This window comes from Ovis aries, chromosome 6 (genome assembly GCF_016772045.2).
Source record: "Ovis aries strain OAR_USU_Benz2616 breed Rambouillet chromosome 6, ARS-UI_Ramb_v3.0, whole genome shotgun sequence".
Lineage (NCBI taxonomy): Eukaryota > Metazoa > Chordata > Mammalia > Artiodactyla > Bovidae > Ovis > Ovis aries.
In genome coordinates, this window is record NC_056059.1 from 85,567,118 (window position 1) to 85,675,872 (window position 108,755).

At 38.6% G+C, this 108,755-nt stretch overlaps 1 protein-coding gene across 5 annotated transcripts; it reads right to left on the reverse strand.

Annotated features, from left to right (window-relative positions):
- Positions 1 to 2,476: 2,476 nt before the first annotated feature.
- Positions 2,477 to 91,575, reverse strand: LOC101122788 (UDP-glucuronosyltransferase 2C1-like). 5 transcript variants are annotated; one of them, XM_042251479.2, is made up of 11 exons: positions 90,804 to 91,575; positions 67,062 to 67,210; positions 65,096 to 65,227; positions 63,372 to 63,459; positions 61,287 to 61,506; positions 42,817 to 43,064; positions 25,078 to 25,226; positions 22,686 to 22,817; positions 20,720 to 20,807; positions 19,346 to 19,565; positions 2,477 to 5,213 (listed from the first exon to the last, which is right to left on the reverse strand). In XM_042251479.2, the coding sequence occupies exons 1-11, from the start codon at positions 90,958 to 90,960 to the stop codon at positions 4,934 to 4,936; spliced, it is 1,863 nt and encodes a 620-aa protein (XP_042107413.1). In that variant the 5' UTR covers positions 90,961 to 91,575; the 3' UTR covers positions 2,477 to 4,933. The 5 variants fall into 5 exon arrangements, with proteins under 5 accessions (XP_042107413.1, XP_042107412.1, XP_027826848.2 ...); XM_042251478.2 differs by lacking the exon at positions 90,804 to 91,575 and adding an exon at positions 84,890 to 85,739; XM_027971047.3 differs by lacking the exons at positions 22,686 to 22,817; positions 90,804 to 91,575 and adding an exon at positions 84,890 to 85,739.
- Positions 91,576 to 108,755: the final 17,180 nt, after the last annotated feature.

Below are 108,755 nucleotides of genomic sequence, written 5' to 3' on the forward strand. Positions count from 1 at the left end.
GTCCTTCCAATGAACACCCAGGACTGATCTTCTTTAGGATGGACTGGTTGGATCTCCTTGCAGGCCAAGGGACTCTCAAGAGTCTTCTTCAACACTACAGTTCAAAAGCATCAATTCTTTGGCACTCAGCTTTCTTCACAGCCCAACTCTCACATCCATAATGACCACTGGAAAAACCATAGCCTTAACTAGACGGATCTTTGTTGGCAAAGTAATGTCTCTGCTTTTGAATATGCTATTTAGATTGGTCATAACTCTTCTTCCAAGGAGTAAGTGTCTTTTAATTTAATGGTTGCAATTACCATCTGCAGTGATTTTGGAGCCCCCAAAAATGAAGTCTGACACTATTTCCATTGTTTCCCCATCTATTTCCCATGAAGTGATGAGACCAGATGCCATGATCTTCGTTTTCTAAGCCAACTTTTTCACTCTCCTCTTTAACTTTCAACAAGAAGCTTTTTAGTTCTTCCTCACTTTCTGCCATAAGGGTGGTGTCATCTGGATATCTGAGGTTATTGATATTTCTCCTGGCAATCTTGATTCCAACTTGTGCTTCTTCCAGCCCAGCGTTTCTCATGATGTACTCTGCATAGAAATTAAATAAGCAGGGGTACAATATACAGCCTTGACATATTCCTTTTCCTATTTGGAACCAGTCTGTTGTTCCATATCCAGTTCTAACTGTTGCCTCCTGACCTTCACACAAGGTTTCTCAGGAGGCAGACCAGGTAGTCCAGTATTCCCATCTCAATGGCCATCATCAAAAAGTGTACAAGCAATAAATCCTAGAGAGAGTATGGAGAAAAGGAATGCTTTTGCACTGTTGATGGGAATGTAAATTGAAGACGGTATGGAGATTCCTTTAAAAACTAGGAATAAAACCACCACATGATTTAGCAAATCCACTCTTAGGCCTATATCTTGAGAAAACCAAAATTGAAAAAGACACATGTATCCCATTGTTCATTGCAGCACTATTTACAATATCTAGAACATGAAACCAACCTAGATGTCCATCAACAGATAAGTTGATAAATAAACTGTGGTACATATACACAATGGAATATTACTCATCCATAAAAAGGATCACATTTGAGTCAGTTCTTATGAATGGATGAACCTAGAGCCTGTTCTTCAGAGTGAAGTAAGTCAGAAAGAGAAAGATAAATATCATATTCTAACACACATATATATATGTGGAATCTAGAAAAATAGTACTGAAGAATTTGTTTGCAGGGCAGCAATGGAGAAACAGACATAGAGAATAGACTTATGGACATGAGGAGAGAGAAGGAGAGGGTGAGATGTATGGAAAGAGTAACATGGAAACTTACATTACCATATGTAAAATAGGTAACCAGAGGGAATTCACAGTATGGCTCAGGAAATTCAAGCAGGGCCTCTGTATCAACTTAGTGGTGTGGAATGGGGAGGGAAATGGGAAAGAGTTTCAAAAGGGAGGGGATATATATATATACCTAAACCTGATTCATGTTGAGGTTTGACAGAAAACAACAAAATTCTGTAAAACAATTATCTTTTAATTAAAAAAATAGACTATTATAAGAAAGTTCATTATCATATTTCCTATGATAATTAGGATTATGGTGTATTATTGCTTTAATTGCATGCATAATATCTTTCAGCAAGTTCCATCTTTGCTTGCATTTTTAAGCTCTATTCCTTAAAGTAATGTAATTATTTAATTATTCAAAGCTTTATAAAATTGAGAAAACATATTTTTAGCTCTTATATTTCCTTACATTTAACTATTCAGCTAATAATAAATTATGATTGCTTTGTTCTAATACCTGTAAAAAGACAGATAATTGCCCAAATCATTTCTATTTATCCTGAGAGTTTTATATTTGCTCTGTTTTTATATTTGGTAAACATATTTGTTCTTAGTTATTTTAGGTTTATTTTACTTAAGTTATAGATGTCAAAGTCCATGGTAAACCATTACTGAACTTGGTCAGTACGTAACATCATCTGAGTTAGAATGAATATTTTTTTTCCTTGTTAATAAATTATTAGAAAGCATATTGAAGATAGGTTTTTATGCTTGGGGCTGGTGCACTGGGATAACCCAGAGGGATGGTATGGGGAGGGAGGAGGTAGGGGTGTTCAGGATGGGGTACATGTGTACACCTGTGGTGGATTCATATTGATGTGTGGCAAAACCAATACAATATTGTAAGGCAATTAGCCTCCAATTTGAATAGATAGGTTTGTGTTTAAAAAAATATATTTAAAAAAAGGAAAAAAATATGCGGAAAAATAACAGAAAATAGTATTGCTTTAGGGGTAGGGAAGATTGCAGTGGAAGATGGCAACATATTCTTTTAAATGGGGCAAAAAGCAGAACAAAGTTATTGATGATGATCAAAAGATAGTGTTTTGGGGTTTAGCAATTAGACTTGTAGATATGTTACTTTTCGAGGAATAAACTGGAAGAACTGTACTATCATAATAAAAAGTCACACTATTCTTTTTATTATTATATTGTAAAATGCATTATAAAATAAAAAAGAAACCAAAAACCAAAAAAAAAAACAAACAAACAAACAACAACAACAAATGAAGAGATACTTTTTAAATGGAGAATTTGGTGGAATTTCAAAACAAAGACATGACCAGAACACCCCATATTCACCTACAGGATTAGAGAAGGAAAGAAAGAGAATATTCTGTTTTTAGTGACAACTTTACTTTTTAAATTCAACTGTCTTCATATTTGCTGCAGGTTTCAGGCTGATGCTAGTTGATAAGAAGCCAGTACTTGTGCTTAGAATAGTGGTCATAGAACAGTTCATGAGAAGACCAGGAGAAATGCTGAGACCAAGGAAAAGAAAGAAATGGATGAGCTCTTGAGTTCCTGATGGAGAAATCATCTCCATAGAAAATAGCATTTATTAGAAGTGCATTTTCTGTTCAAAGTATCTGCAGTAGAAACTCTAAACAATTTGCTTCGTATTTGCCATATTTATATTGTAAGTAAAATTAAAGAAGGATTAAAATTAAATAATTTTGTGTGTGTGTGGTTGTTCATGTCCAACTCTTGTGACCATACGGACTGCAGCACGTCAATCTCTTCAGTCCTTCACTGTTTCCCAGTTGTTGTTGTTTAGTTGCTAAGTCATGTTTAACTCTGTGCAATCTCATGGACTGTAGCCTGCTAGGCTCCTCTGTCCATGGGATTTCCCAGGCAAGAATACTGGAGTGGGTTGCAATTTCTTCCTCTGGGGGATCTGCCTGGAGCAGGAATCAAACACAAGTCTTCTACATTGACAGGAAGATTCTTTACCACTAAGCCACCAGGGAAGCCCTCAAAATCTTACAGTGTTTTCTCAAATTTATGTCCATTGAGTCAGTGATGCTATTTAACCATCTCATCCCCTGCCACCCACTTCTCCTTTTTCCCTCCATCTTTCCCATAGTCAGGGTCTTTCCCAATGAATCAGCTCTTCTTACCAGGTGGCTAAAGTACTGGAGATTCAACTGCAGCATCAGTCCTTCCAGTCAATATTCAGGATTGATTTCCTTTAGGATTGACTGGTTTGATCTCCTTGCAGTTCAAGGGGCTCTCAAGAATCTTCTCCAGCACTATAATTCTAAAGCATCAATTCTTCACTGCTAGAACTTCTTTATGGTCCAACTCTCACATATATGCATGCCTATGTGGAAAACCTGACTACATAACTCTGACTACATAGACCCTTGTCACCAAAGTGATATCTCTGCTTTTTAATACACTGTCTAGGTTTGTCATAGCTTTTCTTCTGAAGAGCAAATGTCTTTTAATTTCATGGCTAGAGTCACCACCAGCAATGATTTTGGAGGACCAAAAAAAAAAAAAAAAAACCTACTGTTTCCACTTTTCCCCTTTCTATTTGTGTGAAGTGATGGACCAGATGCCATGATTTTCACCTTTTTTAAAGCTGAGTTTCATGTCAACATGTTCCTCTTTCACCTTCATTAAGAGAGGCTTTAGTTTCTTTTTACTTTCTGCCATTAGAGAGGTATCATCTGTGTATCTGAAGTTGATATTTCTGCACCAATCTTAATTCCAGCTTGTGATTCAATCAGGCCAACATTTCACATGATGCACTCTGCATATAAGTTAAATAAGCAGGATGATGGTATACAGCCTTATTGTAACTTTTAAAGTTAGTTTAAAAGTGTAGGTATTAAATTCAAGTCATTTACTTTGGCCCATCATCCCAATAGCCATGCCAACATGCAACAAACATCTAGTTCTCTGCAGCCAAGAAGCATTACAATACAAATGAAGTACTATCATTATTAATATCCAAAAGAAGGATAGTCTTCAAATGAAAGACAAAAAATAGTGTTTTGCATTCCAAGAAGGAGAAACTCTAATGTGTGATATGGAAGAAAATTGGTGGTGTAAAATGTGCTTTACAGTAGAGTAGAAATACTAACAGGCTTCTGATTTTCCTGACTGGCAAAGAAGCTCTGGCTAAAGTGTGTTCTACATTAGTTCTTGTATAGTTCTTCTAGAGAGTATGAAATAATTATTGCATATTGAACCCTAAATTATGTTAGATATTCAAGAAATATTCAACTTGATCAGTATGGAAATACAATTAATCATTATGTTCCTGAGGTCTCAAACAACATCTCAACTGGTTGAACTAAAAGCAATGAAGAAAGGAAAGCATTAAGTTTTTAATGGTAAAAATTTCCATATGTTTATTCACTTGTATCTTTTAAAGAATAGATTATTTTAAACCTTAATTCTGAATCACGTGGCAAATTTTTGTAGTATTTAATCTTTGATATGATAAGTTTAGGAATAGAAAAGAACCCAGAAGAACAGGGGAGAAATCTTTTCAAATCAGTGGCTGGATTATTCAGATGGACTCTTTCAAGGTTGCAAGCCCAACTGTTTTAAAAAAATAGCAGAAGACTACTCTCTCTTTTTCTTCTTTGCTGTCTTACCAAACTTCCAGTAACAAAACAGGCAACATTTAGTGACCAGGAATACAACAGTTGCCACACAGGCTAGCAGGAAGCCAATCACATCCAAAGAGTTTTGCTGGAACCAGGTGAGGTCATGGAAGGCTGGTCGAAGGTGTTTGGCTCCTTTGTGGCGCATGACAAACTCAACCCAGAAGACTGCTCGGTCCAGGGGTTTCACAGGCTGATCATGGTGAATTCTTGATAACTTCATAGCATTCTCTTTATAGCTAAAATTGAATATATAAATAGCAACTTGAAAAGTTTGTTAAGGACATGATACACCTAAAACGGCTATATATTATTAAAAATGTATTGCATAATTAATTATATGATAAGTTGTGTCATAAATGATATCATCAAGAATATGAAAAGCATATGAAAACTTGTTTCCTCTTGAGATATTTCTAGATGTGATAGTTCATCTGTTCAAAAGTGTTGGATGCTTTATAGTCTCAGTAATTATTGGAAGTGGGAGAGAACAGAATTGCCAATTGAAAATAGCATTCTGAAAGTACAGAAATAGTATGATTATTAGTATGTGTAGCTCAAGAATACAGAACTTTGATCTAACTTGCTGAGTGTGGTACGGGGAACATGATAGTGACAGGAAGCAGCATGGAGGGGAAGGTCTGAGAAGAAAGAACACTTTCCCCACTCCTTCACTCTTCCCCAGGTTTGGGTTGGAGTATCAGTGTTAACAAGACTTCAGAAGTAACAGGAAATGATTTCAGTCTGTGATCTTCATGGTCCTGACATTTCAGATGAAAGCAAAAGAGCTTCATTTGACCCTCTGGGCAAGAAGTAGCGCCTGAGACTGAATAGATAATGGCATTTTTCTTCAGGCTAAAGAAGGCTGTGTGTTGAAAAGCAGAAACATTACTCTGCCAACAAAGGTCTGGATAGTCAAGGCTATGGTCTTCCTAGTGGTTCCATACCATTGTGAGAGCTGGACCATAAAGAAGGTAAAATGCCAAATAACTGATGCCTTCAACTGTGGTGCTAGAGAAGATTCCTGAAAGTCCCTTGGATAGCAAGGAGATCAAACCAGTCAATCATAAGGGAGATCAACCCTAAATATTCACTGGAAGGACTGATGTTGACACTGAAGCTCCAGTATTTTGATCATCTGATGAGAACAGACAACTCATTGGAAAAGTCTATGATACTGGGAAAGATTGAGGGCAGAAGGAGAAGAGGGCATCAGAGGATGAGACAGTTGGATGGCAACACTTAAAATGAACATGAACTTGGGCAAACTCTGGGAGATGGTGAGGAACAGAGATCCCTGGCATGCTGCAGTTCATGGGGTTGCAAAGAGAAGACATGACTGGGCGACTGAACAACAACAATAACAGAGGGCTGCACCTGCAGTGGTGAGATGTAAGGATGGTGATACATAGAAAACTAACCCTTCTAACTTCTGTCAAGGAGCAGAAGACCCCACCAGGATTTGGGTTGTACTGGAGCTTCAGCTTCAACATCAGTCTTTCCAGTGAATATTCAGGGTTGATCTCCCTTATGATTGACTGGTTTGATCTCCTTGCTATCCTTTGAATGGCTGACTTAGAAGCAAGATTTCCTTGGGTTTGTGAAGGAGGCAAGTTATTCACCCACACCAAAGTGCAATCATCATTGATAGAGAATACAGAACATTATATTGCAGAAAGTCATGGGAAAGTATGTAAAAAGTTTTCAGGAAAAGAACTATACAACATAAAAAATAAACAAAGTCCTGCTGCCCTTTCATTTAAAAAACAGGCAGGCCTTTCCTAATACACAGGATTATAAGGAATAAGTACCTCTGAATATATCTCAGGAAAACAAATAATAGTGACAGAAGTTGTAAGACAGATACAGAAACAAAATCTTTATTAGATAAAAAGTCAATAAAATAAATAGATATACTCTATTAAAACATAAACTGCATCATTAGGTACATATAAATATGAAATTAATGTTAAATGATATTGGAAATTGTGGTCATGGACAAGATAAGTACATTGTAAGCTTTGATAACATTGCACTGATAATACAGCAAAAAAATAAGATGTGATGTTTAAGAGACATTGATGGAACCTGGTGCTTGTTTTAAAGAGTAAAGTAAGTCAGAAGGAGAAAAACAAACATCATATATTAATATTGTAACCTAGGAAGAAATAGTACTGATAACCCCATTTGTAGGGTAGGGATAGAAATACAGATGTAGAGAACAGATATGTGGACACAGCAGTTGGACGAATTGTATCAGTAGCGAGTAGCCCTAACATATATACACTATCATGTGTAAAGTAGACAGCCAGTTAGAAGTTGCTATATACCACAGCCAGCTCAGCCTGGTGCTCTGGGTCTTCCTAGGTGGCACAGTGGTAAAGAATCTCATGAGAAGCAGGAGACACACATTTGATCCCTGGGTCAGGGAGATCCCTCTGGAGGAAGAAATAGCAAACCACTCCAGTATTCTGCACTGGAAAATCCTACTAACAGAGGAGCCCAGCAGGCAACAGTTGATGGGGTCAAAAAGACTTGGACACCTTAGAGATTGCCACAAAACCACAGAGGGGTGGGATGGGATGGAAGTTGGAGACAGGCTCATGAGGGAGGTATTACAAATATATATGTACTTAGCATGATTCATGGTATACATAAGAAGGGAATGGCAAACCACTTCAGCATTCTGCCTTGAGAAACCAATAAATAGTACAAAAAGGCAAAATAATATAAAACCAAAAGATGATCCCCCACAGGTCAGTAGGTGTCCAATATGCTACTCGAGAAGACAAAGAAACAGCCCCAAAAGGAATGAAGAGGCTGACCCAAAGTGGAAATGACAGCTATTTGTGGATGTTTCTGGTGGTAAAAGGGAGAATGTCAAGGCTTATATTGTCACCCTGCTTATTTAACTTATATGCAGAGTACATCATGAAAAACGCTGGCCTGGAGGAAGCTCAAACTGGAATCAAGATTGCTGGGAGAAATGTCAATAACCTCAGATATGCAGATGACACCACCCTTATGGCAGAAAGTGAAGAAGAACTAAAGAACCTCTTCATGAAGTTAAAAGAGGAAAGTGAAAAAGGTGGCTTAAAGCTCAACATTCAGAAAACAAAGATCATGGCATCCAGTCCCATCACTTCATGACAACTAGATAGGGAAAAGGTGGAAACAGTGGCTCACTTTATTTTGGGGGCTCCAAAATCACTGCAGATGGTGATTGCAGCCATTAAATTAAAAGATGCTTACTCCCTAGAAGGAAAGCTATAACCAATCTAGAGAGTATATTAAAAAGCAGAGACATTGCTTTGTCAAAAAAAGGTCTGTCTAGTCAAGGCTATGGTTTTTCCAGTGGTCATGTGTGGATGTGAGAGTTGGACTGTGAAGAAAGCTGAGTGCTGAAGAATTGATGCTTCTGAAATGAGGTGCTGAAGACTCTTGAGAATCCCTTGGACTGCAAGGAGATCCAACCAGTCCACCCTAAAAGAGATCAGTCCAGGGTGTTTTTGGAAGGACTGATGTTGAAGCTGAAATTCCAATACTTTGGACCACCTGATGTGAAGAGCTGACTCATTAGAAAAGACCCTAATGCTGGGAAAGATTGAAGGCAGGAGGAGGAGGGGACAACAGAGGATGAGATGGTTGGATGGCCTCACCATCTCAATGGACATGGGTTTGAGAGGACTCGGAGTTGGTGATGGAAAAGGAGGCCTGGTGTGCTGCAGTTCATGGGGTTGCAAAAAATCGGACATGACTGAGCAACTGAACTGACCTGAACGGGTGGTGAAAGTAAAGTCCAATGCTGTAAAGAACAATATTGCATAGGAACCTGGAATGTTAAGCCTACGAATCAAGGCAAATTGGAAGAGATCGAATGGGAGATGACAAGCGTGAACACTGAAATTTTAGGAATCAGTTGACTAAAATGGACCACAACATGTGAATTTAATTTAGCCGACCATTACATCTACTACTGTGGGAAAGCAGCACTTAGTGAAATGCAATAGCCCTCATAGTGAACAAGAGTCCAAAATGCAAAATTTGGGTGTAATCTCAAAAATGACAGAAAGATCCTGTGGTTTCAAAGCCAAACCATTCAAAACCATAGTAATTCAAGTATATGCCCCAACCAGTAATAACAAGGAAGCTGAATTTGAAGACCTACAAGACCTCCTAGAAGTAACACCAAAAAAAATATGTCCTTTTCATCATAATGGACTGAAATCCAAAAATAAGAATGTAAGAGATACCTGGAGTAACAGGCAAGATTGTCCTTGGAGTACAAAACAAAGCAGGGCAAAGATTAACAGAGTTTTGCCAAGACATTGCACACTGGTCATAGCAAACACCCTCTTCCAACAACACGAGACACCTCTACACATGGACATCATCATATGGTCAATACTGAGATCAGATTGAGCTTCAGCATCAGTCCTTTCAATGAAACTTCAGGACAGATTTCCTTTAGGATTGACTGGTTGGATCTCTTTGCAGTCTAAGTGACTTTCACAGTCTTTTCCAACTCCACAGTTCAAAGCATCAACTCTGCAGTGTTCAGCTCTCTTTATGGTCCAACTCTTCCATCCATACTTGACTACTGGAAGAACCATAGCTTTCACTAGAAGGACCATGGCAAATAGATGGGGAAACAATGGAAACAGTGACAGACTTTATTTTGTGGGGCTCCAAAATCACTGTGGATATGACTGCAGCTATGAAATTAAAAGACAATTGCTCCTTGGAAGAAAATCTATGACAGATTTAGATAGCACATTAAAAATCAGAGACATCACTTCGCCGACAAAGGTCCATCTAGTCAAAGCTAACATTTTTCCAGTAATCATACAGATGTGAGAGGCGGACCATAAAGAAGGCTGAGTGCTGAAAAAATGATGTTTTTCATCTGTGATGTTGGAGAGAACTCTTGAGAGTTCCTTGAACTCCAAGGAAATCAAACCAGTCAATCCTAAAGAAATCAACCCAGAATATTCATTAGAAGTATTGATGTTGAAGCTGAAGCTCCAGAACTTTGGCCACTTGATGGAGGAGCGAAATCATCTGAAAAGACTCAGATTCTGAGAAAGATTGAATGCAGCAGAAGATGGCGACAGTGGATGAGATAGTTGAAGGGTGTCACTGATTCAATGAACATGAGACCAAAGGCCTGGAGATAGTTTAGGATGGGGAAGCCTAGCGTGCTGCAGCCCATGAGATCGCAAATAGTTGGACATGACTGAGCGACTTAACAACAACACATTGTTGCATGGTAGAAACCAATGCAACATTTTAAATTAGTTATATCCCAATTAAAAATAAGTTAAACAAACAAGAGAGACACTGATAAGTGACTTCATAGTGATTCATAGTCATTCTTCATATTCATGACTTCATAGTCATTCAATATTTTAAAAATTTAAAAATTTAAATATTAAATTTAAATTTAAAAATTTTAAAAATAATTTTAATCTTGAATGTTAATGCATGTTTATAGACTTACACAAAATTTCTAGTAAGAATTTATCTGATATATAGACACATTTACAACTCTGGCAAAGATTTTAATTTTAATATAGTTTTTTTTTCCAAAGAATATGTTTTATTTATATGAAATACAGTTACATAATAAATGTACTCTTTCATTATTGAGAATTTATTTGTCTGTCATCACAGCTAACTACCATGTTGTACAAAGTACCCCAGGATTTATTTATTTTATTACACAAAGTTTGTTCCCTATTACTCAAAGCTTGTCTTTCCATTCTTCCAACTCCTAGACCCTGGAAAACACCAGTCTACTCTCTAGTTCTCTGAATTTCAATTATTAGGCTGCATGTATCCGTTCAGTTCAGTTCAGTTACTCAGTCGTGTCCAACTCTTTGCAACCCCATGAATGACAGCACGCCAGGCCCCCCTTCCATCACCATCTCCCAGAGTTCACTCAGACTCACGTCCATTGAGTCAGTGATGCCATCCAGCCATCTCAACCTCCTTTGGCCCCTTCTCCTCTTGCCCCCAATCCCTCCCAGCATCAAAGTCTTTTCCAGTGAGTCAACTGTTCACATGAAGTGGCCAAAGTACTGGAGTTTCAGCTTCAGCATCATTCATTCCAAAGACATCCCAGGATGATCTTAAAAATGGACTGGTTGGATCACCTGGCAGTCCAAGGGACTCTCAAGAGTCTTCTCCAACACTACAGTTCAAAAGCGTCAATTCTTCTGTGCTCTGCCTTCTTCACAGTCCAAATCTCACATCCATACATGACCACTGGAAAAACCATAGCCTTGACTAGAAGGACCTTAGTCGGCAAAGTAATATTTCTGCTTTTGAATATACTGTCTAGGTTGGTCATAACTTTCCTTCCAAGGAGTAAGTGTCTTTTAATTTCATGGCTGCAATCACCATCTGCAGTAATTTTGGAGCCCCGAAAAATAAAATCTGACACTATTTTCACTGTTTCCCCATCTATTTCCCATGAAGTGATGAGACTGGATGCCATGATCTTCGTTTTCTGAATGTTGAGATTTAAACCAACTTTTTAGCTCTCCTCTTTTACTTTCATCAAGAGGCTTTTTAGTTCCTCTACACTTTCTGTCATAAGGGTGGTGTCATCTGTATATCTGAGGTTATTGATATTTCTCCCAGCAATCTTTATTTCAGCTTGTGCTTCCTGCAGCCCAGCATTTCTCATGATGTACTCTGCATATAAATTAAATAAGCAGGGTGACAATATACAGCCTTGACGTGCTCCTTTTCCTATTTGGAACCAGTCTGTTGTTCCATGTCCAGTTTTAACTGTTGCTTCCTAACCTGCATACAGATTTCTCAAGAGGCAGGTCAGGTGGTCTGATATTCCCATCTCTTTCAGAATTTTCCACAGTTTATTGTGATCCACACAGTACCTAGAGAGCATATTAAAAAGCATAGAAATTACTCTGCTTACAAAGGTCTATATAGTCAAACTATGGTTTTTCCAGCAGTCAGGTATGGATGTGAGAGTTGGACCATAATGTAAGCTGAGTGTCAGAAAATTGATGCTTTTGAAATGTTGTGTTGCATAAGGCTTTGGGGAATGCCTTGGACTGCAAGGTGATCAAACCAGTCTATCCTAAAAGAAATCAACCCTGAATATTCACTGGAAGGACTGTTGCTGAAGCTGAAGCGCCAATATTTTGGCCACCTGATGTGAAGTGCTGACTTATTAGAAAATACCCTGATTATGGGAAAGATTGCAGGCAAGAGGAGAAGGGGACAAAGAGGACTAGATGCTTTGACGGCATCACTGTCTTAATGGATGTTAATTTGAGTGAGCTTGGGAGATGGTGATGGGCAGGAAAGCCTGGCATGCTGCTGTCCCTGGGTTCGCAAAGAGTCAGACACAACTGAGTGACTGAACAATTCCAAGGGGTCTTCTCACTCAGGAATCAAACCTGCCTCTCCTGTAGCAACTGCATCAGCATGTGGTTTCTTTACCAGTGAACCACAAAGAAGGCTGAGCACCAAAGATTTGATGCTTTATGATTGTGGTGCTGGAGAAGACTCTTGAGAGTCCCTTGGAGAGCAAGAGATCAAATCAATCAATCCTGAAGGAAATCAACTCCGAATATTCATAAAAGGACTGATGCTGAAGCCGAAACTCCAATACTTTGGCCACCTCATGTGAAGAGCTGACTCACTGCAAAAAACCTGATGCTGGAGCAAATTGAAGGGAAAAGGAGAAGGGGGTGGCAGAGGATGAGATGGTTAGATAGCATTGCCATCTCAATGGGCATGTATTTGAGCAAACTCTAGGAGATAGTGGAGAATGGAGGAGCTTGTCATGCTGTAGTCAGTGGGGTCACAGTGTCAGACACAACTTAGTGACTGAACAATATCAACAATTCTAATAGGTGTGAGGTGGGATTTTGAGTTGCATTTCTTGATGCTTAGTAGTGTCAAGCCCCTTTTCAAGTACCTGTTGGCCATGTATATGTCTTCTTTGGGCAAATATGTATTCAGTAACTACATTCATTTAAAATATTTTTTGCTATTGAGTAATATGAGTTACTCATACCTTTTGTATATTAGTCTCTTATCAGATGTGTAATTTACAAAATATTCTCCAATTTTGTACATTGCCTTTCATTTTGTAAATCATTTATTTTGCTGTGTAGAAGATTTTGAGCTTGATATAGCCCCATCTTTCGGCTTGCATTGGTTCCTTGTATTGTTGGTGTCATATTCCAAAATTTGGTGCCAATATCCTTATCAAGAAACTTTCCTTCCTGTCTTATAATAGGAGTTTTATGGTTTCAGGTCTTCTTATGTTTAAGTTTTTAGTTAATACTAGTAAAATTGTGTAAGTAATGCAATGTGGTGGTTTAGTCACCAAGTTGTGTCTGTCTCTTGTGACACCATGGACTGCAACCAGCCAGGCTCCTCTGTCGATTGGATTTTCCAGGAAAGAATACTGGAGTGGGTTGCCATTTCCTTCTCCAGGGCCTCTTCCTGACCCCAGAATTGAACCTGGGCCTCTTGTATTGAAAACAGATCTAAAAAATAAATAAATAAATAAATAAATAAATAAATAAATAAATAAATAAAAAGAAAACAGATCTTTACTAACTGAACTCTGAGGGAAGCAGTGTAATATAAGGTGTCAACTTTTATTCTCCTGCATATAATTATCTAGTTTCCCAGTACTACTTATTGAAAAGATAACAGTTTTCCTATTGAGTATTCTTCACTAAAGAAAAGCGCAGGCGGCTGCGAGAGCCAGCGCACTAAGCGCAGGCGGCTGCGAGGAGCTACCCCTAGTCCGAGGTCAGGAGCAGCAGCCTAGAGTGCCAGGCTGCGACAGCACAGGAATGGCCGTGAGGAGCTACCCTGTGTCTGAGGTCAGGGGCAGCAGCCAAGAGGAGCTACCCCGCATCCAAGGTCAACGGCGGCCGGGAGGAGCTACCCTGTGTCCGAGGTCACTGGCGGCCGGGAGAAGCCACCTCGCCCCGAGGCCACGGGGGTGACCCTGAGGAGCCACCCTGAGCCCGAGGCCAGGGGCGGCAGCTGGGAAAAGCCACCAACGCCCGAGGCCAGGGCTGGTGGCAGAGAGGAGCATCCCGAGGAACGGTGGCTGCGCAGGTGCAGGAGGGCCTAGAGGAGCTATCCCACGTTGAAGGTCAGGAACGGCGGTGGGAAGGAGATACCCATCGTCCAAGGTAAGGAGCAGTGGCTCTGCTTTGCTGGAGCAGCCGTGAAGAGAAACCCCACGCCCAAGTTAAGAGAAACACAAGTAAGATGGTAGGTGTTGCAAGGGGGCATCAGAGGGCAGACACACTGAAACCATACTCACAGAAAACTAGTCAATCTAATCTCACCAGGACCACAGCCTTGTCTAACTCAATGAAACCAAGCCATACCTGCGGGGCAACGCAAGATGGGTGTGTCATGGTGGAGAGGTCTGACAGAGTCTGCTCCACTGAGGAATGGAATGGCAAGCCACTTCAGTATTCTTGCCTTGAGAACCCCATGAACAGTATGAAAAGGCAAAATGATAAGATACCGAAAGAGGAACTCCCCTGGTCATTAGGTGCCCAATATGCTACTGGAGATCAGTGGAGAAATAACTCCAGAAAGAAGGAAGGGATGGAGCCAAAGCAAAAACAATACCCAGCTGTGGATGTGACTGGTGATAGAAGCAAGGTCTGATGTTGTAAAGAGCAATATTGCATAGGAACCTGGAATGTCAGGTCCAAGAATCAAGGCAAATTGGAAATAGTCAAACAAGAGATGGCAAGGATGAACGTCGACATTCTAGGAATCAGCGAACTAAAATGGACTGGAATGGGTGAATTTACTCAGATGACCATTATATCTACTACTGCAGGCAGGAATCCCTCAGAAGAAAAGGAGTAGCCATCATGGTCATCAAAAGAGTCCGAATGCCGTACTTGGATGCAATCTCAAAAATGACAGAATGATCTTTGTTCATCTCCAAGGTAAACCATTCAATATCACAGTAATCCAAGTCTATGCCCCAACCAGTAACGCTAAAGAAGCTGAAGTTGAACAGTTTTATGAAGACCTACAAGACCTTTTAGAACTAACACCCAAAAAAAGATGTCCTTTTCATTATAGGTGACTGGATTGCAAAAGTAGGAAGTCTAGAAACACCTGGAGTAACAGGCAAATTTGGCCTTGGAATGTGGAATGAAGCAGGGCAAAGACTAATAGAGTTTTGCCAAGAAAATGCACTGGTCATAGCAAACACCCTCTTCCAACAACACAAGAGAAGACTCTACACATGGACATCACCAGATGGTCAACACTGAAATCAGATTGATTATATTCTATGCACCCAAAGATGGAGAAGCTCTATACAGTTAGCAAAAACAAGACCAGGAGCTGACTGTGGCTCAGATAATGAACTCCTTATTACCAAATTCAGACTCAAATTGAAGAAAATAGGGAAAACTGCTAGACCATTCAGGTATGACCTAAATCAAATCCCTTATGATTATACAGTGGAAGTGAGAAATAGATTTAAGGGACTAGATCTGATAGATAGAGTGCCTGATGAACTATGGAATGAGGTTCGTGACATTGTGCAGGAGACAGGGATCAAGACCATCCCCATGGAAAAAAAATGCAAAAAAGCAAAACGGCTGTCTGGGGAGGCCGTACAAATAGCTGTCAAGAAGAGAGGCAAAAAGCAAAGGAGAAAAGGAAAGATATAAGCATCTGAAGGCAGAGTTCCAAAGAATAGCAAGAAGAGATAAGAAAGCCTTCTTCAGCGATCAGTGCAAAGAAATAGAGGAAAAGAACAGAATGGGAAAGACTAGAGATCTATTTAAGAAAATGAGAGATACCAAGGGAACATTTCATGCAAAGATGGGCTCGATAAAGGACAGAAATGGTATGGACCTAACAAAAGCAGAAGATATTAAGAAGAGGTGACAAGAATACATGGTAGAACTGTACAAAAAAATATCTTCACGACCCAGATAATCATGATGATGTGATCACTAATCTAGAGCCAGACATCCTGGAATGTGAAATCAAGTTGGCCTTAGAAAGCATCTCTATGAACAAAGCTAGTGGAGGTGATGGAATTCCAGTTGAGCTGTTTCAAATCCTGAAAGATGATGCTGTGAAAGTGCTGCACTCAATATACCAACACATTTGGAAAACTCAGCAGTGGCCACAGGACTGGAAAAGGTCAGTTTTCATTCCAATCCTAAAGAAAGGCAATGCCAAAGAATGCTCAAACTACCGCACGATTGCACTCATCTCACACGCTAGTAAAGTAATGCTCAAAATTCTCCAAGCCAGGCTTCAGCAATCCGTGAACTGTGAACTTCCAGATGTTCAAGCTGGTTTTACAAAAGGCAGAGAAACCAGATATCAAATTGCCAACATCCACTGGATCATGGAAAAGCAAGAGAGTTCCAGAAAAACATCTATTTCTGCTTTATTGACTATGCCAAAGCCTTTGACCTTGTGAATCACAATAAACTGTAGAAAATTCTGAAAGAGATGGGAATACCAGACCACGTAACCTGCCTCTTGAGAAATCTGTATGCAGGTCAGAAAGCAACAGTTCGAACTGGACATGGAACAACAGACTGGTTCCAAATAGGAAAAGGAGTATGTCAAGGCTGTATATTGTCACCCTGCTTATTTAACTTATATGCAGAGTACATCATGAGAAACGCTGGGCTGTAAGAAGCACAAGCTGGAATCAGGATTGCCGGGAGAAAAATCAATAACCTCAGATATGCAGATGACACCACCCTTATGACAGAAAGTGAAGAGGAGCTAAAAAGCCTCTTGATGAAAGTGAAAGAGGAGAGTGAAAAAGTTGGCTTAAAGCTCAACATTCAGAAAACTAAGATCATGGCATCCGGTCCCTTCACTTCATGGGAAATAAATGGGGAAACAGTGGAAACAGTGTCAGACTTTATTTTTCTGGGCTCCAAAATCACTGCAGATGGTGACTGCAGCCATGAAATTAAAAGACACTTACTCCTTGGAAGGAAACTTATGACCAACCTAGATAGTATATTCAAAAGCAGAGACATTATTTTGCGACTAAGGTCCGTCTAGTCAAGGCTATGATTTTTCCTGTGGTCAAGAATGGATGTGAGAGTTGGACTGTGGAGAAGGCTGAGTGCCAAAGAACTGATGCTTTTGATCTGTGGTGTTGGAGAAGACTCTTGAGAGTCCCTTGGACTGCCAGGTGATCCAACCAGTCCATTCTGAAGGAGATCAACCCTGGGTGTTCTTTGGAAGGAATGATGCTAAAGCTGAAACTCCAATACTTTGGCCACCTCATGCGAAGAGTTAACTCATTGGAAAAGGCTCTGATGCTGGCAGGGATTGGGGGCAGGAGGAGAAGGAGATGACCAAGGATGAGATGGCTGGATGGCATCACGGACTCCATGGACACGAGTCTGTGAACTCCGGGAGTTGGTTATGCACAGGGAGGCCTGGTGTGTTGCGATTCATGGCATCGCAAAGAGTCGGATACGACTGAGCAACTGAATTGAACTGAACTGAACTGATTATTCACTTTTGCCAAATATTATTCAACTTTACATAGAAGGGCTGATATCAGGGCTCTCAATCCTATCCATTGGTCTGTATGTCTATTTTTATGACAATATCATCTTTTTAAAATTTCTATAAGTTTGTAGTACAGCTTTAAATAAGAATTGGGATGCCTCCATTGTCATTATTTCTTGGGACTGGTTTGGCTGTTTGAGATCACTGTGGCTTCACACAAGTTTAGAATTTGTTTTTCTATTTCTATACTTCATAAGGCCTTAAAAATTTGTCATTCAATTCATTCTTCTTTTTCTGCCAAGGAACTCTTTCTAGCTGAAAGTTCTCTCTTGGTGATGAGTAATGCTGGCTTGGGGATGACGCTTGTAAAATAAAACTGTCATCATTCTGTTCTTATGTGATTAATCTCAGATTTTTTGTTCTACTGTGTTGCTAAAATTTCTTACATGGACTTTAGAGTACTCCCAGAGTTGATTTTGCTCATTCATAGTGTCCCAACTGTTACTCTCTATCAGGGAAAGGGAGGCTGGGGCCTTCTTTCTATTTATAAATTAACACAATGAAAGACCAGAAGTAAGTTTCTAAACTGGTATTGGTTGTAACTACCCAGATGGTGACTTCAGCCATGAGATTAAAAGATGCTTGCTGCTTGGTAAAAAAAAAGCTATGACTACCTGCTGCTACTGCTGCTGCTGCTGGTGCTGCCGCTAAGTCGCTTCAGTCGTGTCCAACTCTGTGCGACCCCATAGACGGCAGCCCACCAGGCTCCCCCGTCCCTGGGATTCTCCAGGCAAGAACACTGGAGTGTGTTGCCATTTCCTTCAATGCATGAAAGTGAAAAGTGAAAGTGAAGTCACTCAGTCGTGTCTGACCCTCAGCGACCCCATGGACTGCAGCCTTCCAGGCTCCTCCATCCATGGGATTTTCCAGGCAAGATTACTGGAGTGGGGTGCCATTGCCTTCTCCGATGACTATCTAGACAACATATTAAAAAGCAGAGACATAACTTTACCAACAATGGTCTATCTAGTCAATGCTATGGTTTTTCCAGTAGTCATGTATGGATGTGAGAGTTGAATATAAAGAAAGGTGAGCATCAAAGAATTAATGCTATTGAACTGTGGTGTTAGAGAAGAGTCTTGAGAGTCAGTTGGACTGCAAGGAGATCCAACCAGTCCATCCTAAAGGAAATCAGTCCTGAATATTCATGGGAAGGACTGATGCTAAAACTGAAACTCCAATCCTTTGGTCACCTGATGCAAAGAACTGACTCATTTTAAAAGACTCTGATGGTGGGAAAAATTGAAGGCAGGAGGAAAAGGGGACAACAGAGGATGGCATCACAGATTCAATGGACATGAGTTTGAACAAACTCCGAGAGATGATGTTGGACAGGGAAGCCTGGCATGCTGCAGTCCATGGGTTGCAAAGAGTTGGACACGACTGAGCGACTGAACTGAACTGAACTGACATGAGGAAACCTGAGTGGTTTTTCATTTTTATTTTTATGATTTTGTTGTATTCCCTAAATTCTTCATCATGCTAATATCTGCAATTTTTAAGAAATAAAAATATTGTTGTTAATTTAAAAATTCATCTTTTAAACAATAGATTATTTTCTTTAAATAAATGTAGTATTTCTTTGGAGTTATAATCTATCATCCAGTAGTGGTAGGTGACAAAATACTTTCACAAAATTTAGGAAGTATAATCTTATTTGATATTAGGCACACTCTAAATTATGCAAAATTTGTTAATTTCAAATTATATAAAGCTGATTATTCTTTCAAAAACAAAATGCTTCTTAGTTAAGATTAAATTCTCTACTCACAAAGGGTTGTTAATAACTGCTTTCAAAGCATTAAGCAGATCTTCACTTGTCATTCTTCGCAAGTCTACTTCGACAGCTGCCCCTTTGGCTTTCATGCGAGCAACATTATCATGCTGGTCACCAAACAAAGGAATTCCAACCATAGGCACCCCGTGGTAAATAGCTTCATAGATCCCATTGGTTCCACAGTGAGTGATAAAAGCTCTGGTTTTGGGATGACCTAAAAATTGAAAGAAAAAAAAGTATTATTCTAAGTTGTAAGAGTCTCAGAAACAGAAAATCATGACACCTGCATAAACCAAATCCTATTAGGTAACATTTTCTATATAATTCTGTGTCATGAGAACACATACAAATTCTTATAGGCTCTGAAGAAAGCAGCAATTAATTACTCCAGTCTAAGTATAATTAGTGTTTAAAGCAATTAAGTCATTCTACAGACAACTAAGAATTTTCCTGCAAAATATATGGTGGAGAGTATTTGCCTGTTTGACAAGTTGTTGCAGGAAGAATACATCAATAAAAGAGAATGGAGGGACTGAAGAAACTAATCTTTTTGTAGGTGGGAAAGAGGAGGTGACATGTGCAGGGTTTCAATATGAAAATGTTGTCATAACAAGCTAGAAAGATAGGCTACATTAGTTCATGGTGTACTCTGTTTAAGAAAACTGGATTTGCATTTGACTATACACTAATATGCAGCCATTTATATTATATATGAAAATAGCTGAAAAGGTTTGCCAGATTTCCACCACCCCCCCCCCCCGCCCCCCTATGGAGAAGAGAGGTGTGAGAACATGGTGAAGAGAATCAGGAGTATGTTGCAATATTATATACAAAAGTTAATGAAAGCCTCATCCAAAGGTAATTTCTCTGACCTTGATCCTTAAGAGGGAGAGATTATGTCATAAATGGGAGAGTCACCAAGATCTAGTCAGGTTCCTCTGAACTCTTCTCAACTGCAATTTGATTTTGTGGCTCCACTATCTCTGCATTGCCCAATTTTAGCAAGCATTCTACTATGTCAGTTGAGCTCTGCACTTTTCCATCCAATGAACTTCCAGTATGTTCTTTTGTGATAAATTCCCCATTTTTCTTTCTTCATACAAATTGTTTCCAGTCTCTCTGTTTTATTGTAAAAGTCCATTGCACTAATAACTCTACTTATCATGATGGTCTTGAATAAAGTGTGCCTTACAGTCTTTAACAATTGTCATGAATAATCCTTTCTTTCAAAACTCCTGAAGCAATGTGAAGAACACATTAAAGTTTTTTTTCTTATTTTAAATACAAATTTGTTGATATCCGCTATTGAATAATCATTCAGATTATACCTCATTCAGCTCTGTTTATGTTTCTTCTCTTTGGTCTTACCAAGAAGATCATTCTGTGGAATCCATTCATATAGCCGGGTATTGGCTCCTAGTGTATCTGGTTTCTTTCCTGTGTATCTCCACAGAACCTATTAAGATAAATGTCTTTATTAGAAGATTTTAGAATCACATCCTATCAGAAGAAGTTAACCTACCGTGATGGTTCAGATGGTAAAGAATCTGCCCACAATACTGGAGACCGGGGTTTGACCCCTGGATCGGGAAGATCCCTTGGGGAAGGAAATGGCAACCCACTCCAGTATCCTTGCCTGGAATATCTCATGGATGGAGGAACCTGGCAGGCTATAGTCCATGGGATTGCGAAGAGTCAGACATGGCTAAGTGACTTAACTTCAATCAAAATTTTTGCCTCCAGGTAATGCACAAACAAACTGAGTCCATATGCGATTAGGTAATGAATGTTTTTAAACCATAAACACTACAGCCGTGTTTTCAAAAGCTTGCAATGATCCTAGTCAATGGCCTTTCGTCTTCGGGTTAATTCTGACTTAACCCAATGAAGACAAATGATGAAGATGTAGATGAAGAAAAATGACAATCTGTATCTGAAAGAACTATATATAGTGTTACTAAGCCACTCTGGTAAAGGGGATTTTTGAGACAAAGATTTCAGAGGCAAAGGGGAGGGATGTTATTTACCTCTTTTGAACTATTTTTTACATACTTACTAGTAATGTAGACTCATACAGTAAAATATTTATAATCATATTTATCATTTTAAAGTATTCTAAGTCTAGAGTTTGGTGGCATTAAAAACATCCACATTGTGTAACCATCATGGCATCCAGTCGCACAGTTGTGTCCGACTCTTTGCGACCCCATGGACTGCAGCCTGCCAGGCTCCTCTGTCCATGGGGATTCTCTAGGTAAGATTACTGGATTGGGTTACCATGCTGTCCTCGGGGGGATCTTCCTGACCCATTGGAGTTGGTGATGGACAGTGAGGCCTGGCATGCTGCAACTCATGGGGTCGTACAAAGCTGGACATGACTGAGCGACTGAACTGAACTGAGAAAAAATATGTCACTCAGTTAAAACCCAGAATCGTATCAATAAAAAATGATAGTTTGCTGGAACATTGTAAAGTCAAGTCAAGTCACTCAGTCGTGTCCAACTCTTTGTAACCCCGTGGACTGCAACCCACCAGGCTCCTCAGTCCATGGGATTCTCCAGGCAAGAATACTCGAGTGGGTTGTCATTTCCTTCTCCAGGGGATCTTCCCGACCCAGGGATCGAACCCAGGTCTCCCGCATTGGAGGCAGACGCTTTAACCTCTGAGCCACTAGGGAAGCTAGAACACTGTAAAGTATACTCCTAAATCTTTTACTGTATTGTTAAAATTTTAAATATTGAAGAAACACTATCTAGGATTTCATTTAGGATTATTTTTAGGATTCATTAATTAGCATTATTAGAAAAATCATTATTTAGGATTATTTTTAGAATCTAAGCTCTTATTTCCAGGTTCAACTATGACAATGCTCAAAATCAGTAATTACTAGAAAATATAGTCCCAAGACATTTTGAGAATCAAGCCTATTATTTTTGAATATCTTTTCCTTTATTCTCTGTCATGTTATTTGCAACTTGTTTATATGCTTCAGATTTAAAGACATATAAGAATAGCAAGAAGTGTTATGTTACATGGATGCCTTAAAACCTAATGCACAAAGCTGACTGATGATTTAACAGTAGCAAATGATTAATTTTCATTTATTATTTAAAGAAAATACTGCAATATAATTTCCTGTTAAAAATACCAGGTTTAAAGCAAGACAGCAATCAAATATCCCCTTTTATCATTTATACATTTTCTTTTGAGCTCACTTGAGACTGACAATATCAATACCCTTTCCGACATTGTACAAGTATACTTTTACTGTGAACTTCATGGATTTTAAAACAGCTGTCCCTGGGTGGGGGGGGGGGGCGGGGGGGGGAATGACCTTCTGTGGAATCTGGGCAAGGGCTGATGCAATCATATTAGACTTTTCTTCTGAGAGGTTTTTGATCATTGACCCCAGAGTAAATACCACGACTCCATCTTTTCCAGAGCTTTGAACAAACTCTTCGAACTCCTGTGAAAAAAACAGTCTTTGTAATATAAAAGCTTACAGTTATGGTAGATGCCATACTCTTTTCTCAATGTGTCTGAATTATTAGAGCAATTCTGTGCTTTCATATGTTAATGATATCAGTGTATAATAGATGACCTGAAATCCTTATTAGGTGAATTAAAAATTATTGTTACTAAAAGCTCATTTGGTAAAGCATATTGAGGTATGAGTGTGTCTTTGTGCATGTGTGTTTGTGTTTACAAGTTATTGACTGCCTGTTATCTTTTGCCATTTGCTGAACTCTTTGCATGTATCATTTAACTTAGATATATGGTGATTTTATGAGATATGTATACATTTACAGATGGGAGATCTATCTCTGTAAGGTTAAGCAATTTGTCCAAGTCTACATAGCAGTAGCTGGCAGAGAAAATTTCTACCTTTAAGTTAAATAATTCTGGTGCTGCAATTTTTATTTAGCCTTAGATGCTAATAAGGTTGTTTTCATTTTTTTTCTGCTGAATAATGGTCAGTACAATGACACAATTTTGGTATATTTACTTTTCTTTGTTTTCTAAACTTCTATTTTCTATTTTGATTAGATTTGTTTTTTTATGTAATCTTCCACATATACAATTATGAATGAAGTAGCCATGTAACTCCTGATCAGACAAGTAATGCAGAAATACCTATAAAGCATACTCTGAGGGTTATAAGAATATAGTAGAAATAAATAGCTTTGAATTAAAAATAAAGATGACATATTTAATTATACTGAAATAAATCTTTTCAACCTCTGTTTAAATACTAGCAAAACTAAGCCAATTAAGTAAGACCAAAATAAATGTGTTTTTCAGGCGTGAAACTGAAAAACAGGGAAGAAATTTATATTAAGGGATTTCTCACATAGTTATTGGAAAAGAAATGGCAACCAACTCCAGTATTCTTGCCTGGAGAATCCCATGAACAGAGAAGTCTGGCAGGTTGCAGTCTATGGGGTCTCAAAGAGTCAGACCAGACTGAAGCAACTTAGCACTCATGCCCATGGTTATGGAGGCTGTCAAGTTTAATCTGCAGAACAGTACATTAGGCTGGAGACTCAGAGAAGAGCCACTGCTGTAGTTCAAGTCTGAAAGCTGCCTACAGGCAGAATTCAGAATTTTGTTCTAGTCACATCTTCAACTAATTGAATGAGGCTTACCCACATAATGGAGAGTAATTTGTTTAATCAAGGTCCACATATTTCAAAGTTGATTTCATCTAAAAATAGCCTCTAAATAACTTCTAGAAAAATGTTTGTCTTGCTGAAAGAAACATTTCTTGAATGAGTAAGCAAATCCCAATTTATATAAGTGATGTATGTTTTTAAGATGTGCATTACAACTAAGTCTAGTGTCCTATACAACCATTCATTTGCTTTTAAACAATTTGGGTTGAGAAAGGATAGTATTTATTTTTGATCTTTTCTTAAAATTTTGAGGTCATCTGACTTTGTAAACCAAGGTTCTACGAAAGAAGTAAATTAATGCTATGTATTATTAAATGTTTAAAGAAAAAAATTACTGTAAGATTTACACTGAAAATGGAAAACTGGGGATGCACAGTGTACTCAGACTCTAATGTGATGCTAATAATTTATATTACTTGAAAATAAATATAGCTCATCTCAAAGTGAATTATTTGAGCAAAAGTAAAATCCTAAATCAGATGAAAAAAAAAAAATACCTGGGTACCCGGCTAGGCAAGTTGACACTTAAAATTAACCATTACACTATGTTTAGAGATGATTTGACTAAAGATATGATAGCTTTATGTTCAATTATAGCATAATATTTATGATACTAGGAAATAGTTTAAAATTTATATAAAACACATTTTCATGAATAGTTAATGGACTTTGAACAAGAAAATAAAACATTGAGGACTAATTCATTAGATAATAATACATAATCCAAAATAAAGGCTATTCACCTTCTTAATATAATGTATAGTCTAAGAAAATAATGACCATTAAATTCTATGTCTGTTTTCTCCATTTGGGGACCAAATATTGTTAACAATAAACAAGAAGTCATTTTGAGATAAATACTCATAGTTGTTTCAGGAAGATCCCTTGGAGAAGGGAATGGCAATTCCACTCCAGTATTCTTGCCTGGAAAATTCCATGGACAGAGGAGCCTGGCAGGCTGCAGTTCATGGGGTCGCAAAGAGTCAGATACAACTGAATGACTAACACCTCACACTTCATTCATGTAGGACAATAATAAGCACATTTAATTACCTTAGGTAGGGGCTTTGCAGGCTTGCAGTGCAGTCCTCCAACAAATTCAGTATTAGGTAAGTAAGGTTGAGGAAATTCAAAATCCCAGTAACTTCGAAACAACCACATGTCAGCTTTCCCCATAATCTCACATAGTGTGGTAGGTTTTCCTGAATAAAAGTGAAGGATAAGAGAGGGAAAGGAATCTGATATGTTAAATTGAAGATATATCTTCACCTAATTTTCTTAGTAAATTCTTAAAGACCAGTACGCAACCCAGGTTAAATTAATTGAATCAGTTAAATTAGCTGAAAAACTTTTACCTTGAAGAGTACACATAGTCAGATTATGAATAAGTAAACACAGATTTGGGCTTCTTTTGTGGCTCAGCTGAAAATGAACCCACCTGAAATGCCCGGAGACCTGGATTCAATCCCTGTGTTGCAAACATCGCCTTAAAAAGAGAAAGGCTACCGATACCAGTATTCTGGTCTGGAGAATTCCATGGACTGTATGGGGTATTCCAAGGGGTCGCAAAGAATCCAACAGGACTGAGCGACTTTCACTTTCACTTTCAAACACAGATTTAAGTATGGAGCAAAGCCAAGAGACTGTTGCTTTCTCTCTGTCAATGGAGTCTTTCATCTTGATCTAAGCCTGAGCCCACTCAGGTGCTCCTATAAGTACAAGAAACTTAGGTAGTGATTCTCAACCTTCTGTGGTAGAATCGCACCTTTTTTTCTGGAATTCCAATTTATCTCATCCTCATTGCTCCAAAAGACTCTGATTATGTTTTAAAACAACTTGCGTTTTATCCATCTTTTTTTCTATTATTTTCAAGTGTGTTGTCACAACTAATTACATCCTGAATACTTTTAGTACAATTCTTAAAATGATTGTCTCCTTTGCTATAGTAAATGAAATTTCCTATTTTACAAGATTTTGTCCTCTTTGGTGAAAATACTGCACTGCATAATAATCTGGTGGTGAAATAGTTTCTATTTTATAGCTAATCTTACCCAGAGTTTTGGTGTCCTTTAGAAATATGTGCTCCATGTCACTGATGGGAGGAAATCATAGCTATCTGGTTTCTCACTTCATGGCTTTGTGTATATTCTCCTTGATGTTCTAAGTGTGCTAAAGTTTTTATTAGAAAAATATAAGGGATTTTGCACTCCTAGGAAGATCTATCTGCAATAATAGATCAAGGCAAATCTCAGCAAATGAGGGCCTTGACTCTGGTGATTACAATATCCAGTTTCATACTCAGCATATATCTTTTGGAAAATGTGTGCAGGTTTTATGTTTGTTTGTTTGTTTTTTACTTTTCTCTAACTTTTGAGTTAAAATACATTGAAATTAATTGTTAACTGGTATATTTCTGTCTGGTAGAAATTATCATTTCCCAAATTATGATTTCATTGCCCTGTAGGATTTTTTTGGACCATTTTTGTGTCTAACCTAGTGCTCTTATCCTAAAATTCCTTTACCCCTCAAGAGGTTTATAAATAGTTTCTCAATTTTTTTAAATGAATATTTTCTTATTTATTTTCTCATCAATTATTTGAACATAACTATGACATGCTTTAATGAATAATTTTACAAATTATTTATTAATTTATAACTATATATAAATTTATATTTATTGCAGCCATGAAATTAAAAGACGCTTACTCCTTGGAAGAAAAGTTATGACCAACCTAGTTAGCATATTGAAAAGTAGAGACATTACTTTGCCAACAAAGGTCCGTCTAGTCAAGGCTATGGTTTTTCTGGTGGTCGTGTATGGATGTGAGAGTTGGACTGTGAAGAAAGCTGAGCACTGAAGAATTGATGCTTTTGAACTATGGTGTTGGGAGAAGACTCTTGAGAGTCCCTTGGACTGCAAGGAGATCAGACCAGTCCTTTCTAAAGGAGATCAGTCCTGGGTGTTATCTGGGAGGAATGATGATAAAGCTGAAACTCCAGTACTTTGGCCACCTCATGCGAAGAGTTGACTCATTGGAAAAGACTCTAATGCTGGGAGAGATTCGGGGCAGGAGGAGAAGGGGACGACAGAGGATGAGATGGCTGGATGGCATCACCGACTCGATGGGCGTGAGTTTGTGTGGACTCTGGAAGTTGGTGATGGACAGGGAGACCTGGCATGCTGCGATTCATGGGATCACAACAAGTCAGACACGACTGAGCGACTGAACTGAACTGAACTGATATTCATGCATATATTTATTATATGTTTATTTATATTTCCTTCTCCAGGGGATCTTCCCGACTCAGGAATTGAACCCGGGTCTCCCGCATTGTAGGCAGACACTTTACCGTCTGAGCCACCAAGGAGGCCCTAAAATATATACAGATATATATTAACATTATATATTTATAATTTATACATAAAACATTATAAATTATGCATTATATTTTTAAATTTTGAAAAAAGTACTTGTAATACATAATATAATGAAGATTTTAAATTCTGAACAGCCAAATTATATCTATAACATACATTTTAACAGTGATGAGAGTAAAAACAAATGGTTCTTCTATTTACCACATTTTTACTCTTCTTCTCAGGTTATTGATATATTCCACCAAAGAATATTCTAAATTGCTAAGAACTATGGAAGAATCAGGGACAGAGTAATACCCAGCACTGGAGAAGATGTTCCTAAACCGAGTGTCAGACTACTGGGATCAGAAGTAAACAAACAGCTTCAGTCCAGTTGTAGATCATTCAAGGCTTAATCCATGACTCCGAAAATGTCACTTTGATAAAGTTTTAAGTTATCTTTTCTCAGTGTTGTCTTTTGTAGGTTGAACTCTCAGCATGGATGTGTGAGTTTCTGCCCACTTTTCATAGGGTCATTTCTAGAGATATAAGCACCTGTTTCTGTCACAAGATGCCCAGAAGAAGTTTCAGTGCAACATGTAGACCTTGATTAAGTCATATGACTTTTTGAACATACTCCATATTGCAGGGCAGCAGAGTTCTTAGAAGCACTCATGTTGTTTGTGAGTTGTTGCATAATTTCTCAGAGGAAATATTGCATAGACATGTTGCCACTTCCTTTTTTCCACTGAAGTGAAAGTTGTTTAGTTGTGTGTGACTCTTTGTGAACCCATGGACTATACAGTCCATGAATTCTGCAGGCCAAAATACTGGAATGGGTTGCCTTTCCCTTCTCCAGGGTGATCTTCTCAACCCAGGGATCAAACCCAGGTCTCCCACATTACAGGCAGATTCCTTACCAGACAAGCCATAAAAGAAGCCCAAGAATACTGAAGTGGGTAGTTTATCCCTTCTCCAGCGAATATCCCCGACTCAGGAATTGAACTGTGATCTCCTACATTGTGGTGAATTCTATGCACTTCAATCAAAAAAAAGGAAAAAGGAAGTGGATATATAAAATAAGAGATCACAACTATATCTTTTTAATGTTTTTAGGAATAAACATAATTTTTAGTAATGATACAGTATTAGAGATACATCTGTTAAAATTAGTAACAAGGACAATAATAAAAAATTCATATGAATGAAAAAGTTCCAAATAGACAAATCAATCCTGAGAAAGAAAAACAAAACTGTAGGTAACACACACTCTGATTTTAAGAAATATTATAAAGCTATATTAATCAAAACAATACATGCAGGTTTAAAAACAGTCATATGGTCCATTATAACAGGAGCAAAAGCCCAAAGAAAAACTCATGCATATGTTGTCAACAAATATTTCTTAAGGAAGCCAAAAATACTCAATGAAAGAAGATAATCTTTTAAATAATTCTTACCAAAAAAAAAGAAAAGATACTCACACAGTAAAGAATAAAACTAGACTTGGATCTTACTCCACTACAGAATTATATTAAAATGGATAAGAGGCTTAAATATAAGACCTAAAACCATAAATTCCTCAAAAAAAAGGGAAATAATTCTTGACATTCATTATGGCAGCGAATTTAAATATGATATCTAAAATATAAGTGGATTTCCCTGGTGGCTCAGCTAGTAAAGAATTCACCTTCAGTGTGGGAGACCTGGGTTAAATCCCTGGGTTAGGAAGATCCTCTGAAGAAGGGAAAGACTACCCGCTCCAATATTCTGGCTTGGAGAATTCCATGGACTGTATCTTGATATTAAGACGGAGTAGTAGAAGAATACGTGCTCATCTTCTCCCGTGTGAACTCCAAAATTGCAACTAGCTGCTAAACAACCATCGACAGGAGAAGGTTGGATTCCTCCAAACAGAAGATACTCCAGGTCCAAGGGCAAAGGAGAAGCCCCAACAAGACAGTTGGAGGGGCAAAATTGCAGTTAGAATCAAACTCCATACTCATCAGAGATGCTTGGAGGGGTCAAACAAAATCTTGTGTGCACCAAGACACAGAGATGCCAAAGAAACTGAGCCAGGATGGCCTTTGATTGTTTGAGTTTCTCCTGCAGAGGTACAGGTCAGCAGTGGCCTGCCTCAATGACAGGGGCTATGACTGCAGCAGACCTGGGTCATGCACCATATGGTATAAGCCCTTGTGGAGGAGGTCGCCATTAGCCTCACCATAGAGCTGGTGAGCAGATGAGAACCGCCAGGGAATACGACTTTGGAGGCCAATGGGACATCATTATAGAACTTCCATAGGATGGGAGACACAGACACTTGGAAAGCACAAAAACAAAACAAACAAAAAACAAACAAACAGAAAAAAAAACCTTTGCACACACACCAGCAGCCGGGAGAAACGAGCAGTGTCCCCACAAGAGACTGAGTCAGACTTGCCTATGAGTTTTGCGGAGTCTCCAGTGGAGGCACAGGTTTAACGGCCAGTAAAACTGAAGAAACTGAAGTTGAACAGTTCTATGAAGACATACAGACCTTTTAGTACTAACATCCAAGAAAGATGTCCTTTTCGTTATAGGAAATTGGAATGCAAAAGTAGGAAGTCAAGAAACACCTGGAGTAACAGGCAAATTTGGATTTGGAATGTGGAATGAAACAGGGCAAAGGCTAATAGAGTTTTACTAAGAGAATGCACTGGTCATAGCAAACACCCTCTTCCAACAACACAAGAGAAGACTGTACACATGGACATCACCAGATGGTCAACACCGATATCAGATTGATTATATTCTTTGCAGCCAAAGATGGAGAAGCTCTATACAGTAAGCAAAAACAAGACCGGGAGCTGACTGTGGCTCAAATCATGACTTTCTTATTACCCAATTCAGACTTTAAGAAAGTAGGGGAAAACCATTAGACCATTCAGTTATTACCTAAATCAAATCCCATATGATGATACAGTGGAAATGACAAATAGATTCAAGAGATTAGATCTGATAGAGTGTATGAAGAACTATGGGCAGGGGTTCATGACATTGTACAGGAGGCAGAGATCAAGACCATCCCCCAAAAAATGAAATGCAAAAAGGCAAAATGGTTGTCTGAGGAAGTCTTACAAATAGCTGAGAAAAGAAGAGAAGCTCAAGGCAAAGGAGAAAATGAAAGATACATCCATCTGAATGCAGAGTTCCAAAGAATAGCAAGGAGAGATAAGAAAGCTTCTTAAGTGATCAATGCGAAGAAATAGAGGAAAACAATAGAAAGGGAAAGACTAGAGATCTCTTCAAGAAAATTAGATACCAAGGGAATATTTCATGCAAAGATAGGCAAAATAAAGGACTGGAAATGGTATAGATGTAACAGAAGCAATTAAGAAGAGGTGGCATGAATACATGGAAGAACTATACAAAAAAAAATTCTCATGACCCAGATAACCATGATGGTGTGATCACTCACATAGAGCCAGACATCCTGGAGTCCGAAGTTAAGTGAGCCTTAGGAAGCATCGTTATGAACAAAGCTAGTGGGGGTGATGGATTTCCGGTTGAGCTATTTGAAGTCTTAAAAGATGATGCTGTGAAAGTGCTGCACTCAATATGCCAGCAAATTTGGAAAACTCAGCAGTGGCAACAGAACTGCAAAAGGTCAGGTTTCATTCCAATCCCAAAGAAAAGCAATGTCAAAGAATGTTCAAACTACTGCAAATTTGCACCCATCTCACACACTAGCAAAGTAATGCTGAATATTCTCAAAGCCAGGCTGCAACACTGCATGAACTGAGAAATACCAGATGTTCAAGCTGGAATTAGAAAAGGCTGAGGAACCAGGGATCAAATTGCCATCATCTGTTGGATCATAGAAAAAGTAAGAGAGTTCCAGAAAAACATCTTCTGCTTTATTGACTGTGCCAAAGCCTTTGACTGTGTGGATTACAAAATAATGTAAAAATTCTTCAAGAGATGGGAATATGAGACCACCTTACCTGCCTCCTGAGAAATGTGTATGCTCGTCAAGAAAAGATAGTTAGAACAGGACATGGAACAACAGACTGGTTCCATATAGGGAACAGAGTACGTCAAGGCTGTATATTGTCATCCTGCTTATTTAACTTATATACAGAGTACATCATGCAAAATGTCAGGATGAATGAAGCACAAGCTGGAATCAAGATGGCCTGTATATATATCAATATCCTCAGATATGCAGATGACACCACAGTCCTGGCGGAAAGCCAAGAGTAACTGAGGAGCCTCTTGATGAAAGTGGATGAGAAGTGTGAAAAAGTTGTCTTAAAACTCAACATTCCAAAAACTTGGATCATAGCGTCTGGTCCCATTACTTAATGGCAAATTGATGGTGAAACAATGGAAACACTGAGAGACTTTATTTTCTCGCTCTCCAAAAGAGCTGCAGATGGTGACTGTGGCCATGAAATTAAAAGATGCTTGCTCCTTGAAAGAAAAGCTATTAGTAACCTGCTGCTGCTACTGCTGCTAAGTTGCTTCAGTCGAGTCTGACTCTGTGCGACCCCAGAGATGGCAGCCCACCAGGCTCCCCTGTCCTTGATATTCTCCACGTAAGAACACTGGAGTGGGTTGCCTTTTCCTTCTCCAATGCATGAAAGTGAAAAGTGAAAGTGAAGTCGCTCAGTCGTGTCCGACTCTTCACAACCCCATGGACTGCAGCCCATCAGGCTTCTCCATCCATGGGATTTTCCAGGCAAGAGTACTGGAGTGGCGTGCCATTGCCTTCTCCAATTAACAACCTAGACAGCATATTAAAATCCAGAGACATTACTTTTACAATAAAGGACCCTCTAATCAAAGCTATGGTTTTTCCAGTAGTCATGTGTGAATGTGAGATTTGGACCATAAAGAAAACTGAGCACTCAAGAATGGATGTTTTTGAACCGTGCTGTTGGAAAAAACTCTTCAGAGTACCTTGGATTGCAAGGAGATCATGCCTGTCACTCCTAAATGAAATCAGTCCAGAATATTCATTGGAAGGAGTGATGCTGAAGCTGAAGATGCAATACGTTGGCCACCTGATGTGAAGAACTGACTCACCGGAAATGAACCTGATTCTGGGCAAGACTGAAGGCAGGAGAAAAAGGGCATGACAGAGGATGAGATGTTTGGATGGTATCACCGACTCAATGGACATGAGTTTGAGAAGGCTAAGGGAGCAGGTGATATACAGGGAAGCCTGGCAAGCTGCTATCCATGGGGTTTCAAAGAATCGGACATGACTGAGCTACTGAACTAACCTGAAAGTATAAGGAACAAAATGAAAAATGAAATAGTTGAACTAATTCCAAGTACCAGCCACTGCACACTTCACAGTAAGAGAAATGATCAACAAAACAAGAAGGCAGCCTATGAAAACAGAAAAGGTCTTTGGAAACCATATGTCTGTGTAGGTGTGGTTATTGTTGCTGTTCAGTTGTTCGTTCATGTCCTACATTTTGCAGTGCCATGGACTGCAGCAATTCAGGCTTTCCTATCCTTCACCATTCTCCTGGAGCCTGCTCAAACTCATGTCCACTGAGACGGTACTTACATCTGTCATCCCCATTTCCTCCTGCCCAGCATCAGGATCTTTTCTAGTAAGATGGCTCTTCATGTCAACTGGCTAAAATTTTGGAGCTTCAGCATCAGCATCAATCCTTCCAATGAATACTCAGGATTGATTTCCTTTAGGATTGACTGGTTTGATCGCCTTGCAGTCTAAGGGACTCTCAAGAGGCTTCTCCAACACCACAGTTCAAAATCATCAATTCTTCAGTGTTTGGCCTTCTTTATGGTCCAACAGTTGCATCAGTAAAAAACTACTGGTTCGAACCATAGCTTTGACTATACGGACCTTTGTTGCCTAAGTAATGTCTCTGCTTTTTAATATGCTGTCTAGATTTTTCATAGCTTTTCTTCCAATGTGTAAGGGTCTTTTAATTTCATGGCTGCAGTCATCATTTGCAGTGATTTTGGAGTCCAAGAAAATAAAGTCACTGTTTCCATTGCTTCCCTATCTTTTTCTATGAAATGATTGGACTGGATGCCATGATATTCATTTTTTGAACATTGTGTTAAACCAATTTTTCACTCTCCTCTTTCACTTTCATCAAGCGTCTCTGTTGTTCCTCTTCACTTTCTGCCATAATGGTGGTGTCATCTGCAGATCTGAGCTTATTGGTATTTCTCTTAGCAATCTAGATTCCAGCTTATGCTTCATCCATCCTGGCATTTTGCATGATGTACTCTGCATATAAGTTAAATAAGCAGGGAGTGGTTATACTTGATATATGTCAGCTTTGATGTATATCTTTCCCAATTTGAAACCAGTCTGTTGTCCCATGTCTAGTTCTTACTGTTGCTTTTGACCTCCATACAAGCTTTGCAGGAGTCAGGTAAGGTGGTCTGGCATTCCCATCTCTTGGAATTTTTTCATTATTTTGTAATCCACACAGTCAAAGGCTTTGGCACAGTTAATAAAGCAGAAGTAGATGTTTTTCTGGAACTCTCTTGTTTTTTCTATGATCCAACAGATGATGGCAATTGATCTCTGGTTCCTCAGCCTTTTCTAAATCCACCTTGAACATCTGATATTTCTCAGTTCACGCAGTGCTGCAGCCTGGCTTTGAGAATATTCAGCATTACTTTGCTAGCGTGTGAGATGAGTGCAATTTTGCGGTAGTTTGAACATTCTTTGGCATTGCTTTTCTTTGAGATTGGAATGAAACTTGATCTTTTGCAGTCTTGTTGCCACTGCTGAGTTTTCCAAATTTGTTGTTTTATTGAGTGCAGCATTTCACAGCATCATCTTTTAGGACTTGAAATAGCTCAACCGGAAATCCATCACCCCCACTAGCTTTGTTCATAGCGATGCTTCCTAAGGCCCACTTAATTTCAGACCCCAGGATGTCTGGCTCAATGTGAATGATCACAACATCACGGTTATCTGTGTCATGAGGATCTTTTTTTGTATAGTTCTTCCATGTATTCTTGCCACCTCTTCTTAATTTCTTCTGTTATGTCCATACCGTTTCTGTTCTTTATTGTGCCCATTTTTGCGTGAAATGTTCCCTTGGCATCTCTAATTTTCTTGAAGAGATCTCTGGTCTTTTCCATTCTACTTTTTCCCTCTATTTCTTTGCATTTATCACTTAAGAAGGCTTTCTTATCTCTCCTTGCTATTCTTTGGAACTCTGCATTCAGATGGCTATAGCTTTCCTTTTCTCTTTTGCCTTTAGTTTCTCTTCTTTTCTCAGCTAATTGTGATGACTCCTCAGATGTTTTGCCTTTTGTATTTCTTTTTGTTGGGGATAGTCTTGATCACTGCCTCCTGTACAATGTCATGAACCTCTGTCCATAGTTCTTCTATCAGATCTCATTCCTTAAACCTATTTGTCATTTCCACTGTATAATCCTATGGGATTTGATTCAGGTCATACCTGAATGGTCTAGTGGTTTTCCCTACTTTCTTCAATTAAAGTCTGAATTGGGCAATAAGGAGTTCATGGTCTGTGCCACAGTCAGCTCCAGAGATTGTTTTTGCTGACTGTATAGTTATTCTCCATCTTTGACTCCAAAGACTATAACCAATCTGATTTCAGTGTTGAACATCTGGTTATGTCCATGTGCAGAGTCTTCTCTTGTGCTGATGAGGAGGGTGTTTGCTATGACCAGTTCCTCGTCTTGACTAAACTCTGTTAGCTTTTGCCCTGCTTCATTTTGTACTCCATGACCAAGTTCATTTATTACTCCAGGTATCTCTCAACTTCCTGCTTTTTCCTTCCAGTCCCCTATGATGAAAAGGACATCAACAAACAGTACAGAAGAGTAAAAGGTCATGTGCTCATCTTCTCCTGTGTGAACTCCAAAGTTGCAACTAGCTGCTGAACAACCATGGACAGGAGAATGTTAGAGTCCACCAAAAAAAAGTTATCCCAATTCCAAGGGCAAAAGAGAAGCCCAAGTAAGATGGTAGGAGGGGCAAAATTGCATTTAGAGTCAAACCCCATACTTGCCAGAGATGCTTGGAGGACTCAAGAAAAATCTTGTGCCCACCAAGACCCAGACGTCCCTCCCACAGAGACTGAGCCAGAGTTGCCTTTGATTGTTTGAGTGTCTTGTGCACAGGTATGGGTCAGTAGTGGCTTGCGTGGGAACAGGGACTGACTGCAGCAAACCTGGATTACCCAGTGTGTGGCATGAGCTTCATGGAGGAGGTCTCCATTAACCCTATGATAGAGCCACTGAGCAGATGACATACAACTGCAGAACAATTATAAAAAAGAAATTCTCACATTGTTAAGGAAGTTCTAGGACCCAGAACAGATTTTCCAACCTCGGAATCCAGCAAATCCAACTGAGAACCCCCAGGGAATTTGACTTTGGAGGCCATGAGAGACTGAGCCAGACTTGCCTTTGAGTGTTCAGGAGTCTCTGGTGGAGGCATGGGTTGAAAGTTTGGCCTCAGGCTGAACAACAGGGAAGGAACCCAGCCACATCTATCAGTAGAATATTGGATTAAAGATTCACTGAACATGGCCCCTCCCATCAGAACAAAACCCAGTTTCCCCCACAGATGTTCTCTTCCATCAGGAAACTTCCTCAAGCCTCTTATCCTTTTCATAAGAGGGCAGACAGAATGAAAACCACAATCACAGAAAACTAACCATGTTAGGACCAAACTGAAGCCAGGACAGGCTCTAAGGGGCAGGCTAGGCCTGAGAAAAGCTGAGGCTCTGGGAATTCCCACAGGCAGTGTAGCTCGACCAATCAGAAAAAATCCCCGAAGCCCCCCCCGCCCACACCAGACCTGAGCCAATCCGGATAGGGATGCGAGGTTTAAAAGTCCCGCGTGTGTGTACAGTTTAACCAATCAGCTATGCTGTTACAGAAACAAAGAACCGTCTGTATACAAGTATATGTGATTCAGAGCTCAGGGCCTTTGTCTGATTCCACTGTGCTGGATGAAACATGGGTCCTGGCTCGAGCTAGTAATAAACCCCTTTATGCTTTTGCATTGCTGTGGACGTCTTATTCTCTCAGTTTTGGGGACTCGGACTCTGGGCATAACAAACCACACTGATCACATGGACCACAGCCTTGTCTAACTCAGTGAAACTGTGAGCCATGCCGTGTAGGGCCTCCCAAGACTGACGGGTCATGGTGGAAATTTCTGACAGAACCTGGTACACTGGAGAAGACAATGCCAAATCTCTTCAGTATTCTTGCCTTGAGAACCCCATGAAGAGTATGAAAAGGCAAAAAGATATGACACTGAAAGATGAAATCCCTAAGTTGGTAGATGCCCAATATGCTACTGGAGAAGAGTGGAGAAATAACTCCAGATATAATGAAGAGATGGAGCGAAAGCAAAAATAATGCCCAGGTGTAGATGTGACTGGTGATGGAAGTAAAGTCCGATGCTGTAAGAAGAATATTGCATAGGAACCTGGAATGTTCGGTCCATGAATCAGCATAAATTGGAAGTGATCAAAAAGGCAATAGCAAGAGTGAATATAGACATTTTAGGAATCAGTGAACTAAAATGAACTGGAATAGGTGAATTTAATTCAGATCACCATTATGTCGTTGACTCATTGGAAAAGACTCTGATGCTGGGAAGGATTGGGGGCAAGAGGAGAAGGGGACGACCAAGGATGAGATGGCTGGATGGCATCACTAACTCGATGGATGTGAATCTGAGTGAACTCCAGGAGTTGGTGATGGACAGGGAGGCCTGGTGTGCTGCGATTCATGGAGTCACAAAGAGTCGGACACGACTGAGCGACTGAACTGAACTGAACTAAACTGAACTGAACCGTGGGCAAAAATCATTTAGATGAAATGGGAGGGTCCCTCATAGTCAAGAAAAGAGTATGAAATGAAGTACTTCAGTCCAATCTCAAAAATGACAGAAGTAGAAATTAGAAATTCTCAAATAAATATTATTTGTATCTATGTGTAGTGATAGATATTATTGAGAGCTATTTGGTGATTATTTCACAATAGGTGCAAGTATCTAATCATTTTGTTGTATACCTGTGTTGAAACAAAATTATCTTAAGTCTTGGCAAGCAAAAGTTTGCATAAAAATTTCTCTACCAGTTGAGCCACTGCCCGGCACTCCCTGTTTTAGTGTGCAATGTGCTTCTTCATTATACATTAACTAGATCCCCTCGGAAGACGCAGGAAAGTTTACTCTACAAAAAAAAGTAATTTCCTCCTGGCACCAGCAAGATAACTCCTTATAAGCTAACATTCTTTCCTTAATCTTTTAAGGGGTCACAATGACCTAATACTCATTTTTTAGGACTACATAAACTGGCAATATAATGTTCTGATGTATAACACTTTCAAGAATAACCCCTTCCCTCAAAACTTATATGACAGTTCTTTAACTTCTAATGGGCAGAGCATTCCTCCGAGCTTCTTGACAGATTTTCTCCAGGGTTATAATCCTCATATTGGCTCAAATGAAATCTTCCATACTATTCTAAGTTGACTATTGACTAATTTTTTGTCACCATCTGAAACTAAGACAATGCTGCATGTTAGTATTACCTTTAAAAAATCTAACTAAATAATACATGAAAGGTACTGCTTCCTATAAGGTAATTTGCCTCTTATGCAAATTTTCTTTATCATAATCACATAAACATAATAAAAAATAAATTATTTGAAAGCAAAATAAAAGGGGTAAATGGGCTTGTTCAAATAGAGAAAAAATTTATGCTCAGAGTCAAAAGTCACTAGTTGACTTCTAATGACCTCGAACCTTAAATAGAACAAGAACAAAACACTGAAGTGAGGTAAAAATCTAGAAACATAGTCCTATAGGAAAAAGTCTTCTTTCATTTTTACACTTTTGAAAGCAAGACCAAATGAAACTAAACTACATTATTCATTTTCTAGTTTCATGCTCATCACATTGCAAACCTGGTCATCAATTAACCATTCCTTCATAGAACACAAATATAAAGCCTTAGGAAGAGCAAGTTAATCAGAAAGAAAGCAGGTGGTGAAACAGGAGAAGCAAGAACACTGAGTAGTCCAAGGCTATGGAAATTAAACATGCTGTCTGATTTGGGTTTTCCAGACACTCCAAAAACTTAACCTTAAATATAGAGAATATTCCTTCTTGGATATATATCAGGGTTCCCCTGGTGGCTCTAATGGTAAAGAATCAACCTGAAATACAGGAGACCCGGGTTCAGTCTGTGGGTTAGGAAGATCCCCTAGAAGAGGGAATTTTATGATTCAATCATATAACACAAAACTAAAAAAAAAAAGAGTGTTATTAATTTTTACATTCAAAACAGTGTAGCCTCCCTAAAATACCATTTGTAAGTTTTCATACAGTCAGATAAATGTTTGCATTATTTATAGAATATAAGAATATTTATTATATACATACTATTCTTACCTAAAACCTTGCTGTAATATTCATCCCATTCTGGAAATACATAATATGAATATATCATGTCACTCACTGTATACAGTAACCAGTTTTCCAGCCTCTGTATAAAAGTCATGTTGTCTGTCAGTCTTGATGTGACACCAGGAACATATGAAGAAGGCATAGGAAGCCCAGCACACAGTCTTTCAATGGCATTCCCATAGAAAAACCGAAAAGTGTATATAAATGGAATATTCAGGAGTTCAGCCACCAATTCCCCACAAAAACTTAAAGGGTCAGCAATACAGACATCAAACTTGGCTGCCTGTAGCCTGCCGAGTAACTCCTTGTTTGTGACAGCACTGTCACACACTCTTTTGGTTGTTAATAAAAATTGTCTGACTGAGTTTGCCAGTTCTATTTGCATTTCCCACCATGAGAGTTTTGGCAGTTCAAAAATTTCTTCATAGAGCATGGTATTGAGCTCTTCCATGAAAGTTTCTTCAGTTACTGAAAGCTGGAGGATCTCCACATGATAGGGAATCTTGGTATGATCAATCAGAAGATTTTGTGAAGGTACCAGGAGAGTTATCTCATGCCCACGAAGGTGAAGCTCTTCTAGAATAACTTGTAAATTAATCCAGTGACTAAAATCCACAGGCCATACAAGAACTTTGCCCGTCCTCCCAGAGTTAAGGAGATATAGCTGCAGCACGAAAAGGATGCAGAAGCCTTGCACAGTCTTCATGGTTAACTCTTGCTTGAATTAAATTTTTACCAAATGCATGAAACTCCTAATCCAAAGATCTCTCCTTAACAGTCTCAATCAGTTTATAGATGGTTGAGCTGAACTTTGAATTGTGTACTTTGTATTATGGACTAAAATAGAAAGCAACTGCTTTGAAGTGAAAAAAAATATCTTGATAAAACACAATACACTGAGTTAGGAAATATATACTCAGGCTTAAACACAAATCCATAATAATTTCTAAGTAATATTTGAAAACCCAACATTATGTGATTTCATATTCTATTAAGGTTAGATTATTTGGATTGTTTTTCCTGGTTTTATTTTTGTGCTCATTTGGAACAGGAAGATCTCTGTAGTGTTTCTTTTGCTGATAATTCTTCTAGATATTTTAGGTACAGAAGAGATCATCACTTAATGCCAGAAATAAACACACTTTAAGAGATGTTAAGGCAAGGAGATTTATTTTATTTTTAATTTTATATTGGATTATATTTGATTAACAATGTATTAGTTTCAGGTGTACAGCAAAATGATTCAGTTATACAAATACATATATCTTCTCTTTTTAAAATTCTTTTCACATTTACATTGCTACAGAATACTGAGCAGAATTTCCTCTGCCATATATATATATATATATATATATATATATATAGTAAGTTCTTATTGGTTCAACTATTTGAAATATAGTAGTTTATATCTGCTAATCCCTTTTGTAACCTTAAGGGTTTTTTATTGTGTAAGTCTGTTTTTGTTTTGTAAATAAGTTCTTTTTTTTTTTTTTTTTGCACATATAAGCAATGTGGTACTTATCTCTCTGTGTATTCCTTATTTACTTAGTATGATAATCTCCAGGTCTATCTGTGTTGCTGTGATATTATATTTTGAAGATTAATCCCTTGTCTCTTTCTTCATCTGTAAATGTTTTTTCCCACTCCAAAAGTTGCCTTCCTATTTTGATTATGGTCTGTTTTGTTATGCAACAGCTTTTGAGTTTAATTTGATCCCATTTGTTAGTTTTGTTTTCATTTCCAATACTCTTGGAAATATATTTTAAAAAATATATCATTGTGATTTATTCAAAGAATGTTTTGGTGTTTGGTCTTACATTTAGGTCTTTAATCCATTTTTAGTTAGTTTTTGTGTATGATGTTAAATTATGTTCTATTCTCATTCCTTTACGTGTATCTTTCCAAACCACCTATTAAAGATCCTGGTTTTTTATCCACAGTTAGAGATTGATGATAGGTCTGTGGGTTTATTTCTGGACTTTCTATACTGTTCCAGTGATCTATATTTGTTTTGTGCCAGTACCATACTGTCTTACTGACTATAGCTTTGTAGTGTTGTCTGGGAAAGCTTATGTCTCTACCTTTTATTTTCTTTCTCAAAATTACTTTCATCATTCAAGGTCTTTTGTGTCTCCCTAATTTTCCTTTTTTAATTGTGATAGTTTATGAAAGTTTCCATTGGTAATTTGGTAGGGATTACTTTGAATCTGCAGATTTCCTTGAATACTGTAGAAATTTTGATAATAATATTGATTCTTCCAATTCCAGACTATGGTATGTCTTTCCATGTGAAGAGCTGACTCATTGGGAAAGATCCTGATGCTGGGAAACATTGAGGGCAGGAGGAGAAGGGGACAACAGAGGATGAGATGGTTGGATGGCATCACCGACTCAATGAACATGGGTTTGGGTGAACTCTGGGAGTTGGTGATGGACAAGGAGGCCTGCCATGCTGAGCTTCATGGGGTCACAAAGAGTCGGACATGACTGAAGGAATGAACTGAACTGAACTAGGTTTTTCATAGCTTTTTTTCTGAGGAACAAGCGTCTTTTAATTTTATTGATACAGTCACCATCCACAGTGATTTTGGAGAACAAGAAAGCACTGTTTCCACTTTTCTTCCTTCTATTTGCCATGAAATGATGGGACCAGATGCCATAATATTCTTTTTTTTTTTTTTAACGCTCACCTTTAGGCCAGCTTTTCCCTCTTTTACCCTCATCAAAAGGCTCTTTAGTTCCTTTTTAATTTCTGTCATTAGAGAGGTATCAACTGTGTATCACCTGAGGTTGATATTTCGGCAGCAATCTCAATTCCTGCTTGTAATTCATCGAGACAAGCATTTTACATGATGCACTCTGCATACAGTTAAATAAACAGAATGACAATATACAGCCTTATTGTACTTGTTATTTTAAAAGAGTGGGTATTAAAAACCAGTCATTTACTTTGGTCTATCATACCAATAACATACAAGAATCAGCTAGTTCTCTGAAGCCAAGAAGTGTTAGAATACAAATGAAGTACTATCATTGCTGCTAAGTCACTTCAGTCGTGTCTGACTCTGTACGGCCCCATAGACGGCAGCCCACCAGGCTCCCCCATCCCTGGGATTCTCCAGGCGAGTACACTGGAGTGGGTTGCCATTTTCTTCTCCGATGCATGAAAATGAAAAGTGAAAGTGAAGTCGCTCGGTCGTGTCTGACTCTTAGCGACCCCATGGACTGCAGACTACCAGGCTCCTCCATCCATAGGATTTACCAGGCAAGAGTACTGGAGTGGGGTGCCATATTAATATCCAAATGAAAGATAATCTTCAAATGAGAAACAACAACAACAACAAAAACAATGTTTTGTATTCCAAAGGGGACAGAGTCTAATGTGGAATAATATGGAAGGAAATTGATGGTGAAAAATGTACTTTACAGAAGATTAGAAACCCTAACAGGCTTCAATATTCCTGACTAGCAAAGAAGCTCTGTCTAGAGTGTGTTCTGCATTAGTCCTTGTATAATTCTTTTAGAGAATATGAAATAATTATTGATTATTAAACCCTAAATTATGTTAGATATTTAAGAAATATTCAACCTGATCAGTATGGATATAGAATTAATCATTGTGTTCCTGAGGTCTCAAACAGCATCTCAGCTGGTTGAACTAAAAGCAATGAATAAAATAAAGTGCTAAGTCTTCAATGGTAACAATTTCCACGTGTTTATTCATCTGTCATATCTTTGTAAAGAATAGATTATTTTAAACCTTAATTCTGAATCATGTGGCATATTTTTGGAGTGAGTCTTTGATATTTGACATGATAAGTTGAAGAATAGAAAAGAACCCAGAAAAACAGGAGGGAAATCTTTTCAGATCAGTGGCTGGATTATTCAGATAGACTCTGTCAAGGTTTCTAGTTCAACTGTTAAAAAAAAAAAAAAAAAAAGGCAGAAAAAGGCTACTCTCTCTTTGTCTTCTTTGCAGTCTTACCAAACTTCCAGTAACAAAACAGGCAACATTTAGTGACCAGGAATACAACAGTTGCCACACAAGCTAGCAGGAAGCCAATCACATCAAAAGAGTGGTGCTGGAACCAGTTGAGGTCATAGAAGGCTGGTCTAAGGTGCTTGGCTCCTTTGTGGCGCATGACAAACTCAACCCAGAAGACTGCTCGGTCCAGGGGTTTTACAGGTTGATCATGGTGAATCCTTGATAACTTCATAGCATTCTTTTTATAGCTAAAATTCAATAAATAAATAGCAACTTGAAAAGTGTTAAGGACATGATATACCTAAAACAGTTATATATTATTAAAAATATATTGTGCAATTAATTATATGATAAGTTGTGTCATAATTTATATTACCTAGAATATGAAAAGCATATGAAAATTTGTTTCCTCTTAAGATATTTCTAGATGTGATGGCTCATCAGTTTGAATGTGTTAGATGCTTTATAGTCTCAGTAATTATTGGAAGTGGGAGAGAAAATAATTTCCAGTTGGAAATATCATTCTGAAAGTACAGAAATAAAAATGATTATTAGAATGTGTAGCTTGAGAATACAGAATTTTGATCTAACTTGCTGAGTATGGTGTTGGGAACATGATAGTAACAGGAAGCAGGATGTAGGGGAAGGTCTAAGAAGAAGGAACCTTTTCCCCACTCATTCAGTCTTCCCAGATTTGGTCTGGAGTGTCAGTGTTAACAGGACTTCAGCAGTAACAGAAAATGGTTTCACTCTGTGATCTTCATGGTCCTGACATTTCAGATGAAAGCAAAAAGCTTCATGTGACCCTCTGAGCAAGAAGTAGGGCCTGAGACTGAACAGATGCTGGCATTTTTGCTTCAGGCTAAAGAAGGCTGTGTGTTGAAAAGCAGAAAAATTACTCTGTCAACAAAGATCTGAATAGTCAAGGCTATGGTCTTCCTAAGGTAAAATGCCAAATAACTGATGCTTTCAACTGTGGTGCTTGAGAAGACTCCTGAAAGTCCCTTGGATAGCAAGGAGATCAAACCAGTCAATCATAAGGGAGATCAACCCTGAATATTCACTGGAAGGACTGATGTTGACACTGAAGCTCCAGTATTTTGATCATCTGATGAGAACAGACAACTCATTGGAAAAGTCTATGATACTGGGAAAGATTGAGGGCAGAAGGAGAAGAGGGCATCAGAGGATGAGACAGTTGGATGGCAATACTTAAAATGAACATGAATTTGGGCAAACTCTGGGAGATGGTGAGGAACAGAGATCCCTGGCATGCTGCAGTTCATGGGGTTGCAAAGAGTAGACACGACTGGGTGACTGAACAACAACAATAACAGAGGGCTGCACCTGCAGTGGTGAGATGGAAGGATGGTGATCCATAGAACACAAAACCTTCTAACTTCTGTCAAGGAGCAGAAGACCCCACCCGGATTTGCGCTGATGGCTTTGAATGGCTGACTAAGAAGCAAGATTTCCTTGGGTTTGTGAAGGAGTGAAGTTATTTACCCACACCAAAATACAATCATCATTGACAGAGAATACAGAACATTAAATTGTAGAAAATCATGGGAAAGCATGTAAAAAGTTTTGAGGACAAGAACTATACACCATAAAAAAAATATAAAAAGCCTTGCTGCCCTTTTGTTTTTGTTTATTTTTTGAAAAAAATGCAGACCTTTCCTAATACACATGAATTTAAGGAATAAGTACTTCTGAATACATCTCAGGAAAACTACTAATAGTGACAGAAGTTCCAAGACAGATGCAAAAACAAAATATTTATCAGATAAAAAATCAATAAAATAAACAGATATACTCTATTAAAACATAAACTGCATCATTAAGTACATATAAATATGAAACTAATGCTAAATGATATTGGAAATTGTGGTCATGGAGAAGATAAGTACATTGTAAGCTTTGATAACATTGCACTGATAATATAGCAAAAAAAAAAAAAAGATGTAATGTTTAAGAGACACTGATGGAACCTGGTGCTTGTTTTAAAGAGTAAAGTAAGTCAGAAAGAGAGAAACGAACAACATATATAAATATTGTAACCTAGAAAAAAAATAGTACTGATAACCCCATTGGTAGGGTAGGAATAGAAATACAGATGTAGAGAACAGCTTTGTGGACACAGCAAGAGTAGTACCCAGTTGGACGAATTGAGTGAGTAGCCCTAACATATATACACTATCATGTGTAAAGTAGGCAGCCAGCTAGAAGTTGTTGTATAACACAGCCAGCTCAGCCTGGTGCTCTGGGTCTTCCTAGGTGGCACAGTGGTAAAGAATCTGCAGGAAAAGCACAGACACACATTTGATCCCTGGGTCAGGGAGATCCTCTGGAGGAAGAAATAGCAAACCACTCCAGTATTCTGCACTGGAAAATCTTACCAACAGAGGAGCCTAGCAGGCAACAGTTGATGGGGGCAAAAAGACTTGGATAGCCTTAGAAACTGCCACAAAAATAGAGAGGGGTGGGATGGGATGGAGGTCAGAGACAGGTTCATGAGGGAGGGATTATTTATACATATATATATATGTATGTATGTATATACATGTATACATACATATATGTATGTATACATATATGTATACATGTATATACATACATACATACATACATATATATATATATATATATATATATATATATATATATATATATACTTGGCATGATTCACGTTGTACTTGAGAATGGAGTGGCAAACCACTTCAGCATTCTGCCTTGAGAAACCCACAAACAGTACGAAAAGGCAAAACAATATGATACCAAAAGATGAACCCTCCCCAGGTCAATAGGTGTCCAATATGCGACTGAAGAAGACAGAGAAACAGCCCCAGAAGGAATAAATAGGCTGACCCATAGTGGAAATGACAGCTATTTGTGGATGTATCTGGTGGTGAAAGGGAGTAAGTCAAGGCTGTATATTGTCACCCTACTTATTTAACTTATATGCAGAGTATATCATGAAAAACGCTGGGCTGGTGGAAGCAGAAGCTGGAATCAAGATTGCCAGGAGAAATATTAATAACCTCAGATATGTAGGTGACACCACCCTTATGGCAGAAAGTGAAGAAGAACTAAAGATCCTCTTGATGAAAGTAAAGAGGAGAGTGAAAAAGGTGGCTTAAACTCAACATTCAGAAAACGAAGATCATGCATCTGGTCCCATCACTTCATGGCAAATAGATGGGGAAACAGTGGAAACAGTGGCTGACTTTATTTTTCTGGACTCCAAAATCACTGCAGATGGTAATTGCAGCCACGAAATTAAAAGACGCTTACTCCTTGGAAATAAAGTTATGACGAACCTAGATAACATATTCAAAAGCAGAGACATTACTTTGCCAACAAAGGTCCGTCTAGTCAAGGCTATGGTTTTTCCAGTGGTCATGTATGGATGCGAGAGTTGCACTGTGAAGAAAGCTGAGCACTGAAGAATTGATGCTTTTGAACTGTGGTGTTGGAGAAGACTCTTGAGAGTCCCTTGGACTGCAAGGAAATACAACCAGTCCATTCTAAAGGAGATCGGTCCTGGATGTTCTTTGGAAGGAATGATGCTAAAGCTGAAACTTCAGTACTTTGGCCACCTCATGTGAAGAGTTGACTCATTGGAAAAGACTCAGATGCTGAGAGGGATTGGGGGCAGGAGGAGAAGGGGATGAAAGAGGATGAGATGGTTGGATGGCATCACTGACTCAATGGACATGGGTTTGGGTGGACTCCGGAAGTTGGTGATGGACGGGGGGCCTGGTGTGCTGCAATTCATGGGAGCACAAAGAGTAGGACATGACTGAGCAACTGAACTGACCTGAACTGGTGGTGAAAGTAAAGTCCAATGCTGTAAATAACAATATTGCATAGGAACCTGGAATCTTAGGCCTATGAATCAAGGTAAATTGGAAGAGATCAAACAAGAGATGACAAGTTGAACACTGACATTTTAGGAATCAGTGGACTGAAATGGACTGCAATAGGTGAATTTAATTTAGCTGACCATTACATCTACTACTGTGGGAAGGAATCACTTTGAGAAATACAGTAGCCCTCATAGTCATCAAAAGAGCTCAAAATGCAAAACTTGGATGCAATCTCAAAAATGACAGAAACATCTCTGTGGGTTTCCAAAGCAAACCATTCAAAATCACAGTAATCCAAGTATATGCCCCAACCAATAACACCAAAGAAGCTGAATTTGAAGACCTACAAGATCTTCTAGAACTAACACCAAAAAAAAGATGTCCTTTTCACCATAAGGGCCCGGCATGCAAAAGAAGGAAGGCAAGATACCTGGAGTAACAGGCAAGGTTGGCCTTGGAGTACAAAATGAAGCAGGGCAAAGACTAACAGAGTTTTGGCAAGAGAATACACACTGGTCATGGCAAACACCCTCTTCCAACAACATGAGATGACTCTACTCATGGACATCACCAGATGGTCAATATTGAAGCCAGATTGATTAAATTCTTTGCAGCCAAAGATGGAGATACTCTATACAGTCAGCAAAAAACAAGACTGGGAGCTGACTGTGGCTCAGATCTAAAACTTCTTATTGCCAAATTCAGACTTAAATTGAAGAAAGTAGGGAAAACCACTAGACCATTCACATATGACCTAAATCAAATCCCTTATGATGATTATACAGAGGAAGTGACAAATAGAGTCAAGGGTTTAGATCTGATAGACCAAGTGCCTGAAAAACTATGAATGGAAATTCATAACATTGTACAGGAAGCCATGATTAAAACCATCCCCAGGAAATAGAAATGCTAACAAGCAAAATGGTAGTCTGAAGAGGCCTTACAAGTAGCTGAGAAAAGAAGTGAAAGACAATGGAGAAAAGAAAAGGTATATCCATCTGAATGCAGAGTTTCAAAGAATAGCAAGGAGAGATAAGATAGCTTTCCTAAGTGACCAATGCAAAGATAGAGGAAAACAATAGAATGGGAAATACTAGAGATCTCTTCAAGAAAATTAGAGTACCAAGGAAACATTTCATGCAAATATGAGCAAAATAAAGGCAGAAATTGTAGGAACCTAACAATAGATTTAGTATTAAGAGGAGGTGGCAAGAATACACAAAAAAATTAGACAAAAAAGATCTTAATGAACTTGATAGCCACAATGGTGTGAACACTCACCTAAAGCCAGAAATCCTGGAGTGCAAAGTCAAATGGGTCTTGGGAAGCACCACTATGAACAGAGATAGTGGAGGTGATGAAATTCCAGCTGAGCTATTTGTAATCCCAAGGAGGCTGGCATGCTATAGTCATTGAGGTCACAAAGAGTCAGACAATTTGAGTGACTAAGCACAGCACAAAATATGCTACTATTAAAGTTCTGCACTTAATATGCCAGCAAACTTGGAAAACTCACCAGTGGTCATAGGACTAGAAAAGGTAAGTTTTCATTCCAATCCCAAAGAAAGAAAATGCCAAAGAATGTTCAAACTACTGCAGAATTGTACTCATCTTACATTCTACCAAAGTAATGTTCAAAATTCTCCAAGCTTGGCTTCAACAGTTTGTGAAATGAGAACTTCCAGATGATCAAAATGAATTTACAAAAGGCAGAGGAACCAGAGGTCAAATTGCCAACATCTGCTGGATCATAGAAAGAGCAAGGGAATTCCAGAAAAACATCAATTTCTGCTTCATTGACTACATTAAAGACTTTATTGTGTGGATCACAACAAACTGTGAAAAATTCTCATTTATTTATTGTTATTATATTTTATTTTATTTTTACTTTATAATATTGTATTGGTTTTGCCATGAGATGGAAATACCAGGTCACCATACCTGCCTCCTGCAAAACCTGTATGAAACAACAGTTAGAACCAGACATGGAACAACAGACTGGTTTTAAATTGGGAAAGGAATATGTCAAGCATGTATATTGTAACCCTGCTTATTTAACTTGCATGCAGAGTACATCATGAGAAATGCCAGGCTGGATGAAGCTCAAGGTGGAATCAAGAGTGCTAGGAGAAATATCAATAACTCACGTATGCAGATGACACCAGTCTTATGGCAAAAAGCAAAGAGGAACTAAAGAGCCTCTTGATGAAGATAAAGGAGGAGAGTGAAACAACTGGCTTCAAACTCAACATTCAACAAGTGAAGATCATGGCATCCAGTCTCATCAGTTCAGTTCAGTCACTCAGTTGTGTCTGACTCTGTGACCCCATGGACTGCAGCATGCCAGGCTTCCCTGTCCATCATCATCTCCCATAACTTGCTCAAACTCATGTCCATCATGTCTGTGAAGTCATCCAATTATCTCTTCCTCTGTCTTCCCCTTCTCCTCTTGCAGGGGTTAATAATCAGCTGCTTTTTGCTCTGGCTAAGCCCTAAGAAACACACCATGGGAAAAGAATAAAAGCAAAATATAGTAATACCATGTAATCTAAACAAAAGTACATCCGTTTATTAGTTGGGATCGTCATGGCCTGCTAAGCTAAGTAAAAACATAATGTGGACCTGGGAACACAGGTCAGCGCAAGTTCAGAACGCTGCTTGTGCACAAACTAAGATGTTTCCCAAGGCATATTCGGGCCTAAGACCTATACCTGGGGATATTCCTTGTACAAGAACATAACAAAGATAGTTCAAAGTAAACAATAAAATGAGAGATGTGACCAGGGACATAGGAGGCTGATTTTATTGTGGCACAACAGATACTTTCTGCATGCCAAGACACTTAATAAAAGTGATGTGACTTTGAGGAACAAGTGGCCAAAGTATTGGAGCTTCAGCTTCAGCATCAGTTCTTCCAATGATAATTCACGACTGATTTCCCTTAGGATTGACTGGTTTGATCTCTTTGCAGTCCAAGTGACTCTCACCAAAGCATCAAATCCTCAGTGCTCAGCTCTCTTTATGGTCCAACTCTTCCATCCATACATGAAACTGGAAAAACCATAGCTTTCACTAGAAGGACTGTGGCAAATAGAAGGGGAAACAATGGAAACAGTGACAGGCTTTATTTTGGGGGGCTCCAAAATCACTGTGGATATGACTGCAGCCATGAAATTAAAAGACGATTGCTCTTTGGAAGAAAATCTATGACAGAATTAGGTACCATATTAAAAATTAGAGACATCACTTTCCCAACAAAGGTCCAACTAGTCAAAGCTAAATTTTTTCCAGTAATCATATACAGATGTGAGAAGTGAACCATAAAGAAGGCTGAGCACTGAAAAAATGATGTTTTTCATCTGTGGCATTGGAGAAGACTCTTGAAATTCCCTTAAACTGCAAGGAAATCAAACCAGTCAATCTTAAAGGAAATCAATCCTAAATATTCATTGGAAGTATTGATGCGAAAGCTGAAGCTCCAGTACTTTGGCCACCTGATGGAGGAGCCAACTCACCTGAAAAGACTCAGATTCTGAGAAAGACTGAAGGCAGGAGAAGGGGGCGACAGTGGATGAGATGATTGGAGGGTGTCACTGATTCAATGAACATGAGACCAAAGGCCTGGAAATAGTTTAGAATGGGGATGCCTGGTGTGCTGCAGTCCATGGGATTACAGAGTTGGACACAACTGAGCGATTTAACAACAAAATATTATTGCATTGTAGAAACTAATGTAACATTTTAAATCAGTTATCTCCCAATTAAAAATAAGTTAAACAAAAAAGAGAGACACCGGTAAGTGACTTCATAGTGAAAAGTCATTCAATATTTTAAAAAATTAAATATTTATAAAATAATTTTAATTTTTAATGTCAATGCATGTTTATAGATTTACATAAAATTAATAGTAAGAATTTATCTGATATATAGAAACATTTGTCCAACACTGGCAAATATTTTAATTTTTATATAGTTTCTTTTTTCCAAAGAATATATTTGTTTTATTAATGTGAAACAAAGTTACATAATAAATGCAATCCTTCATTATTGAGAATTTATTTATTTGTCTATGATCACAGCTAACTACCATGTTGTACAATGTTTCCCAGAACTTATTTATTTTATTACTCAAAGCCTGTTCCCTATTACTCAAAGCTTGCCTCTCCACTCTTTCAAATCCTAGACCCTGGAAAACACCAGTCTACTCTGTACTTCTATGAGTTTGAATTATTAAGCTGCATGTATCAGTTCAGTTCAGTTCAGTCGCTCAGTCATGTCCGACTCTTTGCGGCCCCATGAATTGCAGCACGCCAGGCCTCGCTGTTCATCACCATCTCCCGGAGTTCACTCAGACTCACGTCCATCGAGCCGTGATGCCATCCAGCCATCTCAACCTCGGCCGTCCCCTTCTCCTCCTGCCTCCAATCCCTCCCAGCATCAGAGTCTTTTCCAATGAGTCAACTCTTCTCATGAGGTGGTCAAAGTATAAGTCATGCTAAATAATATTTGTCATTCACTGACTTACTTCACCTAGCACAATAACATGCTTTCAAATATGGAAGTATTTCTTTTGTCTTTTTTGCTAAATAATATTCCTTCACATGCATACACCACATTTTCTTTATCTATTCATTCATTGAAAGACACTAAAGGTTTAACTCATACCTTGATTTTTGTAAATAATACAGCAATTAGTACTGGGGTGAAGCTATCAAATTGCCAACATCTGTTGGATCATTGGAAAAAGCAAGAGAGTTCCAGAAAACCATCTACTTCTCTTTTATTGACTATGCCAAAGCCTTTGACTGTGTGGACCACAACAAACTCTGGAAATTCTTAAAGATATGGGAAAACCAGACCACCTGACCCGTCTGTTTAGAAATCTTAATGCAGGTCAGGAAGCAATGGTTAGAACTGGACATGAAACAACAAACTGGTTCCAAATAGGGAAAGGAATATGTCAAGACTGTATATTGTCACCCTTATTTAATTTAACTTATATGCTCAGTACATCATGAGAAATGCTGGGCTGGATGAAGCACAATCTGGAATCAAGATTGCTGAAAGAAATATCAATAACCTCAGATATGCAGATGACACCACCCTTTTGGCAGAAAGTGAAGAACTAAAGAGCCTCTTGATGAAAGTTAAAGTGGAGAGTGAAAAAGTTTGCTTAAAGCTCAACATTTAGAAAATTAAGATCATGGCTACCAGTCCCATCATTTCATGGCAAACAGATTGGGAAACAGTGAAAACAGTGACAGACTATTTTTGGGGACTCCAAAATCACTGCAGATGGTGACTGCTGCCATGAAATTAAAAGATGCTTGCACCATGGAAGAAAAGTTGTGACCAACCCAGACAGCATATTAAAAAGCAGAGACATTATTTTGCCAACAAAGTCCATCTAGTCAAAGTTATTATTTTTCCAGTAGTCATGTATGGATGTGAAAGTTGGACTGTGAAGAAAACTGAGTGCTGAAGAATTGATGCTTTTGAACTGTGGTGTTGGAGAAGACTCTTGAGAGTCCCTTGGACTGCAAGGAGATCCAACCAGTCCATTCTAAGGAGATCGGTCCTGGGATTTCTTTGGAAGGAATGATGCTAAAGCTGAAACTCCAGTACTTTGGCCACTTCATGTGAAGAGCTGACTCATTGGAAAAGACTCTGATGCTGGGAGGGATTTAGGGCAGGAAGAGAAGGGGACGACAGAGGATGAGATGGCTGGATGGCATCACAGCTCGATGGACATGAGTTTGAGTGAACTTTGGGAGTTGGTGATGGACAGGGAGACCTGTCGTGCTATGATTCATGGGATCGCAAAGAGTTGAACATGACTGACTGAGTAACTGAACTGAACTGAACTGAAGAGGTGAGGAATTAGAAAAAGAAAAATTCCACTGCACTCCAGGTGAGAATGTAAATTGGTGCAGCCACTATGGAAAAAGGTATGGAAGCTTTTCAAAAGATCAATAGTAGAACCACAATTCTTCGGTGCTCAGTTTTCTTCATCGTCCAAGTTTCACAGCCATACTTGACCACTGGAAAAACCATAGCCTTGACTAGACGAACCTTTTTTTGGCAAAGTAATATCTCTCTTTTCAATATGCTGTCTAGGTTGGTAATAACTTTTCTTCCAAGGAGTAAGCGTCTTTTAATTTCATGGCTGCAGTCACCATCTACAGTGATTTTGGAGCCCCCCAAAATAAAGTCTGACACTGTTTCTACTGTTTCCCCATCTATTTCCCATGAAGTGATGGGACCGGATGCCATGATCTTCGGAATGTTGAGCTTTAAGCCAACTTTTTCACTTTCCTCTTTCACTTTCATCAAGAGGCTTTTTAGTTCCTCTTCACTTTCTGCCATAAGGGTGGAGTCATCTGCATATCTGAGGTTATTGATATTTCTTCCGGCAATCTTGATTCCAGCTTGTGCTTCTTCAAGCTCAGCGTTTCTCATGATTTACTCTGCATAGAAATTAAATAAGCAGGGTGCCAATATACAGCCTTGACATATTCCTTTTCCTATTTGGAACCAGTCTGTTGTTCCATGTCCAGTTCTAACTGTTGCTTCCTGACCTGCATACAGGTTTCTCAAGAGGCAGATCAGGTTGTCTGGTATTCCCATCTCTTTCAGAATTTCCCACAGTTTATTGTGATCCACACAGTCAAAGGGTTTGGCATAGTCAATAAGCCAGAAATAGATGTCTTTCTGGAACTCTCTTGCTTTTTCCATGATCCAGCAGATGTTGGCAATTTGATCTCTGGTTCCTCTGTCTTTTCTAAAACCAACTTGAACAGCAGGGAGTTCATGGTTCACGTATTGCTGAAGCCTGGCTTGGAGAATTTTGAGAATTACTTTACTAGCATGTGAGATGAGTGCAATTGTGTGGTAGTTTAAGCATTCTTTTGCATTGCCTTTCTTTGGAATTTGAATGAAAACTGAACTTTTCCAGTCCTGTGGAAACTGCTGAGTTTTCCAAATTTGCTGGCACATTGAGTGCAGCACTTTCACAGCATCATCTTTCAGGATTTGAAATAGCTCAACTGGAATTCCATCACTTCCACTAGCTTTGTTCATAGTGATGCTTTCTAAGGCCCACTTGACTTCACATACCAAGATGTCTGGCTCTAGATGAGTGATCACATCATCATGATTATCTGGGTCATGAAGATCTTTTATGTACAGTTTTCCGTGTATTCTTGCCGCCTCTTCTTAATATCGTCTGCTTCTGTTAGGTCCATACCATTTCTGTCCTTTATCGAGCCCATCTTTGCATGAAATGTTCCCTTGGTATCTCTAATTTTCTTGAAGTGATCTCTAGTCTTTCCCATTTTTTTCTTTTCCTCTATTTCTTTGCATTGATCGCTGAGGAAGGCTTTCTTATATCTTCTTGCTATTCTTTGGAACTCTGCATTCAGATGCTTATATCTTTCCTTTTCTCCTTTGCTTTTCACCTCTCTAATTTTCACAGCTATTTGTAAGGCCTCCTCAGACAGCCATTTTGCTTTTTTGCATTTCTTTTCCATGGGGATGGTCTTGATCTCTGTCTCCTGTACAATGTCACGAACCTCATTCCATAGTTCATCAGGCACTCTATCTATCAGATCTAGGCCCTTAAATCTATTTTGCACTTCAACTGAATAATCATAAGAGATTTGATTTAGGTCATACCTGAATGGTCTAGCAGTTTTCCCTACTTTCTTCAATTTGAGTCTGAATTTGGTAATAAGGAGTTCATGATCTGAGCCACAGTCAGCTCCTGGTCTCGGTTTTGTTGACTGTATATAACTTCTCTATCTTTGGCTGCAAAGAATATAATCAATCTGATTTCGGTGTTGGCCATCTGGTGATGTCCATGTGTAGAGTCGTCTCTTGTGTTATTGGAAGAGGGTGTTTGCTATGACCAGTGCATTAGTCCTTCCAAAGAACACCCAGAACTGATCTTTAGGATAGACTGGTTGGATTTCCTTGCAGTCCAAGGGACCTTCAAAAGTCTTCTCCTACACCACAGTTTAACAGCATCAATTCTTCGGTGCTCAGTTTTCTTCATCGTCCAAGTTTCACAGCCATACTTGACCACTGGAAAAACCATAGCCTTGACTAGACGAACCTTTTTTTGGCAAAGTAATATCTCTCTTTTCAATATGCTGTCTAGGTTGGTAATAATTTTCCTTCCAAGGAGTAAGCGTCTTTTAATTTCGTGGTTGCAATCACCATCTTCAGTGATTTTGCTGCCCAGAAAAATAAAATCAGCCACTGTTTCCACTGTTTCCCCATCTGTTTCCCATGAAGTGATGGGACCAGATGCCACGACATTAGTTTTCTGGATGTTGAGCTTTAAGCCAAGTTTTTCACTCTCTTCTTTCACTTTCATCAAGAGGCTTTTTAGTTCCTCTTTATTTTCTGCCATAAGGGTGGTGTCATCTGCATATCTGAGGTTATTGGTATTTCTCCCAGCAACCTTGATTCCAGCTTGTGCTTCTTCCAGTCCAGCATTTCTCATGATGTACTCTGCAAAGAAGTTAAATAAACAGCCAATATACAGCCTTGACATACTCCTTTTCCTATTTGGAACCAGTCTATTGTTCCATGTCCAATTCTAACTGTTGCTTCCTAACCCACATATAGGTTTCTCAAGAGGCAGGTCAGGTGGTCTGGTATTCCCATCTCTTTCACACTTTTCCACAGTTTATTGTGGTCCACACAGTCAAAGGCTTTGGCATTGTCAATAATGCAGAAATAGATGTTTTTCCGGAACTCTCTTGCTTTTTCCCATGATCCAGCAGATGCTGGCAATTTGATCTCTGGTTCCTCTGTCTTTTCTAAAACAAGCTTGAACATCTGGAAGTTTATGGTTCACATATTGCTGAAGCCTGGCTTGGAGAATTTTGAGAATTACTTTACTAGCGTGTGAGATGAATACAATTGTGCAGTAGTTTGAGCATGCTTTGGCATTGGCTTTCTTTGGGATTGGAATGAAAACTGACATTTTCCAGTCCTGTGGCCACTGCTGAGTTTTCCAAACTTGCTAGCATATTGAGTGCAGCACTTTCACAGCATCATCTTTCAGGATTTGAAATAGCTCCACTGGAATGCTGTCACCTCTACTAGCTTTGTTCGTAGTGATGCTTTCTAAGGCCCACTTGACTTCACATTCCAGGATGTCTGGCTCTAGGTGAGTGATTACACGATCGTGATTATCTGCGTCGTGAAGATCTTTTTCATACAGTTCTTCTGTGTATTCTTGCCATCACTTTTTAATATCTTCTGCTTCTGTTAGTTCCATCCCATTTCTGTCCTTTTTCGAGCCCATCTTTGAATGAAATGTTCCCTTGGTATCTCTAATTTTCTTGAAGAGAACTCTAGTCTTTCCCATTCTGTTTTCCTCTGTTTCTTTGCATTGATTGCTGAGGAAGGCTTTCTTATCTCTCCATTCTCTTCTTTGGAACTCTGCATTCAGATGCTTATATCTTTTGTTTCCTCCTTTGCTTTTCACTTCTCTTCTTTTCACAGCTATTTGTAAGGCCTCCTCAGATAGCCATTTTGCTTTTTGCATTTCTTTTCCATGCAGAAGCACGCTGGCTGAGACAGACCTCAGAGAAGTGTGCCCGAGAGGAGCTATTGTAGTGGCTGAGAGGATCTTACCCCACGTCCGAGGTCAGAGGCGGAGGCCGAGACGAGCTACTACACACCCGAGGTCAGGGCAGTGGCCAGGAGGAGCTACCCCGTGCCTGAGGTCAGGGAAGGCGGCCAAGAGGAGCAACCCTACGTCCAAGGAGCAGTGGATGCGTGGGCCAAGGAGGGTGGAGAGGAGCTACTCCTCACTTCTTAGACCGTGTCTTTTAATGATGGCCATTCTAAATGTTCCAAGCTGGCTTGAAACTCAACATTCAAAAAACTAAGAGTATGGTATATTGTCCCATCACTCTAAGGCAAATAGAAGGGGAAAACTTGGAAGCAGTGCTAGATTTTATCTTCTTGGGCTCCAAAATCACTGCAGATTGTGACTGCTGCCTTGAAATTAAAAGACACTTGTCCATTCCAAGGAAAACTATGATAAACCTATACAGCACATTAAAAGGCAAGGATATCACTTTGTTGACAACGGCCCATATAGTCAAAGATATGGTTCTGCAGTAATCAGGTTTGAATGTTATTTCATACATGCATGCTCAGTTGTGTCATGCTCTTTTGGACTCCATGGATTAAAGTAGTCCAGGCTCTTCCATACATGGGATTTTCCAAACAAGAATACTAGAGTGGGTTGCCATTTTCTAAACCAGGGGAAGATTTTCCAAGCAAGAATGCTGAAATGGGTTCCCATATCCTACACCATGGTTTGATCACTCCTAGAGCCAGACATCATGGAGTGTGAAGTCAAGTGGGCCTTAGGAAGCATCATTATGAACAAAGATAGTGGAGGTGATGGAATTCCAGTTGAGTTACTTCAAAACCTATAACACAACGCTGTAAAAGTGCTGCATTTAATTTGCCAGCAAATTTGGAAAATTCAGCAGTGGCCACAGGACTGGAAAAGGTCAATTTTCATTCCAGTCCCAAAGAAAGGCAGTAGCAAAGAATGTGCAAACTACTGCATAATTCTACTCACCTCACACACTAGCAAAGTAATGCTCAAAGTTCTCCAAGCTTGGCTTCAACAGTATATGAACTGAGAATTTCCAGATGTTCAAGCCGGATTTTAAAAAGGCAGAAGAATGAGAGATGAAATTGCATTTATCTTGCTAGAAAACAAGAGAATTCCAGAAAAAAAAAATTTACTTCTGCTTCATTGACTACACTAAAACCTTTGACTGTGTGGATTAAATCAAACTATGGAAAATTCTTCAAGAGATGGGAGTACCAGACCATCTGCCTGCCTCCTGCAAAACCTATATGCAGGTTGAAAAGCAACAATAAGAACCAGACATGGAAAAATGGACTGGTTTCAAACTGGGAAGAGTACTTCAAGGATGTATATTGTAAACCTGTTTATTTAACTTGTATGCATAGTACATCATGCAAAATGCTGGGCTGGATGAAGAACAAGCTGGAATCAAAATTGCCAGGAGAAATATCTATAACCTTAGATATGCAGATGACACCACCCAAATGCCAGAAAACAAAGAGGAAATATTCTATTGATGACGGTGAAAGAGAAGAGAGAAAAAGCTGGCTTAAAGCTCAACATTCAAAAAATGAAGATCATGCCATCTAGTCCCGTCACTTCATGACAAATCGATGGGGAAACAGTGACAGACTTTATTTTCTTGGACTCCAAAATCACAGTGGATGATGAGTGCCGCCATGAAATTAAAAGAATCTTGGTCTTGGAAGAAAAGCTATGACAAACCTAGAGCATATATTAAAAAGCATAGAAATTACTTTGCTGACAAAGGTCTATATAGTCAAACTATGGCTTTTCCCAGCAGTCAGGTATGGATGTGAGAGTTGGACCATAAAGAAGGCTTAGAGTCAAAGAATTGATGCTTTTGCACTTTGGTGTTGGACAAGACTTTTGGGAGTCCCTTGGTCTTCAAGGAGATCAAACTGGTCAATCCTAAAGGAAATCAATCTTGAATATTCACTGGAAGGACTGATGAAGCTGAAGCTCCAATATTTTGGCCACCTGATGTGAAGTGCTGACTCATTAGAAAAGACCCTGATTATGGGAAAGATTGAAGGCAGGAGGAGAAGGGGATGAAGAGGATTAGATGCTTAGATGCATCACTGTCTCAATGACATTAATTTGAGCAAGCTCAGGATATGGTGATTGGCAGAAAAGTCTGGGCTGCTGCAGTCCACGGGGTCGCAGAGCCAGATGCAACTGAGTGACTGAAAAATGCCATGAGATCTCCTGACTCAGGAATCGAACCTACATCTCCTGCAACAATTGCATCGGCCACTGGTTTCTTTACCACTGAACCATAAAGAAGGCTGAGCACCAAAGATTTGATGCTTTCTGATTGTGGTGCTGGAGAAGACTCTTGAGAGTCCCTTGGAGAACAAGGAGATCAAATCAATCAATCCCGAAGGAAATCAACTCTAACTATTCCTAGAAAGAGGGATGCTGAAGCTGAAACTCCAATACTTTGGCCATCTCATGTGAAGAACCGACTCACTGCAAAAACCTGATGCTGGAGCAGATTGAAGGGAAAAAAGAGTAGGGGGCAGCAGAGGAAGAGATGGTTAGATAGCATCTCACCTCAATGGGCATGTATTTGAGAACACTGTAGGAGATAGTGGAGAATGGAGGAACCTGTCATGCTGTAGTGAATGGGTCACAGCGTCAGACACAACTTAGTGACTGAACAACATCAACAACAATTCTAATAGGTGTGAGGTGGGATTTTGATTTGCATTTCATGATGCTTAGTAACATCAATCCCCTTTTCAAGTACCTGTTGACCATTTATATGTCTTCTTTGGGCAAATGTGTATTTAGTAACTCCATTCATTTTTAAAAAAATATTGCTATTGAGTAATATGGGTTACTTATATCTTTTGTATATCAGTCTATATCAGATGTGCAATTTTCAAAATAATCTCCAATTTTGTACATTGACCTTTATTTTGTAAATCATTTATTTTTCTGTGTAGAAGCTTCTGAGCTTGATAAAGCCCCACCTGTTGTTTTACATTGGTTCCTTGTATTGTTGGTATCATATCCCAAAATTTCTTGCCAATACCCTTGTCAAGAAACTTTTCCTCCAGTTTTATAAGACATTTATGGCTTCAGGTCTTATGTTCAAGTCTGTAGTCCATTTCTAGTCAAGTTTTGTAAGTAATGCAATGTGGTGGTTTAGTCGCTAAGTCATGTCTGTCTCTTGTGACACCATGGAGAGTATCCAACCAGGCTCCTCTGTAGATGGGATTCTCCAGGAAAGAATACTGGAGTGGGTTGCTAATTCCTTCTCCAGGAGCTCTTCCTAACCCCAGAAATGAACCTTGGTCTCCTGCATTGAAAACAGATCTTTACCAACTGAGCTTTGAGGGAAGTAATGTAATATAAGGGTCCAAGTTTTATTCTCCTGCGTATGATTATTTAGTTTCCTTAGTACTACTTATTGAAGAGATAACACTTTTCCTATTGACTATTCTTTACTTTTTGTCAAATATTATTCAACTTTACATATAAGGGTTTGTATCAGGGCTCTCAATCCTGTCCATTGGTCTGTATGTCTATTTTTATGACAGTATCATCTGTTTAAAATTGCTATAACTTTGTAGTACAGCGTTAAATAACAAGTGGGATGTCTCCAATGTCATTATTTGTTGGTACTGCTTTGGCTGTTTGAGATCTCTTGTGACTTTACACAAATTTAGAATTTGTTTTTCAATTTCTATGCCCCAGAAGGACTTAGAAATTGGTCATTCAATCCATTCTTCTTTTTCTGCCAAGAAACTCTTTCTAGCTGAAAGTTCTCTCTTGGTGATGAGTAATGCTGGCTTCGGAATGATGCTGGTAAAATAAACCTACCATCATTCTGTTCTTGTGTGATTTACCTCAGATTTTTTGTTCTACTGTGTTGCTAAAACTTCTTACATTGCCTTTAGGACACCCCAGAGATGATTTTGCTCATGGATAGTGTCCAGTTTTTATTCTCTGTCAGGGAACGAGGAGGCTGGGATCTTCCTCCTATTTATAAATTAGCAGAAGTAAGTTTTTAAACTGATAATGGTTATAACTATGCAGATCGTGACTGCAGCCATGAAGTTAAAAGACACTTGCTCCTTGGAAGAAAATCTATGACCAACCTAGACAGCAGTTAAAAAGCAGAGACATCACTTTGTCAACAAAAGTCCATCTAGTCAAGGCTATGGTTTTTCCAGTGGTCATGTATGGATGTGAGAGTTGGATTATAAAGAAAGCTGAGCGCTGAAGAATTGATGCTTTTGAACTGTGGTGTTTGAGAAAACTCTTAAGAGTCCCTTGGAGTGCAAAGAAACCCAACTAATCCATCCTAAAGGAAATCAGTCCTGAATATTCATTGGAAGGACTGATGCTGAAACTGAAACTCCAATACTTTGGTCACCTGATGTGAAAAACTGATTCATTGGAAAAGACCCTGATGCTGGGAAAAACTGAAGGTTGAGGAGAAGGGGAAAACAAAGGATGGCATCACTGATTCAATGGACATGAGTTTGAGCAAGCTCGGAGAGTTGATGTTGGACAGGGAAGCCTAGTGTGCTGCAGACCATGGAGTGGCAAAGAGTCAGACATGACTAAACGACTGAACTGAACTGAACTGACATGAGGAAAGCTAAGTGGTTTTTCATTGTATTCCCTAAATTCTTATGGTGGTAATATCTGGAATTTTTAAAAACTAATAAGTACCATTATTAATTTAAAAATTCATATATTTTTAACAATAGATCATTTTCTTTAAATAAATGTAGTAATTCTTTGAGGTTATAATTTATCACCAAGTAGTGGTAGGTGACAAACTACCTTCACAAAATTTAGGAAGTATAAAATAATCTTATGTGATATTAGGTGTACTCTAAATTATGCAAAATTTGTCAATTTAAAATTATATAAAACCGATTATTCCTTCAAAAACAAAATGATTGTTAGAAAAGAATATATTGTCTACTCACGAAGGGTTGTTAATAACTGCTTTCAATGCATTAAGTAGATCTGCACTTGTCAGTCTTTGCAAGTCTACTGCAACAGCTGCTCCTTTGGCTTTCATACGAGCAACATTATCATGCTGGTCACCAAACAAAGGAATTCCAACCATAGGGATCCCATGGTAAATAGCTTCATAGATCCCGTTGGTTCCACAGTGAGTGATAAAAGCTCTGGTTTTGGGATGACCTAAAAATTTAAAATATATATATATATATGTATATATATATATACACACACACACACATATATTATTCTAAGTTATAAGAGTGTCAGAAACAGAAAATCATGACACTTACATAAGTCAAATTCTATTAGGTAACATCTTCTATATAATTCTGTGCCATGAGAACACATACACATTCTTATAGGCTCTGAAGAAAGCAGCAATTAATTACTGCAGGCTAACGTCCCATCACTTCATGGGAAATAGATGGGAAACACGGGAAATAGTGTCAGACTTCATTTTGGGGGGGCTCCAAAATCACTGCAGATGGTGATTGCCACCATGAAATCAAAAGATGTTTGCTCTTTGGAAGGAAAGTTATGACCAACCTAGATAGCATATTCAAAAGCAGAGACATTATTTTGCCAACAAAGGTCCATCTAGTCAAGGCTATGGTTTTTCCGGTGGTCATGTATGGATGTGAGAGTTGGACTGTGAGGAAAGCTGAGCGCTGAAGAATTGATGCTTTTGAACTGTGGTGTTGGAGAAGACTCTTGAGAGTCCCTTGGCCTGCAAGGAGATCCAGCCAGTCCATTCTGAAGGAGATCAGCCCTGGGATTTCTTTGGAAGGAATGATGCTAAAGCTGAAACTCCAGTACTTTGGCCATCTCATGCAAAGAGTTGACTCATTGGAAAAGACTCTGATGCTGGGAGGGATTGGGGGCAGGAAGAGAAGGGGACAACAGAGGATGAGATGGTTGGATGGTATCACTGACTCGTTGACATGAGTTTGAGTGAACTCCGGGAGATGGTGATAGACAGGGAGGCCTGGCGTGCTGCTATTCATGGGATTGCAAAGAGTCAGACACGACTGAGCGACTGAACTGAACTGAACTGAAGTATAATTAGTGATTCCAGCAATTAAGTCATTCCACAGACAAGAAGGTTCCTGCAGAATATATGGTGGAGAGTACTTGTCATTTGACAAGTTGTTGCAGGAAAAATATATCAATAAAAAAGAAGGGAGAGATTGAAGAAATTAATATTTTTGTAGATGTGAAAGGGGAGGGGAGATGTGCAGTATTTCAATATGAGAATGTTGGCATAACAAGCTAAAAAGATAAGCTACATTAGTTCATGGTGTACTGTGTTTAAGAAAATAGGATTTGCACTTGAATTTATACTAATATGCAGCCATTTATTATACATGAAATATAAATGAAATGGTTGCCAGATTTTATTTTTTCCATAGAGAAGAGAGATGTGAGAAAATTGGTGAAGAAAATCAGGAGTGTGCTGCAGTATTCTATACAAAAGTTAATGAAACCTTGTCTAAACATACTTTCTCTGACCTTGATCCTGAGGAGGGAGAGATTATGTCATAAATGAGAGAGCCATAAATTTAATATTTATGTTAGAGTTTGACAAAGATCCTTGACCAAGGTCTAGTCAGGTTCCTCTGAACTCTTCTCAACCAGAATTTGATTTTGTGGCTCCACTATCTCTGCATTGCCCAATTTTAGCAAGCATTCTACTAGGTCAGTTGAACTCTGCAATTTTCCATCCAATGAACTTCTACTATGTTCTTTTGTGATAAATTCCCCATTTTTCTTTCTGCATACAAATTGTTTCCAGTCTCTCTGTTTTATTGTAAAAGTCCATTGCACTAATAACTCTACTTATCATGATGGTCTTGAATAAAGTGTGCCTTACAGTCTTTAACAATTGTCATGAATAATCCTTTCTTTCAAAACTCCTGAAGCAATGTGAAGATTTATTAAAGTTTTTTTCCTTATTTTAAATACAAATTTGTTGATATCTGTTATTGAATAATCATTCAGATTATACCTCATTCAGCTCTGTTTATGTTTCTTCTCTTTGGTCTTACCAAGAAGATCATTCTGTGGAATCCATTCATATAGCCGGGTATTGGCTCCTAGTGTTTCTGGTTTCTTTCCTGTGTATCTCCACAGAACCTATTAAGATAAATGTCTTTATTAGAAGATTTTAGAATCACATCCTATCAGAAGTTAACCTACCCTGATGACTCAGATGGTAAAGAATTTTCCCACAATACTGAAGACCAGGGTTTTATCCGTGGATCAGGAAGATCCCCTGAAAAAGGAAATAGTAATCCATTCTAGTATCCTTACCTGGAATACTCCATGGATGGAGGAACCTGGCAGGCTATAGTCTATGGGGTTGAGAAGAGTTAGACATGACTGAATGACTTCACTTCAATCAAATTTGATGCCTCCAGGTAATGCACAAGCAAACTGAGTTCATATGTGATTAGGTAATGAATGTTTTTAAACCATAAACATTACAGCCATGTTTTCAAAGGCTTGCAATGATCCTAGTCAATAGTCTTTCATCTTTGAGTTAATTCTAACTTAACCAAATGAAGAAAAAAATGATGAAGATGTACATGAAGAATGACAATCTGAATCTGAAAGAGCTACATACTGGTGTTACTAGGCCACTCTGGTAAAGGGGTTTTTTGAAAGAAAGATTTCAGAGGCAAGAGGACGGATGTTATTTACCTCTTTTGAACTATTGTTTATATACTTATCATTAATGTAGACTCACACAGTAAAATATTCATAATCATATTTATCATTTTAAAGTATTCTAAGTCTGGAGTTTGGCGGCATTATAAACATCCACAAGGTGTAACCATCAACTGTATGGCATGGCATCCAGTCGCACAGTTGTGTCCGACTCTTTGTGACCCCATGGACTGCAGCCTGCCAGGCCCCTCTGTCCAAGGGGATTCTCTAGGTAAGATTACTGGAGTGGGTTGCCATGCCCTCCTCCAGGGGATCTTCCTGACCCACTGGAGTTGGTGATGGACAGGGAGGCTTAGCATGCTGCAGTCCATGGAGCAACAAAGAGTTGAACATGACTGAGTGACTGAACTGAACTGAGAAAAAAGATGTCACTCAGTTAAAACCTAGAATGGTATCAATAAAAAGTTATAGTTTGAAGTATAATCCTAAATCTTTTACTGTATTGTTAAAGTTTTAAATGTTGAAGAATCACTATTTAGGATTTCATTTAGGATTATTTTTAGGATTCATTATTTAGCATTTTTAGAAGAGTCATTATTTAAGATTATTTTTAGAATCTAGGCTCTTATTTCCAGGTTCAATTATGACAATGCTCAAAATCAGTAATTACTAGAAAATATAGTCCCAAGACATTCTGAGAATCAAACCTATTATTTTGAATATCTTTTCCTTTATTCTCTGTCATGTTATTTGCAACTTGTTTATATGCTTCAGATTTAAAGAAATATAAGAATAGCAAAAAGTGTTACATTACATGGATGCCTTAAAACCTAATGCACAAAGCTGACTGATGGTTTAACAGTAGCAAATGATTAATTTTCATTTATTATTTAAAGATGATAATGCAATAGAATTTCCTTAATAAGGCCAGGTTTAAAGCAAGACAGCAATCAAATATCCCCTTTTATCATTTACACACTTTCATTAGAACTCACTTGAGACTAACAATATCAATACCCTTTCCTACATTTTACAAGTATACTTTTATTATGAACTTCATGGATTTTAAACAGTTGTCTCTGAAAAAAAAATATTATCTGACCTTCTGTGGAATCTGGGCAAGGGCTGATGCAATCATATTAGACTTTTCTTCTGAGAGGTTTTTGATCATTGACCCCAGAGTAAACACCACAACTCCATCTTCTCCAGAGCTTTGAACAAACTCTTCGAGCTCCTATGAAGAAAACAGTCTTTGTAATATAAAAGCTTACAGTTATAATAGATGTCACACTCTTCTCAATGTGTCTGATTTATTAGAACAATTCTGTACTTTCATATATTAATGATTTCAGTGTATAATAGATGGCAAATTAAAAATTATTGTTACTAAAGGCTCATTTAGTAAAGCATATTTGAGGTATGAGTTTGTCTTTGGCATGTGTTTGAGTTTACAAATTATTGACTGCCTGTTATCTTTTGCCATTTGCTGAGCTCTTTACATATAACATTTAACTAAGATATATGGTGATTTTATGAGATATGTACACATTTTCAGATGGGAAATCTACCTCCCTAAGGTTAAGTAATTGGTCCAAATCTACACAGCAGTAGCTGGCAGAGAAAATTTCTATGTTTAAGTTAAATAGCTCTGGTGCTGCAATTTTTATTTAGCCTTAGATGCTAATAAGGTTGTTTTCATTTTTTCTGCTGAATCACGGTCAGTACAATGACACAATGTTGGTATATTTACTTTTCTCTGTTTTCTAAATTTCTATTTGCTTTTATTTTGATTATATTTGTTTTTTAATATAAGCTTCCACATATACAATTAGGAATGAGGTAGCCATGTAACTCCTGACCAGACAAGTAATGCAGAAATACCTATAAAGCATACTCTGAGGATGATAGGAATATAGTAGTAGAAATATATAGCTTTGAATTGAAAATAAAAACAACATATATAATCATACTGAAATAAATCTTTTTATCCTCTGTTTAAATACTATTCAAACTAAGCCAATTAAGTATGACCAAAAAAAAAAAAAAAAAGTGTGTGAGGCATGAAATGGAAAGACAGGGAAGATATTTATATTAAGGGACTTCTCACATGGTTATTGGAGAAGGAAATGGCAACCAATTTCAATAATCTTGCCTGGAAAATCCCATGAACAGAGAAGTCTGGCAGATTGCAGTATATGAGGTCGCAAACTGTCAGACAACACTGAAGCGACTTAGCTCACACACATGGTTATGGAGGATGTCAAGTTTAATCTGCAGAACAGTACATTGGGCTGGAGACTCAAACAGCCACTGCTGTAGTTCAAGTCTGAAGGTTGACTACCGGCATAATTCAGTCTTTTGTTCTAGTCACATCTTCAACTAATTGAATGAGGTTTATCCACATAATGGAGAGTAATCTGTTTAATCAAGGTCCGCATCTATAAAAGTTGATTTCATCTAAAAATAGCCTCTCAGTAAGTTCTAGAAAAATGTTTGTCTAAACACCTTGTTTCCTGGCCAGGTAAGTTGACACTTAAAGTTAACCATTACACTATGTTGGGAGATGATTTGACTTGAGATATAATGATATCTTTATGTTCAGTTATAGCATAGTATTTGTAAGATACTAGGAAATATTTTAAAATTTATATAAAACACATTTTCATGAATAGTTAATGGACTTTGAACAAGAAAAGAAAATTTTGAGGACTACTTCCTTAGATAATAATACATAATCCAAAATAAAGGCTATTCATCTTCTTACTATAGTGTATAGTCTAAGAAAATAATGACCATTAAATTCTATGTCTGTTTTCTCTGTTTGGGGATCAAATATTGTTAACAATAAACCAGATATCATTTTAAGAGATAAATACTCATAGTTGGGTTGGGAAGATCCTTTGGAGAAGGGAATGGCAATTCCACTCCAGTATTCTTACCTGGAAAATTCCATGGACAGAAGAGCCTGTTGGGTTACAATCCATGGGGTCGCAAAGAGTTGGGTATGACAGAGTGACTAACATTTCACATTTCATACATGTGAGACAATAATAAGCACATTTAATTACCTTAGGTAGGGGCTTTGCAGGCTTGCAGTGCAGTCCTCCAACAAATTCAGTATTAGGTAAGTAAGGTTGAGGAAATTCAAAATCCCAGTAACTTCGAAACAACCACATGTCAGCTTTCCCCATAGTCTCACATAGTGTGGTAGGTTTTCCTGAATAAAAATGAAGGATAATAGAGAGAAAGGAATATAGATATGTTAAATGAGAGATATATCTTCACCTAACTTTCTAAGTAAATTCTTAAAGACCAATACTGAATCTATGCAACCCAGGTTAAATCAATTGGCCTTTTACCCTGAAGAGTACACATAGTCAGATTATGAATAAATAAGCACAGATTTGGGCTTCCCTTGTGATTCAGCTAGTAAAGAATCCACCTGAAATGCCAGAGACCTGGGTTCGATCCCTGGGTTGGGAACATCCCCCTTGAGAAGGAAAAAGCTACCCACTCCAGTATTCTGGCTTGGAGAATTCCATGGACTTGTATAGTCCAAGGGGTCACAAAGAATCCAACAGGACTGAGCGACTTTCACTTTCAAACACAGATTTAAGTATGGAGCAAGCCAAAAGCCTATTGCTTTCTCTCTGTCAATGGAGTCTTTCATCTTGATCTAAGCCTGAGCCCACTCAGGTGCTCCTGTAAGTACAAGAAACTTAGGTAGTGATTCTCAGCCTTCTGTGGTAGAGTCGCACCTTTTTTTCTGGAATTCCAATTTATCTCATCCTCATTGCTCCAAAAGCCTCTGATTATGTTGAAAAATAACTTGCGTTTTACTCATTTTTTTTCTATTATTTTTCAAGTGTGTTGTCACAACTAATTACATTCTGAGTACTTTTAATACAATTCTTAAAATGATTGTCTCCTTTGCTATAGTAAATGAAATTTCCTATTTTACAAGATTTTGTCCTCTTTGGTGAAAATATTGCACTGCATAATAATCTAGTGGTGAAATAATTTCTATTTTATAGAATTTGTAGTTTCTCACTACATGGCTTTTTGAATATTTTCTGTGATGTTCTAAGTGTGCTAAAGTTTTTATTAGAGAATATAAGGGATTTTGAACTCCTAGGAAGATGTATCTGCATAACAAATCAAGGCAAATCTCAGTAAATGAGCGGTTTTATTCTGGTAATTGCAATATCCACTTTCATACTCCACACATATCTTTAGGAAAATGTACATAGGTTTTACTTTGTCATTTATTTTTTAATTTACTCTGGACTTTTGAGATAATATACTTTGAAGTTACTTGTTAATTGTTATGTGTCTGTCTGGTAGAAAGTACCATCTCCCAAATCATGATTCTATTGCTCTCTATGGTATTTTTTGACCATTGTTTTCTCTAACCTACTATTCTTATCCTAAAATTCTTTTATCTCCTGAAAGTTTTACAGAGAGTTTATCAAGTTATTAAAAAGAATGCTGTCGTCATTCTTGGTTATTTTCTCATAAATTATTTGAACTTAACTATGAAATGCTTTAATGAATAATTTTATAAATTATTTATTAATTCATATTTTACATAAATTTATATCCGTGCATATATTTATTATATGTTGATATATTTTATATGTATAAATGTATATTAATTAATATATTTATAATTTTATAGATAAAATTTCCTAATTATGCATTGCAACCAAGCCAGGCTTCAGCAATGTGAACTGTGAACTCCCTGATGTTCAAGCTGGTTTTACAAAAGGCAGAGGAACCAGAGATCAAATTGCCAACATCCGCTGGATCATGGAAAAGCAAGAGAGTTCCAGAAAAACATCTATTTCTGCTTTATTGACTATGCCAAAGCCTTGACTGTCTGGATCACAGTAAACTGTGGAAAAGTGTGAAAGTGATGGGAATACCAGACCACCTAATCTGCCTCTTGAGAAATCTGTATGCAGATCAGGAAGCAACAGTTAGAACTGGACATGGAACAACAGACTGGTCCCAAATAGGAAAAGAAATATGTCAAGGCTGTATATTTTCACCCTGCTTGTTTAACTTCTATGCAGAGTACATCACGAGAAACGCTGGACTGGAAGAAACACAAGCTGGAATCAAGATTGCCGGGAGAAATATCAATAACCTCAGATATGCAGATGACACCACCCTTATGGCAGAAAGTGAAGAGGAACTAAATAGTCTCTTGATGAAAGTGAAAGAGAACAGCGAAAAAGTAGGCTTAAAGCTCAACATTCAGAAAACGAATATCATGGCATCCAGCCCCATCACTTCATGAGAAATAGATGGGGAAACAGTGGAAACAGTGTCAGACTTTGTCTTTTTGGGCTCCAAAATCACTGCAGATGGTGACTGCAGCCATGAAATTAAAAGACACCTACTCCTTGGAAGAAAAGTTATGACCAACCTAGATTGTATATTCAAAAGCAGAGACATTACTTTGCCAGAGTCAAGGTTATGGTTTTTCCTGTGGTCATGTATGGATGTGAGAGTTGGACTGTGAAGAAGGCTGAACACCAAAGAATTGATGCTTTTGAACTGTGGTGTTGGAGAAGACTCTTGAGAGTCCCTTGGCTTGCAAGGAGATCCAACCAGTCCATTCTGAAGGAGATCAGCCCTGGGATTTCTTTGGAAGGAATGATGCTAAAGCTGAAACTCCAGTACTTTGGCCACCTCATGCGAAGAGTTGACTCATTGGAAAAGACTCTGATGCTGGGAGGGACTGGGGGCAGGAGGAGAAGGGGACGACCGAGGATGAGATGGCTGGATGGCATCACGGACTTGATGGACGTGAGTCTGAGTGAACTCCGGGAGACGGTGATGGACAGGGAGGCCTGGCATGCTGTGTGATTCATGGGGTCGCCAAAAGTCGGACATGACTGAGCAACTGAACTGAACTGAAGTGAACTGAATATATAATATAATGAAAATTTTAAATTCTGAATAGCCAAATTATATCCATAACTTATAGCATTTTAGCACTGATGAGAATAAAAAGAAATGTGTTTCTTCTATTTACCAAGTATTTATTAAATATAAGACCTAAAACCATAAAATTACTCAAAGAAAACAAAGGGAAATAATTCTTGACATTCATAGTGTCAGTGAATTTCGATATGATACCTAAAGTATAAGTGGGCTTCCCTGGTGGCTCAGCTGGTAAAGAATCTGCTTATAATGTGGGAGACCTGGGTTTGATCCCTGGGTTAAGAAGATCCTCTGGAGAAGGGAAAGGCTACCCACTCCAATATTCTGTCCTGGAGAATTCCAGGACTGTATCTTGATATTAAGATAGTGAAGTAGAAGGATGTGCACTCATCTTCTCCTGTGTGAACTCTAAAATTGCAACTAGCTGCTAAACAACCATTGACAAGAGAAGGTTGGATTCCCCCCAAAAAGAAGATACCCCAGGTCCAAAGGCAAAGGAGAAGCCCCAACAAGACAGTAGAAGGGGGGAAATTGCAGTTAGAATCAAATGCCATACTCACCAGAAATGCTTGGAGGGCTCAAACAAAATCTTGTGCACACCAAGACCCAGAGGTCCCAATGAAACTGAGCCAGAACTGCCCTTGATTGTCTCCTGCCCTTGATTGAGGTATAGGTCAGCAGTGGCCTGCCGTAGTGACAGGGGCTATGACTGCAGCAGATCTGTGACATGCACCATGTGGTATAAGCCCTCTTGGAGGAGGTCACCATTAGCCCAACCATAGAGCTGGTGAGCAGATGAGAACCCCCAGGGAATATAACTTTGGAGGTTAGTGGGACATCATTATATAACTTTCTATAATGTTCTTCCACAGGATTGGAGAAACAGACACTTGGAGAGCACAAAAAACAATCTTGCAACACCAGCAACCGGAAGAAATGAGTAATGTCCTCACAAGAGACTGAGTCAGACTTGCCTATAAATGTTGAGGAGTCTCCAGTGGAGGCATGGGTTTGACGACCAGTAATGTTAAAGATTTTGGCACCTGATGTGAAGTGCTGACTACTTTGAAAAGACCCTGATGCTAGGAAAGATTACAGGTGAGAGGAGAAGGGGATGACAGAGGATGAGATGGTTGGATGGCATTGCCAACTCAATGGACATGAGTTTGAGTGAACTCTGGGAGTTGGTGATGGACAGGGAGACCTGGCATGCTGTAGGCCATGGGGTGGCAAAGAGTCTGATACAACTGTGACTGAACTGACCGACTGACAATGCTGAGGAAGATGAATTTGAATGGTTCTATGATGACCTACAAGACCTTTAAGAGCTAACACCCAAAAAAGATGTTCTTTTCATTATAAGGGACTGGAATGCAAAAGCAGGAGGTCAAGAAATACCTGGAGTAACAGGCAAGTTTGGCATTGGAGTACAGAATTAAGCAGGGCAAAGGGCAATAGAGTTCTGCCAAGAGAATGCACTGTTCATAGAAAACACCCTCTTCCAACAACACAAGGAAGGACTCTACACATGCATAACACCAGATGGTCAAAACCAAAATCAGATTTATTATACTCTGCAGTGAAAGATGGAGAACCTCTATACAGTTAGCAAAAACAAGACTGGAAGCTGACTGTGACTAAGATCATGAACTCCTTATAGCCAAATTCAGATAAACTGAAGAAAGTAGGGAAAGCCACTAGATCATTCAGGTATGACCTAAATCAAATCCCTTACTATACACTGGAAGTGAGAAATAGGTTCAAGGGATTAAATCTGATAGACAGAGTGCCTGATGAACTATGCTTAGAGGTTCCTGACATTGTACAGGAGACAAGGATCAAGACCATCACCAAGAAAAGAAATGCAAAAAGCAAAATGGTAGTCTGAGGAGGCCTTAAAAATAGCTGTGAAAAGAAGAGAAGCAAAAAAAAAAAAAAAAAAAAAGAGAGAGAGAGACAGAGAGACAGAGAGACAGAGAGAAAAAGAAATATATATCTATCTGAATGCAGAGTTCCAAAGAATAGCAAATAGAGATAGGAAAGCCTTCCTTGGGGATCGGTGGAAAGAAATAGAGAAAAACAAAATAATGAGAAAGACTAGAGATCTTTTCAAGAAAATTAGAGATACCAAGGGAACATTTAATGTAAAGATGGGCTCAATATAGACCAAAAAATGGTATGAACCTAATAGAAGAAAATATTAAGAAGAGGAGGCAAGAATATACAGAAGAAATATACAAAAAGATCTTCATGACCCAGATAATCATGATGGTGTGATCACTCAGCTAAAGCCAGATAATCTGGAATGCGAAGTCAAGTGGGCCTTAGAAAGCATCACTATGAAGAAAGCTAGTGGAGGTGATGGAATGAACTATTTCTATTTGAACTATTTGAACTATTTCAAATGAAAGATGATGCTGTGAAAGGGCTGCACTAAGTATACCAGCAAATTTGGAAAACTCAGCAGTGGCCACAGGACTGGAAAAGTCAGTTTTCATTCCAATCCCAAAGAAAGGCAATGCCAAAGAATGCTCAACCTACTGCACAATTGCACTCATCTAACACACTAATAAAGTAATGCTCAAAATTCTCCAAGTCAGGCTTCAGCAATACATGAACTGTGAAATTCCAAATGTTCAAGCTGATTTTAGAAAAGGAAGAATAACCAGAGACCAAATTGCCAACATCTGCTGGATCATGGAAAAGGCAAGAGAGTTCCAGAAAAACATCTATTTCTGCTTTATTGACTATGCCAAAGCCTTTGACTGTGTGGATCACAATAAACTGTGGACAATTCTGAAAGAGATGGGAATACCAGACCACCTGACCTGCCTCTTGAGAAATCTGTATGTAGGTCAGGAAGCAACAGTTAGAACTGGACATGGAACAACAGACTGGTTCCAAATAGGAAAAGAAGTATGTCAAGGCTGCATATTGTCACCCTGCTTATTTAACTTCTATGCAGAGTACATCATGAGAAACGCTGAGCTGGAAGAAGCACAAGCTGGAATCAAGATTACTGGGAGAAATATCAATAACCTCAGATATGAAGATGACACCACCCTTATGGCAGAAAGTGAAGAGGAGCTAAAAAGCCTCTTGATGAAAGTGAAAGAGGAGAGTGAAAAAGTAGGCTTTAAGCTCAACATCCAGAAAACGAAGATCATGGCATCTGGTCCCATCATTTCATGGGAAATAGATGGGAAACAGTGGAAAAAGTGTCAGGCTTTATATTTCGGGGCTCCAGAATCACTGCAGATGGTGATTGCAGCCATGAAATTAAAAGACACTTACTCCTTGGAAGAAAAGTTATGACCAACCCAGGTAGTATATTCAAAAGCAGAGGCATTACTTTGCCAACAAAGGTCCATCTAGTCAAGGCTATGGTTTTTCCTGTGGTCAGGTATGGATATGAGAGTTGGACTGTGAAGAAAGCTGAGCACTGAAGAATTGATGCTTTTGAACTGTGGTGTTGGAGAAGACTCTTGAGAGTCCCTTTGACTGCAAGGAGATCCAAAGAGTCCATTCTGAAGGAGATCAGCCCTGGGATTTCTTTGGAAGGAATGATGCTAAAGCTGAAACTCCAGTACTTTGGTCATCTCATGCGAAGCGTTGACTCATTGGAAAAGACTCTGATGCTGGGAGGGATCGGGGGCAGGAGGAGAAGGGAACGACCCAGGATGAGATGGCTGGATGGCATCACGGACTCGATGGATGTGAGTCTGAGTGAACTACAGGAGTTGGTGATGGACAGGGAGGCCTGGCGTGCTGTGATTCATGGGGTCACAAAGAGTCAGACACGATTGAGAGACTGAGCTGAACTAAATTGAACACAGCCCAACCCATCAGGAGAAAATTGGATTATGGAGTATGGCCCCGCACATAAGAACAAGACCCAGTTTCCCCCACAATTAGTCTCTCCCATCATTTCAGTTCAGTTCACTCGCTCAGTCATTCCTGATTCTTTGCGACCTCATGAACTGCAGCACACCAGGCCTCCCTGTCCATCACCAACTCACAGAGTCCACCCAGACCCATGTCCACTGAGTCGATGATGCCATCCAACCATCAATTTGAGATTAATGCAGTCTCAAAAATGACAGAATGATCTCTGTTCGTTTCCAAGGAAAACCATTCAATATCATGGTTATCCAAGACTCTCCCATCAGGAAGCTTCATAAGCCTCTTATCCTTATTCATCAAAGGGCAGGCAGAATGAAAACTGCATACAAACAAAATAAATAAAACAAATAAAAACAAATAAAAGTGACATGGACCACAGCCTCATCTAACTCAATGAAACTGTGAGCCATGACATTTAGGGCTGCACAGATGGAGCGGTCATGATGGAAAGTTCTGACAAAATGTAGTCCACTGAAGAAGAGAATGGCAAACCACATAAATATGCTTTCCTTGAGAACGCCATGAGCAATATGAAAAGGGAAAAAGATATGACACTGAAAGATGAATACTTCAGTCCGGTAGGTGCCCAATATGCTACTGGAGAAGAGTGGAGGAATAACCCAAGAAAGAATGAAGTGATGGACCAAAAGCAAAAACAATGCCCAGGTGTAAATGTGACTGGTGATTGAAGTAAATCTGATGCTGTAAAGAACAATATTGCACCAGCTCAGTTCACTTCAGTCGGTCAGTCATGTCTGACTCTTTGTGACTCCATGGACTTCGGCATGCCAGGCTTCCCTGTCCATCACCAACTCGTAGAGATACTCAAACTCATGTCCATTGAATCGGTGATGCCATCCACCTATCTCATCTTCTGTCATCCCCTTCTCCTTCCTTCAGTCTTTCCCAGCCCAAGGTCTTTTCAAATGAGCCAGTTTTTCACATCATGTGACCAAAGTATTGAAGTTTCAGCTTGAGCATCAGTACTTCCAACAAATATTCAAGACTGATTTCCTTTAAGATGGGCTAGTTGGATCTCCATGTAGTCCAAGGGACTCTCAAGAGTCTTCTCCAACACCACAGTTCAAAAGCATCAAAAGCATTCTTCAGTGCTCAGATTTTTTTAGAGTCCAACACTCATATCCATATATTACTACTGGAAAACCCATAGTTTTTACTAGATGGGCCTTTGTTGGCATGGAAATGTCTCTGTATTTTAATAAGCTGTCTAGGTTGGTCATAATTTTTCTTTCAAGGAGCAAGCGTTCTTTTAATTTCATGGCTGCAGTCACCACCTGCAGTGATTTTGAAGCCCCCAAAATTAAAGTCTGTCACTTTTTCCACTATTTTCCTATTTGCCATGAAGTGATGGGATTAGATGCCATGATCTTAGTTTACTGAATGTTGAGTTTTAAACAAACTTTTTCACTCTCTTCTACTACTACTACCTCTACTTCTGCTTTATTGACTATCTCAACGCCCTTGACTGTGTGGATTACAAAATAATGGAAAAATTCTTCAAGAGATGGGAATATCAGACCAACATACTTGCCTCCTGAGAAATCTGTGTGCAGATCAAGAAGCAACAATTAGAACTGGATATGGAACGACAGACTTGTTCCAAATAGGGAAAAGAGTATGTCAAAGTTGTATACTGTCACCCTGCTTATTTAACTTATATGCAGAGTACATCTTGAAAAATGCCAGGATAGATGAAGCACAAGCTGGAATGAAGATGGCAGAGACATATATCAATAACTTCAGATATGCAGATGACACCACCATCCTGGCAGAAAGCCAACAGTAACTAAGGAGACTCTTAATGAAAGTGAATGAGGAGAGTGAAAAAGTTGTCTTAAAACTCAATATTCAAAAAATGAGGATCATAGCACCTAGTCCCATGACTTAATGGCAAATTGATGGTGAAACAATGGAAACACTGAGAGACTTTATTTTGGGGGGCACCTAAATCACTGTAGATAATGATTGCAGAAATGAAGTTAAAAGATACTTGCTCATTGGAAGAAAAGCTATGAACAACCTAGACAGCATGTTAAAAGTCCAGAGACATTACTTTTCTGATAATGGGCCATCTAATCAAAGCTATGATTTTTCCAGTAGTCATGTATAAATGGATTTGGACTGTAAAGAAAACTGAGCACTGAAGAATGGATAATTTTGAACTGTGCTGTTGGAACAAATTCTTGAGCATACCTTGGATTGCAAGGAGATCAAACCCGTCATTCCTAAACGAAATCAGTCCTGAATATTCATTGGAAGAAGTGATGCTGAAGCTGAAGCTCCAATACGTTGGCCACCTGATGCAAAGAATTGACTCACTGGAAATGAACCTGATGCTGGGCAAGACTGAAAGCAGGAGAAGAAGTGGATGACAGAGGATAAGATGGTTGGATGGCATCACTGACTCTATGGATGTGAGTTTGAATAGGCTAAGGGAATTGGTGATGTACAGGGAAGCCTGGCATGCTGCTATCCATGGGGTTTCAAGGAATCAGACATGACTGAGCTACTGAACTGAACTAAAAGTATAACTAACAAAATTAAAAAAAAAAATGAATTAGGTGAACTACTTCCAAATAGTGGCCGCTGCACACTGCACAGTAAGAGAAATGATCAGCAAACAAGAAGGCAGCCTATGAAAATAGAAAAAAAAAGATATTTGCAAACCCTTTGTCTATGTAGGTGTGGTTATTGTTCTTGTTCAGTCATTCATTCATGTCCTACGTTTCGTGGTGCCATCAACTACAGCAATCCAGGCTTTCCTATTCTTCACCATCTCCCGGAGCCTGAAAAAACTCATGTTCACTGAGATGGTAATTCTATCCAAACAGCTGATCCTCTGTCATCTCCATTTCCTCCTGCCTTAAATCTTACCCAGCATCAGGATCTTTTCTAGTAAGTCGGTTCTTCACATCAGGTGGCCAAAATATTGGAGCTTCAGCTTTAGCATCAGTCCTTCCAATGAATACTGAGGATTGATTTCCTTTAGGATTGACTGGTTTGATCTCCTTGCAGTCTAAGGGACCCTTAAGATGTTTTTCCAACACCACAGTTCAAAAGGATCAATTCTTCTATGATCAGCCTTCTTTATGGTCCAACTGTTGCACCAATATAAAACTACTGGTCAAACCATAGCTTTGATTATATGGACATTTGTTACTTAAATAATGTCTCTGCTTTTTAATATGCTGTCTAGTTTTGTCATAGCTTTTCTTCCAAAGTGTAAGGGTCTTTTAATTTCATGGCTGCAATCATTATCTGCAGTGATTTTGGAGCCCAAGAAAACAAAGCCTCTCACTGTTTCCATTGTTTTCCCCATCTTTTTCCATTAAGTGATGGGCCAGATGACATGATCTTCATTTTTTGAATGTTGTGTTAAACCAATTTTTCACTCTCCTTTTTCACCTTCATCAAGTGTCTCTGTTGTTCCTCTTGACTTTCTGCCATAAGGGTGGTGTCATTTGCATATCTGAGGTTTTTGGTATTTCTCTTGGCAATCTAGATTCCAGCTTGTGCTTCATCGATCTTGGCATTTTTCATGATGTACTCTGCATATAATTTAAATAAGCAGGGAGAGGATATACAGCCTTGATATACTCCTTTCCCTATTTGGAACCAGTTTGTTGTTCCATTTCCAGTTCTGACTATTCCTTTTGAACTCCATATAAGCTTTGCAGGAGTCAGGTAAGGTAGTCTGGTATTCTCATCTCTTGAAGAATTTTTGCATTATTTTGTAATCCACACAGTCAAAGTTTTTGATGTTTCAATAAAGTGGTACTAGATGTTTTTCTGGAGCTCTCAATTTTTCTATGATCCAACAGATGATGGAGATTTGATCTCTGGTTCTTTGGCCTTTTCTAAATCCAGCTTGAACATCCGCAGTGTTGCAGCCTGGCTTTGAGAATATTCAGCATTACTTTGCTAGCATGTGAGATGAGTGCAATTGTGCAGAGGTCTGAGCATTCTTTGGCATTGCTTTTCTTTGGGACTGGATGAAAACTGACCTTTTCCAGTCCTGTGGCCACTGCTGAGTTTTCCAAATTTGCTGGCATATTGAGTGTGGCACTTTCACAGCATCATCTTTTAGGACTTAAAATAGTTCAGCTGGAATTCCATCACCTCCACTAGCTTTGTTCATAGTGATGCTTCCTAAGGCGCACTTAACTTCAGACTCCAGGATGTCTGGCTCTATGTGTGTTAATACACCATCATGGTTATCTGGGTCATGAGGATCTTTTTCATGCAGTCCTCTGTGTATTCTTGCCACCTCTTCTTATTATCTTCTGCTTCTGTTAGGTACATACCATTTCTGTCCTTTATTGTGCCCATCTTTGCATGAAATATTTCCTTGGTATCTTTAATTTTCTTGAAGAGATCTTTAATCTTTCCTATTGTATTATCTTCCTCTATTTCTTTGCACAGTTCACTTAGGAAAGTTTTCTTATCTCTCTTTGCTATTCTTTGGAACTCTGCATTCAGATGGATATATCTTTCCTTTTCTCCTTTGCCTTTAGCTTCTCTTCTTTTGTCAGCTAATTGTGAGGATTCCTCAGATGTTTAGCCTTTTGCATTTCTTTTTCCTGGAGATAGTCTTGATCACTGCTTCCTGTACAATGTCATGAACCTCCATCCTTAGTTCTTCAGGCACTCTATCTATCAGATCTCATCCCTTAAATCTATTCGTCATTTCTACTGTGTACTCGCAGTAGATTTGATTTAGGTCATACCTGAATGGCCCAGTGGCTTTCCCTACTTTCTTCAATTAAAGTCTGAATTGAGTAATAAGGAGTTCATGATCTGAGCCAGAATCAACTCCCAGTCTTGTTTTTGCTATCTGTATAGTTCTTCTCCATCTTCTACTCTAAGGAATATAATCAATCAGATTTTGGTTTTGACCATCTGGTGATGTCCATGTCTAGAGACTTCTCTTGTGCTGTTGAAGAGGGTATTTGTTATGACCATTGCCTTCTCTTGACAAAACCCTGTTAGCCTTTGCCCCACTTCATTTTGTACTTCATAGCAAATTTGCCTGTTGCTCCAGCTATCTCTTGACTTCCTGCTTTTGCCTGTCAGTCCCTTATGATGAAAAGGACATCAACAAACAAGATGGCAGACTAAAAGGTCATGTGCTCATCTTCTCCTGTGTGAACTCCAAAGCTGCAACTAGCTGCTTTACAACCAGGGACAGAATGTTGGATTCCACCAAAAAAAATAAAATAAATAAATAAATAACAACCCCAATTCCAACGGCAAAGGAGAAGCCCCAATAAGATGGTAGGAGGGGCAAAATTGTTTTTAGAATCAAACCTCATACTCACCAGAGATGCTTGGAGGACTCAAACAAACTCTTGTGCACACCAAGACCCAGACGTCCCACAGAGACTGAGAGAGGCCTACCTTTGATTGTTTGAGTGTCTCCTGCAGAAGCATGGGTCAGCAGTGGCCTGCTCCAGGGACAGGGACTCTAACTGCAGCAGGCCTGGATTACCCAATATGTGGCCTGAGACTTATGGTGGAGGTCACCATTAGCCCCACCATAAAGCTGCTGAGCAGATGATCAACAAACTGCAAAACAATTATACTAAAGATTTTCCCACACTGTTAAAAAAGTTCAGATTTTCTTAGGACAGATTTTCCAATCCGGGAATCTGGCAATGTAACTGAGAACCCGCAGGGAATTTGACTTTAGAGGCTGTGGGAAACCGAGCCAGACTTGCCTTTGGGTGTCCAGGAGTCTCTGATAGAGGCATGTGTTGAAAGTTTGGCCTCAAGGTAAACAACAGGGAAGGAACCCATCCCTGCCCATCAGCAGAAAATTGGATTAAAGGTTCACTGAGCATGGCCCTGCCAATCAGAACAGAACCACTTCCCCCACAACAGGCTCTACCATCAGGAAACTTGCATAAGCCTCTTATTGCTGGGAGCCAGCATGGGGAATCCCACCCATGGCAAAGGTCATGAGGAAGAGGCCTGATAGGCAAAGGTGAGATCAAGCCTTGAGGAAACCCCCCTGGGCTTTCTCTAGCATCTACCCCAAACCAAGAATCTGTCTGTCTTATTAATTTATGACTTTCACCAACATGTCAGACATTAACAGGGGCTATCCCCAACCACCTTTCTCTGGAAAAAGTTAACTTAAAGCTCCAGTTAATAGTCTTCTGCATATAAAAGGAGTGTCTCAGCTCAAACCCCTCTGATGGCTCTCTAATTTGCCTGACAGGTTTACCCGGATTTTTACAACTACGCATGTGATTGTTTACAGCCCCCCCAACTGCAAGAGGCACGAAGCTTAAAAAAACATCTTAAAGATGTCATCAAGACAGTATGGTACTGGCACAAAGACAGAAATATAGACAAATGGAACAAAATAGAAAGCCCAGAGATAAATCCACACACCTATGGACACCTTATCTTCAACAAAGGAGGCAAGAATATATAATGGAGTAAAGACAATCTCTTTAACAAGTGGTGCTGGGAAAACTGGTCAACCACTTGTAAAAGAATGAAACTAGATCACTTTCTAACATCATACACAAAAATAAACTCAAAATGAATTAAAGATCTAAATGTATGACCAAAAACTATAAAACTCCTAGAGGAGAACATAGGCAAAACACTCTCTGACATAAATCACAGCAGGATCCTCTATGATCCACCTCCCAGAATACTGGAAATAAAAGCAAAAATAGATAAATGGGATCTAATTAAAATTAAAAGCTTCTGCACAACAAAGGAAACTATAAGCAAGGTGAAAAGACAGCTTTCTGAATGGGAGAAAACAATAGCAAATGAAACAACTGACAAACAACTAATCTCAAAAATATACAAGCAACTTATGCAGCTCAACTTCAGAAAAATAAATGACCCAATCAAAAAATGAGCAAAGAACTAAATAGACATTTCTCCAAAGAAGACATACGGATGACTAACAAACACATGAAAAGATGCTCAACATCACTCATTGTCAGAGAAACGCAAATCAAAACCACAATGAGGTACCATCTTATGCCAGTCAGAATGGCTGCAATCCAAAAGTCTACAAACAATAAATGCTGGAGAGGCTGTGGAGAAAAGGGAACCCTCTTACACTGTTGGTGGAAATGTAAACTAGTACAGCCACTATGGAGAACAGTGTGGAGATTCCTTAAAAAATTGCAAATAGAACTGCCTTATGACCCAGCAATCTCACTGGTGGGCATACACACCGAGGAAACCAGAATTGAAAGAGACACGTGTACTCCAATGTTCATCGCAGCACTGTTTATAACAGCCAGGACATGGAAACAACCTAGATGTCCATCAGCAGATGAATGGATAAGAAAGCTGTGGTATATATACACAATGGAGTATTACTCAGCCATTAAAATGGATACATTTGAATCAGTTCTAATGAGGTGGATGAAACTGGAGCCTATTATACAGAGTGAAGGAAGCCAGAAAGAAAAACACCAATACAGTATACTAAACATATATATGGAATTTAGAAAGATGGTAATGATAACCCTGTATGTGAGACAGCAAAAGAGACACAGATGTAAAGAATGGACTTCTGGACTCTGTGGGAGAAGGAGAGGGTGGGATGATTTGGGAGAATGGCATTGAAACATGTATAATATCATGTAAGAAATGAATCACCAGTCTATGTTCAATACATGATACAGGATGCTTGGGGCTAGTGCATGGGGATGATCCAGAGAGATGATATGGGGTGGGAGGTGGGAGGGAGGTTCAGGATTGGGAACTCATATACAACTGTGGCTGATTCATGTCAATGTATGGCAAAACCAATACAGTATTGTAAAGCAAAATAAAGTAAAAATAAAAATTTAAAAATAAAAAAGTAGGAATTTGAAAAAAATAAAAATAAAAATTTTAGTATAAAGAAAAAGCATCTTAAAGATATAGAGACCTTTTTAAGGAGCTAAGAATTCTATTGGTGGATGGTTTTCATTGTTGAGTTAATGACTGCTGCCAGGCCTCCATATCCTTTATCTTTTAGGTCCATGGAGGATAAAATCAATGTAACCCAGATGTAGAAAAAGAATATAGTAGTTTTGATGTCAGCAATACTAGATTTTTGAGTTAATGAATTTTCTCTTTGTTATAAATTTCCTTACTCCTCTTTCTTTGTTATAAATTATTGTGTCCTTGCTATGTAAGAATGTAATCTAAATCAGTAATTTCTGAGAGTGGCACCAGACTTTAGTAAGAACAACACTTTTAGGGCAAATAAGTTTTCTGGTTGACAGACCCTTATCAGAAAAGGGCCATAAAATGCTAATAGGCCTCCTGGCCAGAAGATGATGTAAATCACCTAAGACCTCTGTATACAGCTAGGTATGCAGAGAGAAAGCCTGGTCTCGATAAGGGTCAGGGCTGCTGACCCTGCATGACTTTGTATAATCCCTTGATCTCTATTTACAAAAAAGTATAAAAGCTTTCCTGGAAAATAAAGGACTAACCTGTTTCTCAAAAATCTGGCTTCCCCCATGTCTTCTTTTCTTTCTTACTCTATTTTCTGGCTGATTCCCATCTGGAGCATAGAGGCTCATCGTGTCTACTTATTTGCCTGGGCTTCTAAGACCCAAACGAGAGGGAACCCAAGGAGGGGCACCCTCCTCTATTCAAGCGGGCACCTGTGGCCTTATATAGATGGTGTAAGTCTCTTATCTGAGGCTTTATTGGCTTTCTACGTAAACCGAAGAATACCGCCTCTTTCTCTCCTCTATTCTCTTAACTGCAAACTATTTCCTTATCTCTCCCTAAATCTAGATATCTTTCTCACCACACTGTCTCCGCCTTGAATTACCCTGGATCCACAAGGGCTGGTCCCCAGAATCTTATCCTTTTCATCAGAGGGCAGACAGAATGAAAACCACAATGAAAAACACAGAAAACTAACCAAACTGATCACATGCACCACAGCCTTGTCTAACCCAAAGAAACTGTGAGTCGTGCCCTGTAGGGCCACCCAAGACGAGTGGGTCACAGCAGAAAGTTCTGGCAAAACCTGATACACTGGAGAAGACAATGCCACATCACTTCAGTATTCTTGCCTTGAGAACCCCACGAACAGTATGAAAAGGCAAAAGATATGACACTGAAAGACAAACTCCCTAGGTCGGTAGATGCCCAATATGCTACTGGAGAAGAATAGAAAAATAACTCCAGATACAATGAAGAGATGGAGTGAAAGCAAAAATAATGTTCAGGTTTAAATGTAACTGGTGACGGAAGTAAAGTCTGATGCTGTAAGAAGAATATTGCATAGGAACCGGGAATGTTCAGCCCACAAATCAACATAAATTAGAAGTGATCAAAAAGGAGAGTGAACATAGACATTTTAGGAATCAGTGAACTAAAATGAACTGGAATGGGTGAATTTAATTCAGATGACCATTGCATCTACTACCATGGGCAAGAATCACTTAGAAGAAATGGGAGTGTTCCTCATAGTCAAGAAAGGAGTGTGAAATGCAGTATTTTGGTCCAATCTCAAAAATAACAAAAGTAGAAATTAAGAGTTTTCAAATAAATAGCATTTGTATTTATGTGTAGTGAGGGATATCATCTACAGTTATTTGGTGATTATTTCACAATAGGTGCAAATATCTAATCATCTCGTTGTATACCTGTGTTGAAACAAAATTATTTTAAGTTGGCAAGCAAAATTATGCATAAAAAATTCTCTATCAGTTGAGCCACTACCCAGCACTCCCTGTTTTAGTGTGCAATGTGCTTCTGCATTATACATTAACTAGACCCCTCGGAAGACACAGGAAAGTTTACTCTACAAAAAGAGTAGTTTCCTCCTGGCACCAGCAAGGTAACTCATTATAAGCTAACATTCTTTCCTTAATCTTTTAAGGAGTCACATTGACCCACTACTCACTTTTTAGGACTACATAAAGTGGCAATATAATGTTCTGATATATAACACTTTCAAGAATAACCACTTCCCTCAAAAACTTTTATGACACTTCTTTAACTTCTAATGGGCAGAGCATTCCTCCGAGCTTCTTGACAGATTTTCTCCAGGGTTATAATCCTCAGATTGACTCAAATGAAATCTTCCATACTATTCTAGGTTGACTATTGACTAATTTTTTGTCACTATCTGAAACTAATACAGTGTTGCATGTTAATAATACCTCAAAAAAATCTAACTAAATAATATATGAAAGGTACTGCTTTCTCAAAGGTAAGTTACCTCTTATGCAAAATTTCCTTATCATAATCACATAAACATAATGAAAAATAAATTCTTCAAAAGCAAACTAGAAGGGGGACATGGGCTTGCTAAAATAGAGAAAAAATTTGTGCTCAGGGTCAAAAGCCAATAGTTGACCTCCAATGAACTCTAATCTTAAATAGAAGAAGAACAAAACACTGAAGTGAGTTAAAAAATCTAGAAGCATGGTCCTATAGGAAAAATAAAAAATCGTCTTTGGTTTTTACACTTTTGAAGACAAGAACAAATGAAACCAAACTACATTATTTATTTTCTAGTTTCATGCTCACCACATTGCAAACCTGGTCATCAATTAACTATTCTTTCATAGAACACAAATATAAAGCCTTAAGAAGAACAGGTTAATCAGGAAGAAATCAGGTTGTGAAAGAGGAGAAGCAGAACACAGAGTACTCCAAGGTTATGGAAATTAAGCATGCTGTCTGATTTGGGTTTTCCAGACACTCCAAAAACTGAAGCCTAAATATAGAGAATATTCCTTCTTGGATATATATCAGGGTTCCCCTGGTGGCTCTAATGGTAAAGAATCAGCCTGCAATGCAGGAGACTGGGGTTCAATCTCTGGGTTGCAAAGATCCCCTAGAGGATGGAATGTTATCATTATTTAATCATATAACAAAAAACAAAACAAAAAAATAGTCATTAATTTTTACATTCAAAACAGTGTAGTCACCGTAAAATACCATTTGTAAATTTTCATACAGTCAGATAAATGTTTGCAATATTTATAGAATATAAGAATATTTATTATATACATACTATTCTTACCTAAAACCTTGCTGTAATATTCATCCCATTCTGGAAATACATAATATGAATATATTATATCACTCACTGTATACAGTAACCAGTTCTCCAACCTCTGTATAAAAGTCATCTTGTCTGTCAGTCTTGATGTGACACCAGGAACATATGAAGAAGGCATAGGAAGCCCAGCACACAGTCTTTCAATGACATTCCCAGAGAAAAACCGAAAAGTGTATATAAACGGAATATTCAGGAGTTCAGACACAAGTTCCCCACAAAAACTTAAAGGGTCGGCAATACAGACATCAAACTTGGCTGCCTGTAGCCTGCTGAGTAACTCCTTGTTTGTGATAGCACTGTCACACACTCTTTTGCTTGTTAATAAAAATTTTTTGTCCAGGTTTGCCAGTTCTATTTGCACTTCCCACCATGAGAGTTTTGGCAGTTCAAAAATTTCTTCATAGAGCATGGTATTGAGCTCTTCTATGAAAGTTTCTTCAGTTACTGAAACCTGGAGGATCTCCACATGATAGGGAATCTTCGTACGATCAATCACAAGACTTTGTGATGGTACCAGGAGAGTTATCTCATGCCCACGAAGGTGAAGCTCTTCTAGAATAACTTGTAAATTAATCCAGTGACTAAAATCCATAGGCCATACAAGAACTTTGCCCGTCCTCCCAGAGTCAAGGAGACATAGCTGCAGCACGAAAAGGATGCAGAAGCTTTGCACAGTCTTCATGGTTAACTCCTGCTTGAATTAAATCTTAAACCAAATGCATGAAACTCACAATCCAAAGATTTCTCCTTAACAATTCCAATGAGTTTATGGTAGGTTGAGCTGAACTCTGAAGTGTGTGCTTTGTATTATGGATTAAAATCGAAAGCAACTGCTTTGACGTGAGGAAAAAAAAAAAAACTTGATAAAACACTGAGTTAGGAAATATTTACTCAGGCTTAAACACAAATCCATAATAATTTCTAAGTAATATTTGAAAACCTGACATTATGTGATTGCATATTCTATTAGGGCTAGATTTTTTGGAATTTTTTTCTGATTTTATTTTTATGATCATTTGAACAGGAAGATCTCTACTGTTTCTTTTACTGATAACTCTTCTAGATATTTTAGGTACCGAAGAGATCATCACTTAATGCCAGAAATACACATACTTTAAGAGATGTTAAGGCAAGGAGATTTGTTTTATTTTTAATTTTAATTTTATGTTTGATTATAGTTGATTAACAATGTGTTAGTTTCAGGTATACAGCAAACTGATTCAGTTATACATATACATATATCTGCTCTTTTCAAAATTCTGTTCACATTTATGTTGCTACAGAATATTGAGCAGAATTTCCTGTGCTTTATAGTAAGTACAGTAAGTCCTTTTTGGTTCAACTACTTTAAATATAGTAGTCTATATCTGCTAATCCAAACTCCCAATGTATTGCTCCCCCTACCTTGCCCATTTTGTAACCATAAGTTTGTTTATAGTGTGTGTCTGTTTTTGTTTTGTAAATAAGTTCTTTTTTCATTTTTTAGATTGCACATATAAGCAATGTGATCATTATCTTTCTCTGTATTCCTTATTCACTTATAACTTTCAGGTCTGTGTTAATGGAATATTTTGGAGATTAATCCCTTGTCAATTTATTCATCTGTAAATATTTTTTCCCACTCTGAGGATTGCCTTCCTATTTTGCTTATGTTCTGCTTTGCTGTGCAGCAGCTTTTGAGTTTAATTTGACTTCATTTGTTAGTTTTGTTTCCATTTCCAATACTCTTGGAAATGAATTAAAAAGGATATCATTGTGATTTATTAAAAGAATGTTTTGGTGTTTGGTCTTACATTTAGGTCTTTAATCCATTTTGAGTTAACTTTTGTATATGATGTTAAATAATATTCTGTTTTTTCCACTACATATGTCTTTCCTTCCGGGAGCCAGCATGGGGAATCCCGCCTGTGGCCAAGGTCAAGAGGAAAGGGGCCTGACAAAACGTAAAGGCGGGATCAGCCCTAGGGGTCCCTCTGGACTTTCTCGAGCATCTACCCCCAAAACCAGAGTCTGCCTGCCTTACATCATTATGCTTCCACCTGTTTTTCTGACATTACAAGGGGGCTATCCCAACCACCTTTCTCTGGAAAAAGTTAACTTGGAGCTCCAGTTAATAGTCTTCTGCATATAAAAGGAGTGTCTCAGCTCAAACCCCACTGATGACTTTCTAAATTGTCTGACAGGTTTACCCAGATTTTTACAATTAGGTATGTGATTGTTTATAGCCCACCAACTGCAAGAGGCACGAAGCTTAAAAAAACATCTTAAAGATATAGAGGCCTTTTTAAGGAGCTAAGAATTATATTGGTGGAGGGTTTTCATTGTTGAGTTAATGACTGCCGCCAGGTCTTCATATCCTTTATCTTTTAGGCCCCTGGAGGATATTAATCAATGTAACTCAGAAGTAGAAAAAGAATATAGTAGTTTTGATGTCAGAAATACTAGACTTTTAAGTTAATGAATTTTCTCTTTGTTATAAATTACTGTACTCCACTTTCTTTGTTATAAATTGTTGTGTCCTTGCTATGTAAGATGTAACCTTAATTAAGCTTCTGAGAGTGGCACCAGACTTTAGTAAGAACAACACTTCTAGGGCAAATAAGTTTTCTGGTTGACGGACCCTTATCAGAAAAGGGTCATAAAATACTAATAGGCCTCCTGGCCAAAAGATGATGTAAATCACCTAAGACCTGTGTATACAGCTAGGTATGCAGAGAGAAAGCCTGGTCTCGATAAGGGTCAGGGCTGCTGACCCTGCATGACTTTGTATTATCCCTTGATCTCTATGTATAAAAAAAGTATAAAAGCTTTCCTGGAAAATAAAGGACTAACCAATTTCTCAGAAATCTGGCTTCCCCCAAGTCTTCTTTCTTTCTTACTCTATTTTCTGGCTGATTCGCATCTGGAACATAGATGCTCATCGTGTCTACTTTTTTGCCTAGGCTTCTAACACCCACGCGAGAGGGAGCCCAAGGAGGGGCACCCTCCTCTATTCAAACGGGCACCTGTGGCTTTATGTAGATGGTGTAAGTCTCTTGTCTGAGGCTTTATTGGCTTTCTATGTAAACCAAGGAATACAGCCTCTTTCTCTCCTCTATTCTCTTAACTGCAAACTCTTTCCTTCAGTTCAGTTCAGTTCAGTCGCTCAGTCGTGTCTGAGTCTTTGCAACCCCTGAATCGCAGCATACCAGGCCTCCATTTACATCACCAACTCCCGGAGTTCACTCAGACTCGCGTCCATCGAGTCAGTGATGCCATCCAGCCATCTTATCCTCTGCATCCCCTTCTTCTCCTGCTCCCAATCCCAGTCTTCAATCCCAATCCCAATCCCAATCCCAATCCCAGCATCACAGTCTTTTCCAAAGAGTCAACTCTTTGCATGAGTGGCCAGAGTACTGGAGTTCCAGCTTTAGCATTATTCCTTCCAAAGAAATCCCAGGGTTGATCTCCTTCAGAATGGACTGGTTGGATCTCCTTGCAGTCCAAGGGACTCTCAAGAGTCTTCTCCAACACCACAGTTCAAAAGAATCAATTCTTTGGCGCTCAGCCTTCTTCACAGTCTAACTCTCACATCCATACATGACCACAGGAAAAACCATAGCCTTGACTAGACGGACCATATCTCTCTTGCCACACCATCCTCACTTTGAATTACCCTGGATCCACCGGGGCTGGTCCCCAGAATCTTATCCTTTTCATCAGAGGGCAGACAGAATGGCAAACCACAATGAAAAACACAGAAAACTATGTAAACTGATCACATGGACCACAGCCTTGTCTAACTCAATGAAACTGTGAGTCATGCCTTGTAGGGCCACCCAAGATGAGTGGGTCACAGCAGAAAGTTCTGGCAAAACCTGATACACTGGAGAAGACTTGCCACATCACTTCAGTATTCTTGCCTTGAGAACCCCACAAACAGTATGAAATGGCAAAAAGATATGACACTGAAAGACATACTCCCTTGGTCGGTAGATGCCCAATATGCTACTGGAGAAGAGTAGAAAAATAACTCCAGACACAATGAAGAGATGGAGTGAAAGGGAAAATAATGTTCAGGTTTAAATGTAACTGGTGACGGAAGTAAAGTCCGATGCTGTAAGAAGAATATTTCATAGGAACTGGGAATGTTCAGCCCATAAATCAACAAAATTGGAAGTGATCAAAAAGGAGATAGCAAGGGTGAACATAGACATTTTAGGAATCAGTGAACTAAAATGAACTGGAATGGGTGAATTTAATTCAGATGACCATTGCATCTACTACCATGGGCAAGAATCACTTAGAAGAAATGGGAGTGTTCCTCATAGTCAAGAAAAGAGTGTGAAATACAGAATGTGGGTCCAATCTCAAAAATAAAAAAAAGTAGAAATTAAGAGTTCTCAAATAAATAGCGTTTGTATTTATGTGTAGTGATGGATATTATCTAGAGTTATTTGGTGATTGTTTCACAATAGGTGCAAATATCTAATCATCTTGTTGTATACCTGTGTTGAAACAAAATTATTTTAAGTCGGTAAGCAAAATTATGCATAAAAATTTCCCTATCAGTTGAGCCACTACCCGGCACTCCCTGTTTTACTGTGCAAGGTGCTTCTGCATTATACATTAACTAGACCTCTTGGAAGACACAGGAAAGTTTACTTTACAAAAAAATAATTTCCTCCTGGCACCAGCAAGGTAACTCATTATAAGCTAACATTCTTTCCTTAATCTTTTAAGGAGTCACAATGACCCACTACTCACTTTTTAGGACTACATAAACTGGCAATATAATGTTCTGATGTATAACACTTTCAAGAATAACCCCTTCCCTCAAAAACTTATATGACAGTTCTTTAACTTCTAATGGGCAGAGCATTCCTCCGAGCTTCCTGACAGATTTTCTCCAGGGTTATAATCCTCAGATTGGCTCAAATGAAATCTTCCATACTTTCCTAGGTTGACTATTGACTAATTTTTTGTCACTATCTGAAACTAATACAGTGTTGCTTGTTACAAATAGACTCAAAAAGTATAACTAAATAATATATGAAAGGTACTGCTTTCTCAAAGGTAAATTACCTCTTATGCAAAATTTCCTTATCATAATCACATAAACATAATGAAAAATAAATTCTTCAAAAGCAAAATAGAAGGGGTACATGGGCTTGCTAAAAGAGAGAAAAAAATTGTGCTCAGGGTTAAAAAGTCAATAGTTGACCTCCAATGAACTCTAACCTTAAATAGAAGAAGAACAAAACACTGAAGTGAGTTAAAAAATCTAGAAGCATGGTCCTATAGGAAAAATAAAAAATCGTCTTTGGTTTTTACACTTTTGAAGACAAGAACAAATGAAACCAAACTACATTATTTATTTTCTAGTTTCATGCTCACCACATTGCAAACCTGGTCATCAATTAACTATTCTTTCATAGAACACAAATATAAAGCCTTAAGAAGAACAGGTTAATCAGGAAGAAATCAGGTTGTGAAAGAGGAGAAGCAGAACACAGAGTACTTCAATGTTATGGAAATTAAGCACGCTGTCTGATTTGGGTTTTCCAGACACTCCAAAAACTGAAGCTTAAATATAGAGAATATTCCTTCTTGGATATATATCAGGGTTCCCCTGGTGGCTCTAATGGTAAAGAATCAGCCTGCAATGCAGGAGACTGGGGTTCAATCTCTGGGTTGGGAAGATCCCCTAGAAGATGGAATGTTATCATTATTTAATCATATAACAAAAAAACAAAACAAAAAAGTGCTATTAATTTTTACATTCAAAACACTGTAGCCACCCTAAAATAACATTTGTAAGTTTTCATACAGTCAGATAAATGTTTGCAATATTTATAGAATATAAGAATATTTATTATATACATACTATTCTTACCTAAAACCTTGCTGTAATATTCATCCCATTCTGGAAATACATAATATGAATATGTCATGTCACTCACTGTATACAGTAACCAGTTCTCCAGCCTCTGTATAAAAGTCATCTTGTCTGTCAGTCTTGATGTGACACCAGGAACATATGAAGAAGGCATAGGAAGCCCAGCACACAGTCTTTCAATGACATTCCCATAGAAAACCCGAAAAGTGAATATAAATGGAATGTTCAGACACCAATTCCCCACAAAAACTTAAAGGGTCGGCAATACAGACATCAAACTTGGCTGCCTGTAGCCTGCTGAGTAACTCCTTGTTTGTGATAGCACTGTCACACACTCTTTTGTTTGTTAATAAAAATTGTCTGACTAAGTTTGCCGGTTTTATTTGCATTTCCCACCATGAGAGTTTTGGCAGTTCAAAAATTTCTTCATAGAGCATGGTACTGAGCTCTTCTATGAACGTTTCTTTAGTCACTGAAACCTGGAGGATCTCCACATGATAGGGAATCTTCGTACGATCAATCAAAAGATTTTGTAAGGTACCAGGACAGTTATCTCATGCCCACGAAGATGAAGCTCTTCTAGAATAACTTGTAAATTAATCCAGTGACTAAAATCCACAGGCCATACAAGAACTTTGCCCGTCCTCCCAGAGTCAAGGAGACATAGCTGCAGCATGAAAAGGATGCAGAAGCCTTGCACAGTCTTCATGGTTAACTCCTGCTTGAATTAAATCTTAAACCAAATGCATGAAACTCACAATCCAAAGATTTCTCCTTAATAATTCCAATGAGTTTATAGTAGGTTGAGCTGAACTTTGAAGTGTGTACTTTGTATTATGGATTAAAATCGAAAGCAACTGCTTTGACGTGAGGGAAAAAAAAAACTTGATAAAACACAATACACTGAGTTAGGAAATATTTACTCAGGCTTAAACACAAATCCATAATAATTTCTAAGTAATATTTGAAAACCTGACATTATGTGATTGTATATTCCATTAGGGCTAGATTTTTTGGAATTTTTTTCTGGTTTTATTTTATGATCATTTGAACAGGAAGATCTCTGTAGTGTTTCTTTTACTGATAACTCTTCTAGATATTTTAGGTACCGAAGAAATCATCACTTAATGCCAGAAATACACTTACTTTAAGAGATGTTAAGGCAAGGGGATTTCTTTTATTTTTATTTTTAATTTTATGTTGGATTATAGTTGGTCTAGTGGAGAAGGCAATGGCACCCCACGCCAGTGTTCTTTCCTGGAAAATCCCTTGGATGCAGGAGCCTGGTGGGCTGCCATCCATGAGGTGGCAAAGAGTCAGACGTGACTGATTGACTTCACAACGTGTTAGTTTCAGGTATACAGCAAAGTGATTCAGTTATACATATACATATATCTGCTCTTTTCAAAATTTTTTTAAGGTTTATGTTGCTACAGAATATTGAGCAGAATTTCCTGTGCTTTATAGTAAGTCCTTGTTGGTTCATCTACATTAAATACAGTAGTCTATATCTGCTAATCCAAACTCCCAATTTATTGCTCCCCCTACCTTGCCCATTTTGTAACCATAAGTTTGTTTATAGTGTGTGTCTTTTTTTGTTTTATAAATAGGTTCTCTTTTCATTTTTTAGATTGCACATATAAGCAATGTGATCATTATATTTCTCTGTATTCCTTAATCACTTAGTATGATAACTTTCAGGTCTATCTGTGTTGATGGAATATTTTGGAGATTAATCCCTTGTCAATTTATTCATCTGTAAATATTTTTTCCCACTCTGAGGGTTGCCTTCCTATTTTGCTTATGGTCTGCTTCGCTGTGCAACAACTTTTGAGTTTAATTTGACTTCATTTGTTAGTTTTGTTTCCATTTCCAATACTCTTGGAAATGAATCAAAAAGGATATCATTGTGATTTACTCAAAGAATGTTTTGGTGTTTGGTCTTACATTTAGGTCTTTAATCCATTTCAAGTTAATATTTGTATATGATATTAAATAGTGTTCTATTTTATTCCATTGCATATATCTTTCCTTCCAGGAGCCAGCATGGGGAATCCCGCCCGCGGCAAATGTCATGAGGAAAGGGGCCTGACAAAACGCAAAGGCGGGATCAGGCCTCAGGGGTCCCTCTGGACTTTCTCGAGCATCTACCCCCCAAACCAGAGTCTGCCTGCCTTACATCATTATGCTTTCCACCTATTCTTCTGACATTTCAAGGGGGCTATCCCGACCACCTTTCTCTGGAAAAAGTTAACTTAGAGCTCCAGTTATTAGTCTTCTGCCTGTAAAAGGAGTGTCTCAGCTCAAACCCCTCTTATGGCTCTCTAACTTGCCTGACAGGTTTACCTGGACTTTAACAATTATGCATGTGATTGTTTACAGCCCCCCACTGTGAGAGGCATGGGAAGCCTAAAATATAGAGCCTTTCAAAGAGTTAAAAGCTGTTAGAATAGTGCTGGTATAAGATTTCACTGTTGAGCCAATGCTTGCTGCCAAGTTCCCATATCCCTTATCCACTGTGCATCTGGGAGTGCATTAGTTAACATAGTTGGAATGCAAGAAAAACAAGTGCAGCCTTGAAACTAACCACATCAGAACTTTGAGGTTATTGGCTCTTTCTTTGTTGTAACTTGCTGCAATTTGCTTCGTGAAAATGTAACTCTGTTTGATAATTTCTGAGGCTAACGTAGATTAGAAATATAAAGAAAAAACACTTCAAGGGAAAATAAGTTTTCTGGTTGAATAGCCTTTATCAAAAGAGGGTCATAAAATGCCCACAGGCCTCCAAGGCCGGAAGATAATATATACAACATTGTTTGTGGCAAAGGTATGCAGAAAAAAGCCTGGTCTCCATAAGGGTCAGGGCTGCCGACCCTGCATGACTTTGTATTATCCATTGATCTCTATGTACAAATTAAAGTATAAAAGCTTTCCTAGAAAATAAAAGGATGGACCAGTTTCTCGGAAATCTGGCTCCCCCTGTGTCAATTCTCTGTCTCTCTCTCTTTCTCCCTCTCCATCCCTCTCCTTTTCAGGCTGATCCCTTGGTGCACGGAGGCTTACCGAGTCTACTTACTTGCCCTGGCTTCTAAGACCCATGCGAGAGGGAGCCCAATGTGGGGCACCCTCCACTATTCAAGCAGGTGCCTGTGGCCCTACGTAGACAGTGTAAGTCCCTTGTCTCGGGGCTTTATTGGCTTTCTATGTAAACCAAGGAATACAGCCTCTTTCTCTCTTCTATTCTCTTAACTGCAAATTCTTTCCTTATCTCTCTCTACATCTATATATCTCTCTCGCTCCGCCGTCCCCACTTTGAATTCCCTGGATCCACCGGGGCTGGACCCCAGCAAGTGGTGCCCAGAACAGGTTATTTGAAGATAGGTCTCCTTCAGTGCACAGTTTTTGGGACAGCTAGGACCCCACTCAGGGTGTCGTGGACCCCCTGCATAAGATAGGTAGGGATCAAGGGGTGGGAAGTTTTGGTTGAAAGAAACCCAGTTGAAGGGTTGAAACGAAACCTGCTTTCTAAGGGTTGAAATGAAACCTGCTTTCCAAGGGATTGAAAAGAAACCCCCTTTTACAAAGGTTGAAACGAAACCTTCTTTACAAGTCAGAAATCTTTCTTTCTTATAGAAAATCTGACATGGGTAACAGTGAGTTAAAAGAATGACAATTCTTTATAGAAGTAATCTTGTAATTAATTAAGAAAAAATAATTAAGATGAATTAAAGTTAATAAAGCCAATATTCAATCCCTTTTTACATTTGTACAAGAACAATGTCCTTAGTTTTCTAAAGAAGGCACTGTTAATTTAGATACTTGGGTGAAGGTAGGGAAACAGCTAAAATCTTATTAAGCTTTTGCTCTGTAGAATATGATTAGAAATGTTCTGAACCCCCTTCATGAGGCTGTTAGATAGCCTATGGGAGAGGCTACAGTGGTGGATGGTAGTGGGTCTCCACCTTCTACGCAGATCATATTTTCTGCCATTGATGAAGAAAAAGAAGGAGACTGTGCTCTACCTCCTGAGGAAGGAGAGGGCTTACAGGACACTGTGGCCGGGCACCCTGGCAAGCGCCCTCTCCCTCTACACAAACCTTTAAAAATGTATCTGATTTAAGGCAACCACCACCACCTCCCTCTTGCTCCACCCCAGGGCTCAGGAATTCCCCACTTTGCCTCCAAAGCCTCCGAGAACATTGCCTAAGGCTGAAGAAGATAAAAGTTTTTGAACAAAGGAACTGTGAAAGCTGTGCACAACATGCAGAGTCTGCTCCTTGGAGAAAAATCCCCTCAAGGGGGCCTCACCCAGGCTAGGAGAGAAGTAGAGCGAAAAGGAGACTTGGCAACAATATTAACCCCTGACATGCAGGTTACTCTGATTCCAACAGGAGTGGCTGGCCCCTGCCTGAGGGCATTGTAAGACTTGTGCTAGGGCGTAGCTTACTTTCTTTCAAGGAATTTCAGTGGTGCCTGGTATAGTAGATTCTGATTATACTGAGGAAGTTAAAGTTTTGATCTTGCCACCTGCCAAAACTGTGCAAATTAATAAAGGTCAAAGAATTACACAGCTTTTGCTTTTACCTTATTATCAGACAGAAAACCTTGACTTCTCAAGCTAGGGGTCCCAGAGGATTTGGATCTAGTGATCTAGCTTTTTGAGTGCAGGAAATTACAGCTTCTAGGCCTTTAAAAGCTTTTTTAGTTCAAGGAAATAAAATGTCAGGGCTGTTAGACACTAGAGCAGACATCTCTTGGATTGCAGGGAAAGACTGGCCCAGCTCCTGGCCAACACATACTACTGAAAATGAGTTGGTAAGATTAGAGAAAATGGTATGTGGGGTGGGGGTGCTGCAGAAGAAAAGGTGAGGGAAAGTTTAGAACCTTGGGGAGTAGTGAGTTCCCCGTTGCTGGGGGTATTCAAGCAAAGGTTAGATGGTTGCTAGTCATCTAAAAAGCTATAGACCAGATTTAGGTTATGGAAGGATAACTGGAGAAACTTATAAAGATGTTGTGCAACACCTCTTTACTTGCGTCTCATATTTAGGTCTGCCAAAAGATTTGAAAACTGATAATGCCCCTTTGAAGCTGCGGAGAGATTATTTACTAACTTTAAATGATTTCCAAAAGTTATTAGGGGATATTAATTAGATACACCCACATTTAAAACTGACTACTGCAAATTTAAAGCCTTTGTTTGACTGCTTTAAAAGTGATTCTAATCCCAGTTCTAAGGGAAAGTTGACTAGTGAGACAGAGTTGGCTCTTGTTAATGTAGATGAAGCTTTAAATGATCAGTTAATTAGGATTAATATTACCAAAAGTTTAGATTAAATTATTCTTGCCACAAAACATACACCTACAGGATGTTGTGACAAGAAGGCCCATTGGTTCCATCTACCAGTGACCCCAAGAAAAATAGTTTTATCTTATCCCAGCTTGATGGCACAATTAATTATAAAAGGAAGAAAAAGAAGTGTGAAACTTTTTGGAAAACAAGTAACAAAGATAGTAATTCCATTCAAGAAGGATCAACTGCAAGTCTTTCACAAAATAGTAATGATTGGCAAGTTGCCCTGATAGATTTCAGGGGTCAAATTTTATTTCATTTGCCCTCAAGCCCCCTATCGCATTTTTTGAAAACACATCCAGTAACTTTTCTGGAAAAAATTTTCTATTCAGCCTTTGAAAGGGGCTACAACTCGGCCTCTGGTTAAGTGAAAAAATCTCCTTACAGGAGAGTGGAAAGGGCCAGCTATACTGCTACTTGTGGGAGGGATGTGCTGTCTCAAATAAGAGTTGCTCAGAGAAGGGTTTTTTCAATTTCTTAGTTATCAACAGGCGGTACAACTAATGATACTTTATATATTGTTATAAATACATAATATATTTGAATATATTTGCCTAATTACAGTTTGCCTAACTAGGTATGGGTATAAATAAAATATAATAAAGGTATATCTAATTCTATTTACAAATTTATACTTAATTAATTTGTATATAAGTTAATATGTATACTATATATACATATTAAATATATACTGTATAATTATATTATATATAATATATATATTGTGGTAATATAGTGTGTATGTAGCTGATATTAATTGGTATAGATTGATGTGCTGTGATGAAATATATTATATATAATGTATAGTTATATTATATATGTGTGACATATATTATTACAGTACATTGGTTTGTGTTGGTTGGTATTAGTTGTGTGCATGTTATATTGCTACAATACATATTGATTAATATATTAATTATAAAGATTAATTCAAATATATTGATTTATATATATTATATGTCAATGTTTATACATTATTTAGGTATATCTGTATACCTAAATGAGATAAGGAAGTTATACATTTATTATTTAAATTTATACAGAGACCTAAACTAAACATTAGACCTAAATTAACATATCCTTAAATTTATATTGCTAAAACATAAATTTTAAAAATTTTAAAAATTAAATTGACAACTGCTTGACAATTCCTTTGCCGTAACACCCCCATAGGTTTAATTGGGGTAGGCAGACAAAAAATTAGTTTTATGGCAAAACAGCCCTCTAGAGTGGGTCCATCTTCCCGCTCAAGCTAAAGAAATAGTGGCTTCTTATCCAGGGTTGATAGCTATGTTGATACTAAAAGGAAGGAAGCGGAACATTAAATTATTTGGTAAAGAGCCATCAGAAATTGTAATTCCATATAACAAAGAACAGCTTGATGCTCTTTTAATGTTTGATGAAAATTGGCAGATTCATTAACCAGGGTTACAGTGGCCTCTGTTTTTGAAGAAACCCGAGTCTCTCACTCCCTTCATCATCAAAATGCTACTGCTTTAAGATATCAATTTCAAATTCCTCAAGAATCTGCTTGAGAGATTTTTCGTTCCTGCTCGTACTATCCCACTACTATAAATAGTTTACCTTTGGGAGTTAACCCTCGCAGTCTCAAACCTAATATGCTTTGGCAGATGGATGTAACTCATGTCTCCTCATTTGGAAAACTGTCTTTTGTTCATGTAACTGTAGATACTTTTTCCCATGTCATTATTGCAACTGCTCGCACAGGAGAGGCATATAAGGATGTAATACAACATCTCTTTACTTGTTTTTCATATTTGGGTTTGCCAAAAGCTTTAAAAACTCACAATGCTCCTGCTTACACCTTTAAGTCTTTCCAGGAATTTTGTACAAAGTTCCAAATTAAACATAACATTGGCATCCCTTATAATCCACAGGGACAAGCTATAGTAAAAAGAACTCACCAAACATTAAAAATACAAATTAAAAAATTAAAGAAAGGGGAATTTAAGTATAGTTCCCCCCCATCAGATTTTACAACATGCTCTTTTTGCAATAAATAACTTAAATGCTGATTTGTCTGGAACCGAAAGATATAAGCATCTGAATGCAGAGTTCCAAAGAATAGCAAGAAGAGATAAGAAAGCCTTCTTCAGCGATCAATGCAAAAAATTGGGGAAAACAACAGAATGGGAAAGACTAGAGATCTCTTCAAGAAAATTAGAGATACCAAGGGAACATTTCATGCAAAGATGGACTTGATAAAGGACAGAAATGGTATGGACCTAACAGGAGCAGAAGATATTAAGAAGAGGTGGCAAGAATACACAGAAAAACTGTACAAAAAAGATCTTCATGACCCAGATAATCACAATGGTGTGATCACTCACCTAGAGCCAGACATCCTGGAATGTGAAGTCAAGTGGGCCTTAGAAAGCATCACTACAAACAAAGCTAGTGGCGGTGATGGAATTCCAGTTGAGCTGTTTCAAATCCTGAAAGATGATGCTGTGAAAGGGCTGCACTCAATATGTCAGCAAATTTGGAAAACTCAGCAGTGGCCACTGGACTGGAAAAGGTCAGTTTTCATTACAATCCCAAAGAAAGCCAAGCCAAAGAATGCTCAAACTACCACACAATTGCACTCATCTCACATGCTAGTAAAGTAATGCTCAAAATTCTCCAAGCCAGGCTTCAGCAATACCTAAACTGTGAACTCCCTGATGTTCAAGCTGGTTTTACAAAAGGCAGAGGAGCCAGAGATCAAATTGCCAACATCTGCTGGATCATGGAAAAAGCAAGAGAGTTCCAGAAAAACATCTATTTCTGCTTTATTGACTGTGTCAAACCCTTTGACTGTGTGGATCACAATAAACTGTGGACAATTCTGAAAGAGATGGGAATACCAGACCACCTAACCTGCCTCTTGAGAAATCTGTATGCAGGTCAGGAAGCAACAGTTAGAACTGGACATGGAACAACAGACTGGTTCCAAATAGGAAAAGGTGTACGTCAAGGCTGTATATGTCACCCTGCTTATTTAACTTCTATGCAGAGTACATCATGAGAAATGCTAGACTGGAAGAAACAAAAGGTGGAATCAAGATTGCCGGGAAAAATATCAATAACCTCAGATATGCAGATGACACCACCCTTATAGCAGAAAGTGAAGAGGAGCTAAAAAGCCTCTTGATGAAAGTGAAAGAGGAGAGTGAAAAAGTTGGCCTAAAGCTCAACATTCAGAAAATGAAGATCATGACATCTGGTCCCATCACTTCATGAGAAATAGATGGGGAAACAGTGGAAACAGTGTCAGACTTTATTTTTGGGGCTCCAAAATCACTGCAGATGGTGACTGCAGCCATGAAATTAAAAGACACTTACCCCTTGGAAGAAAAGTTATGACCAACCTAGATAGCATATTAAAAAGCAGAGACATTACTTTGCCGACTAAGGTCTGTCTAGTCAAGGCTATGGTTCTTCCTGTGGTCATGTATGGATGTGAGAGTTGGACTGTGAAGACAGCTGAGTGCCGAAGAATTGATGCTTTTGAACTGTGGTGTTGGAGCAGACTCTTGAGAGTCCCTTGGCCTGCAAGGAGATCCAACCAGTCCACTCTGAAGGAGATCAACCCTGGGATTTCTTTGGAGGGAATGATGCTGAAGCTGAAACTCCACTACTTTGGCCATCTCATGTGAAGGGTTGACTCATTGGAAAAGACTCTGATGCTGGGAGGGATTGGGGGCAGTAGGAGAAAGGGACGACCGAGGATGAGATGGCTTGATGGCATCACTGACTCGATGGACATGAGTCTGAGTGAACTCCGGGAGATGGTGATGAACAGGGAGGCCTGGCGTGCTGCACTTCATGGGGTCGCAAATAGTTGGACACGACTGAGCGACTGAACTGAACTGCAATGCTTCACCATTGGTGTCTGGAACAACAGAATGCAAAGCTGTTGGTGAAATGGAAGGACTTCCTCTCCAGACAATGGAGGGGTCTTGACCCATTGTTAACTAGCGGTTGAGGATGCACTTGTATTTTTCCACAGGACACAGATGCTCCGATTTGGATCCCGGACAGGCTGATTTGCCATGTCGCAGTCCCCTAGATATCTGGTTCCCCCATTGCTTCCATCACAAAAGAGGAAGGGCACTCCTCTGCCCCTACCGCCGCCACCTCATGAAACTGCTGCGTGCTGGCAGCCGCGTGCAGGAACAGCCTGGCTGTTCCTCAGAAATCTGGCTTCCCCTGTGTCAATTCTCTCTCTCTCTTTCTCCCTCTCTCTCCCTCTCCTTTTCAGGCTGAATTCCCATCTGGAACACAAAGGCTTGCCATGTCTACTTATTTGCCTGGGGTTCTAAGACCCACACGAGAGGGAGCTCAAGGTGGGGCACCCTCCACTATTCAAGCAGGGGCCTGTGGTCCTACATAGACGGTGTAAGTCCCTTGTCTCGGGGCTTTATTGGCTGTCTATGTAAACCAGGAATACAGCCTCTTTCTCTCTTCTATTCTCTTAACTGCAAATTCTTTCCTTATCTCTCTCTAAGTCTATATATCTCTCTCGCTCCGCCTTCCCACTTCGAATTCCCTGGATCCACTGGGGCTGGACCCCAGCACTTTCCAAGTTTCCCAGCACCACCTATTGAAGATCCTGTTTTTTCTCCACAGTTATAGATTAATTTAAAATAGATCTGTGGGTTTATTTCTGGAGTTTCTATACTATTCCAGTGATCTGTTTTGTGCCAGCAGCATCTGTCTTGATGACTATAGCTTTGTAGTGTAGTCTGGGAGAGCTTATTCCTCTAACTCTGTTTTTCTTTCTTAAAATTGCTTTCACTATTCAGGGTCTTTTGTGTCTCCATAATTTTTTTTTAGTTGTGTTAGTTTATAAAAAATACCATCGGTAATTTGGTAGGGATTGCATTGAATCTGTAGATTGCCTTGAGTACTGTAAAAATTTTGATTCTTCCAATTCAAGACTATGGTATATCTTTCCATCTGATTGTGTCATCTTTGATTTATTTCATCAGGGTCTTATCCTGTTTACAGCACAGGTCTTTGGCTTCCTTGGTAGGATTATTCCTAGATATTTTATTCTTTTTGATGAAATGGTAATGGGGATTTTTTTCTTTAATTTCTTTCTGATCATTCATTGCTGGTGTATAGAAATACAACACTGTATTAAATTTGTATCCTGTTTACTTACCAAATTCATTCATGAGATCTAGTAGTTTTGCACATAATCTTTAGGATTTTCTGTGTGTAGTATTATGTTTTCCATGAACAGTGACACTGTTGTTTGTTTGTTTGTTTGTTTTTTCCCAGATCTTTTATTGGTGTGTAGCTGCTTTACATTGTTGTGTTAGTTTCTGTTGTACAGCAAAGTGATCAGCTGAATGTATACATATGTACCCTCTCTCTTGGACCTCTTTGTGAACCCCCATCCCACCATCTAAGTCACCAAAGAGAACCAAGTAGAGCTCCATACACTATACAGCAGGTTTCTACCATTTATCTGTTTTGCACATGATAAGGTATATACGTCAAACCCAATCTCCCAATTCAATCCCCCTCCCAAGTCCACATGTCTGTTCTCTATGTCTGCATCTATACCTTTGCCCTGCAAATAGATTAATCTGTACCATTTTTTTTTTAGATTCCACATGTATGCATTAATATATGTTATTCATTTATCTGCTGATGGACATTTATGTCACTTCTATGTTCTGGCTATTGTATTAATAAATAGTATTGAAATGACATTTGAGGTGCATATATCTTTTTCACATATGGTTTTCTTAGAGTACATGACCAGTTTGGAATTGCTGATCTTCTGGTAATTCTATTTTGAGTATTTTAGGGAACATCTTTACTGTTCTCCATGGTGGCTATACCAATTTGCATTCCAACCAACAGTGCAAGAGGGCTCCCATTTCTTCATTCTCTCTCCAACGGTTATTGCTTGTAGATTTTTTGATGATAGCCATTCTGAGTGGTGTGAGGTGATATTGTTGTTCAGTTGAGCAATTGTGTCTGACTACTTGCAACCCCATGAATTGCAGCATGCCAGGCATCACTGTCCTCCACTATCTCCTGGACTTTGCCCAAACTCATGTCCACTGATTCAGTGATGCCAATCAACCATCTCATCTTCTGTCACTCCATACTCCTCTTGCCTTCAAACTTTCCAAAGAGTCAGCTCTTCACATCAGGTAGCCGAAGTATTTGAGATTCAGCTTCTGCATCAATCTTTCCAATGAATATTCAGGGTTGATTTCCTTTAGGATTGATTGGTTTGATCTCTTTGCTGTCCAATGGCTTCTCAAGAATCTTCACCAGCACTACAGTTAGAAAGCATTCATTCTTTAGCATTCAGCCTTCTTTATGTTCCAAATATCACATCCATACATAACTACTGGAAAAATCATAACCTTGACTATAGAGACCTTTATCAGCAAAGTGATATCTCCACTTTTTAATGCTCTGTTTAGGTTTGTCATGGGGTTCCTTCATAGTGTGGTTGGTAAAGAATCTGCCTGCAATGCAGGAGACCTAAATTCAATCCCTGGGTCAGGAAGACACCCAGGAGAAAGAACTGGCAACCCACTCCTATATACTCACCTGGAGAATCCCATAGACAGAGGAGCCTGGCTTGGGGTTGCAAGAGATGGACACGACTTAGCACCTAAACCACAGCTACCACCAGGTTTGTCATAGCTTTCCTCTCAAGGAATAATCATCTTTTAACTTCGTGGCTGCAGTCATGGTCTGCAGTGATTTTCCAGCCTAAAAAAATAAAATCTGTCACTGTTTCCACTTTTTCCCCATCTATTTGCCATGACGTGTTGGGATTGAATGCCATTTTTTGAATGTTGAGTTTTAAGCTACCACCTTCATCAAGAGGCTCTTTACGTCCTCTTTACTATCTGTCATTATGAGTTAAGATTTAAATAGATTTTATATTTTGTTAAGAGTACTGAGGAAATGGATTGCATAATCCCATAGACAGAGAAGCCTGACAGGCTACAATCCAGGGGATCACAAAGAGTTGGACATGACTTAGCAAATAAACAACTGGGAGATAGTCAAGGACAGAGGAGAATGGTGCGCTGCAGTCCATGGGGTCACAAAGACTCAGATAACAACAACTACATCAAAAATTTACTTAATTTGAATCCTACATTAATTTTACTTACAGTATAAATATTTGCAAAGAAGAAAAAAAACTGAACTGTTTAGAGTTGCGCTGCAGATACTTTGGACAGAAAAATGCATTTAATTGTCAGAGTAATCTTTTGAATAAACTCAGAAAATTCAGAAATAAAGTATCAAAAGCCTGAGTTACTTAAACTCCTTTATGTTAACATCATTCAGTTCAGTTCAGTTCAGTCGCTCAGTCATGTGCAACTCTTTGCAACTCCATGAACTGCTGCACGCCAGGCCTCCCTGTCCATCACTATCTCCCGGAATTCACTCAAACTCACGTCCGTCGAGTAGGTGATCCCATCCAGCCATCTCATTCTCTGTTGTCCCCTTTGCCTCCTGCCTCCTAATCCCTCCCAGCATCAGAGTCTTTTCCAATGAGTCAACTCTTTGCATGAGGTGGCCAAAGTACTGGAGTTTCAGCTTTAGCATCATTCCTTCCAAACAACACCCAGGACCGATCTCCTTAGAATGGACTGGTTGGATCTCCTTGCAGTCCAAGGGACTCTCAAGAGTCTTCTCCAACACCACAGTTCAAAACCATCAATTCTTCAGCACTCAGCCTTCTTCATAGTCCAACTCTCACATCCATACATGACCACAGGAAAAACCATAGCCTTGACTAGATGACCTTTGTTGGCAAAGTAATGTCTCTGCTTTTCAATATGCTATCTAGGTTGGTCATAACTTTTCTTCCAAGGAGTAAGCGTCTTTCAATTTCAGGGGTGCAGTCACCATCTGCAGTGATTTTGGGGCCCCCAAAAATAAAGTCTGACACTGTTTCCACTGTTTTCCCATCTATTTGCCATGAAGTGATGGGACCGGATGCCATAATCTTCATTTTCTGAATGTTGAGCTTTAAGCCAACTTTTTAGCTCTCCTCTTTCACTTTCATCAAGAGGCTTTTGAGTTCCTCTTCACTTTCTGCCATAATGGTGGTGTCATCTGCATATCTGAGGTTATTGCTATTTCTCCTGGCAATCTTGATTCCAGCTTGTGCTTCTTCCAGCCCAGTGTTTCTCATGATATACTCTGCATAGAAGTCAAATAAGCAGGGTGACAATATACAGCCTTGATGTACACCTTTTCCTATTTGAAACCAGTCTGTTGTTCCATGTCCAGTTCTAATGTTGCTTAGTGACCTGCATATAGGTTTCTCAAGAAGCAGGTCAGGTGGTCTGGTATTGCATATTGACAAAAAATGAAGATATATCTTGAGTTTGGCATAAAATGACCAAAGATTAAACTATGATTTAAAGACTATTATAGGAAAGGACATTATCATATTGCTAATATATGGTTTAGGTTTACAGTGTATTACTGCTTTAATTACATGTATTATGTCTTTAGTAACATCAGTGCTTGCATTTTTAAGTTCTATTCCTTAAAGTAATATAATTATTTAATTATTCAAAGCCTCACAAAATTAAGAAAATATATTTTTAGTTCCTATATTTCTTTATAGTTAATTCCCCAACTAATAATAAATTATTACCTTGTTCTCATACCTGTATAAGACAGATAATTGCCAAAATCATTTATATTTATTCTGATAGTGTTATATTTGTTCTGTTTTTAAATTTGGCAGACTTACATTTGTATTTAGTTATTTTAGGTCTATTTAACTTGATTTATAGATGTCAAAGTCCATGGTGAATCATTTACTGATCTTGGTTAATACATAACATCATCTGAGTTAGACTGAATAACTTTTTTGACATCAAGGACAAATTATTGGCAAGCATATTGGATATAGACTTTCAGAAAAGAAAGGAAGATATTTTTTAAATGGAGAATTTGATGGAATTTCAAGACAAAATCATGGCCAGAACTCCCCATATTCACCTATAGGATTACAGAAGAAGGACAAAAAAAGAGAGAGAGAGAATATTCTATTTATAGAGACATGTTTGTTTTATTAAAATTCAATTTATGTCTTCATATTTGCTGCAGATTTCAGGCTGATGCAAGTTAGTAAGATGCCTAGATACTTGTGCTTAGTATAGTAGTCACAGTAAAGCTCATGAGAGGACCAGGAGAAATATTGAAACAAAGTAAAAGAAAGAAATGGATTAACTCCTGAATTTCTGAAGGAGAAATCTTCCCCAAAGAAAGCAGCATTTATGGGAAGTGCATTTTCTGTCCAAAGTATCTGCAGTGCAACTCTAAACTGTTTTTTCCTTCTTTGCAAATATTTATATTGTAAGTAAAATTAATGTAAGATTCAAGCTAAGTAAATTTTTGATGTAGTTGTTGGTATCTGACTCTTTGTGACCCCCATGGACTGCAGCACACCATTCTCCTCTGTCCTTGACTATCTCCCAGTTGTTGTTTATTTGCTAAGTCATGTCCAACTCTTTGCAATCCCCTGGATTGTAGCTTGTCAGGCTTCTCTGTCTATGGGGTTTCCCAGGCAAGAATATTGTAGTGGGTTGCCATTTCTTCCTCTGGGGGATCTCCCTGGGTCAGGGATCAAATGAGAGTCTTCTGCATTGGTAGGCATTTTCTTTATCAGTAAGCCACGAGGGAAGCCCTCACTATCTCCCAGAGTTTTCTCAAATTTATGTCCATTGAGTCAGTGATGTTACCTAACCATCTCATCCCCCACCACCTCCTTCTTCTTTTGCCCTGCATCTTTCCCAAAAGTAGGGTCTTCCCCAGTGAATCAGCTCTTTTCATCAGGTGGCCAAAGTATTGGAGATTCAACGGCAGCATCAGTCCTTCTAGTGAATATTCATGGTTGATTTCCTTTAGTATTGACTGGTTTGATCTCCTTGCAGTCCAAGGGACTCTCAAGAGTCTTCTCCAGCACTACAATTTTTTTCTTTTATTTTTTATTTATTTATTTATTTATTTTAGTTTTTTATTTTTTAAATTTTAAAATCTTTAATTCTTACATGCATTCCCAAACATGAACCCCCCTCCCACCTCCCCTCCCCATAACATCTTTCTGGGTCATCCCCATGAACCAGCCCCAAGCATGCTGCATCCTGCGTCAGACATAGACTGGCGATTCAATTCACATGATAGTATACATGTTAGAATGTCATTCTCTCAAATCATCCCACCCTCTCCCTCTCCCTCTGAGTCCAAAAGTCCGTTATACACATCTGTGTCTCTTTCCCTGTCTTGCATACAGGGTCGTCATTGCCATCTTCCTAAATTCCATATATATGTGTTAGTATACTGTATTGGTGTTTTTCTTTCTGGCTTACTTCACTCTGTATAATCGGCTCCAGTTTCATCCATCTCATCAGAACTGATTCAAATGAATTCTTTTTAACGGCTGAGTAATACTCCATTGTGTATATGTACCACAGCTTGCTTATCCATTCATCTGCTGATGGACATCTAGGTTGTTTCCATGTCCTGGCTATTATAAACAGTGCTGCGATGAACATTGGGGTACATGTGTCTCTTTCAATTCTGGTTTCCTCGGTGTGTATGCCCAGAAGTGGGATTGCTGGGTCATAAGGTAGTTCTATTTGCAATTTTTAAGGAATCTCCACACTGTTTTCCATAGTGGCTGTACTAGTTTGCATTCCCACCAACAGTGTAGGAGGGTTCCCTTTTCTCCACACCCTCGCCAGCATTTATTGCTTGCAGATTTTTGGATCGCAGCCATTCTGACTGGTGTGAAGTGGTACCTCATTGTGGTTTTGATTTGCATTTCTCTAATAATGAGTGATGTTGAGCATCTTTTCATGTGTTTGTTAGCCATCCGTATGTCTTCTTTGGAGAAATGTCTATTTAGTTCTTTGGCCCATTTTTTGATTGGGTCGTTTATTTTTCTGGAGTTGAGCTGCATAAGTTGCTTGTATATTTTTGAGATTAGTTGTTTGTCAGTTGCTTCATTTGCTATTATTTTCTCCCATTCAGAAGGCTGTCTTTTCACCTTGCTTATATTTTCCTTTGTTGTGCAGAAGCTTTTAATTTTAATTAGATCCCATTTGTTTATTTTTGCTTTTATTTCCAGCATTCTGGGAGGTGGATCATAGAGGATCCTGCTGTGATTTATGTCTGAGAGTGTTTTGCCTATGTTCTCCTCTAGGAGTTTTATAGTTTCTGATCTTACATTTAGATCTTTAATCCATTTTGAGTTTATTTTTGTGTGCGGTGTTAGAAAGTGATCTAGTTTCATTCTTTTACAAGTGGTTGACCAGTTTTCCCAGCACCACTTGTTAAAGAGATTGTCTTTACTCCATTGTATATTCTTGCCTCCTTTGTCAAAGATAAGGTGTCCATATGTGTGTGGATTTATCTCTGGGCTTTCTATTTTGTTCCATTGATCTATATGTCTGTCTTTGTGCCAGTACCATACTGTCTTGATGACCGTGGCTTTGTAGTAGAGCCTGAAGTCAGGCAAGTTGATTCCTCCAGTTCCATTCTTCTTTCTCAAGATTGCTTTGGCTATTCGAGGTTTTTGTATTTCCATACAAATCTTGAAATTATTTGTTCTAGTTCTGTGAAAAATGTGGCTGGTAGCTTGATAGGGATTGCATTGAATTTGTAAATTGCTTTGGGTAGTATACTCATTTTCACTATATTGATTCTTCCAATCCATGAACATGGTATATTTCTCCATCTATTAGTGTCCTCTTTGATTTCTTTCATCAGTGTTTTATAGTTTTCTATATATAGGTCTTTAGTTTCTTTAGGTAGATATATTCCTAAGTATTTTATTCTTTTCGTTGCAATGGTGAATGGAATTGTTTCCTTAATTTCTTTTTCTACTTTCTCATTATTCGTGTATAGGAATGCAAGGGATTTCTGTGTGTTGATTTTATATCCTGCAACTTTACTATATTCATTGATGAGCTCTAGTAATTTTCTGGTGGAGTCTTTAGGGTTTTCCATGTAGAGGATCATGTCATCTGCAAACAGTGAGAGTTTTACTTCTTCTTTTCCAATTTGGATTCCTTTTATTTCTTTTTCTGCTCTGATTGCTGTGGCCAAAACTTCCAGAACTATGTTGAATAGTAGCGGTGAAAGTGGACACCCTTGTCTTGTTCCTGACTTTAGGGGAAATGCTTTCAATTTTTCACCATTGAGGATAATGTTTGCTGTGGGTTTGTCATAGATAGCGTTTATTATGTTGAGGTATGTTCCTTCGATTCCTGCTTTCTGGAGAGTTTTTATCATAAATGGATGTTGAATTTTGTCAAAGGCCTTCTCTGCATCTATTGAGATAATCATATGGTTTTTATTTTTCAATTTGTTAATGTGGTGAATTACATTGATTGATTTGCGGATATTGAAGAATCCTTGCATCCCTGGGATAAAGCCCACTTGGTCATGGTGCATGATCTTCTTAATGTGTTGTTGGATTCTGATTGCTAGAATTTTGTTGAGGATTTTTGCATCTATGTTCATCAGAGATATTGGCCTGTAGTTTTCTTTTTTTGTGACATCTTTGTCAGGCTTTGGTATTA

Bases quoted from the DNA above. Each gene is read 5' to 3' on its own strand.
- LOC101122788 (XM_042251478.2), bottom strand. From the start codon at position 85,610: ATGAAGACTGTGCAAAGCTTCTGCATCCTTTTCGTGCTGCAGCTATGT. The intron at 67,211-84,889 runs GTAAGAATAGTA...ATTTTTATTCAG, and splicing joins ATATTACAGCAAGGTTTTAG to GAAAACCTACCACACTATGT. The intron at 22,818-25,077 runs GTAATTAAATGT...TTTTTTTCACAG, and splicing joins CTGCAAAGCCCCTACCTAAG to GAGTTCGAAGAGTTTGTTCA.